General features: G+C 36.6%; 7 protein-coding genes and 1 long non-coding RNA gene across 13 annotated transcripts; 3 read left to right on the forward strand and 5 right to left on the reverse strand.

Annotated features, from left to right (window-relative positions):
* The first annotated feature begins 11,232 nt into the window (after positions 1 to 11,232).
* On the forward strand, positions 11,233 to 14,023 carry l(1)G0320 (signal sequence receptor subunit 1 l(1)G0320). Its single transcript, XM_089633650.1, has 3 exons — positions 11,233 to 11,431; positions 11,627 to 12,322; positions 13,703 to 14,023. The coding sequence occupies exons 1-3, from the start codon at positions 11,368 to 11,370 to the stop codon at positions 13,774 to 13,776; spliced, it is 834 nt and encodes a 277-aa protein (XP_089489776.1). The 5' UTR covers positions 11,233 to 11,367; the 3' UTR covers positions 13,777 to 14,023.
* A 3,957-nt stretch (positions 14,024 to 17,980) lies between these two features.
* LOC149422197 (mitochondrial cardiolipin hydrolase-like) lies at positions 17,981 to 19,270 on the reverse strand. The gene has a single exon (XM_089633651.1). The coding sequence runs from the start codon at positions 19,163 to 19,165 to the stop codon at positions 18,464 to 18,466; it is 702 nt and encodes a 233-aa protein (XP_089489777.1). The 5' UTR covers positions 19,166 to 19,270; the 3' UTR covers positions 17,981 to 18,463.
* Positions 19,271 to 20,999: 1,729 nt separating this feature from the next.
* On the forward strand, positions 21,000 to 31,223 carry l(3)72Dn (UTP4 small subunit processome component l(3)72Dn). The gene is made up of 12 exons (XM_089633652.1): positions 21,000 to 21,214; positions 21,998 to 22,377; positions 23,657 to 23,804; positions 24,003 to 24,239; positions 24,880 to 25,032; positions 26,654 to 27,002; positions 27,608 to 27,794; positions 28,218 to 28,450; positions 28,845 to 29,036; positions 30,206 to 30,301; positions 30,395 to 30,536; positions 30,646 to 31,223. Exons 1-11 carry the CDS (start codon positions 21,114 to 21,116, stop codon positions 30,512 to 30,514), a joined length of 2,196 nt encoding a protein of 731 aa, XP_089489778.1. The 5' UTR covers positions 21,000 to 21,113; the 3' UTR covers positions 30,515 to 30,536; positions 30,646 to 31,223.
* Positions 31,224 to 33,307: 2,084 nt separating this feature from the next.
* Positions 33,308 to 77,536, reverse strand: LOC149422200 (uncharacterized). The gene is made up of 2 exons (XR_016302392.1): positions 77,450 to 77,536; positions 33,308 to 36,364 (listed from the first exon to the last, which is right to left on the reverse strand). It is a non-coding gene; the product is annotated as an uncharacterized LOC149422200 (long non-coding RNA).
* On the reverse strand, positions 33,308 to 83,593 carry Tmep (Transmembrane endosomal protein). 4 transcript variants are annotated; one of them, XM_089633153.1, is made up of 8 exons: positions 83,361 to 83,593; positions 77,170 to 77,359; positions 48,948 to 49,113; positions 46,013 to 46,230; positions 45,628 to 45,829; positions 45,282 to 45,520; positions 44,998 to 45,082; positions 33,308 to 36,864 (listed from the first exon to the last, which is right to left on the reverse strand). In XM_089633153.1, exons 2-8 carry the CDS (start codon positions 77,356 to 77,358, stop codon positions 36,728 to 36,730), a joined length of 1,236 nt encoding a protein of 411 aa, XP_089489279.1. In that variant the 5' UTR covers position 77,359; positions 83,361 to 83,593; the 3' UTR covers positions 33,308 to 36,727. The 4 variants fall into 4 exon arrangements, with proteins under 4 accessions (XP_089489279.1, XP_089489278.1, XP_089489280.1 ...); XM_089633152.1 differs by having other exon boundaries at positions 77,170 to 77,362; XM_089633154.1 differs by lacking the exon at positions 83,361 to 83,593 and adding an exon at positions 83,214 to 83,238.
* A 950-nt stretch (positions 83,594 to 84,543) lies between these two features.
* Positions 84,544 to 90,229, forward strand: Cdc27 (cell division cycle protein 27). The gene is made up of 4 exons (XM_089633654.1): positions 84,544 to 84,707; positions 84,796 to 84,871; positions 84,990 to 85,137; positions 85,656 to 90,229. The coding sequence occupies exons 1-4, from the start codon at positions 84,684 to 84,686 to the stop codon at positions 87,511 to 87,513; spliced, it is 2,106 nt and encodes a 701-aa protein (XP_089489780.1). The 5' UTR covers positions 84,544 to 84,683; the 3' UTR covers positions 87,514 to 90,229.
* A 188-nt stretch (positions 90,230 to 90,417) lies between these two features.
* On the reverse strand, positions 90,418 to 115,385 carry LOC149422202 (chromosome transmission fidelity protein 8 homolog). The gene is made up of 2 exons (XM_089633659.1): positions 115,293 to 115,385; positions 90,418 to 92,143 (listed from the first exon to the last, which is right to left on the reverse strand). Exons 1-2 carry the CDS (start codon positions 115,310 to 115,312, stop codon positions 91,747 to 91,749), a joined length of 417 nt encoding a protein of 138 aa, XP_089489785.1. The 5' UTR covers positions 115,313 to 115,385; the 3' UTR covers positions 90,418 to 91,746.
* On the reverse strand, positions 92,851 to 115,386 carry hay (ATP-dependent DNA helicase hay). Of its 3 annotated transcripts, none has more exons than XM_089633657.1 (16): positions 115,293 to 115,386; positions 108,942 to 109,028; positions 108,696 to 108,849; positions 107,904 to 108,044; positions 106,568 to 106,762; positions 105,592 to 105,779; positions 104,816 to 105,048; positions 101,426 to 101,523; positions 99,728 to 99,898; positions 98,609 to 98,829; positions 98,181 to 98,433; positions 96,538 to 96,694; positions 95,549 to 95,809; positions 94,860 to 94,943; positions 93,362 to 93,571; positions 92,851 to 92,950 (listed from the first exon to the last, which is right to left on the reverse strand). In XM_089633657.1, exons 2-15 carry the CDS (start codon positions 109,009 to 109,011, stop codon positions 93,371 to 93,373), a joined length of 2,427 nt encoding a protein of 808 aa, XP_089489783.1. In that variant the 5' UTR covers positions 109,012 to 109,028; positions 115,293 to 115,386; the 3' UTR covers positions 92,851 to 92,950; positions 93,362 to 93,370. The 3 variants fall into 3 exon arrangements, with proteins under 3 accessions (XP_089489783.1, XP_089489782.1, XP_089489781.1); XM_089633656.1 differs by lacking the exon at positions 115,293 to 115,386 and adding an exon at positions 109,117 to 109,257 and having other exon boundaries at positions 93,353 to 93,571; XM_089633655.1 differs by lacking the exon at positions 115,293 to 115,386 and adding an exon at positions 109,117 to 109,256.
* Between the last annotated feature and the right edge of the window lie 1,728 nt (positions 115,387 to 117,114).

A 117,114-nucleotide genomic window follows, 5' to 3' on the forward strand; every position in this document is an offset into this window, starting at 1 on the left:
AAGTTATAGCTATTTTACATGAAACGGAATTTTGCGCGCGAACATGATAAAAATTGCCCGCTTTACGGCGTAGATTGATTAAAAAACCCCCCGCAAACATTGTGTTAACAAACTTTTCATATAGTAGAGTAAAAAATCTGCGATATTTCAAAATGATCAACGACCCCACTGGAATCAAACCAAACATGTCTAAGACGTTTCAAGCGATAAGGAGTGCTATGAAATGTGCCGCAAATGTACTAAGATAGGTACTAAGTACCTAAATTTTACTAAGAACATTACCTTCATGTGAGATGCCACATTAAAAAAATATGTCATCCGAGATGCGTGCACAGATTTCACATTTTCTCAAAAGTTCATGTTGAAAATCAATCTAGATTATTTATTTATTTATTTATTTATTTGTTAAGACATACACAGTACAATAAGATACAGTTAGATATTTTTAGTTATTACATAGTTGTAGTACCTATTACGTATGTCCATAAAATATCATTACGTAATTTCGCCTGAGATTGTTATAAAATGAAGGAAGTGTGTAGATAGATAATAATAAATGAATTGAAAAAAAGAATTATAATAAGCTCACGAATTGTAATTGACTATTAATACATAGGAGTTTTGAAAAATGATGTGAAAATATTTTTGAATTATGTCATGCTAAGAAATTTAATAAGTTAGTTAGATATTAAGTAGATATACATAAATAACACGGTTTTGCTAGGTTTTCAAGTGCAGTGTTATAATTATGTGCATTCTATGCCATCTGTGCCAGATTCACGATGCATTGCGGAATTCGGCCAGATGCATTCGCTGCACCTTTCGTTTCAAGGTAAAAGATTTCGTAAATGCATAATATGTATTAGGTACAAATGTCTAATGTTTACTTTGCGAAGTTTCACAATATTCCCTGGAATCTAGATACGTAGAAAGTTGCGAAATATTCCACTCGTTAGCAAGCATAATAAACGAATTATTATTATACTTGGGCTGCCAAGTGTCAACAGAAATATTGATGATTTGCAAAGATCACAAGAGTTTTGAAAATTTCTTACAAATGCCCGTGATAAGTATTTTATGTGTGTCAAGAACGGATCTGATTCAGTTGTAGTTAAACAATAAGTTGAATTTGAAGTACACACTCATACATTTTTTATTAATTTTTATTTTGTAACACTGGAAATTAAAATGTTTAGATGTTATACTTATGAATGTAGGTAATTTCTAGGATGATAAAAAACAACAGATTCTGAGGGATTACTGACTGTTAATATAATCTCGCCAATATATTAAACAATCCTATTCCAACAATACTACTATATTGTGAAATATTTATCAACTCTTATAGGTTATATTTACCTTATGTTAATGTCATCACTGTGTGAATCAGACTCTCCTCTTCTTTGGTGATTCTCAGGGGATATTTCCTCTTGTGCCACTGATGTGTTCATCACCTCTATCTCGTCACTACTCATTTTTAACACTGAAATTCTGTACCAAACCGTATGAACCACAATCAATTACGTATTTCACTCGTATTACACTCACGACGCAGTATACTAACCAAGCAGCTGATGCTTGGCGTGGCGCAGTTCGCTGGTGTCTGAGAGAGAGGAAAGAAGAGAAGAGAGAGAACGTTCGTGAGCGGCTCCCCCACCTCAACAAGCGCATATGGTGAGAGAGGGACAGTGAACGGTGAGCGGTGGTGGGGGTACCCGCATTTTCGTGTCGATCCTGACTCGGTTTTACTCCGTCCCCGAAAATACATTACGCGCCTAAAGAAGTTTCACTTCAAAAATTAAACATAAATTCTTTAAACTTTATATTTATCCTATTTATAAAGATACAAACAAACAATGGCGTAGAATTCTATTTGTAGATAATGATACTTCCAAAATTATAAATAAAAACATCCCCTTCACTATTCAACCGGCGTTTTATACGAATAACAAATTAAAAAAATATATTCTTAATAATAAAGATATTGATAGTCGAACTAAAAAATCAGGTGTTTATAAACTCAACTGTAATGATTGTAATTCCTTTTATATAGGAAAAACTAATAGAAACTTTGAGATCAGAATTAAAGAACATCTTAGGGCTTTAAAGGGAAACTGTGAATCAGAATTTGCGGATCATTTATTAAATAACGACCATACTTTCGATATTAATTCAGGTTTTAAAATACTACATTCTGGTTACAAGGTATCTCAAATCAATAATTTTGAAATCCTAGAAATAAGAAAACACGTGAATATGAAAGCAGATATTATTAATAAACAAAAAATTTTTATAAACCCCATTTTAAATATTTTCCCAATTACCCGGTCTTTCCCGTCTAATGACATTTTAATTCCTACTTTGAATAACCCTCCCCCACTCTTACCCCTCCCCGCTCCTTCTACCTCTTCTTTCTAGACCTAATTTTAATTATAACTTTAGTATACTTGTGCTCCTGATGAAGTGAACTTGGTTCATGAAACATGTTGAGATTTTGTATCGAAATAAAGTGATGTAAACAATGTTATTTGTGTTTTAATAAAAAATAAATAATGCCATCACAAAGTGAAAAGCAGTTAGAAGAAGTTTTCTTCGAAAAATTACTAAGCATATAATATGAACATGTCAGAAATGTTAAATATTTTTAAATAAGCTCCCCCATAAGCTCGTAGGAAATACTTATACTTCAATATTGTAGAATATTATTATAGTTCCTTTATGATGGACTCCTTTAAAATAAACTGGGGAATTATGGCATTCCCGAGTGGAGTATGTTGTAAGTTTGAAGGGAGGGAGGTTGGGAAATACCTGGCTATTCAGATGTGGTCACCGAACACGATTAAAGCCATTTCAATGCATTAAACAGAAAAATATTAGTGGAACCTAACTTTTTATTAGCCCAAACAATGCTGATTTTGTTTTTCATACATTTTTCAAAGCATTAAGGTCAAAATCGCATGGCAAATTATTCTAATAAGGATCATATTATTAGAAAGCTCGCATGTTCTCCAAAAACCCATCGGCGTTCCACTGGTTAAATGACATTTTCAAAATTTATTGAAACTGATGTCAGGAATTCACAAGTGACAAGTGATAAAGTACCTACCTTTAATATTTTTTTACCACAAAATTATTTCAATTCTATATTTGAAACTAGCTGTACCCCGCCAATGGTTAAGTCTGTCTGTGCAGAAAGACAAACAATAGCGCGCGTTGCTTTTACGTCCAACAGATGTTAAAAAAAACATCTTTATCCAACAAATTGTGCCGTTTTAAAAAAAAAGGTGACAGGTAAAAGCCTTTTTTAAACACATACATAAAGGTATATAAAAAAGCATGCTTATTTGAAAAATTTCAAAGCAATCTGTGAAGAACTTTTGGAGATTTAAGACTTTGAACAAACGAACATCAATATTTTTATTTATACTCTAGCGGACCCCGGAAAGCTTCGCCAATGTCTTTCTAGGGTGACTCCAACTTCTTCCACCATTTATACCACCTCTGTATACCACAATGTTACTGTTAAAAAATTACATTACATCAACAACACTCCAGGCATTAATAAGAAAAATCTTTGAAATTATCAGCGATATCTGTGAAGAACTTTCGGAGATTAAAGATTTTGAAGAAACGTATATTTACATTTTTATTTATATAGATGGATCCATATTTCTCCTGTTTAAATTTTTTAATGTTAATCTTCAAAATCAAAGTCTTATTCTGTGATTTTGTAAGGTTCTGCACTTTTTCATGGTCAAGAAAAGTTTTGTAATAAAATAATATCCTGTTGATTTCTCACACATCTGCATTAGTGTTTCAATATTTTATTAAATGTGAAGTAACGCAATTAAATTTATTTGCACAAGCCGGGATTTGAACCTGCGACCTCTGGATTAGTTGTCAATGATCTTAACCACTCTACCGCGGAGGTCAATTAATAATTGACAAGATTATTTTCCAGAAGCCCTTGTTAACTATCAATGTTGGAACCAGCTGGGTGATTTAATGACCAGCCCCATTTATATCGAAGCGAGAAGAGCATTCATGTATTTATATTATAGTAGGTAATAAAATGCAGGTTAAAGCAAATACAAAAATTATTTCAAAGTTAAATGTTTTAAATTAGTACAACGATGTTCAACAGCTGATCCGAAATCCGAATGTTCATATTTTTAATTTCATAAGCAGGCAGCCAGCCAGTCAGTCAGCACAGCGAACCATAAAAATTACAAGTTGCGCAAAATTAATTTGATAAACTTTTCATTATTTACGGTAATAACATAAAAAACAGCGTTCGGTTGGCAGTAGTTGTCTTTGAAATAGTCAGGGTGCCACGCCATGCTCTGATTTGTTGGCATAATAATAACATAGCATAATGTGTATTAATGTGCAAAGGAAAACCAACAAAAAACCCTCTGTTAATCAAGTTTCTCCTGATTTTTATTGCTGATGAGTCAATTATCTGTAAAAATTCTCTTTTCATTCATAATTTTAGCCACATAATTATCAAAAGTAACACTGTTTGTTATTTTTGTACACATACGTAAAGAAAGTTTGGGTTAGAAATGTTAGAATTTCCGATTATTTGACACTTTGCTTTTGACAGGTCTCCTGACACATTCTGACACTATTGCTGACGTCACGTACCATAGACATTTAAACAATGGTCCTCAAACGATGAGGTTTTTTAAGATATAATTTTCAATGCAAATACTGCACAAATGTCCCAACTGTTCGGAGCCAGTGCACTAAAATCCATCCCCGTTTTTTGTAAAGATGAATAAAGTGGGAAGGGAAGATAAATGTTGGGTTCTTCAGATGTGTGCACAAATAAATTTAACGCCATCACAAACGCGTTGGAACGTGCCCCATATTATATACAATGTACATAAAATATTATTTGCGCATGCTGGGCTTCAAACACGCGACTTCTGGATTCACAGAGAGGATTTTAACAACAGCTCGTCCACGGAATTTACTTGAAATTCTCAAAAATAATTGTAACTGTTAGGTTTTGAGATTTTCACGGTCACGGAATTATCTTGGTTTATTTTTGGGGTATTATGCCACGTTGCGCTGCATTATGATTTAGTCAACGTTTCGGACAGCATTATAGTGTATGTAATTGAATATTGTGGTGGGAAGTGTGTGCTTATCTTCTAAGGACTGGTATTTCAATATAATTAGTTAATTTGAAACAGTTTTTGGCGATCAGTTATGGTGTGGCCATCCAGTACCGAAAACCAAGAACTATTAATCATGAGTGGTTTATTTATGTATTAATCCATATGCTGCTCGAAGAACAACTTGATATGTCCCTAGGTATCTACGTGACTTGAATTCACAGAAAGACCAAAGTGAACACGTGCTCCAGCATTTGTCTCTGTGATTTTACACGCAGATGGAGGCGGCAGTTCTAATATTATTAGACCTTAATTATTCAGTGAATAGTTTCACCGGTCCCGCAAAAAAAAATTAGAAAGCCACCTTGGAAATACACCCATCAAGTCGTAATCCGAAATGGGTGTATTGTTAAACCAGCGACCCGGCAATAAAAACCTTCGCCCAAGGCTAGGCTATATTGTAATTGTTTGAAGGTCTTTTGTACAAATTTTAACATCTTTTAAAATAATAATAACTCTAGCGGTGAGAATGTCGATGCCAGCGCCACGGACTCAACCAACGTACCGAAGTGGTGTAAAGCGGAACCACGTTAGTTCCATCACCCCACGACAGGCACGCTACGGTCACTGGATTGCGCAGCTGAAGACAGATTCCGCAACCAGCGATGTGATGTCTAGGGGAATTTCCCTAGATCTAGGGGAGAAAAATATTCTTTAGGGAAAAGGGAAATCAGCACAAAATCTAGGGAAATTTAGAACTCGGGCAAATTTTTTTTTTTACATATGACAATACTACTGGTATTGCTAGTCGCAAATTTTTTTTTAAAGAAATTCCCATTCCATGAATCAATATTGTAGATTTACTTACAAGAAATGTTTTTAACACTGACAACTCAAAATGTATCTAAAAGGATGAATGGGGAATCCTTTAAAAAAAAAAAAATTGGTTTCAGGTTACGTTTTTATCCATGTTTATTTATTACAAGGAATTTTCTCGAAGTTTCTGTTGCTTTGAAAGGTGATTAGGTGATCGCGCTTGATTTTTATATTGAAAAGTGATTTTTATTCGGAATTTCATTTCTAATTCAGTGGTAAGTGACATACATACTTTGATATTATTATTTTACTAAGAAAAAAGTGTTTTATTTGGAAAAGTACAATATTATAAGCCTACATATTATTACTAAGTATCGATGTATATCTTTCCAATTAATAAACATATAACAGGATTAGTGTTACACAATCAGCAAACTACAGGATTAGTGTAATAGCATTAGGAATAAGTTATAAGTTCAATGTTCAGCTACCAAGTTCCTTAAGCTACTTACTGATGTATTCGGTGTTTAACACAACTTATACTATTATGTGTTTGGTAAAGTGCATCCTGAATATAATATAATATTTATTACAGGCCACGATGGATATTCCTTCAACGTCCGGCACGAGGAGGAACCTTTCGGATGCAGAAGAAGCTCCTTCAGCCAAGAAGCCTAAAAAAATATATGCCCAAAAATACCAAGAAAAATGGGAATGTGAGGAGAATTTCAAAGGCTGGCTGAAAAGAAGTAAGAAGGGGCCAACATTTTTTTTTTGCCATGCCTGTAGTAAAGATTTTGTATGTGGCAAATCTGAAATCCAAAAACATGCCCAGGGAACAAAACATATTACTAATATCAGAGCTGCCGCTTCCCAACACACGCTGTTATCAATGCCTAGGGTGCAACAACTGACGACAGAAGCCGCAAAAATAAAAGAAGCTGAGATAAGGTATGGTACATCTTTACACTACTGATTTTAAAATGTACTTATAATTTATTTTACAATATGATAAGGTTTAATCTATAGTATATTATTATGAAATAAATCTTCCCAATTCTTATTACATATTTCTAAATTTATTGTATCTACTATATTGTTAATTATTTATTTATAATTTCAGGTTGGCTGCCTTTGCTGTAGAACACAACATTCCATTTAAAGCCATGGACCATCTGAGCAAGTTAGGCCAAGCTCTCTATCCTGAAATTGCCAAAAAGGTGACTTGTGGCAGAAAGAAATGCACAGCAATCGTCAACAACGTCACGGGTAGTGTTGGGTTTGAAAATGTTTGTAAGTTGTTAAGGGACAATAAATTTTCATTAATTGTCGACGAGTCCACTGATATTAACAGCATTAAACATTTAGCCTTAATAAGTAGAGTTTTTGATAATAGTATAAACCAAATAGTAGATGTATTTTTGAACTTAGTTCCTGTGCCTTCTGCAACTGCTGATAGTATGTATAATGAAATTAAAGATTTTTTTTGTAAAAATAATATCCCATATGCTGCTAATATGGTGGGCTTTGCTGCAGATGGTGCCAATGTGATGATGGGTTCGAGGCATTCGCTTTCTGCTCTTTTAAAAAATGATATACCAGGTCTTTTTGTTATGAAATGTGTGTGTCACTCTTTTCACTTGTGTGCTAGCAATGCATGTGAAAAAATTCCATCAGGCGTGGAAGATTTAGCAAGGGACGTATATTCCTATTTAAAAAACAGTTATAAGCGACAGTCTGAGTTAGTCGAGTTTCAGGATTTTTTGTCGCTCAAACCACACAAACTTCTTCACCCATCTCAAACCAGGTGGTTATCCCTGATCGCAGTGGTGAAAAGGCTGCTAGAGCAATACGAAGCACTCGTTTTATACTTTACCCATGCTCATCTTCAGGAAAAAATTCCAGCAGCCGCTTCTATCTTAGACAAACTCAGAGATCCCATAGTCAAAATGTATTTGTATTTTTTAGAATTTGCATTACCTTTTTTTAATGATCTCAATTTAGAGATGCAGTCCGAAAAAATTAAAATCCATCTCCTATATAGCCGCGTAGAATCAACTCTAAAAACTCTTTTAGGTTGTTATATACAACCGAATTATTCAAACCGGACCCAGCTAGTAGATGTTGAACATAACAATCCGCGATATTTTCTTACATTAGAACATGTGTACTTGGGTGGTGTGCTAACTGGAAAAATAGCAAACGGGCTAATTGAAGTTGATTCTGAAAGTCTAGATAATTTAAGAAAGCGATGTTTAGAATTTTACATTGAAGGCGTTAGCCAAATTTTAAAAAGATTTAATTTTAAAGACAAAACAGTTCAAATCTTAAAACATTTAAAAGAAATAGATCCGGTTAATGTCAAGGCACAACATTGCAGGTCGATCGCTCCTATGGCAATGTTATTTCCAAATCTGGTAGGAGAGAGAGATTTAAATGACCTTGACAGAGAGTGGAGAGAGTTGCAATGTTTTGATTTTGACCCATCGCCTGACGATTCGATACTACAATTTTGGTTGAGAATTACTCAAACCAAATTGGGCGATGATACCCTCAAATTTCCTAGACTTTCAAAATTTATTTTAACAATCCTGTGTTTGCCGCACTCAAGTGCAACAGTAGAGAGATTATTTTCAATAATTAATCTAAATAAAACGAAAATCAGAAACCGTTTGTCAACCAAAACATTATCCGGAATATTGCATTCCAAAACATTAATTTCCTCAACAAATTCCTGCTTAGATTTCAAAATAGGGAAAACATTGGTTGACAAATTGGATAATAGTATTTATGATTAACTAAACTTCTGGGTTTTGTTCGGCATGTAACAGTACAGATTTTTGCCCGCTTTATGTTCTCGTCATTTCACTTCTGTATCATTCATTCCAAGTGCCAAACTTCAATCTGTACTAATAATTTAAAGCGCCCTTGAGGTTATATTTCACTGAAACGGCGCTATACAAATCATCCAAAAATTATTACTTTTAATAACACTGTCAATCCAAATCTTCTTGTTCCTTGCTAAAATCTAAATTAAAATCTTCGGCGGACAACCAGAAGCCATAATCACAGAAGCCAATTACAATGAATATAGCCTATCGATGCCTTAATCTGCAAAACAGACATACATTTGTAGATGGTATTTCAGAAAAACAGCGTTATACAAATTATATAACCATATGTTATATACATTACAATTATATACAAATTATGTAACCATATGCAAATAGGGTGGTGGATGCTTGGAACAAACTCCCACAATATGTCATCGATGCAACTAATACAAACCAATTCAAAGCTCTATTGGATTCACATTTGGAAAGAAGATAGGATTAACTTAGTGAAAAAATTAAAACTACTCATTTACTGTCAAACTATTGTGAAATTAGATATGAGCGCATTTTTTATTGGAATTGTAATCTTCTACTTCCCGGTAAAACGTATACAATTTCAGATGAAGGCATCGCTAGGTTATATATTGCTAGTATTTGACCTTAACAATTTACTATGTTTTTTCCAAATTATTGCCTATTCCGCCACGCTGGTATCGTTAACAAAAGCAGTATTTCGTTTCAATTTAAACTGTAATAAATAATAACTAAAGTAGGCAAGTAATGCATTTAAAATAATTAGCTATTTAGTGTGTCGGAATTGTAAATAATTACCTCTTCTTAGTATCGAATTGTAAATAATTATTTAATCTTATAACCTCTCCTCTATACCATGTACCTGTCTGACTGAAATGTATTTCCTGTAATCTTGTATGATTGAAATAATTTTAGCAACATCATAGATCTCATGACATATAGTGCCACATACCAAAATTGAAGAGAAATACTTCTTATTAATAAATAAATGTAATTATGCATACAATCATAAATTGGTTTGACACACGAGATCTGTCAGCTGTCAGATTGGTTAGCCGGTGTTGCCATTGAGAAACAACAATTAAAAATTGCCAACAGCAAAATAAAAAAATTCCATGTAAGATAACTAACGACTTAAATGTGATATTTGAAAATAAAAGAAGTACCATATTCAAAGACCTTTATTTCAATGACTACCCCCCCCCCCCCCGACGCGTGTGTTATATTATTATTTGCGGGCGTATTTCGCCAAGGTGGTACCCCCGGAATCTGGGGAATTCTAGGGAAATTTCACCTCTAATTCTGGGGAATTAATTTTTTTGGGCATCACATCCCTGTCCGCAACAGACAGTTGATTTTTTGGCACTGGAGAGTGATCATCTCGCCGCCCCGTGCGGCGGTCGCCGAGGCGCTTCCACCTAGGAAGCTGTCCTCTCGGCAGTTCTCATCTCGCCTCAACAGTTGATTTTTTGGCACCCAACAGTCATCATCTCGCCCCCCCTTGGGGCGGTCGCCGAGGCGCTTCCACCCAGGAAGCTGTCCTCTCGGCAGTCACGATCTCGCCTAGTTCTCGACAGTTCCCATTCCGCACTCGACAGTCATCATCATGGGAGTCATCATCCTGCTCTCGCCCTTGGAGTGGCGCCGAGGATCTTCCTACCAGGAAACTGCCCTAGCAGAAGTTACCGTCTCGCCTCCGCCGAGAAACTTCCTGCTCTCCCCCTTGGAGCGGCGCCGAGGCTCTCCCGACCAGGGAGCTGCCCTAGCAGGAGTTACCGTCTCGCCTCCGCCGAGAAACTTCCTGCTCTCCCCCTTGGAGCAGCGCCGAGGATCTTCCTACCAGGAAGCTGTCCTCTCAGGAGTCTCTGCCTGCCGACTCCGCCCTTCGGAGCCTTGGCCCAGGCTGAACTAATTCCGCCCTTCGGATCCAACCCAAGTTGCCGCTTGTGTGTTGTCGGTGATAAGTGCGAACGTGGAGATCCGCGGTTCCAAATAAGAAGTATAATTTAAGACTATTATTAAGCCTAGATTAAGACTAACCCTTCTTTATACATTTTATTAAATAAATTTTAAGAGTGTTTTGTAACTAAGTAACTTTTTTTTTTTACTCGTTCCTCCTTTTCTTTAACTTGAATAGTATTAATATTAAACTCCCCTTGAGTATAGTTATAACAAACTAGCGTACGCCAAGCTAATTCGATGTTTTTAACTTGTTAATTGAAAACATGTGTCAATTGGGATACATAACGTGAGTGTCATAATTTTTCTTTTTTTATTGAGTTTGTCTATTTGAATATAAGGTAAATTTAATCTATCCTCCTCGATCACAGCTTGAGATACCGTGAAGGTAGATTATTGTCGAGTAGGAACCCTGCAATAAGTTCCATAGACAATACAGACATAACGGTGTAGCGAGTGGTTTCTTCCACGTATTTCCAGTTGGAGAATTTATTTCGTGTCGTGTCCGGTGAGTGGCGGTGGTCTTCCAGTTTGTGCAATCCTTATGTCACTCGCGTACTGCTAGCGGTTGGGAATTATTGTGAATAAACTAAAAATCCAAAATGAAGGGTTTGTTTTTAGTGTGGCTTTTGGTGCTGCCGGCGATTATCCTCACATTTGAAAATGGTAAGACCCGTTTATTTTAACATGTCATTCAGAAAATAGGACAGTCGGTAACCAAAAATACGTGGCATCGATACAAAAGTCACCTCAAGTTGTGTTTTTTTCAATAAACACAGGACATGCAGAAGTGATTTGATGATATTAAATCGGCTTAATTTTGTCACATGAATATTACATGTTCGTGTTCTACTTTTACAGGTCCGTCACTGATGGCGCGCGCCGAGGAAGATGAGCTCGAAGACGAAGTGGTGGACGTGGAGGGAGAAGCAGAGGCTGAGGTTCCCGTAGTGACAGACAACGACCATGACCCGCGCGCTGATCTCGCTGTTCTCTTCACCAAGCCAGCCGTTGGTATTGAGCAACCCGAGCTGCCCGCTGGCCGCCCCGTGGAGATCCTAGTCGGCGTGAGCAACACTGGAAATGAAGATCTAGTCCTGGAATCCCTGGAAGCCTCCTTCCGCTACCCCATGGACTTCACCTTCCACATCCAGAACTTCAGCGCCATCTGGTACGGCCGCAGCATCGCCCCCGATCAGCAAGCCACTCTGGGCTACTCCTTCGTCCCTGCCGAACCCTTCGCCGGGCGTCCTTTCGGGCTCTGCGTCATGCTGCAGTACCGCGACACGGCCGGCCGCACTCACGCACGCGCAGTTTACAACCAGACCATCAGCGTGACGGAGGTGGGAGGTGGTCTCGATGGGGAGACCTTCTTCCTGTACGTGTTCCTGGGCGCCGTGCTGGTTCTGGCGCTGGTGGGAGGGCAGGCGGGGCTCGCGGGGCTCCAGAAGAAGCGCAGCGCCCACCTGGCGCGCTCACAGCGCCCCGAGACGGGCACAGCGAGACAAGACGTAGACTATGACTGGTTGCCCAAGGAGCTGCTCTCTCAGATCAACAGTGAGTGCCTGTTCTATAATAAGTAGTTTGTAAAACCAACCAACTGTTTCAGGGGATGACAGATAGAATGGATCCCCAAATAATTTTACACTGGCATCCTATTTACTACATCTAAACAACAACACCTTTGGGTGATTTGTCATCCAAATATTATTATTATCTTATCATGTGTACTAATAGAAATTAGTATACTATATTGTCCTCCTAAGACTCCTTCCATCGACTTGTCATATTTCTTCTCTTGGCACTGATTTATTTTTCTGGTAAAGTTGCTGAATTCTGCCTTATGCATGCAATTTTTTTTTAAATAACATTTGATTTCAACTTAATTGCTACTAGAAACAAATTTTTGAGTCGGGTGAGATGTAAAACATGCACAAAATAGGTTATTAGGTTTTTAGTTTGTTAAATAATAATTTAAATACGTATTTCCTAATCTTCAAACTTAACTTTGAGAAAATGCATCTTTTACCATATCCCCCAACGTAAATCGTTGTTTCTTGTAGTAATTGTTAAAACCAAGTGTTATTTAAAAATAAATTGTGTATTAAGTGTGAGTCGGAAACACTTTAACTTTTATCTTTTAAAATCTTTACATTTGTGATTTGGCCATGCACGTAATCTTTCTAAAATTGCAACTTATATCTAATGATCCGAAAGAAGTATGTTATTCACTTGATTGTGCAATTCCTTCCTGGGACGTCCCTGACTCCTTCTTTGTCAACCCCATGTATATCTTGTTATAACATCTGTAAATGGTGCTGGGGAACATTTCTCCCTCTTTCTGCGTCAACTGTCGGTATGATGAAATGAGGAGATAATCTTTTCTATCCGGTGCTGCTTGTTACTGAAGGGCCTTTATCCACCCGCTGTATTGTCTGAATTACATCTGCCGAGTGCTCGGCTGATGTTATCAGCACAGTCAGTACTCGGTCTAGTAGCGGGCGATTTATTCAAGGAAGCAAGGCCCAATGACTCGGTCCAGTAAGTACCCCCTCCATCTGCATACTCAACTCAGCGCTTCACTCGTTCTCCACCCGGTCAGTGCTATCAGCCGAGTCAGTCAGTGAAAGAAAACAAAAAAATTTTGTTCTACAACATCTAATTCTATTTTCCTCATAATTCATAACTTTGTAAATTGCACCGTCTTACCTGATAATGCGCTTATATATTTATGAAAGTATATAATCTACAATATGTAGTTTCTCCAGAAAAGCTAGTTATATTCTATTCAGAGAACATACAAGAGGTTAGTCCTTAAAGATACTCTGGCATACAAGAGGTTAACCCTAATCTCTTGTATTATTTTCTCCTTCTGGTGACTTGCCAATCTGCCGTTGTGGTGTGTATCTGGTATCTAATGATTGTGTGGTTCCACAGAGAAATCCCCGCAGGCGGCCAAGGTGTCCCCCAAGCAATCCCCGCGCCCCAAGAAGACAAAGAAGGTGGACTGAAGTGTTGCGATCAGCGCCGCGAGTACTGCGCTGGTTGCTTCCTCCTAAAGACATTACACAAATGTAAATTATTTATTTTATACACCGAGGATGTTCTTTTCTATGAAAGTAACTTTGCAGTAAGTGTGCGGTGCTCCGAACGTGAAGTGAAGTGTTTTCTACAATAATATAGTTTTAGGTCTCCGACACTCGTGTTCCATTCTCATTCATGCTCATGTACATTTACTGATTAAATACATTATTTCTATTCTCCTGTCTTACTTCTGCCGACCTAACCTCACTAACTGGTGATAATTGGGTAATAACTGGTAATCCTCGCTAAAAATGTTATACTGACGATACAAATGAAGTCGACAATAATACTGCGAGTTAGGTCACGTTAAGGGATGCATGCACAATGCAATTGATACAGCCATGTAAAAATTTGCAGTTTTCTTTTCAATTGTACTTTGTGCTGTCTAACAGTTGTGTGCCGATAATTGAGAATATCAACATTTAGAAATCGGTGCCTAACTTAAATTGGGTGAGAATTACAAAAGCTGCTAATCGATGATTTGTTTAGAAAGTTGTGTTTGACTTGCCAGATCATTTATGAAATCTTATTTTGTTTTGCATTTATTATTTTCCTGTACGAGAATACATTAATTTTGATTCAATTCAATATGACTGCTCGTTGGTCTTCGTCTTTACAATGAAATTATCTAGTTTTTAACAGATTAATTTAAGCTTTTTGGAAGATGATCGTAATGATTGTAATAATCCAATTGACTGTAAAACTTTATTTTAACAAGATTAAAAAAATTATAAATCTAAGACTTCATAGCTTTTTTACATACCTATTTTGCAGGGCCTTACAGTCCATAGAGGTTTTGAAGCTGTGCGTGACCCAAGAAAAAAAAAAAATTATCGAAAATTTTCTTTAAATAAAAACAATGTTAGTGTATGTTTTGGGCATGCACAGCTTTATGACTATCGACTACATTTTCTCGCTATTTGGATTTATGAACTGATTGATATATGGATGTGTCTCAATTGCAAACAAATTGAGTTTGTTGATACATATGTCCAAAAGTCGCATGATTAAATAATTAGATTATACCTCAACATTTAAAAAACTACTACCGTCATTATACAATTGAAATATTGCTTGTGACGGAGGACTAGTTAGAGGAGTTCTACCCACGACGACCGGGTGGGTTTGTCATGCATTTGTTCGCTACTAACTTGATTGTTACATCAATTTTGGAGCAACTACAAAAACAACTTTTGGGAATCTTTTTCAATTCAACCAAATGATATTATAACGCATCTTTATTTTATGTCTTGCACTTGGTATACAGGGTGTCCGAGGGGAAAGTGCGCTAACTTTGGGAGGTGACTCTACATGATGGTAGAAGTAAAAAAGAAAAATAACTTGTTTCGAAATTCCATAGATAAATATTTATTTTCCGATACAAACTATTCAACTTTTTAAACTAAAACTACCTTAAGACATTGGAATTTCGAAAAAAAGTTATGTAATTTTTTACTTCTAAAATCACGTAGAATCACCCCCGAAGTTAGCGCACTTTACCCCCAGACACCCTGCATAAAAGAAGAGCAATTTAGTGAATTATACACTAACTAATGGACGAACTTCTCAATAAAATCTTTTTATATTTTAGAAAATTAATGATTGTTAAAGGTATGTTATTTCATTAGGGCAATTTTGAGGTTAGTGTCAAAAATTAGTTGAGTGACTTTATAACCCAATAATATAATATATAAGATAATCTGCTTACATAATTATGTGTATGATACTATCATTGTTGATTATAATAATAGGTACCACAAAGCTAAAATTCTAGAAACTGTTATGTAATTAAAAAAAAAGTACAGTTGGCTCGCCAAAGTGGCCTTTAAGCCCCTTGTATACGTTGGCCTGATACGCGTCCCAGTCAACCCGATCATTGTCGGTTTTTGTGCAAACAAAGGATCTTGAGGCCAACCCGCTAAGAGCGTTCACAAATTGGCGCGATCCTCAGTTCGCAATACGCATTCAGCGGAGGCGGTCGTGTTATTGCGTGAAAGATTATTTACGTTTACGAATTAAGATGATTAATAATTTAACGTTCTATACAAATAAATTGCTACAGCTTGAATAATTTCCACATCCATCTAGATTTGACGGCCTTCGTGGTCGAGGGGTAAGGCTCTCGACTAGCAAACCGAAGATCGCGGGTTCAAATCCCGGCATTCGCAAATAAATTTTATTTGATTATTTAGTGTTATTTCACAATTCATTCTATTTAAAAATAATATATAGCAGATGTACTTGGGGTACGTTCCAGAATAGAAGATTCTTTCAGTATCGCCCTGGTGTAATACCATTGTTCTAACATTGAGAATTGCTTGAAACAGCTTTGGTCATTTTTGGTGACTAGATCTAGCCAGGCACTACCTCACCTTCCTATTCCCTCATTCTCTTCATCTCATTCCCCTCTCCACCTTCAGCCTCACAACATACCCCAATTGGGGATGCCATGTCTTACTGGCTCCAAACAGTTGAGATTCTTGTGCGGTATTCACATAAAAAGGTGGTCAAATTTCCAACGCAGAGTATGGTATTAGTATTTTTTTTTATTCCTGAAAAAGATTACGATAATGAAGGTATATTTAGTTTATTTTTATGTTGATGAATAAATTTTCCAAAACGATCTACATTGTGCCATTTCCGATTTGCCGCCTACATGACATGACCGTTTTTAACCGGTCAACATTGGCCCGAACATTGGCGACTGCGTTCACACGTTGGCGCTATCAGTGGCTGAGCTGGGCCCATTAAATACAATACAGGTTAAATATGTAGTAAACATTTGTTAGATCACCTAAATTTTACTATTATACATCAAAATGATCCCCGGACAAAATGTAGTTGACCTAAACTGATAAAGGAGCATTTTTGTTTTGTTTGATAGCTTTGCACCATTTTTTTGTAGTAATGCAGGTTTTGGAACACTGATTGTTTATCAGGTGCGGTCACAGATATATTTTTGCACTTTTGAACAATGCAATAACAGTAGAGACAAGACATTCTTCAATATTAAAAGCGAAAAGCAGTCAAACTTAAGAATAAAAAACGTCTTGACATACAGTGTCTGTACACAAAATACACTGTTTTTTAAAAAAAATGCTTGTTTATCCAACAGATTTAAAACAAAATGTTTTTACCTGTCACACGTGACATCTATATAATATAAGTATACAAAAACACACCCTTATTCAAATCCAACATTGTGTCAAAATTTCAAAGCAATCGGCGAAGAACTTTCGGAGACTTAAGATTTTGAACAAAATTGAATTGAATTGAATTAACGCTTTATAAATTTAACAATTTTTTAATAGTTTTTCATCACATGTAGTTGCATTCAATGGCTCCCTAGCACTATAAGCAGTTTATATGTCTCCATATTAAAATTCAAATATATTCCATATTAAATTGAAGCAGTCTACTCCAGGTGCTGGCATACCAAGGCGCTGATAACAACATAACACCAAATACAGCGCTCTTGAGTTACAATAGCCTGTGGGGTGTGGGATGGTGCCTGTCCTATGCAGGCGCAATTAAAGCAGTCCGTTCCGTACGCTGACATGCAAAGGCGCTGATAACAAGATAACGCCCTTGAGGTTTTTACTGGCGCCAGACGTCGTTTGGCTCATCCCAGCCCTGAGTAGGAGGGAGGGAAGGGGATGGATATAGTCTGTGTAGAGTAATATGTACTGTGTGAATGTTATTTATTGATTTCAGGTTTGAAGATGTGAGTTGCTGAGTTAAATAAGTCGAATTCACTGTGTGAAATGTTAAAAATACTTGAAGCGCGGTGAATGAATTAATTAAGGGATGTTTGATGAGAAGAAAAACTGTTTAAATACTCAGTAATCAGCGTACCTCAATTAATATCGAAAGTTACGTTCTGGACCAGCTTCCTCAAATATTTCCCGCGCATTCAAAATGCATGGTAAAATATCAGAGGCTCTAGGGGTTAAACATATATTTTTATTATTTCATAAAAAAAATATGCTGTCATATAATTATTATAAGTAAATAATAATATATTAATTAAAAAATAAATTGTTTATTATTTTATTAAAATATATCTTTCGCAATAAATCAAAACAAAACTAATTTCACACTTTTAAATTATATAAATAACTAAGCGTAACTTTGATATTACCAGCAAGAATAACATTTATGCATATTACAAAGTATTTTCACTTAGAAAGTAAAATTGAACAATCCGCGTGTTCATGAGTACATTAAATTGTTTAAAAAATAAATTGAACAAAATAATTTTTAAATTGTTTCAGTTTTGTTGTAGATTGAAAAATACCATTATTATTTCATTTCTTTACAGAGCACAAAGATTTTTTCATTCACAGTAAGATCGTACACACAAGAGATCAGAAATTAGTTTCTTCCTTATTCTATACATAACATAAATATAAAGATAATATTGTATTCATAACTAGGATTATTATCACACATCAGCAGGCAGTTCCTTCAAACAAAAGTCAATGAATACAAAAAACATTAGCTTCGGAAGATGACAAAGTCTTTAATATAATCCCTGCCAAGCTGCATGTAGATGGCATCAGATGCAAGCAGCGCAGGGCATCTATAAGATAAGTCCCCGTTGTACTCGGACATCTATGCCTCATCGCCACTTTCTTTGTCTACTTGAGGTATGCCGTCTATTTGATGCATTTTCGACTCCTGCAGGTTCAACGGTAAGAATAAGTCCCAAAGACGATCGAACGCTTCCCGAAAGGGCTCTGTGTAACTGGGTTTCAAGGACACAGTTAGAAATTCCCAATTGCCGAGGCGGGCCTGCAGTGTCCAGTTAAAGGAGCCAACCATCAACAGGCCTTTTCTGGTTGGCGGCAGACCCAGCTGTATCGCGCGACCGGGGTCGTCCACCAAACAGAACTTGTGGTGCATAATATTCACGGATTTCTTTAGGCGGATTGGAATGCCAGCCTTGTGGAACGCGGGAATGGCGGAAGCAGTAGCGAAGGCCATCTCCGAGTCAGTGATGAAGCGTATATTCACCCCGCGTTCGAGCGCGCGCTGGACGGCCGCGGTCATTAGGGGGCAAGTCACCAGGTATAAGCACACGTCCAGGCTGACGCGAGCTTTGTCTATTATCTCAACCACGTGATCTATTGGCCTCAGGCAGCAAGGTCGCTGGGGATACATCTTGCCTCTCTTCTTCTTGCAAACTGGGCAAGTGTCTTTCCAGTGCAAAACTACGGATGTATACTTCTTTTCTTTATATTTATCTATTAACCGGCACACTATTTTTGCGCCGAGGTATAAGCCAAAAACGAAGGCAGCGGGTCTATAAGACATTTTAAATATACTTTTACTTCGGGTGAGCTCTAATTTCCAACGAAGAAAAATTTCAAATTCACTGACGACGTGAGTGGTTCATTTATGCTGACGACTGCTGACGACTGACAGATGACAGACAGTTGCAGACAGTGATGCCAGTGATGGAACGCCGAAAAAATAATTCTTCCCAGCTTTTTCGACAAAACTCCCTAGATTAAAAAAATTCGGTATTCAACCTCGAAAAAAGAGACAAAATACGGGATTAAATAAAAGAAAAACAGGCGCAACAGCTATCGATGCGCCGGGGGAGATTTTTTTCTGTTGTAAATAATGTTTTACTTCCTAATATTTTGCAAAATAATACTATTTCATGACAGTTAATACTTCCTCCAGAATTTAATTTACGCCCGTCAAGTTGCTCTATAGTAAAAGCCGTGACAAGATACTGGTGATACAATTACTTAAAAAATCTGATCTACCGTTCCGTACCAGATTGCTACATTAGTTTATAAAAAACATTGAAAATCCCCTTACCAAGATGTAATATCTCATAAACACAAACCTAACCAGAAAAACTACATTAACAAATCGCTCACGAATGGCCACCGAACATAATGCACTTCTACACCAAATCTTCATCCTCAAAATCCAGATTTCTTACTTTTTCCAAAAAAACTCTTCTCCCTTTGAAATTCAAAATTCCCCAAATCTAGGGACTTCTCCCCAGACATACCATCACTGCTGTCAGATTTCAGATTGTCAAATGTAAATTATATATTTATTTCTATGGTTGTAGTTCTGACCTAGATTTTAGTTTTTCTGCCATGGCATCACTAGTCTTTTTACCAGGGTTGCCAGTTTATGAAGAATCCCTCAAACTGCGGGTATTTCTAAGAATATACACAGATTGGGTATTTTGTGTCTGGCTCATTCTACCTAAATATTGTCCGTACAACAACTAACAAGTATCCGTTCGTAACCTCAGTCAAAATGAACGTGCTCCCAAACAGACGTGTCATAAATATTACTCACAATTGTGTTTTCACTCCCTAACACATCAATAATTTAATGTATACTCCAGTACACCTAAATAGGATAGTGTAAGGCTTCTACAACATGAGGAGAACTGACATAACTAGTTCTGATTAAAAGAGCATTTCTTGTTTATCCACCCGAATCAAAAATAATATTAAAATTCCATGTGAGAACGCATAATAATTTCGTTTTCTTTCGTAGCGCAACTATAAATACAATTTTCAAAATAATTTTGTTTCCTTTCTGTGGTAGAATTATAAAAGATATTGAAAGAAGGGTAAATTCAAATAACTCCATTAATGGGGACTGAACACAGTTGGCGCTAGAAAAAATGTTCAAAGAAGTGAAGTTAGCCGTCCACAATGAATTTATGGAAGTGAAGTATGGAACTGCCAGAGAAAGGATGAAAGTAGACTGAATACTGTTGAAATGAGATCCCTGAGGCGTATGTGTGGTAAAACCATGTATAATCGTGTGAGAAATGTGGAGAACCGCAAAGAGTGTAAGGCTGATGTAGGAGTAATGATTAAGATTAAGAAAGGGACGCTTAGATGGTTTGGGCATGTAGAGGAGTAAAGGAGTTTAAGGAGAATATATGATGCGAATGGTAGCAGAAGTCGGGGACGCCGAAGATTTATCAGAATAAAGAGTATGTATGTGACGATGTATGAATGTGAATGAGGCAAGAACTGCGGAAACGGCGTGATGGTTAGTTAGTTAGTGGGGAATTGTTATTTTGTTCTCCCCAATTTCGCGATTTTGAACATGTGGGTATTTTAGAACGTATGCATAGGCAACTCTGCTTTTGACACATGTCGCGGAGCGCATGTTGCCTGTGTTTATTGTATTTGAATATAACCTGCAATAACTTATGTATTTCTTTATTTGTGGCGTGTTTATAAATGCTATTGAATTCTAAAAGTGTTTCAAAATGACGTGTAAATTGCATAATATAAGGTTCTTCAATTTTGAGCCTAAAGCCATACACTGTATGGTTTTAGATCGCAAAACTAATACACTTGCAGTTTCTAGGTAATTTTTTTCTAGATACCTTAAGACTCTACTCAATATTATGCTTTATATTCCGGGCTTTGAAGCATAGAATAGATTATTACCTCGAGAGGGTTTCCTCTTGGGGTAAGAATAACCTAGTTGAATTCAATGTTTCAAAGACCCAATCATGTCTGATTACGTTAAAAAGGGATTGAAATGATAAGTGACCAGCTCGGACACAGGGGCTCAAGTTAGCCTCTTAGAAGCTATGTACAGGGCCCGCAGATACTAATAGTACACAACTGATGACCCTGTACAAATCGCAAGGGCGCTCCACTGTTGAATTTGGCAGCTACCTCCGGTCTGGAGCCTCAAAATACCTGAAAAAAACCATTGACTGTAGATACGGCGGTCCTTTTGATATATTCTCATATCTTAGCAAACGGTTTGCAATCTGTAGAGTCAGCTGGTAATGCTGTCCTTATTGTACCGTTATTTCAATGGAAGATGCTCCGAGGAACTATCGCCATTGAACTCTCCGACACCGGTGCATAGTCGGGAAAAACGCCCCCAACATTTGTACAAGGTTGACAGCTTGACTGTGGAACGATTTGCTGGCCTCTGAGTTTCCTCCTTCGTGCAACATGTGTCTCTTCAAGACTTTTTTCCTTCCTCTCTCTCTCTCTCTCCTCAAAAAGACCCTCCTCACAGCATCCCCAAGGACGATATCCATGAATTCGCAATAAGATTAATTTGTGAATTTATCAACACTTTTATTTAGTAATACAAATATTTTCAATCGAGCTATGGCTTCTTTTACAGAAACGATGCATCGATAGAACTGTGGAACTTATGCGGCATCCCTTATATGACCCATGTTATTCCCGGTACTCCATCCGGATCAGTGGAAGCGATGTGTTGGGTAGACCAAAGACTTTTCTCGACTGGCCTCAGTGGGGCAGTTGTAGAATGGGATCTGCATACTTTAAACCCCAAGCAGTCTGTATTGGTGACGGGACAAGCGGCTTGGTGCATAGATGTTACCGGCACCTCCAACAAGATGGCAGTCGGCACAGAACAGGGATATTTGAATCTTTACTCCTTGGAGGGAGAGGTTATGAACTTTGAGAGGATATTTGATAAACAGGAGGGCAGAATATTGTGCTGCAAGTTTGATCCTAGTGGAGAAGTGTTAGTAACAGGTACAATACATTGTATATCAATAATTTAACACCCCTTTAGTTCTGAATTTATTTTTTTTATTAGGTACCTGCCCTCACATAAAATGGCAAAGCCACTTTCAAATAAAGAACGAAAGTGTAAAGATCTTTGGTAAACTTTTAGGACGGGTTGTTTTTACAACATTTGAAGAATCCATCAAATTTCAAAGTTAATATTCAAGTTCTGTGAAAATCCTATCCAAGTTGTTATTATCCAAGTGCCGTGAAACAATCGGCCCAACAGAACTTGATCAAATTATTTGAAACAACCCGTCCTTAGGAACGCTGGCAACGCTCAATAATCAAACAAACAAATGGTCAAATCGCTTGAAATTTTGAATCTTTGATCAAAAAATGGAACTTTAATTCAGTATTTCTCATTTCCCCAGATGTAAATGGTTGTATTTTAGTAATTAAGTTGAATGAAAGAGTTATTCGACAAAAAAAATTATATTAAGGGGGTATTTCACTATGTCGGGCTAAATATCTGACTAGCTATCCGTTGGCTGGCTTTAAAGATCAGAATAACTTCGTTATTCAACGGCGACCGTTTCACCATTGTTGCCGAGCTTCCGGATAGATAACACTCGAAATAGTCTGGCAACATCGCAAAATGTTTGCAGTTTCTCCATCTACTGCCACGGCTGTCATGCGTCACAGTCCGCACACCGCGAAGTGTGCATTTTTTTGGTTATGTTATGTTGATTATCAGGTCATTTTAGATAGATTCGTGTCGAATTAATACATTGTTTCTTATTTTGAACACAATCAAATAATTCAGGATGGATCATACAAGCATTCAAATTCATTCAACAAAATTCGACTCACTTCTCCGCTATCAAACTCGGAATGTTTTGACGCCATCTTTGATTCGAGGAATACCGCCTAACGTGAGGTTCGAGCACTGATTAGTCAAATCGAACTTTAACCCGAGCGTTAGCGTTATTCAGATATAGTGAAAACGAAAAAATGACTAATTCGCGGATTAGTGCTTAGTCAGAACATAATCAGAGATAGTGAAATACCCCCTTAGCGTGGCCAGTGATCCTAAAAGATTACCAGATTTTCATTAGTTTATTTTTGCGGATTTTTGGTAGTTAAAAAAGGTTTTTGGTATTTAAAATTTATTTGGTATTCAGCTGCCACTATTTAAATCAGCCTACATAATCTTGAGTGGATTATTTTTTACTGACTTTTTTTTGTAGACAACTTTTCAAAATTGAAGGGGAAAAAATACAAGAATTATTGTTTTTTTTTCCAGGTTCAATAGAGACGATTAGGATATGGAATGTGAGCAATGGCCAGGCCCTTCACCGAATGGGGACGGGTCGAGCAGAACGCAATAAGGAGACTATTGTCTGGTGTTTGGCTGTTACCTCCGATCTCACCATCATATCTGGAGACTCAAGGTATGGCAAATGTCTTCACAGTTGAATCATCCGTTGTTTTTATTTAATACACATGATTTACTCTGCCAATGACACTTTCAGTATGACAAAAATTGATGGCGGTGCGATCGTTTGAAAGGTTTTAAATGACAACACCAAGGTGGTTCCAGGAAAATTAATGCAAGTTTAAAAAAACACAATTATAAATTGTCATTCTAGAGGGCGCTTGACTTTCTGGGACGGCCGCATGGGCGAGCAGCTGGAATCAAGCGCGACCCACAAGTGCGACGTGCTGTCCATCTGTCTGTCAGAAGATGAGAAGTCTCTGTACTGCGCGGGGGTGGACCCCGTCATCGTGAGCTACGCCAAGGTGCGCATGAAACAGAAGGGAGACTCAGGCACCGTGGAGAAGTGGGTCAAAAGCATCCAGAGGAATATTCACACGCATGATGTCAGGTACTACCTATACAACTCACTCAACTAGCCGAAACAAACCCGGAAATTCTTTGAATAAGAAATGATTTATTTGTGTATGCTCAAATAGGCTTTTTATATTATTAGGATATGAGTGCAAGTCAAAAATTATCTACTCTTTCGCCATAACACACATACAAGGTTGTTATACTGTCTTCTGCGCATACATGCTTAGAGTTGGCACAATTGCAGTCACTTGTGCTAAATTTGATCCCAATCGCGTCATTTGCTTTCTGTACTATTACAGTGTAAATATGTCCGCTCCGCTAGCAGTTTGCACCAAGGAGGAATCGTTTACTCCTGTATTACAGCAATACAGCAGTATTAGGCAATTTTAAATCGATTTAAATTTAAATTAATACTCCTTGTATTACAACAATACAGGAATAAATGATTTGCTCAACAAACAGTAAAAACATGTAACAGTCTAGTAAATTTTTACATTAATATTTATTGTAGAGATATGATATTATAGCCATCTTGTATCTACATTCCGTGCAGTTAAAAATATCAACCACCTCCACGTGTACCTTTTGTTTTGATCCAGACCGAAACCTGTGCACCATTTCTAGAAGTTAGTGTTTGTTCGCCACTCGATGATAGTGTTTGTTTGTATGTTCAGGGCTCTCGTACTACAAGATAACAAGCTGTTCTCCGGAGGAGTGGACGGATACCTCGCCATGTCCAGCTTCCCGCCCAAACTGCTGGTCAAGTACCCCCCTCAGCCGCATCACGCCATCAGCTACAGCGAACAAGGCAGACTTCTGTGCTTAAGGTCAGTTGGTATTGCCAGTACTTTGGCTAATCTATAATACATAACACCTTTTGAATGCAGTTTATCTTTGCAAAAGAAAAAGATCGATGCCCAATGAATAATCGTTTTTACGCATTTGTCGTACATTTTATCCTGCCTAAATTAATTTCATACAAAACTCGCATTAATAGATTGCATCGTTCTTTCCTCTATGTATCGTTTTACCTCATTAATTGTTTAAAGCACGCAGTTTTTGTACTAAATATTTTGCTCCATCGATCGTGTTTCAAAATGTGAACATAAAAAACCATATTTCGTAGCTAAATGCTTGGTTTGAATTAACGGTACTCTTTAAAAACGATCGGAACATTAGAAATTTGTCATTATGTCATTGTAGTGTCAAACACGGCGGTGCAATCATTTTACTGTGTTGAAAATCTTCGAAAACTGCATGTTGACATTAAGGGAGAGTCCTGCAACGGTGGTAAAGGGTCAACATATTTTATAAATTTAGTTTATAATTAGTTCACGGTACATAATAAAAATTGTGACTATTTAAAAACAATATAATGGATAAATTACAGGACTGTAGGAGTCTGACTATATACAGGGTGTGGCAGAGAGGACGGACGGTTTTAAAAAAATCATAAAATAGTTATTTTTTACTCAAAAAGGAAATAGCATTTGAGACAGTCAAGTGTGGAAAATCACATCAGGCATGTGGTGGCCGAAATCGTTGATGCAGTGCTGGAGGCGTTCTTGGAAGTTCGCGTAGACTCTCTCCAACATCGCTCTCTCAACTTGGGCGACTTCCACGCGAATTGCGTCCTTCAATTCGTCCAGAGTTCGGGGCTTGTTCTCGTATACTCTAGCCCTCTTCCGGAGCTCCTCTTGGTCTTCTGTTGATCAGTTCACCACGCTTGCGGAAGTGATTCAACCCAACGAAGGATGGTGTTTCGATAGGGAACAGCTCTATTCCGATGAATGTTGAAGTGGCGACGAAACTCACGCAGTACGACGGTGACTGACTCATTATTTCGGACGAAACAATCATAGGCGAAAACGCGGTGCTCCACCGTCCACGGCTCCATGACGACAACTGGTAAAACAATGCTAGGAACTAACGAGTCAAGCGGCACCCCCCCCCACCTCTCTCGTAGACGGAGGGGGAGAGTACTACCCATCTCAAAAACGTCCGTCCTCTCTGCCGCACCCTGTATATATATGTAAGAATTACGCTGACTAGCCGGCTAACTACTGCGTCAGTCCTTCCGAGGCATAGAGAAATGACAACACCTCGATTATGTAGAGTGTATTTATTTGTCAACTGAATTAAAATACTAAATTTGATGATCAAAATTTACGCCTAATATATACAAAAAAATAACTTATCCCACTACTACTACCACTGACGAGTTTAGACCAAGTTGAACTAAAATAATTTTATCTTTTGTACTCGATGCACTGTCAGCAGTCTTGGGAATTATTAAATTTGATTTTAATTAAATTTAAAAAAAATAAATTAAATGGAGTTCTACGAATTAAACATAAAAACAATAAATAAAAAAATAAAAAAATTCTTTGACCTATTCAGAACACTTCAATTGAGTATATCTTATTGAGTTTCCATTTCTTCCTACAGATATTCACACAGCATCGAGATCTGGCGTCTGGGCTCCGCATTATCTAATAAGCAGGGCCACAACTCGGCCTACATGGCTGATGAAGATGCCATCGTGGAGAACGGAATCCACCCCATCATCGCCAACGGCCACGGCAATGGCGAGAAGGAGACCTACCTGGATGGGGGGGATCCCCGCACCAATGGCAAGGGGAGGCCCAAGAGACTGCGGCTGGCAGACGGCGCCCGGCTGTTGCTGAGACTCGCCACGCCCTCGTCCTCGCCGCTGGTCTGCTGCGCCCTTGCTCCCAACGCCCGGTGGATCGCGTACTCGACGAAGGCGCACTTTAGGATCTTCAAATTTACTTCGGTGAGTTTTTGTATGCTATTTTGCTTCTCATCTTCTGTACTTGGTACAGATTCATTTATTCTAATAATGTATAATGTAGGATGAACAAAAAGTTTAGGCTTAAAATGTGATTTTTTTTCATTGTGTTATTTGTTCATTTCTCTAGATTAGCAGGTCCCGAAATGGTAGTGGTTGGGTTAGGTTAGGTTAGGTTAGGTTAGGTTAGGTTAGGTTAGGTTAGGTTAGGTTAGGTTAGGTTAGGTTAGGTTAGGTTAGGTTAGGTTAGGTTAGGTTAGGTTAGGTTAGGTTAGGTTAGGTTAGGTTCTTCTGCTTAGGTGTCTTCTGAGAATCGAAAAATGTTGAATTGAAAGTGCAGAGTTTGGCGACGATTTTGACATTTCTGGCGTGGTGACAACATTGAGAATGTGTTGTGTTTTGATTATTTTTTTTTTTCGCCAAACGTATGGATGGTTTTATAGAGAAAGAAAAAAAATCTGAAGAATTTCGGAAATGCAAAAAACTTTGGCTAGATTTGGAGCTGCTTTCTTGGTGTTAAGATTTATTGTTCAAAGTGTTATTTCTTTTAAAAATAAGTATGTATTAATCATCATTCCTTATGGATTCAGGACGAGGAGAGTCCCACACTTAGCAAGGTGCTCCCACTGCCAACAGAGTGCGTCCCCTGCCATCGCATGGCCTTCAGCCCCGACTCCCGCTCACTCATCGTGTCCTCGGCCGACTGCAGCGTCAGGATACTCCACATACAGTCGGACGGGGCTGTCATCGTGGGGCATACCGTCGATAATGCTAAAGGTATTTTGTTTCATAATTTTCCTTTAATTTATTTCAAGAATGATCTACTTATGAGAGAAGGACAACTATTAATTGTGATGTTAACTAACTAACTGATGTTATCTGGTTTAAAATCGTATGGGGCTCTTTATACTTCAGATCGGGCCCATGTTCACAAAGCGAAATGCCTTACCTATTCATAGTTCATTTCATAACTAGAACTGGGTTGCTGTCGCATATGTAATACATCAGCGGTTATCCCCTTACTCAGATGTCACACATGTGATCCAAGAACTTTCACTAAAACATTATGTCAAAACGTACTGCACAGTGGGAAAGATTGTGTTTTTTAAATACTAAGAAAATGTAGTACATATTCATAACTTCGCATCAATGTAGCATATTGCGGTAACACTATTATTATAAACAAAATATTATTTCCAGTATTAAAAGACAGAAAGCTCCTTCACCTGTACACGTCGGAGGCACAGTCCAAGCATTACCACCTGGTGATGGCCGACGCGGCCAGCAACATCGGAGTGTGGAAGGTGAAACTCGGGGATGACTCTCCGCCGCCCGTCCTGGTGGCACGTCTGCCCCGGCTCACCTGTCCGCCCACCGCTCTGGCCCTGGACGCCAAGTCTAGCAACCTCGTTGTGGCTTATTCTGATCAAAGGGTAGGTCAATCAAATAAAATTGAACCCACAATACCTGGGTTGGAGCACAATGCAATTTACTTATCCATTCGGCCACTAACCGTTTGTATTGTTATTTTAGTGATTTATACGAAAATCAGATGAACTGACAATGCCAATATTACTGTTGCATTCTCTGTTAGAAGTGTAATGGATGTACAAGTCTTGTATGAGAGAGATAGCATGAGAGCGAGACAGCTAAAGGTATATGCATGGTTGTCCGGTCTCTTTTCATTATCACTTGTCATCCCAGATAATACATTGTTTTAATTAAAATCTATCGACTATTATTCCACCATCCTAATAAAATGGAGTTCACAATGAACTCAGTATTAATTGTCGCTTGATCCTAATCCTGAACCTCTTCTTCTTGCAGGTGGTAGAGTACAGCCTGAATGAGACCAGATTCACCGAGTTCAGTGCGCGTCTTCACAACGAGGAGTTGGGCCTGGGTCAGCGCTGGACCTCCCGTCTGTTTCCCGTTACCTCCATCCAGTTCCACCCTACCAAGCCCAACTTCATCCTTCTCAGCGACGACTGCGGCCTATACGTCATCAACAAAGATGCGGTAATTATTTCATTTATTAAATATCATATAAGAATATCATCATAAGTATTACCACCCTTTAAACTGCGCATCATTCAAATTCCGTGTTAGAAAAATGCACCCATCTGAAAAGATACTCGTATTGCCGAAGAGTGAGTCCAAAATGAATTCCAAATCCCATATGTGCATTATGAAAATCAGCACATGGGAACTTATAATATTTGTTAGGTGCATACAAAACGTACTAGTGGCGCTAGAGCAGTAGACCTTCAAACTGGTGTACTAGAGTGCTAATAATAAATAAAATTGTTTTATTGATGTTGTAGCCTGAAAGGTTATTTTAATTTTTTTTCGGAATTTCGATTTTTTGTATGAAGATTTTCAGGTAATTTCAGTTTGGCAGTGCACTGCACCAATTTCCTGAAAATCTTCGTACAAAAAATCGTTTTCCACAACAACAACATCAATAATGCCATTTTTTAATATTAGCACTTTATTACTCCCAAAAGTCACAAGCCGCCACTGGTAGTGACTATGAGATTTTTCAATACGTAATACCAAATTTGTGCAGAATAGTATTTTGCAAAAATCGACAGATTTTTTTTTTCTCTGATTATTGTGTTTAAGTTGTTATTAAAATAATAAATTAATTAATTACTGAAGATGTTACTTTTTTACATTTCGTAAATTGTGACTTTAAAATAATTTTTTGTAACCTGTGACATTATATTCTTTAGCATCCAGACATTTTAATGAATCGCACCGAAACGTATCTTGTTGCCAGGTGTCTTAATTCCTTTAGATTATATTATGTAAAAAACCAACATAGGATTTTTTCATATAGATAATAGGGTTTTTTTCCTCCCCTTTTAAATCTCCGATTGAACTCCCAATGAGGCTATGAGTCGCTACTTAGTATAATAATACTGCTATCTCCAATGAGACTCGCTAGGGAGATACTGTATTTTTACTTACCGCGGCAGAATACATAATATATAGTGAAAAACTCTCTTATAAGGTTTTCAAGGAACCGTAAAAAAAACTTTCCGTAAAGGAAAACCTCATATGTATAGTGAAACCCACTTATTCAGTTCCCACATAAGAAGTTTTCATGTTTGTTTGAAAGAAGTTTTGTTTTTTCGGTCCCTCAAAATGGCCCAAATATTTACACATACAATTTTTTTTTACAGGAAATAGAAGAGCGAGATGCTGTGGCAACTAAGAAGTCCCGGTTACAAAATTCCCCAAAGGAATCAAAACTAGTCCTCACATTAAAAAAACAGAAGGTATTATTTATAGTTATACTCTGCCAAAACAATTTTCTGTCTTCCAAATCTTGACGAGTGAACTAATGCAATATATATTTTTTAATTTTCTAGCATATGGTAGCTGCGAAATGGATAAGTGAAGATGAAGCAGCGTTAGTGATTGTGGAACCAGATTCCCTCATAGAGAAACTTCCCGCAGCATTTATCAAGAACCGATTTGGAGCCATGTGATTAATCTGTTTACTTTTGCAAGGCGAGTTTCAATTTTCATTTTTAAAAATGGATTATTTAACAAGTCACAACTTTTACTATTTCATCACCTAATTGCACCTGAGGAATTAACTTATGTTTGTTTTTTTCAGATGCTGTTGTAAATTATATAAGAAGACAAATGACACTTAAAAAATAAAATATTTTATTTTACAAAATGGAAGATTTTTAAAATTTTTAATTTTCTCCCCCATATATGTCTACTATAATAATTACACGAGGGGAATAATCAAGTCCTCAAGCTAATTTGTTCGGTTTTGTACCCGTAGAGTCAACACTCATGGTCTAATAGAAATCGTTGTCTCCCTTACCGCCATAGTTAGAAATATGAACTAAACGGTGTTCAAAATAAAATAAAACACCAAGCCTTTATATTCAAATATAGAAGTTAACCCCTCCGACTTTTCGCGAACTTGAAGCTAAAATGTCTTTATCGAAATGTCAATTTCACGAAAACGTTGTGTTATTACCGCCTCACAATCAAAGCTCTATAAATGAAACATTACTGAACGGAGCCGAATAGTAAAAACTGTTTTAGAAAGGTTACAAAATAGGCTTTCAAATTGTTGTATCATAAATAAATATTAACATTTGTAAATATTTAAATTTAGAATGGAAACATGAAAAAATTGTAAAAATGACTCACCTGTAATGTTTTATGTAAAAACGATACTAAAATCACGGATAATGTAAAAAAAAAACACTTATTTCATCGTACAAATGTACAATAAACAATTCTGTTACTTCACTTTTTGACCATTTCATACAAAATATATTTTTAAAAAAATAATTAAACTTGCGAGGCGGGTCGGCACGTCAAACGGCTTTCTTGGCGTCGTTTTACGATTTGGCGGGTAAAATTTGCTTCCACTGAGTAGGTCTTTTTACGGGTTTCTATGGATAACTTTGAATAGAGATGTGAAGCTTCATTCAATACGAATATTCTACTTTTTGTTTTAGGGATGTCACTAGAAGAATAACGGAGTTATGACGATTTTTGTGGAAACACACGCGTTGACGTGTAAACACGCTTATTGTACTTGACTGCTATCGTTATTTTATCGTGTATATCTGCTTACGTTGCTGACCGGTTAATAATTAAAATGTACACCCCTATCAAACCAAAGGGTCCGTCTGCAATTTTGAGTTCAGATTACGCGAGTTAAACAGTGGCTGATCGATATTTTTGTGTTTGCTGTGATTAATACTAATAACTATGTGTACAATCTTCTTCTTCTTCATGTGCCGTATCAGGTGCCCCCGACGTTGGCGATCACTCTAGAAAATGTCTCTTTGTCTTGCGCTGCCCGGAATAGCTCCTCCACACTTCTAATGCCGCTCCACTCTCGTATATTTCGCAGCCAAGACATTTGTCTCCTACCAGGCCCTCTGCGACCCTCTATCTTGCCTTTCAATATTAACTGTAGCAAGTGATACTTCTCCCCTCGAAGTACATGACCCAGATATGAAATTTTCCTGATTTTTATTAATCTAAGCAGTTCTGTCTCTGCTCTAGCCCGCCTGAGAATTTCTGTGTTGGTGATCATGTCGGTCCATGGGACTTTGAGTATTCTCCGGTGAAGCCACATTTCAAAAGCCTCTAACCTGTTCATGGTATTTACTTTCAAGGTCCATGTTTCACATCCATACAACAAGACATAACATTTTAGCATTCTCTGCCTTAGTTTTAAGCTGATATTATCATTGCAGAAGAGGGATTTCATTTTAATGAACGCAGTTCTTGCTGCTTCAATTCTGCACCTAACCTCTACATCTGGGTCAAGAGTCTCCGTGAGAATACTGCCGAGGTATCTAAATCTGTACAATATTGGAAATAAATCTTCGTTTCCAAAAATTTCCAAATTTGAATCCCGCTTAAGAAGTTTTTTGTCTGGTCTGGTCTCTTCTTAACACTTTTCTGGAGGGTATTTTTTGCGCTGGCGCTATGCTGTCTCCTGGCGAAAATAAAGATCCCGCGTGAATTTCTTTAATTTGTTTTAAATTGCCATATCTTCAAAAATAATTCAAATATTTTATTAAAATTTCTACCTAACTCAGCATACCCAAGCTATAAAATTACTAAACGAAAATCGAATATTATTTGAAATGCAACTCAATTAACTTTGTAATATGTTTATTACGGTCCGCCTAACCTTATTTGCCCATACCTGCTTTCTTTAAATACGCCCGACATCTCTCGCTCACTTGCACATAGGAGTTGAGTGGGGCGGAACAGAGATAGAGATTCAAATCGGATTTCACGGTCATAAAAACCCTCATTCCGGGAATTGAATTATTTCAATAACAAATAATATGCTATAATTTTGTTGAAATACCGATGCAAATGAAAGGCACGAAAATAAATATAAAAAGAAGACTTGCATTACGATTCCATAATTATGTATGTTTATATATAATTATGTACATATAGTTGGGACCTTTACAAATAGATTACTATATATATAATATTCATATAAAAATATTGAATAATTCCATCTTGTCTGCCAATGAAATGCGGCCAGCGCAAAAGGTAGAACTACCCTTCCCGCCATTAAGCATCAATCGACCGAACGGGTAGAACTACCTTTCCCGGCCGAAGTGTTTCACTGTAATTGAAAAACCTTTCCACTGGAGCCTTTTTCCTTATGTAAAATTATATTAAATTATAAATTAAATAATAATGTTATAAAATAAAATTAATTTAAAATCAAACTGACAAAAGACGCAGATGACTTTTAAATACGAAACAAGCAATCTGTTTTCATTTCTTTTATTAAAAAATTAGTAGCATAATACATTTCCAACTGATTTATTATCAATATTATGTTTATAATGATTAATTCATCAATAAATAAATAAAATGGTTTTTTGAATATATTTTCCCTTCACACATTTCAACTACGCAATAAAAAGAATCTCTACGTTAGACAAACACATTTCAAACAAAACACAAGTCAACCGAGTCGTAAACACAAAGTCAACCGAGTCGTAAATACAAGTCAACCGAGTCGTTAAAGTATTCTTTTCGCTAATTGAAAATTTATGTTTTTATTTCTAAACACGATTTAGATGAAATTGACAATATGCACATGGTGCAAAAACTGTATGAATGCCGCAATTCTCATCAAGGAAAGTGCCGATGTATGGATTAGTGCTTCAATCTTCATAATTATTAATTTAAGTTATTCTATCAAGCCAAATTATAATTCCCTTTTTAAACTAAGCATCAAAGATATTATTTTTATTCTCGTCTTAACACAAGTATATAACGATTGCACAAATCATTACTAAAATGAGATTTTGTTTTAACCATAAAACTCTGTTTTAGTAATATTTTCTACATTTTATGGAAGTTTAAACAGGGGATTATAAGCTATACATTTATTATAATATATTTACAAGAATTTTAGAAAATACATCAGGCAATATTGAAAGAAAATGGGGTTAAGAGTTTTATGATTAAAATAAATCTCATTGTCTTTGAATATGTTTTTCATCTCAACAACATGTCTGCAGTGTTTTTTTACACATTTCGGAGTGCAGTGACCCCCAAACGCGATGCATATATTCTTCTTTAGTGTTTCCTTTCAGAGATCAAAAAATTATAATATTGACATGCTTCATTAAAAGGTTAATATTTGAATAAGATTTCTTGTTTTTGCATGATGTTAGTTAAGCTCCAAACATCTTTTCAAATTTCATCCTCGTATCTGGACCTCGATGGTCGCTACAATTTACTAGTCGAATCATATTGTTTTACCGTCTCAGTCAGTTAAATTTACTTAATCCAGTAAATTCTTCACCCAGCTCCATTTTACATCCTTTTCCTATATATTATATATCTGAAGACTGTTATTGTAACATTACACTATCAGGAATGAACAATAATAATAATTAAATATTTATTAGGGATAATTTAACAGCTTTCAACTAAATCCAACTCAATATCCAACAAAACAAGCAAATTCGCCCAATTAGTCCCACTAGGCCTGAAATTATGGTTGCCTGGAATTAATCATTACATTATAATAATATTATTCAGTTGAAAGCTGTTAATGTTAAGTATTTCTATACATCGTCCTAGTTTAGTTTACAATAGATTACAATAAATAAGGAATAATAATATATACAAAAATATAACTTTTACAAACATATCAATATTATAGATAATTATTATTAAAGTTAATTGTTTGTACCCAACAAAATATACTTAAATAATTTAATCTGTATGTTGTTTAACTGACTAACATAAAATATTTATTTTATATATTCTCTTGATGTTTTGGGTGGATTTTGTAAATTTTCTATCTTTTTTTATACACAAAGGCAGAATTTTTAGATTATTGGTATGCTATTAAAATTATGTCTTTAATAAACATTTAATAAATTATTTATTTCTAACTAGTAACTATCAAAATATATAGTTGTACGCAACAAAAAGAAAATGGCATTGCACATTTTATTTTCATAGTATTTTGAAGTTAGTTAATAATAATTAGTTGGTATCCTACAGTACCTATTTTAAAAGCGCATATTGAATACATTTTGATTTTATTTGCTTTCCATATAGAAAGCGGAGCATTCTTTTAAACTAGGAATGATTGGTGCATGTTTAATTATGCAATGCCATTGGGTGTAGAAATGCACTATTTAGTTGTCTTGTAAACAATGTGGAAAAAGACAAAGGCTTGCAATAAATGGTTGTACACTCTCCACATTCAATATAACCAGTAATTCAATGCAAATCTCTTCTAAAATTGGCGAGATCAATTGAATAATTCATTGTTCCACAGAAAAAGGCGTTAAAAACATGTAAAAAAAAAGCACCTTTAAGTGTGATCTGAAAAATTTTAAACAAAACATAAACCTAAGTATAAATAATTATTTTTAACAGTAAATAACAAACAAAACATATTTCATGAAATTAAAACAACTTTCTCTTTTAACTAGCTACATAAAACATTGCACTTCTGATCGTATCATTCTCTCTATTCTCTTAAAAACTCAAACATAAATAATGTACATTTACCACACAAACGCCGAATATAATATGCCACGATTAACGGGAAAACCCAAGTTAATTTTTAACTAATCTTTTTGTTAGTTGAGAAATGTGCTTAGAAATTGTCTTCAAAAGTTTACAAAAACAGGCATTTTCCAAGTGACTGCACTATCAACTGAGTTATTACGACTAGTGACTTTCGAAAAACTTTAAGCATTAATTTCACAAGGTAGTTAAGTTTGTTTTTCCTTTTGAAAACTTCCCTTAATCGCGACACTTTTAAATTTAACAAATACCTATGTATGTTAAGTTCTTAGCTTAAGATTTTATATGTATACTTAAAAATAAATAGAATGCAACGAAAGCAATGTTTTCTTCAAGAGATATAAGCAAAATTTTGATTAAGTTTCATTTTTTAATACATTCAATAATCACTCATTTTCATGTTAAATCTGCCGAGTTTCATGAACCTCTCTTTAGCACTCCAAACATTAACATGTTAAGTATAGACATTAGATTTTCAGTCGTTGACAGAATATTACTTTAGTAATATGTAGTCTAATGGGAGTTTTTTTTTTCTTTTGATCACCAGAGCAATTCAGTTAGAAAGACAAGGGCAATGTTAGAAATTTGAATGTTAATTTGGACATTGTTTAGCGATGCCAGCGGGTGTAACAAATGTTTCACAGAAAACATTCTGTCTGCAAAACTTTGACATTTGAGCTATTGTAATCATAGAATAAAGAAGAAAACTAGAAGTGCCCTCTATACAAATTTGAATGGAAACAAATGTGCCACTGACTTAGTACCTTTCGGTTCTTGATCATTTAGCATGCGGTCTGTCTCTCTTGCACTAGCCCGAAATTGTATATCGCCATTCCATTTTTGAATTTCGTAATCATGGTGAAATACAGTTATGCATGGAAATATAGGCCCAAATTGAGACCACGAAACACACCCACAAGGCACATCTTGTGTTATTCTTTATTCTATGGTTGTAATCTATTTTTTACTGCTTTTTTCAGTGTTGCAATAAAAAAAAAATGGTGCGTCAACTATTGTACTTGACCATTTTTGCAGTACCTACTAAAATGGTATATTTAACATAGAAAACAATGTTTTGGCAGGATGTGTGAGGTTAAGAGTAAAGGAACCCAAGGTTGCATCGGTCTCTACTGGAACTCATCGTCAGAGCTGAGCAGCATGGTCTTTTCGTGGTAATTAGTCGAAATGGTCGCCACCCGTTGCTGGGTGGGCCGGGGGGCGTGGATGGATCCCTCCTCCCCCCCCTTGCCCTGCTTGCTGTTGCCTGTATTCAACAATAACATACATCCTATATTTAACTTGTTTAATTCATTCTGGTGTAGGGTAAGTTCTGCACTTTGTTTGACAAGACCAGTGGTTGATTATTTGCACAATTCTGGAATACGGGTGAAATTAAATACCACTCCTTTTTATGAGTCATGCAAAAATTTGCAATGATAAAGTTCATGCCACATTATTATCACAATACGAATGGTAAAATGAACATGCGCATGTTACTTACCCACTTAACATGAACGTAACATTAATTTGAGGTCGAAAAATCCGCAATATGCAGCCAGCTTTTATATTATGTATAATATGCATAAGCTATAATAATTAAAGCAAATAAAAACAAAAATTTAAGTTCAAAACATACATTTAATTTCCATCATTTATATATTAATTTATTTAACCTAACAGATACAACATTTCATTAAAATATTATCATTGACAAGTTGGAATTTGTCTTTTCAGAAATTGTTTACAGTGTCCAAAATCAAATTGAGTTCTAGATATTATGTTTTGGTTAATTTAACATGAAATAATAAAATCATAGCTAAAGAAAAAGAAAGTTTAAATTTAGTAATTGGCTACATTTACATGTCGACAATTTAAAAAAAACTGGGTAATTTTTTGCTGCCAGTCATTTAATTTTTCCATAGCTTTGTCTCTGGTTCATTCTTAAATATGAAAAAAATGTATGTTCGACAACCAATAAAAGGTCAGTAATTTTTTTCTTCACCTTTCGCATTTTTCTGTCTGTAAATAAGCTGTGTTTTTTTTCCAAGAATACTTACCACCTAATAATCTTAATGGAACGGATGCAAACAATCGTGCAATACTTGGAATAACGGAAGAAACAAATAATAATACTGAAAATAAAACACAAGCACTTAATGCAGGAATGAAAGCCATTAAGTACACAACCAAAATTAAGCACTTTTGAAGCAAGTCATAAATTTATTTTTATAATAATTTCCATGGTCTCTTAAGAGCACAGTTAGATGGGAATACTAAATTAATATTTCATCAAATGATTGCAGACAAATCCTAAATAAAGTCGAACAACTATAAATTTTGTGATTTTTAAACGAAAATCTGAAACAGAAAAATCAGAAAAGGAAACGGTCACATCTGGGACTCGAACCCAGGACCCTTGAAAAAAAAACTTGCGGGTCCTGGGTTCGAGTCCCAGATGTGACCGTTTCCTTTTCTGATTTTTCTGTTTCAGATTTTCGTTTAAAAATCACTAATATTGTCTTCAATATTTAAATATTACAATTTGAGGTTTTACTCAATAAAGTTATTCCGAAAAACTTAATATAAATTTTGTTTTTATTTGTATAGGATTGTAGTTGATCTGTTCTAATGTAAATAAAATAGGTGAAAAATAATCCTTTTCTTCTTCTTTTAGGATCTACTTGCCCCATCAAAAAGACAAAGAATTTATAATGATTTTATTTTCTTTCATGCAACTTTCTGCAATCATATAGCGATATTCGTTTTCAAAAATAATAATGAATGGTGTTATTTTTTTATGTACTAACCTAAATAGGAGTTTTGAGATTAAGTTATGCAAGACGTTACATGCTATAAAAATAAAACACATACAAACAAACATTTAAAGTATTTAAATAAACTGCATTTGGGATAAGAACCAAAGGAATTCAACTTATATGAAAATTGAAAAAAAAATAAAATTTTAGAACAAATAAAAGAGAATTAAATTATTTTGTAAGAGAAAGCCGGTCGTCCCACGGGTCGATATAAACCAAATGCTGTAAAAATTAGAATAATGCTTGTGCAGTAAAGTTCCACTATACTATAAGCAAACTTAATTTTCTGCGCGGGGGCTTGCAGCACACGGTTTGTGTCTATTGCTTACCGACCCGTGGGGCAACGGGTTAACAAACGAAATTACTGTGTGTATTGATAAACAAAATTATTTACCTATTATGAATTAATAATAATATTATTTACAATTAAAATTTATATTCTTCACATTTAAAAAATAAATTATTATAAGCTCAGCAAAATGGTTGTTTCAATTCACCGACTGATATACTTTTTACAATCCCTTGTGTGTTTGTATAGTAAGACTTATATCTAGTAATTTATTGAGGAATTAGATGGGCAACTAGTACTAACATAAACTATCACTAAAAATGCACATTTCACTTTTAAAATTGGATATGATTCTAAATTGGAATTCAACTTTATTTTGTACTAAAAATTAGCAGGAAAAGGTTTTTCAACCAATATTAAAGACAGATTGCAAATGAAATAATTTTATTTTTAAATACTTGAAGCCAAACGTTTTGAAGATGGAGTTGAACCTTGTTGACAGAGTGCGAGGCAAGAGTACATCTGTTCAATCAATAGCCCAATCATATATCCAAATGAAATATTGCACACCATGCTTGTAAATATTCTGCATTAGATGACAATAAACTCCATAAAGCTAAGAAAGATTTTTGTCATTCGCATTGATTAAGTCATTCCGATTAAAACTAACGTAAAAAAGCTATTTCTAGTGCAATCAAACACATTAAAGAAAATAAACTTAAGCAATTTTACTTTGATTTAGCCAAAAAATACAATTTTCATAGAGATTATTAAATAGAAAATATTTTTTTGGCAAATCAAAACAATTAAAGTACATATTATAAAGGTTTTAATTTTAGTCAACTTACCAAAGGAAAGTCACTTATTATTTGTTAACAAAGCTAGTATATAACATCATCAACTTAGGTGTAAAAATTAAATCTACTATGCCTAAACTAAATTATTAATCTTAAGCATTCCATCGATTCCTTAATATCTGTTACACAGTCAAACCTTAGGTTTTCATAGCTTCCGTTTTAATAATAGTATTAATTAGGGCATTTAAGAATAATTAAAGTAAAATAATTTGAAACAGAAGCCAACTGCATGTTATTATATTTCTTCAAAAGAAAATTATATCCAGATTAAGTAAAAGATTTGGTAAAATTTAAATTTTTAAATGTACAAAACACAGAGTGAAATAAAAATAATTTGAAACTTAAATTGAGGAGCTTGATTCACAACTTTAACATGCATAAGCTGTTCATGCTCCCATCGCCTTTTTGCTATTTCCAACCTCTTCTTTATCTGCTGTGTAAATATTACTTCTATAGGCTTTATATACATGGAGCTGAACAGTTTGAAAACTAGTTATTGCATCCAGCTCCTCAATTATAACAACTTTTAAGAGGAAATAAATAAGAAAAATCATATCACATTACACCTCGCTCGTTTCACAATGTTCAACCTCGAAGGCACTTGACAAATGCCACACTTGGCATTTTAAAGCCAAAAGTGTACTACAAACCTCTATGGCTTGAATCCATTCAAATAAAATGGCAGTACTCATGCTATAAACTCCACTACTAAATTATTAATATATTATAATGACAGAATACCACAATTAATAAAACTACATACATATTTACTATCCCAAAACTGCATTTATAAATGGAGAAATGTGAGGAGATTGTTTTAAAATCACAAGGCTATTTAAAATATGTAGATATTGCCAATAATAATAAGTTATTCGAATATGTATTGAGAAAGAACTCTCATGGGAGTTTTTCCTTGCAGCATGCGCCGCTTTAAAGCCTCTATAGCAGTGATGAGCAACCTTTTTAATCGCAGGGGGTAGGGTGCACACAGCTTGACATGGTTAACTTTGCAGTCAGTGGTGTCATAAACCTATTTATATTTTCTAAAACCTTCATTTTTTTATAAAATAATCATTGAATGCGCTGCACACGAATTTTTTTTATCACCTAGGTTAAAATTAACTCTATTGATTTTTATCATTCAGAAAGCAGAAAATTTATTTAACAAAACTTTTGAAATTTTATTAAAGGTCAATCTTTAAAATGCATTAAACGTAGATAGAACCAAACAAAAAGTAAGCTGCTGTGCTGCGAAGTTGAAAATTTTTCTACAATTAAAATGAATTATCCTGTCTTTTAAGAAAATGTAAAAAAAAACTTGAGCGGCGGATTCATAAATGAAAATGAAGGCTTTTACAAAACAGAACAGAATTTTTTGTTAAAACAGTGGGCCTCGCGAAAAGGCTCGCGGGCCGTAAGAAATGGGCTTGCGGGATGCGTATTGCTCATCACCGCTCTTATGGTATGCATGTCCCTGTAATAGTTTACTTTGTGTGCCAATGTATTACTTTATAAAAGCCAAATTTCTAAATATTTTAAATAAATTACAATATTTTTACAAATTGACAATAACTTATGATAAAAAAATAACCTCTCAGTTTCAATACACACATAAAATTGCGGAGAGAGGTTAGGCTTTTTAAGTAGGGTACATTAATTAATTAACCATTTAATTGTTTTGTAACAAGTACCTACTGTAAATGATTGTTTTATCCACTAGCCACATTATTCTCTGAATGTTAGCAACACCAAGCAGAACTGTTACTGGCCTCATGGCCGTCAGCCCAGCACTCTTCGCATTCCAACATTCTCCGATAATTTACGGCAGGTAATCGCTACAGTTTGTTAATGTAATTTGTATCTTGAATTGAAAAGTAATTAAAATTAAATCTTTTGACTTTAAATGAGATTTGACTGTTCACATTCTGAGTAGTTCATTCATAAAATAATGTCTACCAAAGATAAACATACAGTTTTCTTATTTTATAAACACAAGTCATGCAGAGATAAAGTTGTATGATTCAGAATTATTTATCTTCAGATAATGGACAATAATTATAATACTTTGGTATTCTGTCAACTACTGATATATCAACGGCGGCAATAGCGCAAGTAAAAAGCTCCCCCCAAAATTTAAATTGATTTCCACCATAGAATACAGAAGAATACTAGAAGTGAAACATTGCTTGAAATTCTTTAGTAGTGTTTGATGACCAGATATGAATGGCCAGGTACTTCCCAACCTTCCTCTTCCCCATCTCCTCCCCCCCCACTGCCTTCAGCCTCACATACCCCAATTGGGGATGCCATAGTCTCACTGGCTCCAGACGTTTGGAAGCTGTTGGGAATTTTACTGTGCGGTGTTCACATAAAAAAAATAAAAGATTTTGATGGAAACCAATGTTGCCACTCACTTAGTACATTTTGATTCTTAAGCAAAGAATCACGAAACATACCCAAATGGCATTTCTTGTGTTCTTCTGTATTCTATGATTTCAACAAAGTCAAGAGGCAATAATATAACACTATCATATTTTCTTAAAGCTACGAAATACATGCGGGACCTATTGAAATCATTCAAATGGCAGATGCGAGTTGGATAAGACACGGGTGGATCCATCCACCGTCAAGTAATGTATAATGATGATCAAATATGCTTGGTTTAGTGTCTAAAGGAATAATATGTTGGCTGGATGCTTAGTGAGTGGCAAGCGCCTCGCAATCTCTGATGTTTAAAGCTTTTCGTACGGCAGATTTGTGGTCACGTCTGTAAACAACAGGCAAAATAACAACACTCCACTAATTTACAGAACAACATCAATTCATCTTTAAATAAATATCCATCTAATAAAAGGCATATCATTATAGCATTTGATAGATTTCTCTATCGTAATACACGGATTGCAATCTTTATAGCATAGGCATACTGTCCTTGTTCTATTGGTATTTCAATGTAAGATGTTACGAGGAACTAGCGTCACTCAAACACAACAAACGCACACCCAACATTTGTTACACACAACTCGTTCTTGAGTTCGACTGTGGATCTTTTCAAGATCAATGTTCGCTCCTTCCTCTCATCAAAAAGACCCTCTACACAGCATACCCAAAGACGACATAGGCCCTGAAGGAAATTATGTTCCTCAGGGTCTCCCCGTGTGGAGTTAATGAAAAAAAAAAAAGAAGAAAAACACAGGACGCCCAAATGAAAATAATTTCCTTCAGGGCCTTTATTATAAAGTAAAGAATTAATCAAAAAGACCCTCCAGCATGCCTAAAGATGACAAGGCCTTGAGGGAAATTATTTTACTCTGAGGGTCTCCTGTGTGAAGTACAACTAAAATTGAACAAATGCAATAATTTTTAACATTATCTAGTAACAATATTTTAATATCTGCTACTACCATCATTGCAAGCGGAAATATTTCTTGTGCAATGACGTGCAAAATGTGTATCTAACAAAATGACGAGTAAAAGATGCCGTTTTTTTTTCGTAAAAATTGTGAAATTACTCATGATTGTAAATATTAAGTACGAGTATTTGGGTGTGCTCTGTGCCTGTGACAGTTGAATATATAGTGGTGTGTTTAATAATCTCACGTTGGTATTGATTTTGTGTTCCCTATCAAAGATAACAATGTGACTCTCATACAGTGCAAATATTATTCTAGTATATATATTATACTTATACGGACTTTGCACGTTATCTTCCAGCATTTTTTTTTTTACTATCAGTGCCGCTAGATGGATATTTATGTAAAAACAATAACAACAACATACAAAATAATAAACAAAAATAAAGGATGCTTTTTTTTTTTTTATGCGTAGAGTATTTATACATTACTAAAAAGCAAAATGAAAACTTGCAGATTGGCATGACAGGGTGTGAACATTCAACAGTAAAGTGACTACGGATATTTCTAGTTATACTAAATAAAATTTTTAAAAATATATATATCTAACATTCCAAGATTTAAATTTTTACCATAATTATGAATATTTAAAACATTAGGTACTATCTAAACTCTGGCGGCATCATGAAATTTTTTCTGTCTGGAATTTCTAGGTCAACATTATTTTGAGTTTGTATCATCATAAGCTACACAGTTATGAGTTGTGGATGCGTTTGGTATCGCCCTGGTGAAAGACCACAATTTAAAATTTAAATGTTGCTTGAAATGGCTTTATGTGATCAAATCTGAATAGCCAGCCACAGATCTCACAACCATAGAATAAAGAAGAAAAATAGAAGTGCCTTCCATATAAATTTGAATAGAAACAAATGTGCTACTGACTTAGTAACTTTTGGATCTAGACCATTTTGCATGCGGTCTTTCTTACACTTGCCCAAAATTGAATACCGCCATCCCATTTGAATTTCGTAATCATGGTGAAACATTTTAGTTGTACAGGCCCAAATTAGGCTAATATTTGGATCACGAAACACGCCCATAAAGCACTTCTTGTGTTATTCTTTATTCTATGCTCACATCATACCCCAATTGGGGATGCTATAGTTTCAGGAGCAGTTGGGACTCCTGTGTGGTACTCGTATAAACAAAAACAAAAATTACTGTCAAAACTAAAAAAAGATGCTAGATTTTTTTCTAAGTGTTGAAGTGTCTAAGGCTGATTAAAAGGGTAATAAAACATGTCAAACATTAGTTTTCAAGAAAATATGACTACACACGTATTAACGAGAATCTATTTCCTTATTATTTTATGTCTCATCAACCGTTAATTTTTTTTAATGATTTCTTTCTAGAATTTCGAGGTGATAACATTTTAAAATGTATTATTTTAAATTTACGACGTAGTCAAGTTAAAATAAATGCTTCGTAGCGTAAGATAATTTAAATACATTTCGAAATTTTAGATAATGTGTTTTAACATAGTGCAAAGCTATTATAATTGCCCTATTCTACGATACAATCACATGTCTATAGTTTACTGAGGGCTTGCTGTCGAAACGATCCTTCAAATATAAAAGTAAGCAACTGTAAGGTTATCGCACACATATTATGCTACGTATCCATTCGCCGAACTGAACCTCAACTTATGGGAAAGGAACGAAGCAAATGGCGCGAAACGCAGCTTACAGTTGCTTCGTTCCTTTCCCGTAATTCGTGGCTCTGTTCGCGTTTCGGTTTGCAAATGTATATGTTCCATTTTGATGGGCATCGGATCTGCACCGCCTCACCTAGCGACAAGCTAGTGAAATGAGGCGAACCATTACTCTGCTGATTAGTGTACATTGCTTAGGCAATGCTGATTTGGTGCCGGGGAGATACGTGTGCGATAACCTTTAATTTGCATTTGCAAGAGAGATGATTTTGATACCACATAGATGAATAAATGGAGGTTGGCGTGAAGCATGCACATCAAGACAATGAGCAGCTAGGAGGTAAACGAAAAGTACGGAGTGGAGGTCTTACCGGAGCTGTACTGAGTGTACTGCTGGTACTGCGGATGGAAGTTGTGGATAGCATCCGTCATGATATCCTTAGGGTTCATTGTCTCCTGGAATCACAGTGCAACAAATTATTGGTAAAAACATATGACACAGCGGGTAACAAAACAGAACATGACAAAAGAATAGGTTAGGTTTGTTTGTTTTCAGCTTTCTTCAATGTTATGTTATGTCACTGTTGTGTTTTGTTGTGGAAAAGTCTAAATTTTGAGGGTGATTTAACTGCCTGGATATTGATGGAGGACTAACCTTCAGACTGCTGGAGATGGACTGCATGGTGACGGAGCGGTGCGTGTCGGAGTGTAGGCCGCGCGCATACACCTGGTGCGGGAAGGCATAGCGCAGCGCGATGGCGGCCGCCAGCATTTCTATGCAGATGAGGAAATTCTGGTAGCCGGCCGATACGGTTCCCGCCGTGGTGGGCACGCCGTTCTCGTCAAACAGCGGCGAGATCACCTCTGCCTTCTCCAGCACGGCCAGGGCCACACCTGTATATTTAAATGTTTTTTTAAACATACTGTCCCTAATTAAAGGGCACAAATTGTAATTGTTATGTGGACTGTCTTTGCAAAGCTATTAGTGATTGGTTTCTTACCCTGCCAGAAGGAGAGAAAGATAACGCTCTTGACCGTGCAGAACTTAAGCACGGGGTCGAAGGGGGTTAACATTTCCCTTGTGGCGCCGAGGAACAGGAACAGCCCGTACAGGGCGAGGCTCACCGACACATTGTAGATAATGGTGATGTAGATATAGCCACCGTCAGGGCTCCAGTCACCGTCGTGGTAGTGCCCGGCAGCCTGCAATTACACAAAGTAAGGTTAGGTTCTAGAGTAGGTCTCCTAGTTTCTCATGCTTCTATTTACCTAACAGGTTGACTCTTTCCTCTTGGGGCTTTCGGGGAACACAAACAGATGGGGATTTCCGATATAGACCCTCACAAGACCTGAAAACAAACTCACAGGAACTACAGCTTCACATACCTGCAGGAAGATGATTATGAAGGCGCACACGGGCTTGACGAGGCAGAACTGCAGCGTGGCCTGCTTGCAGAAGCGCAGCACCCCGATGGTGTAGGTGGAGCCAGCCAGGCAGCGTCCTGCAGCCCCGCGCACCGGCCTCCCCCGCAGAGCCGACATTATGTTTCCCTCCCCGCCCAGGTACTCGTAGCACAGGGACAGGAAGTTATAGATCACAAACGCTGCAAAATAACAATATATAAATCACATGGTTGAAAAAGAAGGTTGCAGAAATTGCGGTCGGTAAAGGAGTGTAAGGAGAATAAGCGACGCAAATGCGAATTGAAATTAGAAGAGTATGAGACGAAGTATGAATGTGAATGAGGCAAAGAGTGTGTGCCACGACCGAGTTGTTTGGCAGTCCGTCCTCTCTGCCTACCCCTGCGAAAACGGCTTGATGGTCAGTTAATTATTTGCGATTGCATGACAACAGAACATTGACAAACGGGTGGCTGCTTCATAAAGTCAATGGGAAAATAATTCACATAAACATTCACCTTGGTGAACCATTAAAATAGGTACAAAAAAAAGTATACATGTTTGAATACCACATAATGCAAGTAGTTTATAACTGAAATTAAAAAGTTGTCTTAGAACTCACATATACTCATTTAGTAAATATATGATTATTTACTAATAAACAACCGTAAATAGTTTTATTTAAACAAATCATTTGCAGTCTATGTAACTGTGACTAATAAGCTCAATTCTAATCTAGTTTACATAAATTCTACAAAGACAAACTATGTATTGGTGGAGCAGGGAAAATTTATTCTGCAAGATAAGAATTACAAAACCGACACAAAACTGATTGTACTCTTTATTTACGCAAATTTATAACTTCAACTAACAACAAAAGATGAATAAATAAATGGTTCAATATTTTACGTGAATATCTCACAAGAGTCCTAACTATTCCCGTCTGTCCGGAGCCAGTGAGACTATGCCAACCCCCGTCTTGTGGGTATGTTGTGAGACTTCGGAAACTATCGGGAAGACGAAAGTTGGGAAGTACCTGGCTATTCAGACCAGGCCACTAAACACGGCTAAAACCATTTCAAACAATGTTTTGATTCTGAATGGTAGTATTTCACCCGAGTTACTTAGAGCATCTACCACCCTCAATGCGTGCGTCAATTTAACCGACCGCAATTTGAGAAAAATTAATTATATGAAAAGAAAAAATTGAGGCGAATATAAATATTTATGTCTAATGAAATGTGTCTTCTTTGTTTTCAGTAATTATAGTTCAGTGTTTAGACAAAAAACACTATATGAGCCAATTTTGAAAACTTTACGTTTGCATTTCAATTTTAATATTTAAAAAATTATATTATGTTCATCTTTATCATAAATAAAAATGTAAGGACGGGTTGTTTCGGAGAATTTGAACAATTCATCAAATTTAAACATTCATTTTCTGGTTCTGTCAAAGTCCTATTCAATTCTGTTATTATATCATTATAAGCTAGTTGCTTGACAGAACTGAAATAAAAACAGAACTTGGAAAAATCTTTCACAGAACTTGAAAATTATCTTTGAAATTTGAAGAATTGTTCAAATTCTCTGAAACTATCTGTCCTTAAGACTTTTAGTATTTTATATTTTAGGAGCGTTTTAGTATTTTTAAAAACTTTTTTGAAAAGCAGCGCCATCTGTTGGATGTAAAAGCAACACGCGCTATTGTTTTTCCATCTGCACAGAGAGACTGAGTACAGCTAGTTTCTAATAATAACATTTGAAAGCATTTTCATAACCTTATACTAAATAATATACTCCCGATCTTCTGACGGAATGCTCGAGAGCCTGAGAGGTTAAAAATAAAATAGATGAATTTCACAAAGTTCGATATCTTATAAAAAAATTGAAACGCTATAAAAAGAATAAGAGGAAAAATGTTATATTTTATTTTCATTCTAATATTGCGGACAGTTTGAATTTGCGTTCCTACCTTACCTAGTGGCCTCCAGTTGTCAAACTATCTTAAAATTAAGATGCGAGTCATCTGCCTTCATAGAACAGAGGCCATGATTGAAATGGAATGCGTAATACTAATCATTTCAACCATTGCTTTTTAATCACCGTGATAAAGGTCGTTGAGATGTTGTGAAATTCACTTGTATTGAGACACACAGGCTAAGAAGAAACCTCAATAAATTATTTATTTATTTTTAAAGAACTGATCTGATCATTTTACATAGAATGTTCTGTGCAGCAGTTGTGATTTTTAAGGATTATCTAGATTAAAAATGATCCAACGTTTTGAACAGCCTAGCTAATATGATGCCATATCTGACGAAAAGAGAGAAAAGAAGAGTCCAGTGTCCATAAACAGTTCAATCACCAGGCAAATAATCAATTAGAAAAGAGCCACCTCAGGAGACATATGTAGGGAAAGCATTTATTGTTGTAGGAAATAAGTCTTAGTTATAAGTCACTAACTACAAGTCTTAGATGTAAGTCACTAGTTATAAGTGATAGTCTTAGATGTAGTCATTAGTTAAGTCTCAGTAGTCTAGTTATTTAGCTTACTTGTAAGCCACTTATGTTAATTTTGTCTATTATTCTGAATTTGGGTTGGTGATATTGCCAACCTGGACTGTACGTTTAGCTTGGTTATCAACCTTGCGACCTGCATCGGGCTGACTTCAAGGTGAGCGGAGCGAAAAAGAAGCGAAAGAGCGAGAAAGCTCGGGTCTACTTTTACCGCTGTGGACCGACATGTCACCACCGCCATAGTAACTAGACATCGCCGAATACTCAATGACACACTGTTGAACTTTACTAAAGGGACAGAGCTACTACTGTCAAGGGAATATGGTAAAACATGGTGGCCTGAGTGCTTACAGGAGTAAGGTCGTCTTCTTTTCAAAATAACAATAACAAAAGATGTATTTACCTTCATAACAGTCTCTGACGGTGAAGAAGTAGATATAGTAGGAATCGCTGTTGAAGAAGAGCAGAGAGACCCAGGAGTAGCAGCCATAGATGGGCACAATGAACAAGATCCTGACTATCCAGCGCTGTTCGGCTGGGTTGCTGTACCACCTCAGGTGCTGGTAGATCTGCAACAGAACACAACTCTTACTTTAGAAAATCACCTAGAATATAATTAGTAGATAATTGAAACAAAAGGAGATATGTCATGGAAGCATGCCGACTGTCACCGAGCTACGACCAAACTGCATGGACTACCAAATTCAGAGCCAATGCGTTTGGTGGGTAGGTAGAAACCTTGGTGGGACACCACTGTGCGTACATGCGATTTGAAGTAGTATGTGTGAATGATATTGGCGATACTCTTTTACCTGGCCCACTAGCTTTACTAACATCGAGCCCCCGTAAGACCTGGAGTACATCCCGATGCCGGTTCCTCAGCTTTTTCATATAGAAACCACAGTGAGGAACCGATCATCGAGGGTCGACTTTTCCGCAAACATTTTACCTAATAAGTTGGCCTTTTCATTGGCGGTGTTTGCTTGTGAGCCGTCAGGTCTGGTAAGAGGTGGTAGAATGGATTTGTAGAAATTGCGACCAGAATGCACTGCTGCCATGCGGGCAAGCAGCCAGCTTTTTGCTGATCTGCAGGTTGTGCCTTAATTATGACCTATTTATGATCCTCTTGCTTTCCTTTGCCATTTTGTTATAAGCTGATCTGTTTTTCGACGTTCGAGATGTGTTGTACAAATGCACAAAATCCATGGCATACAAAAATGTTACAATTAAATACATAAATACATATGATTTTAAATGTTTAGAACATTTAAAAAAATGTTTTTTAACATTTAAAAAAGTGGCATTGGGATATGTTGTGAGGCTGTGGTAGTGTAATGTTATTTCCAGTATAATAAGTTTAGAATATGTGTATGTATGAGTCACAGGATGTGGTTTTGTGTGTAGATTTAGTATCTCCTATCTATTTACTTCAGATTCTAGAAGTGCTAATATCATTATGTCATTGTCAATATTATTTATTTTAATTTTGAATTTTTTACTAACTGAATTTATTTTATTTTTATGTATATTTTATTTAGTTATAAAATGTAACATTTTACATCTAGTGTACATCTATTCTAAAACTACTATAAAAATATTCTATTACCTATGCACTAGTATTTAGACTTCACAACATTGAGACATAACCCACGAAAAACTGCAAGACTTTTGGCTTCCTTAACATTTAATATTTTAATTCAATGTTGTGATTCAATGCAGTGATTATCTTAAAATATAACATTGTCTTACAGTAGTGATGCTAAGCATAATATTTTGTTGAGTAATGCACAGAGCATTAATCATATTTAATACATTATTCAGGCATCGACTTGACTGGAGAGAAAAGAAAAGATTTTCAGTCGAGGGCCAAATGAGAAATCTAGCTCGACAAATTTCATAAATAATAAGCTTACCTACCATACAGTAGCTGTACCTACTGTATGGTAGCTGTACCATACAGTAGCTGTAAAACACAGAAATAATTAAATGGTAACTATAGCTATTAGAGCGGTTCGAGTTGTAGATATTGCCACTATTTCACTGCAGTTGGAAGCATTATTAATATTATAGGGTATTTGGTATAGTGTTGTTAGGCAAAGTCCCATTTCAAAAGCATTTCGAATTTAGAACAAATAGATTTATATGATTTAAGATTTTCAGGGCCAAAAGTATTTTTGTTATTTGTTTTTGGGGTGTTATGCCGTGTTGCGCTAACTCCTTCTTTAGCCAACGTTACAGTGTCTATCATCAGGGCAGATGTGTAATTGATAGTGGTGAAATGTGTGATTAAGTAAGTACGTTTGTGCGATATAATAATAGCGGACTATTTCCAAATAAATTTCATAACACCTTCGAAACTAAACTCGGCCATCCTGACAAATCGGCAATCGCCGAGCATTTGATTGAAACCGGCCATTACTTTGGATATGTTCCTGAAGTCCTGGGAAGACCCAAAACTCACAGAGCTCGCCTAGTTACGAAAGCAATTGAAATTCACAAAAATCCCAATAATGTTAATAGAGACGACGGAGCTAAGCTCAATAGTTCTTGGTATCCGGTAATTGACGGCTACACCAAAGCTAAACGCAGAAAACCATTTTAAAATTTTACTGTAACAACCAGCTCGTAGAGTAGTGGAACTGGCAACACGGTATCGCACAGACGTACTTAAGTACACATTTCACCACTATCAATTACACATCTGCCCTGATGATGGACACTGTAACGTTGTCCGAAACGTTGGCTAAAGAAGGAGTTAGCGCAACACGGCATAACACCCCAAAAACTAATAACAAAAATAGATTTATCATTAAGAACTACAATTTAAAGGGGTATTTATCTAAATACCTTTTATAAATTAGGTAGGTACCTACCCTACTTGGATTTCAATAAATGCGCAAATAAAATATCAAACAATTTAAGCGTAGTTTGTTTTCCAAATTTTCAGATTGCATACAAATTAGCACTTGCTATACGAGATCTATAGATCGACATATTTAATAAGCAAACTTAAAATATAAATGAAAGTGAAGACAAATATAGTAGATTCACGTGTTTAGCACAGTGGTACTGAGTAAGACATGTCACTATTAACAAGTCAACAATCTATTTTGGTGTGTTTCCGTGATAGAAAGGTAGGTGTGACTTCAATTTTGGCGGCAAATATTGGATATGTATTATTTTACACCCGTTTGATTTTCTATGACTTACTAGCTGTCAAAATATTGACAATGGAAGGCGCAAGAGATGTTCCGTTGACAGAGACTGAAAAAATTAGATGATTTACGAAATATGTTACGAATAGGGAAAGGTTTTATGTTAGCATCAAATTAAATGTGATTTTATTAATTTATCATAAAGTATCTAGGAATTTCCCGCCTTAATGGAATACCTCAGAAGACAACCTTATTGAACACTACTAAAAGGACTGGGCTACTATATATCTAATTTTGTGAAAAGCTAAGTTATTTATACATCTTTTAGAGATGTTCTCACTTACGCGAGTTATAAAAACTCAGTTTTTATACAAATAGGTACATATAATTACTACAATATAATATGTTTATAAAATTATATAAAAACTCACTCAAATGACAAATATTAAAAGGAGAGGAAAGAAACACAAAGTAATACATAATTATAGATCTAGCTCTACAATCGCTTCATATTTATTAGCAATAGCGGGACATTTTTTCTGAAGCTTTATAAATTATTTTAAGTAATATTATTTTTAAATGTATTCGGGTGAAATATGCTATGGCGTCTTAAACAACAGGAATTGGGAACATTTATTTCAATATTGCTAAGACATATCAAAGGAACAAGGTGAAATATGGAAGAGAGCACAATGGGAAAATGGTCAGATTGCTAGACAAGAACTGTGTAGTATTTATATCAATATATAAGTAATAAAATAATAGTAACAATATAAGACACTAGCTATTAAACTTAGTTATAAGCCACAAGTAATCTCTAAATAGTATAAAATAGTCCGTTCGTTTGTGCGCTTAGTTCTTCTAAACTACACAACGGATTTTGATAGGGTTTTCACTATCTGTGGTGAACGTATGTCTGTCGGTATGAAAGAGACAGGCATATCTGAGTGAGACAGCATGACCGAGACGTATAAAAAGGCGTGTCTGTTGTAACTCGTCCTCTTTTCAATAACAAACTCTTATACTGTCCATTGTATCAATACGTATAACTACCTGAATAAAACCAAATAGTACGGAGTACCCGCATGCATTTTATTAATAAGTAATCTGGGTGATCGGCACGGAAGATCACTACACTATCATTTAGAGAATTTCTTCCGGAAGGTTTATATATATAATACACGTATATTACATTTATAGAAAGGAGAGAAAAGTCAATATTTTGAAAACAAGTTATAAAAAAAATTATTTTCCGGCGCTTACATTAACGCTGCCTAAACCTTATGAGATGCATCAAAATAATGTACTAAGGAATTATACATCTTAAAAAGGCCTACAGAAAAGTGTGCAATGGCATATGCACAGACATAGGAATTAATAGACGAGAAGATAATGGCGAGGGGTAAAATAAACTGTTGAAGAACGAAGGGAGTAAGGCTGACTGTGATTCGTCAATAAATCAATCTGACAGTAAATAGGCATCTCGCATTATAATATCACCATTTAGTTCTTAAAAGTAAAATCTGCTTTTGAATGAATAGACATTTCTACATGGGAGCGCAAATTACTCGCCACGTTATGAACTAATTTGCGAAGTCCAAATTCGGCAAAGTAAGGCAGCTTCTATTTTCAGAGTCGTAGTTAGTTTCAGAGTATTTAGTTAAGACACTTTTACAAATGTCTCATAATTTACTTACCCCAGTAAACAACGATGAGCACACTTGAGAATCGCTACATTGTGATGTGATAGTATATGTTTCTAAAACTGATCCATATAATACGGTGTGAATAAGCTTAAAATAAAGTAAAATAATGCTTACTTATGGAATGTAATACGACAATTGGGTTTATTCTCTTTTTCACATCTATTTTTACAAGTTTTCATATCACAAGTCAACATTTTGCCGTGTTATTTCGTAAAATGAACCGATGATGCCTCGACCATAGTTCGCACAAGAATGATGACGTCACGTTTTCAAATTTCACTTGAGGCCATACGCGAGCCCAGCCGGCTCCAATGGAACCGGTATGGGGAGTGGGGATAATACGCTTTTAATCACTTAGGGCAGGTCTACTAATATTCATATGTCTATGGGCATATGTCTATCTCCTAAGAATAATCCCCAGCAACGCTGGGTACACATCAGCTAGTAAATTATAAGTCTAACTGATAGGAATAGATTAAATGCATAAAATAAGTTGCTAACACGTTGAACACCATGTAGGTCACCGGTGACCTCATAACGAAAATCGTCATTTTTCTCCCACAGCGCCATAACGGTCACCGGTGACCGCAGTTAATTTTCTTGATTTTCATGGAAAATTTTGGTCAAAAAAAACAAAGGAATACGTTTTGATGGTCGCCGATGCCATCTGAGTATTTTTTTTTTCAAATTTAAAATGGTAATGTTTCTTCATTTCCACAATGGCGTTCAGCGTGTTAAGCATCCTTGAGGTGATTTTCTCACGAAAACGGCGCAATACAAAAAATCCAATCATTATTATTATTTAATATCAGGACTGAAGCATTTAGGTACTATTTGTGTCAATATATTATTCAATATTAGGACCGAAGCATTTAGGCACTCGTTTGCACTTGGATTTCATGCAGTCGGTAACACATACATACATACGCAGAGGTAGCTGATACCTTTAACTGCACGAAATATACATATTTTTTTATTTTTATTTATTCTTTTTTTTTTTAAAGAAAGACAAACATTTCCGGGTTACGAATAACCTGACAATATTTGAAAATCTCCTACTACCACCACAGTAAGCTGAAAATGTTGCTTGTGTTGTGATGGAGGACTTAGCCAGCCGAGGAATTGAACACACTACGCTTGAGTGGGACCCAAGCGCGATGTCAACTCGGCCACCGACCGGTCAAATATGTATATACCTCTTCAATAAATATGAAAATAAAAATTTAATATCTTGTTTACTGTTTCTTACTTTTGTTATGATCAAATCATTCACTCCTATGTATGTACATAAGGGGCCTTACTAATAAACGTGTTTTAAATTTTACACACGGTTATATTAGTAAGGGGAATATGTAAAAGTCCATTTAGGTAAATACAAACAAATAGATAAAATAATCTATAAATCTGAAGAAAAAAATTGTTTTCTCAAGAGTCGTTGTTATTTTCTCAAAAATAACTAAACTTCTTAATTGAACAGCACGAGCGTCTATTGATTTGACCTACAACAACACAGAGAGCATTCAAATAAGAACACAATCAATCTGTGTTCAGCCTGACAATCAATAATTGTTGTTTCAATAACGCACAACTCATTGCTGTTACCACTGAATACACACACTAAAAAATGCCTTCCATGGATATTTGAATGGAAACTAATGTTACCACTGACTTCTTGCCCATTGAGCACTCGCTCTATCTCTCTTCAACTTGCCCAACATACACATATACATCGCCATCCAACACAGTTTTTTATTTGAAATTTAAGGCCTGTTCGGCCAGAATTTTGGATCACGAAATACGCCCACATCACAGTTATTGTTTTCTTCTTTATTTTATGGCTGTAACATCGTAAACAAGTATTTTTTTGTGGGTCTAATATATCTTGGGCTGACGTTTTAGGACAGGTCATTTCAAAGAATCTTGAAGAAAGTAATGCAAAAAATGTATTCATATTAAAAAGTTATAACCTAGAACCGATTTAATACGATAGGAATGTCAAATGCTGTCAAGTGCCATGAATAATATTACAGTGAAACCCTCTTAAGAAGTTTTCCAAAGGACTGGAAAAAAAACTTCTCAAGCGGGAAAATCTTATGAGTGGGATAAATTTTTAAAATTCAGTCTTCAAGGGACTGAAAAAATCAAACTTCTTAAAGATGAAAACTCCTTAAGGAAGCTACAAGCCAAAAATGTGTATATTCTTGGTAAACCTTATATTTTAGGTAATAGGCATTAAAATCGCTTGACAAATGGAGTCTAGAAACGTTCGATTTCAAGCACAAAACTGGTTTTTATTTATTTTGTAAATAATTTTATAAGAAAGCAAAAAAGTTAATCAAGTGAAACTGTCACAGATAATCTTAACTATAATACTGTATTTTTTAAAAGTTGTTTCCTTTACGCGTTCATACATTTCTGTTAAAAAAATATATATATTTTTTATTGAGTAATTTATTAATTTATTTTATTTGGATTATATCCAAGCGAAACGATAGGAAAACCTTCAATTTATCTAAAGCATATTTTTTTGTATTCATAATGAAAACCAATTCGTTATAAAGATTAATCAAAATAGTGATTTAGCATTAAGCTTCACCTTAACCCCTTCAGTAATCATTTAAAAATTAAAAAAATGAAAAAAAAACACCTTTTTTTTATCAATGAATTTTATATACTCATATAAAAGCCATTAAAATGGGACTGAATATTGATGTTGTGGTGTATAGTGTGAAAAAATAATTAAAAATTTTCTTTAGTATGAATTCCGAATTCTGGCACATAATAGTCGCACGAGTATACTCGGGCGTGGTCCTTAAGAGGTTAAGTAGGAACTTAAGAGAGTTTCACTGTATATCTAAATTCCATTTTCTGAATGTTAGAACACTTGTCTCAATAGTTGTAATGGTGTGCATTTTTTGTATGGATTTTTCGAATTCTAATAAAAATGAGCTATTTGGGAAAAATGTTGGTATAATTTTTAAAATTTTATAGGGCTCAACGCATAAAGCCTGAATTGCACACGCTTGATAAATATTAATTGTAACAAAGGCACAAAAACTTAAGGTATGTATGTGAAGGTTATGAATTTGTTTGTTTAAAGAACTCTTGAAAAGTTATAAATATTTATACTATAACAGATAAATGCATGGGGTAACTCAATAACCCCGCATAATATTATTTGCTGTCTTGGCTTATCAAAGGTTAAATAGGATTATATGTTTTCAGGATATGTGTTTAAATTTTCCTGTTTGTGTTCTAGAGAAAAATATGTTATGAATTGTTTATGTCATAAAAACTTGATTTTCCAGTCGTAAGTGGAAACTTGCTAATAAATTATGCAATAAAACTGTAAATGCAATTTAGTTTCATTCAAATAATTATTTATTGAGTACTATGATAAATCTTAGACAATAACAAAAGTATGAATCAGAATATTTCAGTCCCAACTACCCGCAGTCGATGTTTAGTATAATTGTACTTAGTAGACATATAGCTAAAATTAGAGGTGCTACTGCGTACTAATATCTCATCCAAACCAGTTCCACTATTACAACGCGATAAGCGGTGCGAGTAGACCGGAATTTAACATAAGTTTTCTAGTGACTGCGCTTGCAGTCTGACGTACGGGAAAAAAAAGGAACTCCGAGGGATGGCGTTCGACGCGGAAACGTGAGATTCTTCCAACATGCATTCATTCCTTTAGATTTTATCTTTTATTTTAAATTGGTTTACTATAATTTTAATGATAAATTTCATTTCATCTTCATTATATGGAACTGGCACCCAAATGAATAATCTTGTAATGATGTGCAATTTTAGAATTCATTGTTTGACTAACTACAATTTTTAACTTTTCATCAAATCACCATGACAATTATTTTTAAATGTAAAAATAAAACCGACCCACTAATTCTTCATAGAGGATAGTCACACCCTGGGATTATTTCTATTTATTAATTTCTTTTGTCTAATGTACAATTATAATTGTACAATAAATTATACTCTTAATTGTTATGGATCTTTTTTTTAATATGCTTTTATTCTAAAATGTTACAAATTAAGTTATGTATATCATATTTGGAAAATATTTTTATATTTTGATTTGATTTCGCAATCTGAGTAAGGAGTGCGTATATTTAATTAAAGGGGAATATATATATATAAATATATTATATATAAATATATATATATATATAAATATATATATATATATCTTTTTCGCCTTCTGAGTAAGGATTGCTTGATTTTGACGATTCAGAATGTTAAATGCGGAGGTAGATCGCCTTAAGTTTATTGCGAAGATTATTCCGTTTTATGACTTCTTTTAAAACACATAAAAAGATGATATTAAAAAAAAATGGATCTTTAATTTAAGATTTACATTGGCCGGTAGTTTTAGTTAGAACGTTGGGAGAGTTGGAGGGTAAAAAGCGGGACCTATTTTTTCACTTCATGTCTCATCTAAATATAATACATCAATGTTAGTAGGTAAATACAATTTTGTGTAATTTTATTTTAAATCATGACCTTAAGACAAATTACTATTACCACTATAATTAGTTAACCTCTCAGGCCAATTTGTAACAACTTTATTAGACAAATGTAATAGTATAAAAATTATTATAACCTCACTTTTTTTTGTTTCATTTAAAAATCTATATAAATAAAAATGTTGATATTTGTTTGTTCAAAATCTTAAATCTCCGAAATTTCTTCACCGATTGCTTTGAAATTTTGACACAACTTTCCATTCGAATACGCGTCTGTTTTTATATGCCTATTTTATATGGATGTCACCTGTGATAGATAAAAACATGCTTTTCTGAAAAAAAAAACAGCGCCATCATACAATTTTATTTTTTTTAACAGTGCCATCTGTTGGACGTAAAAGCAACACGCGCTATTGTTTCTCTATCTGCACAGACAGACTGAGCCACAGCAACGCGTGGCGGGGGGTACAGTTCGTAATTAAATAATTACAATTTTTTCTCAAATTGCAGTCGGAACCTTTGGTTTCATGGAGGTAGGTGTACATTTTAATTATTTTGTGGTTACTTCTAGATTTGAATATAAAGCATGGCATTTTCTCTTTCTAACACGAAAACGACCAAAATGTCTACATAATTTGCCAAAAATAACAATACCCCTAAACGCGGATAATTTTAAATACCAACACACGAAACAAGTGCAGTGACATTTTTATAATCTGTCCATTAGCGGCTTTCAACACAAATGACATTTCAAGAACTTGGCAAACCTGTTTGGCCTTAATATGTTGTTTTACTGTTCAATTCAAGTGTCAAAGAAATACATTTTATGATGAAAGAGATAACATCAGTATATTTTCTATGGCAGCTCAAGTGAGTGAATTCCAATACTACTACAATTTGTTATATAAACTTTTGGAACTATTTCTAACGACAGGTGTTTCACAGAATTTAATCAATTCACCAAATTTCAAAGTTGAAATTCAAGTTCTGTGAAAGTTTTTTATTATTTCATCATGGGCCAATTGTTTCGGAGTACTTGGATAATAACAAAATATTGAATAGAACTCTCACAGAACTTGAATATTTTGTAAAACAACCCGTCCTAAGACAATATGTATATTTTCTGAATTATATAAGTTGTTAGTTAATTTCAAAGATTTCAAAATTCCTTGGGTCATTAGAGAAAATTTTAAGCGTTCTTGAGGTATTTTTTTTTTTTTAAACGGCGATACATCATTTTATTTAATTTATTATTACTTACTTTTTCTATTATTCACATTCACATTGTATATTCTCCATACAATCCTTTCTTCGTTTATCCATTCTACATGTCCATACTATCCAAGTGTCCCTTTTTTAACCTTATTCATTACATTTACGTAAGCCTTTACGCATTCTTTCTAGATTTCTACATTTATAACACGGTCCTAAATGGTTTTACCACATGTACGCCTCAAGGATCTCATTTCTACAGCATTCAGTTCATTTTAATAATAAGGGTGTTGTCAATCTGAGTGTGGTGATATAATTTTTATATTTGGTAAAAGGCCAGAACTTTTTGAAAACGGCGTGGTTATGAATTTAATACTTATTCATAAATAAATATACAAATAATAGTGTGAGTTGTTGATTTTTTTTCAACATTGAATATATTCCACAATAGATAGATGTAAGCCAAGTATTTTTGATATATGTATAGTTTACGCATCGTTATCAATTTGATAGCACCTGATAAAATAAATTCCTTTTGAACAATCAAAAGATAAGATTTTGTTTAATTTTTATGATTTAACAGTTTGAATCAAACGTCTGAAGAATAACGTACACCGAAAATTGATGTGCATCAAGCCTTCAATAAAACAACACAACTTTCTTTACCTCTGTCCTACGTTCCACCTTTGTGTGCAAATGATTGGTTCGTTTACGAAAATGGTTTCTTCTCAGTGAACAAGGTGAAAATTGAAACAATAACACTTAATAGAACTAAACAGCTTCACTCTCTGCCATGAAAAGGGACTAGAGTGGTAGTACTCTCAGTATTGTCGTGGTGAAATACCCTATTTTTATTTGTTTGAGGCGATGCACTACGTCGTGTAATATTTTAAATTGAGCCGCTATCAATAACAACCCTTAAGTAGATGGCGATAAAGTTTAAATTCCCGCTTAACACCATCCGCCTGTTTTGATTTATGCAAGAAAAAAACATGGCCAAAAAGTGCCTTTTATTTTATTTTGTGGATGTTCATGGATAAATATTTAATTTTTTTTCGATCATCTTATAAATAACTTAATTTGCCACATTATACAATAAAATCATAACCGAAAATGGGTTTGTATGTAGGAGATTTTGAACTTTAAAGCAGTTTTCATAGGCCTTATACATTATTTTTTTCTGGGCTTATAAAACGACTTATCTAAAAAATACTCGATTATTTCAAAAGCCAAGATGTATTCTACTCGCAGTATTTAATTAAAGCATCTGAAACATTTGTAGGCGACCAAATTTTCAAACCAAAAACACATGATTTTGCATTACTACGTATGGCATCGCCTTAACTTTATTAATTACATTATACTGTTGATGTACTGAGTTTGACTGGCTAGGAAAACAGGAGAGCAGGTGCAGTTCATAACATAATATTATTAACATAACATCAATGGCCCAGCGCACACATGTGTTAAGTGAGTTTTGCGTGAAAACAATCAAGTGTTTTGTAAAGCATTAATTTATCAAGATTAACTTGCAAATAGATGTTACGAGGAAAATTTACACTACAGATATTCAGATTCATTTTGTTGCTTTACATCAGAGGTTCCCAAACTTTTTTGCCCCGTAGACCACTTGCCAAATATTTTTTTTTCCGTAGACCCCCTGCCTGCCGAATATTGAATTTTCCTAGAACTATTAACGTCCCATGTGATAATCATTTATTTTTTTAGTAAATACATATATTCCATTCCCTTGCGTGCCCAACAACTGGGTGGCGGTATAGTTGCTCTGTCTTTACATTGTGCAGACAAGGGCACCCTTGTGAGGTATTACACCAAATGAAAATGAAGCAGGATAAGCATCGGGAATTTCTTTCTGTAGCTAGCCCTACAGAACTGCCCCTTAAGTTCTTTGTCAGTGCTTATTCCGGTCAGTTCTTCTTGTCACATGATATCCGATTCTTCAACGTTGCATTTCCACAGTCAAAATGTCCTCAAACTTAGTTTTGAAGTCTTTAAATGTTGAACGTCATTATTACCCTGGACGTTTTTCAAAAACAAGTTGGGGAACTAGGAAAATTCATGGCTTCCAATGTGCAATTTTTTGCTTGAATATATTAATTCTGACGAGAAAAGGAATGTAGACTCTATTTATATACCTCAATTAACAACTTTACGAAATATAAAAATACAAAAATCAAATAAGTAATTTATAAAAAATCATTATGTACTGCCGTTCCTCATCCAGAACATATATATTATGTGAGAGACGACATGTCGATTCTTGTCATAGTGGTCTGATCCTACTTCCTTTTTCCTGTTTTGGTAATCCTGGGCAGTGGCGGCTCGTGACTTTTGGGTGTACTAGAGTGCTAATATTTTAAAAAATGGCATTTCTGATGTTGTTATAGCTGAAAACGATTTTTAATTTTTTTTCGAAAATCGATTTTTTGTATGAAGATTTTCAGGAAATTTCAGTATAGCCGTGCGCCGCACGGAATTCCTGAAAATCTTCATACAAAAAATCAATTTTTCGAAAAAAAATAAAAAATCGTTTTCAGCTAAAACAACATCAATAATGCCATTTTTTGTAATATTAGCACTCTAGTAACCCAAAAGTCACGAGCCGCCACTGATCCTGGGATGACATCATCTACTCGCTCTGTGATTGGTTGTTTGTTTTGTCACCGGCAGTTGGCGTCTCGCGTCGTTTCATTTGTCAATTGACATCGAAATTCTTTCGAATGTGGTCGAATTATCTCGCGCTAAGTTTTTTCCAATACATAAGTGCTGAGATAACTCAAAAACGAGTGAAATAACTTCCTTGAGAGTGTTTCCTTTTCGTGAAAAGAAAAAATAGTGCTTTGTGTAGATTACGCGTTGTGCATTTGGCGGGAAGAACGCAGTATAACGGTCAGATTTGTTGCGTCATAATGTCTACCGTAGTTCCGACGAAATCTACGCACAAACGCCGTAGCGAGGATATCGATTCCTCCTCTACACACAGACGTCGCAGCGAGAATTCGGATTCGTCTTCGAGTTCGGGTTGTTCGCGGCCTAAAAACAAAAGGCGCAAAAAGAGATCGCAAAAGAAGATGCTCAAGAAATTGACGCGCCAGTTAAGCGATCTGCAGCGTTTCGTGTTCAGGCGAGATGCCGCGGCCGCCGGCAATTCTGACGTGAGTGAGTTTGAGGGTTCCGAAATTGACGGCGAGTCTTTGTCAACCCCTATAGACGCGCCAGGCACCAGTGCTTGTGGTACATCCGCTGCTCCGATTTTTCGTGTGCCGGATCCCACAGTTGCGTTAAAGGAACCGTTAATGGGAGCACCGACAGATGCTATGTTAAAGATGGTGGAGCGCCTGCAAAATTTTGATACTCCCGGTTGGTGTAACGTACGCTACGCAAAGGCATTAAAAGAATATGCAGCAGACCCGGGATTCAAAGAGTTGGAAGTAAATTGCGAGCTCAATTCCCTCACGCCGGCATGTGCTCAACTCACAGGAATGGAAAGGGCCTTTGCAGCAATCACTCACGTGGCGCTCCAACAAAGGCAGGTCATCCAGGACTCTATACAGAGCGTCCTAACCTGGAGCTGTCAGCCTGACACCGAACTTTCGCCGAAGACCCTAGCGGAGAAATTTCAGGATGTCCTTGGGGGAAGTATTGCAAAAAACGATGCAATCCTTCAGATAGCTTGTGGGAAGCGGGCGGAAATCGTTGAGCGGCGACGCCATCGTATCCTGGAGTTGTGCAAAACTCCATCGGAGAAATCAGCCCTGGATAAAATTCCTCCAACGGTATCGCACCTTTTTAATGAAGACAAGCTTGTCTCCCAGTTGCAGAGACTTGGTGGGGCAAGCAAAGTCTTCAGGGCTCAGATCTCGCAGACCCCAAGGGTTGCGAGGCAACCCTTGGGGTCTGCGAGATCTGACTTGGAATCTGTGTCAAGGCCAAATAACAGAACACAGACTCAATGTGCTTCTGCAGGAAATCTGGGTTTCACCCAATTTCCATATCAGTACCGGCGGGCAGACCCCGGTCACCACTCTGGCCCTTCCTCCTCTTCCAGCAGAGGACGGAAATTTCGGAGGCCGACGGGGCGTGGGCAGACCTCGCACCGTCGTCCCCGAAACAATTGACAATCAGCCCAGGCGATTTCAGGGAGGGCAATTGCGAAGTTCTTTAGAACAATGGCGTATCGCAAATGCCCCCGACTTCGCCCTAAAAATCCTCAATGGCTATCGGATCCCATTTTGGTTGAGACCTCCATTGTCCAGACCCACTCAGGTGAGGTTGCACAATTTCACCACAAGACAAACACCCGAAATGGACATACAAATAAAGGAGTTGCTGAAGATGGGAGTGCTGGAACCAGCACCCATGAATCGGGGTTTTCTCTCCCAGATGTTTCTGGTGCAGAAGAGCGACGGGACCAATCGTCCCATCATCAATCTGAAAGTGTTGAACGATTTTGTGCGAGGGAAAAAGTTTTCCCTGATCTCCCACTTCAAAGTACCCGACTTTTTGCAACCCGGAGACTATATGACAAAAGTAGATCTGGCGCATGCGTACTTTCATATACCAGTGGCAAAGACCCATCGACGTTTTCTGCGTGTCGTGTACAGAGGTCAATGTCTGCAGATGACATGTTTGCCCCAGGGCTTGAGCAGTTCCCCTCAAATTTTCGCAGCAATAACCAATTGGATCGCAGAGATCCTTCGAAAAAAGGGCATTCGAGTTATTGTGTACTTGGACGATTTTCTCCTGGCTCATCAGAGTCAAGAAACTCTCCGACTGCAGACACTAGTAGTGTTGGATTTCTTACAGTCGCTCGGCTGGACCATCAACATAAAGAAATGTGTTCACCTACCGACACAGGCGATAGAATATCTGGGAGTGTTATGGAACACTGGCCTCAATCAGAAGATGCTAACAAGGAACAAGTGCCGGGCAATATGGAAGTCGTTGCAAAAGGTTACGACAAGGAAGGAATGGTCCCTGAGGGAGGCGCAGAGCATCCTAGGACAACTGAACTTTGCAGCGTTTGTGGTTCCCAGGGGTCGCTTGCACTGCAGGCAGATGCAGCTCCAGTCACTTGCCATGACAAAGCTCCCACTCCGGAAGAAGGTACCTGTAAACCTTGCAGTACTGGAGGATCTAGATTGGTGGAGGCACAACGTGAGTACGCATTCCCTTATCCATTTCCCCAAAGCATGCCACTTCATTGCGACAGACGCAGCAGACAGCGGGTGGGGGGCGCAGGTAGACGACATCCCACTCTCAGGCTGTTGGACACAACAACAAACCAAATGGCACAGCAACCTAAAAGAAATGTTTGCTATTCTCCATGCATTGAAGTACCAGAGAGCCAGTTTGAGCAATTCTACTTGTCTCATTCAATCGGACAACAGAACGGTACTAGCATATCTACGCAACGAAGGAGGTACGAAATCAGTGAACCTCCTTCAGTTAACGTATCAGATTCTGGAAGTAGCGGACGCGCACAACATAAGGATGGAAGTGTATTACCTCCCTGGACGATACAATGGACTTGCCGATCATCTTTCCCGAGGGACCTTGTTACCAGAATGGCACCTTCTACCTACAGCGACCGACCAGATATTCTGCCTTTGGGGCAGACCCATGGTGGACCTATTTGCATCCAAGAGAGCTCATGTTGTAAAGAGTTATGTATGCATAGACCCCACCGACACAGCAGCCCTATATCACAATGCTTTCAGCAGGATTTGGTGCTTCCCACTGGCATGGGTATTTCCACCGCCTTGCTTGATACCGAGAGTCCTGGAACATCTAAACAAGTGTGTCGGTATTTACCTATTGGTAGTACCGAGGTGGCCCAAGGTGTTCTGGCTGCCAGATCTCCAGTCGAGAGCACTAGCTCCACCTTTACAAATAACCAACCTACTCGACAACCTGGTGGATATCTCGACAGGTCTTCATCCTCCTCAGATTCAAAAACTGGAGATGGAAGTATGGAAGATTGGGGCTGGAGAGCAGCGCTCAATGAATGGTCAGAACACGAGAGAGGCCTCCTCAATGCTGGATGGCGATCTTCAACGGTCACCGCATATAAATTAGCATGGAAGAGGTGGGGCCAATGGTGTGTCAAGAATAAGGTGGATATAGCTGATCCTTCAGGTTCCCAGTTGGCAAGATTTTTAGCCAATTTAAAACTTAAAGAAGGCTTGGCTCCTAGTACCATTGCTCTTCATAAGTCAGCCATTTCAACATTAACCAACCCAGAGTGTGAATCGCTAAGCAGCCATACCTTAGTTAAACAAGTGATGAAAGGTATAGTTAATACTTCTAGAAAGAAGAAAGCATTGCCTATCTGGGACCCTAGACAAGTTACTGTATGGTTGAAAGAAAACCTTACAGAAACAGTTACTCTGTTTGAGGCTTCTCGAAGATGCGCTGTCATTCTTTTACTCGCATCTGGACGAAGAGTGCACGATCTTACTCTGTTACGATACACACCAGACAGTTTCGTGGACAATGGGGACCATATTATACTTTGGCCAGCTTTTGGATCTAAAACTGATTCTACTACTCGTCAGCAGTCGGGATGGAAGCTTAAAGCTTCCTCAGACCGAGCTACAGATCCAGTATATTGGCTCCGTAAAGTATGCACCTTATCTAGAGTAAGAAGACAAGAATCAAATTCCATACCAAATTTATTTATTTCAACGACGGGCCCGCCAAAACCTGCCTCAAGAACAATAATTGGAGGATGGGTGAAAACAGTACTAAAAAGTGCTGGCATTGATAAATCAGCAGGGAGTACAAGGTCTGCTGTAGCATCACTGAGCTGGTTAGAAAATTGCCCCATTGAAAAGATCCTGGAAAGAGGAAATTGGAAGAGCGAGAACACTTTTGCAAAACATTACAGAAGGGAGGTAATGGAAGGAGGTAACTCTTTGACATTGCCATCTCTCACAAATCTGTTTGAACCTATAACCTCTCACAATTGACATCAGTTCTGTCACCAAGGCGATAACAAACACTTCTCACATAATATATATGTTCTGGATGAGGAACGGCAGTACATAATGATGGAGTTTTACCTACCATTAAAACTCTTATTATGTTGCCTTCCTCATCCAGAACATATATTTAATCACTGCTTGGTGAGATTATAATTGACAAATGAAACGACGCGAGACGCCAACTGCCGGTGACAAAACAAACAACCAATCACAGAGCGAGTAGATGATGTCATCCCAGGATTACCAAAACAGGAAAAAGGAAGTAGGATCAGACCACTATGACAAGAATCGACATGTCGTCTCTCACATAATATATATGTTCTGGATGAGGAAGGCAACATAATAAGAGTTTTAATGGTAGGTAAAACTCCATCATTAATCATCTCTCGATAGTGCAATCCATTCACCGTAACTGTTGCTCCAGCCTCATTTTCGAAAAAGTAAGGTCCAATGACTCCGCCGGACCATAAACCGCACCAAACAGTCACACGTTGAGGATAGAGAGGCTTTTCAACAATAACTCTTGGGTTTTCCGAGCCCCAGATGCGACAATTTTGCTTGTTGACGAAGCCACCGAGGTGGAAATGGGCCTCATCACTCAAGATGATTTGCATTTGATTCACTCAAGTGAATTTTAATAATTATCAATGCGATGTTGAAGGGTGTATCGTTCCATTTTTATTAATGGCGTAGTTTCTAGTTGTCAAATGTCAAAAAATGACAGCTTCAAAAGTAACATCTACCGAAAAAGCAGGCTATTCAAAATAACACCTCTTATTGGAAAACCCTGTACATAACTTAATTTGTAACATTTTAGAATAAAAGCATATTTGAAAAGGGGTTCGTAAGTAGAAGATTTTACACTTCAATGTATATTTTTATAGGCCTAATAACAATTTTTTTTCTAGGCTTATAAAAAGAAGCTTGATATCAAAACAATGCTTGATTAAAGCAAAGGCCAAGATGTGTTCTATTCGCAATATTTAATTAAAGCATCTACAATATTTTTGGGTGACCAAAAAGTAAAAAATATGTGATTTTGCATTGGTTTTTATATTAACTCTTCACATGTCATCTTTGGAGATGCTGTGTGGATAGTCTTTTTGGGGAGAGAAAGGAGTGAACATTGGTCTTGAAAAGACCCATATTGTAAGAGGTAGGAAACACAGAGATCTTCCATTGAAATAGGTCAGCATTCCCGCTAGACGCCTGTGCTCTAAAGATTGCAATCTATTAGTTAAGACAGGGGAATCTATAACGGACGCCCTGTTTCTGCACAGAGTCATCGGTTGTTTTCAAGTACCTTGGGGCTCCAGACCAGAGGTGGCTGCTAAATTCAACAGTGGGGCACAATTGCGATTTGTACAGGGTAGGCAGTTGTGTACTATTAAAGTATCTGCAGGCCCTGTACAGTACGCTCAACTTCTTAGAGGCTAACTTGATTGCATCATCACACAGCTTCAACTAATTCATTAAAAAAATCAGCTATGATAATATTATAAAGGTATATTTTTTCTGTTTTTTCTTATTATAAATAGTTTGTTAAAAAAGAAATCAGACAAATAATAAGAAAATAAATTTGACTAAATAACAATATATAGACAGATAGGCATTTAAAAAATATATATATTAAAGAGATTACATTTTGGCTTGTTACGATTAGCTTAAATCAGAGGTTCCCAAACTTTTTGCCCCGTAGACCACTTGCCAAATATATTTTTTTCCGTAGACCCCTGCCTGTCGAATGTTGAATTTTCCTAAAACTATTAAAGTCCCATGTGATAATCATTTCTCTTTTTCGTAAGAAGATTCCCTTACCTTGCCTGTCCAACAACCGGGTGGCGGTATAGTTCCTCTGTCTATTGTGCAGACAGGGGCGCCCTTGTGAGGTATTACACCAAATGAAAATGGAGCGGGATAAGCAATGGGAATTTCTTTCTGTAGCTGGCCCTACAGAACTTATTCCGGTCAGTTCTTCTTGTCATATGATATCCGATTCTTCAACATTCCACTTCCACAGTCAAAATGTCCTTAAATTTGGTTTTGAAGTCTGTGTGAAGTACATTTAAATTTTGAACGTCATTATTACCCTGGACGTTTTTCAAAAACAAGTTGGGAATCTAGGAAAATTTGCGATTTGCAATGTTTTGCTTGAATATATTAATACTGACAAGAAAAGGAACGTATAATTTTATTTATATACCTCAATAAACAACTTTACGAAATATAAAAATACAAATATCAAATAAGTAATTTCTCAGTCTATTATTAGTTTTACGCAAACTTTGTTATTTGTGTTAGGTGTATTGTATCATTTACGGAACTCCTAAATGTTGACTTGAGGTAAATGGGGGTCCGCTCGTATGTACCCCCATTTGAATCTCGTGGACCCCCAAATTTTTTTCTCGCTGACATAGACCCCCAGCAAGCCGATATCGACCCCTGGGGGTCTATATAGACCACTTTGGGAACCTCTGGCTTAAATGAAGTAAAAGTTCTCATTTAAGCACTAAATTTATTTAACATGCATCTTTTAAAAGTAACCATTGTCTAGGAGTCCCGACTGCTCTTGTCCGGAGCCAGTGGTACTATGGCATGCCCGGTAGGGCTATGTTGTGAGGCTGAAGGCAGTGGGCAAGGGAAGGAGTTGGCGAAAGGTTGAGAAGTACCTGGCTATCTGATCACCAAACATGGCTAAAAACATTTCTATTCTGAATAGTGGTCCTACACCAGGGCGATACTGAGAGTATCTGTCTGTTCTTACCAATCCCTTCTCCTTGGGTTAGTTTCCAGTCTAATACTCTATGATAACTTACAGATATTTAATCGTTTTTGTAGTTAGTTCAAATTTTATCCTGACGAAAGTTTCTCCCAAAATCAATCGACAGGTCAAATAAAATAGTTATATACGTAAAATTTCTAAAAATTAGTTTAAAAAATATTATTTATTCCGTTTGCCACAAATAAGAGAAATAAACTCCGCCATCTGATCCGCTTATCAGCCTTGACTTGTGGCTAATAACGCAACATTTACTGTTGCATGAAATTGGTGCTCGGTCACGCTCGATCGCAGATGACTAACTGGACCACTTCACCTCTTTGATGTAAGATCAATTATTTGTATAAATAAATAACACGTTTGGACATATTCCCTGTAATTTTGTGAAATTACTCACAAAAATAAATAAGTCATCAGTTGTAACAAATTCAATGAAATTTGGACGAAAAAAGGATATATTTATGTATTCTTTTTTTTACGTACAAAATACAATGTAATGTTGCTCAAAAGAAACCATTGTTATGCTCAATTGCTCAACATCAGTTTCATGTTCTTTGTTATATTTTTTGATTATTGGAAAATACTATTTCTTCTAATACTTTGAATAAATGTTCTATACTAGTCTTAGAGAGAGGTTGTAAGTGATGTCATTGTTCTAGTACATATCTTCTGTCCTTTTCATTTACGTGTAAGACCTGTGAGAAGGAAGAGGATGATCATCGACGACATGCGTAAAACCTCTCTCTGGGACTACTATATAAGATACCAAATGAAGGTAAAGAGACCTCTCTCTTACTAAAAACTAAACTACTCCTCGGTAGTTCAGGAGAGAATTTATAAACATTGAAATAGCACATACAACTAGGAAATGAAACTGTATTAGATAATGAGAAATATATTTTAATTTTATCAATTTGAATTTCACTTTTGTTTAAGGTAAGTGGAAATTAACTCATTTCCTGACATCAGATCGAGCTGAAACTCAACAGATAGACTCAATGTCGATGACAATGCATTCTATTAACTTTTGGTGGCAATCACGTAGACACATGCGGACATATATGCATTTCTCTGAAATCGGGTGACATTAGCAGTAAATACATCTATTTCTTAACCTTTCCCTTACTGTGCTAAAAAAATCCACGCGTTCCGGTGCTGTTTAGTCAATACACATCCTCTAAATAAGCGTTTCAATATCGGAAAAATATGAATATTCATAGCTAATCGCTTATGTTTATTATATTTTATATCAAAAGTGATAATAATTGTAATTTAATTGCTGAAAACATGAAAAAACCATCGACAAATGCTAAAAAAACGCGCGAGGGGTCCACTTCTAACGACGGTCCGCGACCAATTAATGGCCGGCTGGCACAACAGGCGCTGGACTGCACACAAAGCTATGTGGTCTAGGTATCAATGGTCTAAATCAAAATACAACTGCGGACGTGTGGATTTCTCATGTTCCCACATAGCGAACTAAAGCGGGACATCAATAGCGTGTCATTTCCTCGCACACTCTTCGCGTAGCAGTGTCTCACGGTTAATTGTATTGGTGTATTTGTTACCGATTTTTAACAAAAATCTATGATTTTTAATTAAATTTTAAAACTACGTAAAATATTATATTTTAATTCAGTGCACAAATGTATAATGGAGGAATACCTAAAATCTGAACCCAGAATTTATTATATTTATAGAGTTATTAAAGTTATTAGAAGCAATGTGTAGTAAATACACACCACAGATGAGGAAAGGTTAATATGCATGAAACTGTTAAAAACGACTGAAAGGTGTATAGCTCCTGTTTGAATGGAGAAAGTGAAACATCAAACCGGTTTAAATTAGTGGTGCAACAATAGGTATTCTGATGCATCGTAATCACAGGTTATAAAGAATCAATAAAGTTACCGTAATCGATTACCTCTACGATTATCTAATATTTCGTTTGAAGAAGTCAAAGTCTCTGATTTTAATTTCATCGTTTTTCAGCTTTTTTTAAATTTTTTTATAGTGAATACCTTACAAGAGTCCCAACTGCTCCCGTCTGGAGCCAGTGAGACTGAAGGCTGATGTTGTGAGGCTGAAGGTAAGTGGGGAAGGGAAAGAGGAAGGTGGGGAAGTACCTGGCTATTCAGATCTAGTCACTAAACACGGCTAAAGCCATTTGGAGCAACGTTTCAATTCTGAATGGTGGTCTTACACCAGGGCGATACTGGTAGTAGCTCACCAACATTTACACAACAAGCTGTGGAGTTTTAAAAATTAACAGTTCAACTATAAAAAAGCCCAGTCACAATAATATTGTTTGTCTATGTTTCTCAATAAAATTATCAAAAAAAAGCTGGATTCAAAACCATTCAAATTTAAAGTCAATAACAATAAAATAATAATAACAATTTTTTAATGAACTTCTGGTTTGATACAGCTTTTTATACAAAACTTAAATTATTATTTGAGGCCAAAATAAACCAAACTAAATAATATTTTTTTAAATTCAAAAGATATAGCAAAATCTGAGTTGAATTAGTTTTTAACAGTAGCATAGTGGTATACAGTAGTGAATGGTGGAAGAAGTTGGAGACGCCCGAGAAAGACATTAGCAACAGCGAAGCATTGCTGGGGTAAGTTTTGTACAAAAAAGGCAGCGTAGCCATTCCTCTTAAGCCTTCGCATACCCAATTTCTACAGATTTATAACAAGTTTCTCGTTACTCTTTAAGTTTTTAAGTTCAAAAAATTTTTATTTTATTTTTCAAGATGATATCTACACATTCGTTGTGCCGAAACGTTAATTATATGAAATTCCCTCGATAGAAAAAAATCGCAAAGTAGTTCTGTTATTTAATACATTATAGGTATGAAAAAATTCAGTGTATCTTTAAATGCAAATAAAGCATTTGTCGAGAGATTTTTGCTCTATTTCAAATGAGTGGTGTTTTATTAAATATTTTCACCATTTTTGCTTAATTATTATCATTTTGTAATATTAGCACGCTCCCTTTCAAACCATCTTTGAACGCCTACTACGGGGCCTTAAGGCGTTCTATCTTTTGCGCCTACGCCTACATTGCCAAGCCCCGATGATGAGTGTGAAGAATTTCACAAAGCCACAGTCTTATCAAGTCAATAATATTTAGCTTATGACTCAAACAAGCCTGTGTTTACTCTCAGATAACATTAGCGTAGCAATCACTTGATGTTGTTTAGATATTGAAGCCTTAGACACAGCACATAGAAAGAAAGCGATACGTAAGCTGAACACACAAGCTGGTTTATATTATATTGCAAACAATGTGGCATGTGCTTAATTGATTACCCGTAACGATAATGTTTTTCTGTTCATGCTTGTTAGTATAATGTTGCACTTTTCCTGTTATTGTAAAAAAAAAACTTGTTTATTACGACGAACCAGTAATGTAAGGTTCATTGAATTGACAGCAGACTTAACCCTTTCAGCCCCAGTGTTAATTCAAATTAACATGAACTTTGTGAATTTTTTTACCGTAACGGTAGCAATTTAGAAAAGCCATGTTTTTGTTTTCTTATAGCTTGTAGTCTTTTCTGTGGCGTCTATTTTTTCCGCTCGGTTGAAATCCTTATTCCCGCCACAACAACGATAAATATTTTGACATCTGCTGATTGTGAGTTTCATCGAATTTTTGCTGTCATTGATTACTTAATTTAAGGTGAGATATCAATATTTTCTACTTGAATTATAAATATTTTAACGCATTAAGATGTGTTCTATAATAACAACATCAGTTCAATTCACTGTTCAAAGTCATTTGCCAGAATATTGTAAATGAATTCCAATGTTCATTAAAATTAACACTGGTAGTGACCGAGATGTTTTCTACTAGTATGGCGAATTTTTAAAGATTTATTATCCTAGATTATTTCTTTATTTCTGAATGAATTTTAGTTAGTATGTTATTTGTTTGTACCTTAGAGATTATCACTACATTGTAAATGAGCATTTTTGACATGAAACAGTTATTTGTATTACTTTTGTGTTATGTTTATTTTAACTTACTATTTAAAAATACAGTCTGACATCCAATTTTAATCCAAATTAACATAGAATAATTTCTAAAAATAAAATAAAATTTAAATGTCAAAAATTTTCAAATAATTTTCTGATGTATTATCAAGCATTACATATTTTATATATGTGGAAACAATAATGCGGGTGTGAAAGGGTTAACCCTTAGAAGCCGGCTAAATGGCCGATTGGCCCACCGTGCGTCGGCTGACACTATTTTCATAATAATAATGTTTTTGTAAAATTCAGTTTTTGTAAACTACCAGATAATGTATTTAGCTCTAAATAGTATAAAATAGTGTGTCTCTTTGTGCGCTCAGTTCTTCTAAACTATCCAACAGATTTTGATAGGGTTTCACTATCATTTAGAAAATTTATTCTGGAAGGTTTATATATATATAATACATGCATATTATATTTATAGAAAGTAGAGAAAAGTCTACGAGCAATCCTGGGTACATGTCAGCTAGTAAATTTATAAAAATCGTATTTATCTATCCCATGTAGTTTAACGGGATAGCTACTTATATTCAGAGAAAAAAAAATCTCTCTAATGTCATAAAAAATTTAATTTAAGGCGATGCCATACGTAGTAATGCAAAATCATGTGTTTTTGGTTTGAAAATTTGGTCGCCTAGAAATGTTTCAGATGCTTTAATTAAATACTGCGAGTAGACTACATCTTGGCTTTTGAAATAATTGAGTATTTTTTAGATAAGTCTTTTTATAAGGGGTCGTTCAAGTATTACGTAAGCAGATTTATTACAATTATTTACCCCCTCTTCCCCCTTGTCGCCAAAAGTAAGCAAAGCTCTTACCCCCCCCCCTCCCATGCTTACGTAAAAATTGGTACCTATATGCATTTTTCTGTTAATGTATTCTGTTTTTTAAGCGAGTACCTAAACCTATTAATTATTTGTGGGAAACCCCGAATATGTATTCGGTTTTCAAACATAGACAATGTGTAAGTTGCCAATGTGTAAAAAAAAAATAACTACTGCTCAGCAGTGCTGACGTAACCACTATCTCGACCCCCCCACCCCCCCATGTCATCAAAAATAAGCAAAGCAAAGACCCCCCTGCCCCCCTATAGTGCTTACATAATACTTGAACGGCCCCTAAGCCCAGAAAAAAATAATGTAAAGGCCTATGAAAACTGCTTTAAAGTTCAGAATCTCCTACTTACGAACCCATTTTTGGTTATGTTTTTATTGTATAATGTGGCAAATTAAGTTATTTATATAATGATCGAAAAAAAATTAAATATTTATGCCTGGAAATCCACAAAATAAAATAAAAGGCACTTTTTGGCCATGTTTTTTTCTTGCATAAATCAAAACAGGCGGATGGTGTTAAGCGGGAATTTAAACCTTATCGCCATCTACGTAAGGGTTGTTATTGATAGCGGCTCAATTTAAAATATTACACGACGTAGTGCATCGCCTTAATAAAGGAATACAAAAATATTATTGAATTTTATTATATTTTCCAGCGAAATAAACGTTCTTCACAACACAAGAAGTCATATGAGCCTTTCCTTAATTAAATACAGTACTAGAAAAAGAAAAATTATGATTTTTCACAGACAAAATAATTATTTTTACAAGTGACGAAACAACAAGCTAAAATAATATTGAGATACATAATTTGCTTGCCAAGTGAATGAAATATATTTTAGTATACTAGGAGCATTTTTTTTAGGCCCAAAATTCCTAGTTCCTAGCAAATCCGCTACGTATTCGTTGGCATTCCAAGGGTTAAATAAAGGGCCACTGATATGGCGCCTTGAAAAATTAAAAACAAATAAAACAGAATTAGCAGGAGAATATTGATCCAAAAAAGAAAAAAATGTATACTACATAGTTAGTTAGTTAGAAGGTAAAATTAATGCTAATGGTGTATAGATCTACAGTGAAACCCTTCATGGTCAAAAAATGTTGTTACCTGATTTAAAAAAGTTAGAATTTTTTTTTGTTACTATTTAGTAGTTAATAATCCGCTTTGCCTGAGTTGAAATACAACATACTCTTTGAACAATTATTAAAAAGCGATAGAGAAAAAATAGAGTCTTTTCATATTTTATTTCAGAGCTCCATAGCTTACAATATAAATGATACTGAAAACTGAAAATAGTCACATTAAGAGACTAGTTATAGCACGCGCCTCCCCACGCGCGCTGTGTCTGGGCACCAGATGCACGTTTAACACTTTGATTATAAAATAATATGTTGACTATTACCGAAACACTGCTTATTTATTTTCTCTGTCTTAAACAATGACAATTGATGGTGACTCAAAAAAACCTGTCCGCTTCCTTTATCTTGTTATCAATGAGTAAAAACTTGGACTGGAGCGTCATGGGCGCACGGCAGGCGCGAAGGGAGCGCGCCGGACGAGCGTCGGCCGCCTTTCATAATTCGTTGCATTGAGCCCTGTACAATGAATTATATAATAAATTTATGGCCTGGGGCGCTTGCTATAACTAGTACCTAACCTAGAAAGTCTAGACAGAAAAAAGATATTCTAATTTCATTATGCCAGAGCTCACCGCTTGAGAGATTTTGCTGCTTCAAAACAAACAGATTTTCTGCTTTATAGTAAAGATGCATAGCTATTATGCACTTGATAAACAAAAGTAGTGTTAATGAATTTAAAAAAAAGCCTGTGATTTACTTTACAGTGAAATTAACTTATGTCAGATTGTCACTACATATATTATTATATACCCTTTTTTTAATCGACAGTTTGGGCATATAATATTATATGTAAAGCCATAATATCAATTTTAATTTAGTATATTGCATTTCAAATTTTCTTGCGAGGCGTCTTCAATTTTCTTCTAAACCATTCATTGTACACATTTTCCAAGAATTTCCACAGCTTTCCATTCCATTCCCATCTAGCTGATAAAAAAATGACTTGTCAGTTTTATCGACACATTCGCCAGAGATACCTAACGATATTCAATTTCCAGCTGTTTTGTTATCTCACCACTTAATAATATTGCCTCGCATATATCGGGCGAGCGGCGTTAATGTTCACTATAGTGTTTGGAAATACAGCCCATTTTACCATGAATTAATAATCAGATTGGTAATCTCCAAGCTTCGAATGTAGTACCTTTATCTTTACATGGAAAGGGATAAGGGAACGGTATCTATTGCTTCAAATTTAAATGGACTAAAAATATATGTATTGTGCGATATACATCCCAGTAAACACGACTAAAATCACTTCAAGCTGCATTTTGATTCTAATTTGAAACTACTATAAGCCAAAAACTTACTAAATTATTTATTTATTTATATTATACACCCATATGGGCTTATACAAACATGTGATATACTTAAAATTTAGTGGAACAGTAATCATGAAGTAAAATTTGTTATTAAAATTATATAGAACCCAAACAGAAGAATAGTATTATTTTTATAATTGAAACATGTTATTATAGCCTTCTTGTAACTATATTCCGTGCAGTTGAACTCATCTACTATTTATGCAAAAAGTGTTGCCAACTATATGCGAGTATCTAAATGACTCAGTCATATTGTGATATTGTAATAGCAATTAAAAAGAATTTTCTGTTAAACAGTTCTAATTGGTATGTTGGAAGAAGTCACCAAATTGCTTTAGTGATTCTTAGGTACAATTTGTAGGCGTATTTTATGTGCATTTCAAAAGTCATTAAAATATGGGAGGTGATAAGAAAAAATGATCTCTAGATAGAGAAAAAAATCTTAAATTATTGTATTTTCAAATATATACACGGTCCGAAAGGTTTAAGAGTTGGCGATGTGTAAATGTGGTGCGATGCAGATTAACAAACATGTTTTTTAAATTTATTTTTTACTTGACATCTTACAAGGGCGGCCCTGTCTGTACAGTGTAAAGACAGGGAACTTTACGCAACGCGGTTTGGCAACGTTGTGAGGCGGGTTATGCCAGTAACTCGTTGTTCGCTCCGTAATGTAATATACTATTCAATACTAATAGCGCGATTCCTTCGCACGTTGATGTCAAATCATCCTGGAATATAGGAGAGGGGCTCACTCTCACTCCAGAAGACAGGTGGAAATTTGAATGGCAATCTGCTGATGTGAGAAATGTCTTTCTCACTCCTGTCCCCACTGAAAGAGGGGTTCTCACTGCCTCGTAAACTCTGGTCCTCATCCAGCATCTAGATATTCCTCCATTGTACGAAAGAAGAATAATATTTAGTGTGTACAGACCTGCTGGCAAGTAATGAAGAGCGCGGTCCAGACGAAGATGCCGGCGATGCCCTGCGCGGCACGCGTCTGAAGGAACACTGGTTCCGTGATGGCGCGCGGCAGCAGGTGCGACGCGGCCGTGGTCACCGCTGCTGCCACGTGGGCCGCCGTGGCGTTGCCGCCTGACAGCACTGTCTCCGTCGTGCTCATCCTGCTGCACACAATAACACTACAAGTTATTATCACATATTATTGAAATCTCGCACTGAAACTATTTGAAACAAATCAAAACACTAAGGACGGGTTGTTTCGGAGAATCTGAACAATTCATCAAATTTCAACGTTCATTTTCAAGTTCTGTGAAAGACTTATTCAAGTTCTGTTTTTATATCATTGTAGGCTAGTTGCTTGACAAAACTGAAATAAAAACAGAACTTGAAAAAGTCTTTCACAGAACTTGAAAATGAACGTTGAAATTTGATGAATTGTTCAAATTCTCCGAAACAACCCGTCCTAACTAATCATCACATTATTCACATTCACACATCGTCTCACGCATACTCCTCTGTTATTCTGACTATTGATATGACCCGACATCTTTTGCCATTCACGTCATATATTCTCCTTACACTCCTTTCTCTTTCATCAGTATTTCAATCCTTTAGGGATGTGCAAAACATAATTTCTATAATTTTATAAAACTAGTATAGTATATTTATAGTATAATTTTATACACTTTACAACAATAAATTAATTTAACAGCCTTTCACAATAGTTACAAAATTCACATAAAAAAATGTTGCAAAATCTATGATTCAAATACATCACAACAAACTCAAAAACGCAGATGTAACAACATAAATGCATAGTTCTTTCGACCTCCATGTTAGAATTTCTAATGTATTCGCTAAACTTAGAAATTCAAATTCAAACATGGTAAATAAAAACGTACATATTTATGTTTGCGATTTATAACTTAAATCTTCAATTGAATCTTAGATTGCGCAACACTTTTACAAGAATTGATCACTAGTGTGAAGGGCAGTTAAAACAAACATTGTTTCCTTTCATTATAATGTCAAACCACAAATGTTTGCCCTCTTTGAAAAAAATACTATTATAGCATTCTCACTTCAAACAATAACAATAGAAAATTTCAAAATAGATAATATACAAAGTTGGTAAAATATGCAAATAGATGATAAAATTTACATTTTATAATACTAACATAAAATACATACAAATGAGAGGATGGTTTGTGCTGATTTAAAATCAATTTGGTGTCCAGCTAATAGTGTAATCATGGAAAGAGATCTTTTAGTAAATATAACTTTGTTTGTTTGTGGCATAATATTCTTTGTCCATTTTTATCCATGCCATGATTTATTAACAAACTTCTGGTGGGAAGGGTAGTTCTACCTTTTAAGCCGGTCCTACTTGAATGGTGGAAACGGCATTGCTATGCGATCATTTTATATAAATATGTTATATCAATATCTTTTTTAATGGTCTCAATTATATGTATATGTACTTCAAAATGTGAACCAACTTTTCCCCTTCTTCAAATTCTTGTTGTTTGTGTGGAAGAATATTTTATCACAAGGAAACTATATTTAAACCGTAGAACGGGTAATAAATACATTCTTACACTTACCGCTCTGAAGAAGAGGATTTTTTTTTGTAATTGTTAGTGCAAAAATTTAAAAAAAAAATTATGTAATAAAATACATACATTTTCCACAAATAAAACGTCACTAAATGGCTAAAAACTGACTAACTTTATGGAGTTGTATTACAAAAGCTGGCTTTAATTTCAGTCAATAATTTTATAGTTGGGGTGTGGTGAGTACTTTTTAAAAATATCATTAAAATATATGTATTATTTTCTCAAGTTCCCTTGTTTTCGCCCGCATGAAGTGTGTTAATATTTATATGTTATTTTTGTCTTTTATGTTATTTTTGTCTTATATGTTATTTTTGTCTTATATGTTATTTTTGTCTTATACGTTATTTTTGTCTTTATGACTACATTTTAGCAGCAGTCTTTGTACAGATAAAGAGGGTATATTATTAAATTTGTATTCAGAGCTCAACAGGCTCTATGCCATATTTTGGAATGCGGAAGCCCGAGGAGTGGTTAAACATACTCCCCCTTACTAATATATGTGTTTTAAATTTTAGACAACTGATAAACAACCTGATTTATATATATATAAATATGGTTGTTCATCAGTTGTCTAAAATTTAAATAATTTATATACCTATAATCCTACATTTGGTTGTTTATCAGTTGTGTAAAATTTACAACTCATTTATTAATAAGGCCTTTTATATTTAACTGCTTCTGTATTTAACGAATCTGCAAAAAAAAAACGATTCGTTTTTATGTAATTAATTTAAAACATCAACATCACAAAAATGTTTTAGTCAAATTTAGCCCTCGAAGGGCTGCATTTGTTATTACCTATTTATTTAATTCATTAATTTATTCAAATTAATATTAATTGTAATATCTATCAAAATCTGGAGCAAAATGGATTTCAAATTACAATATAAACAATCGCTGAGAGACTATTTCGGGTGCAGTTTAAAATGGCTATGTAATGTCACAGTTTCAACAATGGCATCACCATTGTAATAACTAATAACCAATCTCTGGTAGAGCCAAAAGAAATTAAACTATGATTCAATATGATGCGTCTTGAATTAAATACATACCTGTTATTAAAACCAGAGAAATATTTATAAATATATTCCAAGTAATTAACACTACTGCAGTCTAGGGGAAACTGAATTGCTCTAAAGTAGCCATGTTGGATTAGCAAGCAACAATTCTGCAATCATTAAAACGTGATTTTAATTTTTGCACTGGTCAGTAAATTTTTATTATCACAACTACATGTAAGAATGCATGTGAGTAATTAATTTTATTTTATAATTTCCTTATTTAGAATCACATAATTGTTATCCATTCCACTTAAATTTAAGTTTTAACTGGAGACTAATCATAATTAAAAATTGCTGAGTTATCCAAGGAATTCTTCGGACATATGGTATAAAAATATACTAGATCAGTGGTCAGTAGGGGCATAATAATAATAGGGTAGTCAAAAAATCATCAAGATTTTGTACTAATCGAATTTTATTAAATATATTTCACTTAACAAGTAATTAATTACAGGACGATTAGGAAACCGATGGACAGTCCATTCACTTGTGATCTCAACAGTGTAAAGTTAAATCACTGATAAAGTTACTATCATTTGCATCTACATGCCTGTGTGAGACGTTTTTCCGCATTGGTTGCCATTATATTTAAATATTGCTCTAGATCAGTATCTGCCAAACTGTGTACTGCGGGGCACACTAGTGAGCCGCAAGAAGTCTCAGGTGCCGGGAAGGAAGAAGCCTCAAAGCTGCTCATTTTAAATATTCCTATTTATTTAAAATTTCTTCAATTTTAAATAAATTCAACATCTAATTTGGGAGGGGGATTTGGGTACCGCCTCCCAACACCTCTGCCACAGGTCACTCCAACTGGTTCGTTATGTTTGGTGATTTAACAGGGGTGCCCGGGTACATCGGGCGAGGCGTTTAGAGGACGCGCCTGCCCATAGGCTGCGTGGCGTGCCGGATCGGGAGAGGCTGGTTTGGGCAGACCCTTAGACCTTTCCAACTGGTCTCTATTGAATAGATCAAAGAAACGACCCTGTGCATAAAGCCTCATTTTCTGAGTTATCAGCATTTTGGATATTGCTTTGGAGTCAATATCCTCGATTGTCCATAGAGGTGATTGATTGAGCGAGGGTCATGGGAAGAGTCTCCAGTTAATTAGTATTAATATCTACTATTACAATCCATGAGATTCAACATTTTTCTCTTCATATCTCTCCACACATTTTCTTCCTATTTAGTATTTTTTGTTATTATTACTTATATCAACATTGTGAGAAAGGATTAAGAACTATAACTTTCATTCGGCTAGCATTACACTTGTAAGTTTTTTCGTAAATTTACGACTTCTAGCCAATGGGCGCATTGGATTTTCAAAATGCAAGATGCCCATTGGCTAGAAGTCGTAAATTTACGAAAAAACTTACAAGTGTACTGCTAGCCTTCCAGACAAAATTACCAAGACATTTAAAGGTCATATGTAATAGGTACATAAACTATGTATAATATTTAATACTTAGAACCTTATATAAATATATTTTTCAACTTAATTACTACAAGAAACAATTATTTACGTTAGGGGAGATGGTAAAAGATGCATTAGTTTCATATTATTTTGACCAATATTAAAATTTTTACGTGTTTTGGACCAATGAAATTTGCTATGTTTGTTTTGTTAGTGTCATGTGACGTTTGCCGGAAGGTTACGCGGTAATTTAAATACGCACAAATGTTAAATTTAATATTAATACAAATATGTATTTTTATTATATATGTGAATTAATATTAAACTAATTTATACAAACCGAGAACCTCATAACCTATTTTATGCACGTTTTTCTATCTCCCCTGACGTAAATAGTATCGTGGGTAAACTTTCAGAATTGCTGGGCATGCTCAATATGAATTAGTAATAAAAGAAAAAACATGGCATCATCAACAAAAGACATGAAATTTTAAAACTTTGATGAACGAAAAATGGAATTTTACTTCAGTATTTTGCATCTCCCCAACGTAAATAATGGTATTTTATAGTAATTAAATGGAATGGAAGCATTATTAATAAAAATATATTAATATTAAACATGTCTAGCTGTCCTAAAATATTACTGTTTCTTGTACTAATTATCCCTTCAGGCTAATTTGTTAACTTTTGGGAACAAATCATGTGGTCTCACAAAATCCTTGTATCTCCCTTACTGTTGTGAGGAATATGACTTAAATGGTGTTAGAAAGAGAAAACACAACGCTTTATATTCAAATCTACCACCATTAACCACGGAAAAAATAAAATGTGCACCTTTATGAAACCAAATGTACTGACTGCAATTTGAAAAAAACTCTTTATTTTATTTTTCATGTTGTCATTCCAAATTTTAATATTAAAAAAACATATGTTTATTTCTAACAATAACATACGAGAGAGTATTTCATCACCTTTCGGAAACAGTTTTTAGTTTTCGGATAAGTTCAGAAATATTCCATTTATTTTGATTTTATTGCAAAGCGGAAATTTTCCGACCATCTGACAAAATACGGCTGTGGCCTGAAAAGTTAAGTTGAAACGTGTTAATCAAGTCATTTGGGTGTATTGAGAAGTAAGCGGGTAAGGAAATTTTTATCATATCTTATTTTGGTAAATATTTACCTACGACTACCGTTTTTACTACTACAAAAAATTGCCCCTTTAATAACGCCTGCTCGCGTCCCCTTTAGAGTTATATCCCAGTTTTCAAGTAGTTTGTGGGCTACGCTAGGTTTGTATAGACTGGTTTGTGATTTAATTCTACCTAATCCAACCTAACCTAACATGTACGGAATATTTTCTCAAACGGTAGTCGTAGGTAAATAATTACCCTTATTTTTACCTAACTGCAGTAAAAACCATTTGAAAATTAGTAAAATAAGCAATAAACACCAAGATTAATCTCATGCGAAGGCCATCAATGTGGCTTGTACTTATCATAATAATTATAAAGTTGACCACTAAATAAACCATTAAATTTATAAAGCCCAACTATGTAACTGTGTTAAATTTGAATTAATTACTTTGAAGATAAGTTTATCATAGTCGTGTGTGCAATTAGCAGTAATTGTATTTATCTTATCGCATATTTTCGGCGTATTTTGACATTAAGCTGGAAGTGATTGACATTTTGACAGCTGAAGAATTTATTTCACGTATATTATTTACGGCAAGAACCGAGAAAAACAAACATTCAGAAACCAACGAAAAATCAAATAATTATAATAAGACCTCGTTAAGGAAAATGTGTATATTTATATCACTATCGGATGACGAATTTGGATCACTTCTAAGCGGATATTGATACTATCGCTAGAATAAAATTTGCACAACATAATATACGTAATTTCAACCATGAAACTGCAACCTTATGGAGCGTGTCCTTGTTGGAAAAAACAGGATTGACCATCTAAACCAACAGTTGGAGCAGTTGCCCCATCCTTTCCCCTCATTTCAAGGCTGTTTTTGAGAAGTATGTAACCAAATTGATGATCTAAAGAACAACTGGGCCTACCTGTTTGTATTGACGACGTACAAGCGAAACTCGAGTCAGAAACAGATGTCATCAATAAAACGCACCTTTCACATTAGACACTTAACTGCAATGTAGTTTTAACAAACGTTAACAATTTTCACTGGACATACATGGAAAAGTCCGCATAACGCGATCACAACACAATTTATCTACAATACTTTGTTATTTCGCAAGGAATGTCAAAGACTACAACCACGAACAAAATTCGTCCATTAACTGTGTTGTCAGAAGAAAAAACTAATATTCCACATTTTTGTTTAATTTGCTGAATCGATGGGTTATCGTAAATCGGAAATGGTGTATAAGCTTATTTAGTTACGAAAAGTTTATTCTGGAGAGTAAAAAAGAATGTCACTTTCATTCTGGTCAGTTTGTCACAAATCCCATTGAGCATGATCATTTCACGGCACTCCAAAAAGCAATATTCTTATGTTCAGAATGAAGTGTTTATAAAAAAATCAATTGTAATACTGATGTTGGGGTCGTTGAGAAAGAAACCATTCCATATAAATTCAGAATGGAATGGTTGTCAGTACAATAACTTAGAATCACGTTCTTGCTAACTTTGGAAAAATAAGTTTTCTGGAAAGAAAAAATGAATCTAAAAAGATTTATTTTCGTCGGGAACTCTGGAAAGAAATATTGCCATGTTGTAAATGTAGTTTTAATATATCAAAATCCAAAATGAAAGCATACAATGTAAGTGGTTGGGAAATAAATCACTCTATATATTATGAAAAAAGCATTCTAATACATATGGTGTCATGGGGTACAAAATTTGAAGTTGAGTTTCGATAGATTTTCTATGGATATCAGTAGATTTAAACACGTCATTTATTTATTTATGGCCCGATGCCAGGTCGCAACCCGTGGTTTGGGTAACAATTATTTGTATTATTTGAGATCACAAATACGCAAGAAGTGTCTGGAACATGAAACTGCTCAATAATACTCAACTGCGGAGAAGTTTTATCAAAAAGAAGTTAAAAAACTTTAATAATTATTACCTACATGAATTTTAATTTTGCTACGGAAACAACACATTTTTCACGGTTAAACCCAGCTCGAATGACTTTCCTCAAAGAAAGTACTTAACATTTTTCTAACGATGTTTTCCCTGTTTATAATATTTTTGATTATAGCCATACTTTTTTTTATGGGGAGGAAATGTCTGCTGGAAGATTCGCTGTTCGTTAAATAAAATTTGTAAAATCAAACTGATAAGATGTTTTTCAAATACCAATATACGTCATAATTTATATTATCTGTGGTGCATTTATTGCACATACAATTTTTACGACGATGATCGTCCAAGAACCTGTTCAGGTAAATTCAAATATTATTTTCTGTCAAACGTCTTGACAATCATCCACTGAAGTAAAATTTGATTTTAATGTTGTTTTTGATTTTTCAGGCCGCAATATGGCACTGTCTCAATCATTACGCATATGGGGATGCAGTGTTTCTCGCTGAACGATTATACGCAGAATGTAAGGCTTTGTTATTTTTTTACCGATACATAGTATTTAACGCAAAATTGTTTAACTGTCTTGGAAATTACTGGTTGTGCGAAGAGGGAGCAATTAATTAATTTATTTTTATTTTTAGTGGAGTCCGAAGAAAGTGCGTTTCTGTTGGGAACATGTTATTACCGTGCTGGAAGGGTTAATGAGGCCTTTTGGCTTCTGAGCAATACATGTCCAACAACTTCCAATGCCAGATTCCTGCTTGCAAAGTGTGCCATTGACTTAGAGAAGTGAGTGATTGACTCTTCATGAACTTTCATTACCAATCTTTAATAAAAACTGCTTATTTATTTCATAAATATGTTAGAAAAATAATAATGTATGTATGATTTGTATGGTGCCGTTTTTGTAAAACATCACCTTAAGGGCTCTGTGATAATGCCATGGTCAAACTTCCCAGCTGTTTATGGATTTTTTTGTACAATTGGCATAGGTTAGGTCAGTTTTACAAAGGGTTAATGTACCTTATTTATTTTGGTTTTAGAATTACCTGCCTGCTTAGGTAATTTTTATAATTAAATGTTTACTTATAATGATAATGATGTTTTCGGGATGAAAGCATCAGTGGAAGACATGAATCTATGTGATTGTCAACCCTCAATTGGTTTTGTTATTTACTTTGGTAAATTATTCAGCTTTAGATATGCAATACTCTTTCACAGATTTATTTACTAAACGGCTCTATACATAAAATTGTCCAATATGATGCATAGGTAAAAAGTGAAAACTGGTGTGGTATTATTTTCAGATTGAGCGATGCGGAAGTTGCCCTTCATGCAGCAGAGGTTGAGCTTGGGGACTCTGCTCCTTTTGCGCTGCAGCTCCTTTCCCAACTCTACACCGCTACTGAGCGTCGCGGCAAGTCCAGCGAAGCCCTACGCCAAGCCCTCCGCCTTAATCCCTTCCTCTGGGATGCCTTTGCTCAACTGTGTCACGCTGGAGAGAAAGTGGACCCCTTTTCCATCTTCCAACTACATGGGGACTGCCCTCCGCCGGCCCCGCAAGAAGCTTCCACTCTCACCGTCATCAGCAACAGTGTGAAGGCCACTCCAGCCAACACGGCTACGGCGGCGGTGGTGGGAGGTGCCGGGGGCATCACGCCGGACAGCGTGGTGGGTGCACGCCGGCTGCGGAGTGTGTTCGGGGGCCCCGCCTCCTCCCCCTTCTCCCCTTCTTTCGGCATCCTGCCTCTGGAGGAGTCCCCCTTGGCCCTGTACACGCCCACCCTGACAGACGCCAATGAGCAGAAGGCGCTTCCCAAGCTCGTACACTCCCTGCGCGCACACGTGGGGCAGTTGAAGGAGGCCGTGTTCTCTCCGGTGCCACGACAGGCACACATTGGGCCTACACCGCATGTGCGGCGCTCCTCCCGCCTCTTCAGTAATAGCTACTCCGTCAAGGAAAATAACAAATCTCCCAATAGAAAATTTGCAGCCCCAAAAAGTCCCTCAAGAAAGTGCAAGCAGCGCATCGCCAAAGTCTTGACAAAAGCTAACATCGGAGATGTCATGGATTGTAATAATACTCGAGAAAACACCAACATGGATAGAATTCCCCCCAGCTTTTCCGCTGTTGCCCCCCAAATGGCCTCTCGCCATAGTTCCGAGGGCTTGATGGCCTTACTGCGCACCGTGGGCTACGCATATACCAAACTGGCCGGCTTGGAGTGTCGCAAGGCTCTCGAGTTGCTGGAAGAGCTACCTCCTCGGCAATACCGCTCCCCGTGGGTGCGAACATTGGTAGCTCTGGCGCATCATGAGCTGGGAGAGTATGAATCTGCGGCTCGGAACTTTGCGGAGGTGCGCGCCTCCCATCCCCTGCGCGTGGAGCACTTGGACACTTACAGTACCTGCTTGTGGCACTTACAGAGGGAAGTGGAGCTTTCAGCTCTGGCCAGAGAGCTGGTGGCGCGAGACCGTAAATGTTCTACGGCCTGGCTGGTGGCGGGAAACTGCTTCTCTCTACACAAAGAACACGACACGGCCGTGAGGTTCTTCAGAAGAGCCGTACAGCTACGACCGGACCGCCCCTACGCTCACACTCTTCTCGGTCACGAGTATGTGGCTACGGAAGAAACTGATAAGGCCATGGCCTGTTTCCGTAGCGCCGTCAGACTGGATCCCCGCCACTACAACGCCTGGTTTGGAATCGCCACAGTGTACTCCAAGCAGGAGAGATTTCGGCTGGCGGAAGTGCACTTTAGGCGAGCCCTGACTATCCACCCAGAGTCGGGAGTGCTGCGCTGCCACCTGGGGGTGGTGCAAGTGGCGCTGGGCAGAGCGGAGCGTGCGCTGGCTACGCTGGACCACGCCGTGCGAGTAGACCCTAAAAACCCACTGTGTCGCTTTCACCGAGCGTCAGTCCTATTCTCGGCTGGCCGTTTAAAAGAAGCCCTCGAGGAGTTGGAAGAGTTGAAGGATCTAGTGCCCAAGGAGTCTCTGGTCTACTATCTGCTGGGTAAAGTGCATAACAAGCTAGGCAATGCGCACCTGGCCCTCATGCACTTCAGTTGGGCCACGGACTTGGACCCCAAGGGCGCCAGTGGGCACATCAAGGAAGCCTTCGACCCCGCTCGAGCCGAGGATCCACCGGACCCGGCACTATAAAAAGCCAGAGCATCTAGATAGTCCATTATTAAATGAAGTGTAAACTGGTTCGGCCGGATTGTAAACGTTATTATATATGATTATAATTTTTGTGTACATATATATTATATTAGATGTGTTTTTTTACTTTTGTGAAAATAGCCGTACGAGTGCAGTACAAAATGGCATCGCTAGTGTTTGTTTGTGGAACCCGCATGCGACTTCTAATTAAGCCTCTGATATCCGCCATAGAAGAACATTACGCTTTGGATGTTACACTTTATATTGTCTTTGATAGTTTTACTATGTTACGAAACGGTAATTGAATATAATGTATTTGAACCTCGGTATACTAAATTATGACAGCATTCCTGGATCTCTAAAAATGTAAATATTTTCTTTAATATATTAATATCCTTTTGAATTACATAAATGCAAAATAGGTAAAATAACTACTTTATCCTTGGTAGATTTGCTCATATATTCATGTAGCATGTTCTTTATTTACCATTCATTAAAAATAGCCATCATTAACATGGAGATAGTACTTCTTCATATTCATGCTTTTGACTGGTACATATTTCTGCTAGCGCCATTTTCATCTGAATAAAGGTAACGTAACATTGTTAGAATAAAAATTAGTCAAATTAACATAACGGTAACCTTAGTAAATTATGTTCATCAATAGTGTTGTTAATTATTACACATTTTTGATTCTTTCCAAAGAAATAAAACATCATTTTATAAAATCTTTCGTATTTTATGGCTGTATGGAAATCAATATTATTTGTCAATAATGACATTGTTTGTTATCCACGCTAATTAGTCACCCTTCCTGAAAGAACACTTGGGACGGGTTGTTTCAGAAAATTTAAACAATTCTTCAAATTTCAACGTTAATTTCCGGGTTCTGTGAAAGTCCTATTGATGTTCTGTTATAATATCAACATGGGCCAGTTGCTTTACAGAACTGAATTAATAATAGAACATTCATAGTCTTTGAAAATATGATGAATTGTTCAAATTCTCTGAAACGACCCGTCCTTAGATTTTGGAGCATTATAGTATCCTACATCTGGGTTCATTTGACCACATAATATTTAGCGAGTTTTTGAAGTTGTTCTTTCTGAAACCGAACTATGAAATGAAATTACATTATTATTCTGTGCCTTTTGTTTGGAATTTAAAAAAAAATCAAATTTTATTTATTTCTGATCACCGAGTAAGTACATTTAGGTACTTTTTCTTTCTTAATAATTATTTCAGTTGCAAAACAAATTACCCTATTATTTAAATTATCTTATTCACAATAACCCTTGCAACCACAGACATCCGAATTGATAGACCAGCCCATCGGGAAACCAAGTGCGCGGAGCGGGGAGGTGATTTGTCACTGAATGAATCTGACAATATACAGGAAACTCACATTGTAATATTACTATTTAGTCCTCGAAAATAAAATCTGCTTACAAATTACTAGTCCTTTTTACAATTGCTGGTTCTGTTAAAATCCAAAATCCGGTAAACAAAAGTTCAGGTTTGTTTCCAAAATCGAATACACTTTTTAGTTGGACACTTTTACAAATCTTTGTATATAAAAATTCAGCCAGCGTAGTTTGTGTTCGCAAATCTCGAAAAGTGGTCGACTGGTATCGCTGAAAATTTCATAGTTTGTTCTTATTAGTGCCAGGAGTGTTTAGAGAGTGCTTTGAATGATGGAAGAAGTCGAGGAATACTATTCCTAGTTCCATAATGGACTGCGCTGCTTTAGCGAGTTTCTGTGCATGGTCTGGTTATTAAAATGTGCAGTCAACGTACAACTGATGTTGTAGTTTATTCAGAGCATTCTCCAACCCTCCTGGTGCCAAAAATATGGTCACATGGTTTGCCTCCAGCTCGTGGAAATGATACCCGAATTCATATTAGGGCAAGTCTATTAATTTGGATGTCTATGCTTGAAACTGAATCTCTTCAAGAACACTTTATATTATGTACTATTATTGACTGGTCAGTATTTAAACGACTCGCTGGTTAAATGATAGAGATTATATACTAAGGCAAGTATTTATTTATGTACATTAATTAATTGATGGAATTTGTGAAACATTCCTTAAGATGAAAATTTTTAGAAAACGTGTCGCTGAATCAAAGACAGAAGATGGTATTTATACAATTGACAAATCATGTATCTTTCAACCCTTAAAAACCTGGAAGTCAGTCTATTCTTTGCCTCGATCTGAAATCTAATGTCAGCCGACATGCAATATTGTTTTTATTTAAGTTTACACGGATATGTTTAGTTTCGAACTAGTCTTATATTATTTACAAATACTTTATTAAAGTGATTATATGAATGTATAGTTGTGTATAAACATGTGTGTTGACACTATGGCGACTTTAATAAATTATTATTGTATGATCTTTACATTATATCCCAGAATAAAGATTGAAGCCCTCTCAATGACTTGTCCTACCTATCCATGCAAATGAAAGTACTTTAGTTGTCATCCCGCAGGTTTACCAATCATTTGGTAACAAATCAATCAAAATTAATCTGTCTCACATTTGGAGACCTTTTATTAACTTTCCCGTAACTATTTTTCCCATGGCCCGGATATTTTCAATGGTAAATCCCGCGAAAAACTTTTCGCATGTTTCCACTATCGAATTTCTTTAGATACTTTTACAAATGAGTTATAATTTATTTACCGCAATAACAAACACGTGCTCGACGAGTAAACGCCCATCAAACGTGTATTAAGGTTTGTCACAAAATGTTCTATCATAAAAATAATACAATTATCTCATTTAATTTATGTGAATTATTTATTTAAGTACAATTAATACATAGAAGTTACATTATTAATTGCGCCAACGTGTATTTGATACCATCAGTATATCGCCCTGGTTGCTTGAAATGGTTTTAGTCGTGTTTAGTATCAAGATCTGCTTAGCCAGGTACTCGTCATCACTACCTCCCGTCACACAACATAGCTGGGAGTGGGAATACGACAGTACGCAACCTCTTAAATATAATTAATTTATGAGAATTAGCTCGCAAATAATTTAATTAAAATAATCTCTAAACACCTGAGAGCCTTAGCCATAATTTTATTCAAGAATAAATTGATATTTATTTTTGAATAGGCTTTTGAAAAAAGTTATATTTCTTTAAGAGTACAATAATTTTACCGTTAGTAAATAAATAAATATAGAAATAAATTAAGCAACATAAAATTTATAAAACCACGGAGGAATACATAACAATTACGAAAGCAAACGAAACCATTAGCTGAGCATTTGATAAAAGTTCACAAGGCTCACCTCTGAATCTCCAGTAATATGAATGTTATTTTATATCACAAACTGATGTGACAGTATTAGTCGGCTCTGTTACAAATGCAAAATCAGACCTTGCGCAGAAAAGTCCCACAACAGGTTGCGCTGCAAACTGTTACCTTACTTTAGTGAACTTTACTTTTCTGTGGAAGGTCTCGTTATTTTGATGTTCGCTCGCGTGTGGTCAATGCATAAATGACGTTGCCGTTTATTCAAGCAGATTGTCAAGTGGTTTGGTTTCTGGTTCGTTAGGTTCCATAGGTTAGGGCAGGTATATCTCTTTGACGTCAATGGCATAATCACATTTTGGTCATTAAAAACAATTGATCATTTCTAATTGTACCACTAAAGTGGTCTTATCGAAATTGCAATAAAAGAATATTGAATTATAGCTATAAATTATTCATTATTTATTTGAGACAGAAAAGACAAAACATAATTCATAGACAATCATACTATACATTCTGTTGAAAACAATACAAAATTTTACTAAAAGTATTTCTGAATAAATATTTAAATCACAGCTGTTCAAATCATGCTTCACTTGGCCTATTAACCGCTTCTGTGCCAAGAGCGAGTTAACTCGCATTCTTGGCCTGCTGTGCACAGCTACACTTCTACCTACTGGCATTTAAAAGGTTAAAAGCTGACACAATGATCCCGCCACTGAGAGCTCTAATATAATATAATCTATATATATAAACTGTTGATGGATCATTTAAAAGAAGAGGAGACGTAAAAATGGTGCTAACGGTAACCGGATAAAGCAGAACACGATAAAATAATAAGTTAGGTTAGTTTTTTATGCACTACTTATCTTCAGCGTTCAGTTTTGTCATAGAACCAGAGCTATAAGTGTTGTGTGTCTTTAGCAACGTTCATCACGAGAAGCAAAGAATCAAAACTTTCCTTATTTTAAATAGCGGATTGTGAAATAATAGGTTTTGGCCTGATTTTGAAGATGAGTTTTTTTTTCACAAATGCCTTAGCGACGTATTCTGTTCCGCAGACAGTTTTATGTTCCACTGCGAACGTAGAATCCAGTTCGCTGCTCTGAGTGGATTGGGTCTGACCGGAGAGCTTCTGGTCATCAGGTTTGTGAACCTTCTTCTCTAAGACGGCGAATGGCTTCTCCATGACCATCTCCTTGCCCTGGAGGATGTGGTGGCCGATGATCAGAACCGGCTGGCCCGTCGTGGTGAAGTGTAGATCCCCAACGAACTGGTTGTACAAAGACAGTTCTTCGCGGGATTCTAGATCACCCTGCAGCTCTATGATGGCCCATTCCGGAATGTCCTCTTTCGCGTTTTCTCTGAAAATTATTAAACAAGTTGTTAAGAATTGTTTGGGCTTGATGAAGTCTTCAATAACAGACGCATGGTTTTTTTGTTTTTACTGCACAAAACTGCATTTCACTTTATTTAATGTTACAAAGAGTTAAATTATTCACGACCCGGACAAAACACTTTTACTAATGGTCTGTCGACCATAATGACTGCTTGTTACTATTTTATAGGAGAGAAGAAGGAAGAATCCAGTCGGTGAGGTTTTTTATAATCTAACCAAGTAACACACATTGACAAGCTAATTGTAAACAAACCAAAGAAAGCCAATTGATAAGCACTGACATCTGTTTTATCTGTTAGCCCTAGTTTTACCTCTGACCGCTAGGTGCTAGTAACTGGTGGTGAACTTTGCTAATGGTTCGTACATTTTTAACACAAGTTAAAAAATATAAGATGATCCCTCATCTGCTCTAGAATTCTTCCACCTTAGTTATAAACACAGTGTAGAGACACAGGTCTAGGTATAAGTATGGTTAAACTTGGTTAAGGACGGCTTAACTATGCCGACGCTGAACCGGCGCTCAAGAATCTAATAAGGCGGATAATGGTTTATGTATTTGGAGATAAGTTAATAATTTATTTGTGAATTAAGTATTTTTGGTGAGTAGAGGAGACAGAAGGGACATGTTTGGAATAAAGGGATCAGAAAACAGTGGAAATAAAAATGCAATCATGACATGAAAATGAAAAATTTATTCAATGTAAAACTATTATAATATTAACATGATGAAATCAAGTTTCCAACATCCACTTTCCTTTGGTTGTGTAAATACCTGTAACAAAGAAAAAGGTTATGAATTAAAATTTTATTTTGAGAATTGCTCTGGTAGAAAATCACCATTCTGCAACAAAAAACATATCTCACATACACACTCAATGTAAAAAGTGAAAGACCGCCATTCTGAATAGAAATGTAGCTTAAAATGGATTTAGTCATGTTTGGTGACCATATCTTAATAGCCAAGTACTTCTAAACCTGCCTCCTCCTCCTCTTCGATCCCTTCAGCATCACAAAATACTACAGTAATTGGCAATATCATAGTCCCGCTGGTTTCGGAAAGTTGGGAATCTTGTGCGGTATTCACATAATAAAAAAACTGCTTCACCTTCGTGTAATTCAAAAACTAAACCTAAAAAGTACGTAGTCTTGTTTTTTCCAAGGGCACGATTTTTACCAGTCTCACCTCGATCAATCAGCATCTGAACTTCTTGAAGAGCGGATGCTTGCTGGCGGGGTTGGAGGAGCGACTCTTGAATTCGTAGTAGAAGGCGTTGTCGCCGCCAGAGTAGGCGGACATGTTGCCGGTGCGCCGCACGGCCCCGCTGCCCGAAGCGATGGCCAGGTCACCAGCGATTCGCTCATCCTCACAGTCCTGGTCTGATGCGGCCAGTACCTGATTAAATAACGTACAATATAACTGGAGGTAAAACGCAATAATGTTTACATCTTTTTAATCACTATTAGCTTTGTCTAGAATCTGAGAGGCGTGCGACTCGTGACCTAGACAAGGGCAAACAAACTATTAGCTTTGTCTAGACTCTGAGCGGCGTGCGACTCATAACCTAGACAAGGGCGAACAAACTATTAGCTTTGTCTACTGACAAGACTCTGAGAGGCGTGCGACTCGTGACCTAGACAAGGGCAAACAAACTATTAGCTTTGTCTATACTCTGGGAGGCGTACGACTCGTGACCTAGGCAAGGGTCAACAAGTACCAAGCAAAATATTCAAATACATTATACGGTTACGGTTAATTATTTACAGTACTCTTCGGAATACATCGCTTATTCAACTACTACTATAAGTAATATGCCATTTGTACTAGTTGACAGAACAAAATCAAGCTACATAATTTGCCAGTATTCGTATATCAAATTCAGTAGTTCGCGGCGTGCCTAGACTCAAGCACCAAAAAAAAAACACCGATGGGTTGGGTTATGTTACTCTTACACACTCGTTATTAAACCGCGCCATCTAGCAACCTCTCACTGAGCATTTTAACAGTCACCAGGGTTAATTATTGTTGTTGTGGGACATCTCGGTTAATCCTCTGTTTATTCTAGCCACTGTTGCGTGTGTTTTTGTTCGTTTCATTCGGCCACATTTTTTATTTGAATATGTCTTCTCACAAGCGTAAACATGACATGGTTTTTGATTCATCGATTGTTTTTACGAAATACCTGTTTTAATTTTTAGTGTATTTATTATAGTATGTATACACTATAATTCGCCGCGTTCACTAATTGGACAATTATCCGGTTTTTGGGGTGACGGATTAGTGAGAGACTACTGTTTGTTTGTTATTTGGGAATGTGTGTTGTGCTTTTTGTGGACTGTCTGTTCGAAGCTATCGGAGTAAGACAGATAAACATTATTTTTATTTTTAAACAAAGGCTAAATACTCCCAGGTTAGACAATATTTTAAAAACTCCTAGTTACATCATTAATTAACGACGAGAAATGTTGGACTCAGCGAGCCGAGGAATTGAACCCCGACGCATTTGTTCACTCAGTTACTAACCGGTCAAATACTGATTTAGCTCTTGTGATCACGATGGACAGAGATGTCGGGCTGTGAAAGAGAGACAGGGCATGAGCTTCTGAGAATTATCTGTTTAGTGAACAGACAAAAGTCGTGTTGATTCATCCTCTGCAAGTAAGAAAAGGGAATAAGTGGTTACCTGTTGTAGCAACTGTCCTTGTTCCTCCCTGGTTCCGTAGAAGAGATCCGACTCCTGGTCCATTCCTCTCAACTCCGTGATCACCTAAAAACAACACACTTCCGTTTATTATACAGGCTCAGATAATACACATACACACCTTTTACGATTTTAATAGAAACCACTGACATAATACCTTTCGACTATTAGGCCCTTCTCCCTCAGGGATACGCAAGTATTTGATACAGACGATTCAAGTGTCTGCGTGGAGTTTCGTGCGCAGGCACACGTTGCCGACATTCATCGGTGACACCAGTCTCTCGCGACCAGCCTGGCGAGGTTTTCACTACTCATGTCAGACATTTGTAACAATGTGTGTACTTTAGATCAGTCCTAGGATCAAAACGGCCAACAAAGAATGACAGCTACAATGGTTGGTGGCGACACAGGTCTCGTGATTTCTTATGGACTGTGCGAACAAGTGTTGTCAACAACATGAGTATCACTTGCGTACCGATGTGAAATAAGGGTCTTAATATTTACAATGCAACAGGGTGTTGAACTGCTGAAAGAAAAGGGACACCAGGTAGAGAGCAAGAGAGAGACACCACAGTAGAGGTGCAAAAATGGCAGGCAAAACCCCAAATACAAAATACTGAAAAGAGGAGAAGGATGTCTGCAACAAGCAATGGGTAGTTCAAATTGTTTACCTTGTAGCTGTAACCTTGATTGACTAAAAATCTCTGCCTCTTCCGGCTATAGGACATCTCCATGGTGTCCTGAGAGACCAAGGTGTAGAAGAAGGCGTTATACTCCTCGGCAATGGCTCCCTTCTTGGCCCTCAGGATGCGGCCCAGCCTCTGGGCTTCCTGGCGACGGGACCCGCCGTGAGACGATATCTGAATCAGAACGTTGGCTTCGGGCAAGTCGAAACTGGTATCGGCCACTTTACTGACAAATATTGTGTTCACCTAAAAGAAAAATAGAATAGTTACAAATGAAAATAATAAGATAAAAAATAAATTTAATTTGCTTCATGTATCGTTTATCTTCCTGCACGGACATTCAACATGCTACACTAGCGTTTCCTAGCGATGCGAGTTGTGCGCTTTGGTTTTCTTTCATGCATTTTAATGGATTTTATATGTATGTAATAAAATCTTTAGAAATATTAAAAAAAAATGTGCCAGAACCCAGTGAAAACAGGTCTCTTTAACTGTCTGTGCATTTTCTACAGCACAGCCTGTATTAAAAAAGTTGGCGGTGATTCGAGCTATCGTGGAAACAAGTCCTTTGTGTTGGCGGTATTTATAATAATAGATTTTAAAACTCATTAGTTTGTTCGGCAATAAACCTCGAGGCTCGAGGTATAGTGGTGAAACTAACTATGTATATTGTGTTGCGTGCTCTTTCGAAGAGACGTTACAGTGGTAGGTGATTAGTCATTCTTTTATCTTCGCTTCTATCCTACACATATTAATCAAACACCATTTAATTTAGATTAAAGTGTTTACAGCCCATTTTCAAGTTAATCTGAAGTTGTATTATTCACATGCAACATTGCTTATATACGCATAAACTTATACAAATAAATATACCACAGAAAAGCTTACGTCAACTTTGAGGGTTTTGCATTATTTTAAGAAGAGGAAGGAGTGAATTTGTGTCAGTTAATATTATTTCAGAAATGAATACTTACCTTTTGATTGAACTTGAAATTCTGTAAGATCTGTATCCTCTCTCCCTGAGATGTGGGTCCATAGATATAGGGCTTGTTCATCTTAACGGCGTAGTGCTTCAGAGCAAACACATTGTCTGAGAATACTATCGTCTTATCACCTCTGCGCTCGTGGTATCTATAACAATGCATTTAAAATTATTATTATGTTTAAAAGGAGCTAAAAGCGCCAAGATTTGTAGTACAGACATTTTTACAATAAGTATAATTTGTATCAAAGAGTCAGGTAATGACTGGTCTGCGGGTTAGTCCTTCTGGCTCCCAGCCAAGTGTCCTAATAACCAAGCTATCGACCATCTCGATTTTAAAACTGATATACAGTGCATACCGCACAAGTCTCAACTGCTTCCAACCGTCAGGAGCCAGTGAGACTAAGGCATTCCCAATTGGGGTACGTTGTGAGACTTAGGGGGTATTTCACTATCTCTGAATAACGCTAACGCTCGGGTTAAAGTTCGATTTGACTAATCAGTGCTCGAACCTCACGTTAGGCGCTATTCCTCGAATCAAAGATGGCGTCAAAACATTTCGAGTTTGACAGCGGAGAAGTGAGTCGAATTTTGTTGCGAATTATTATTGATACCGAGGTTTTTGATTTACAGAAGCAGGTGAAAGGGCAGCGATGCGAAGGCTGCGAGTTTTAAGAGCTCGAATGAATTTGAATGCTTGTATGATCCATCCTGAATTATTTGATTGTGTTCAAAATAAGAAACAATGTATTATAATTTGACACGAATCTATCTAAAATAACCTGATAATCAACATAACATAACCAAAAAAATGCACACTTTGCGGTGTGCAGACTGTGGCGGGAAACTGGATGACGGCGTTGACCACAGATCAATTGGTGTTGATGCTAGCATTCCATAGACATTGCGGCAAAACATGACAGGCGTGGCAGTAGATGGGGTAACTGCAAACATTTTGCGATGTTGCCAGACTATTTCGAGTGTTATCTATCCGGAAGCTCGGCAACAATGGTGAAACGGTCGCCGTTGAATAACGAAGTTATTCTGATCTTTAAAGCCAGCCAACGGCTAGCTAGTCAGATATTTAGCCCGACATAGTGAAATACCCCCTTAAGGTAGTAGGGAGGGGAGGGAATTAGGGAAGAGGAAAGTGGGGAAGTACCTGTCTATTCAGATCAAGCCACCAAATAGAGCCATTTCAAGCAATGTTTCAATGCTGAATGGTTGTCTTACACCGAGGCAATACTGAGAGTATCTTCCACTCTGGAACGTGCCACAAATGTACTTTATATTATTTTAAATTAATTATTTGTGAAATAACACAAATTAATCGAATAAAATTTACTTGCGCACGCAGGGATTTGAACCCGCGACCTTCAGATTGCTAGTAGAGAGCCCTCGACCATGGAAGCCGTCAATTACTACCATCATTATAAGCGGAAAATGTTGTGATGGAGGACTTCGCTAGCAGAGGATTGAACCGGAGACGCCTGGGCGGTAACCCAATACAATTATCCACATAGCTACAACTAAATAGTGTAGAAAATAATTAATTCATTCTATGCTAATATTCTATTCTCTCAAGTTCTGTTGGAGAGCTTTCATCAAAATATACCTTCATCAATGATAAATTACCTAATTAAAAACTGGCACGCCCTAAACTTGGAGGGGTTCATCACGTAGAGCAGGAGGCGCCTTGCCGTCCGGCAGGTTAGGTATTCCCGGTAGAACTCGGGGGCCATGGGGCACCACACCTCGGCGCACTGCACTCGCGCTATGAACCCCCGCCGCTGCAGCTCCAGCCAGTTGGCCTCGTACAGCTTGGGGCCAATCAGGAAGTTCAGATCGGCAATCTTGTCGTCTTCGCGAAGCAGGGTGGCGGTGAGGCCTGGTGAACAAATACATCATAGTGAGTATATATATTGTTTTAATATATTATATCTATGGTTAAACTGTAGCCTCCTCTCCTGCTTCTTCAGCCATAGTCTGCTCTGCATCGCAGCTGCAGCGCTGGGTGTGCATTATCACAGAGTACGTGATTAACAAGTAGTTATCTGTCTCACCGAGCTTGCAATGAGAGTGCACGATGGTCAGCACCCGTCGGAACATCTTGGCGGGGATAGTGTGCACCTCGTCCAGCAGCAGAAGGCCCCACTCCTGCCCCTTGAGCCATTTCATGGTCTGCTCCGCTTCCCAGCTACGGCGCTGCGTGTGCGTTATCATGGAGTATGTGGTCACAAGCACCCCGCAGCCGGCCGGCTTGTCTTTAGCTTCCGACGTGAACCTGGACGGGGAAATAATACAATATTACAATTCAAAGGCTATGTTTCAAAACAAACTTCTTGCTTCGTACACATTCATAAATTGTCTCATACATACTCTTCTGTTATTCTGGATATAGGTAATATGTTTAGTTTTTTTTAAAGAAAGATAAACATTCCCGGGTTACAAATAACCTAACAATATTAGAAAATCTCCTTTTATAATTACAGTAAGAAGAATATGTTGCTTGGAGGATTTAGTCAGCCGAGGAATTGAACATACGACGCCTGGGTGGGAATCAGACACGATGCCAACTCAGCCATTGACCAGTCATATAAAAGAAACGCAGGAGAGGCTTGAGCATGGTTTTTTACTTTAGTGAAAAACTCACTTAATTTAGAATAACTATTTAACCATTACGCCACTTCCTGAAGGGGCAGGCAGAGAGGATGGACATCCACACAACTCTATCTTGGCACACATTATTCTGACTCATGAGATGACTGACTGACTACCCAAATATTTGATTAAATTGGTTGTGCCACGTCTTCCTTGGGTTCACCAACTTCCTCTATCATTAACTTTCAAATATTCTCCTTTCTCCGTTCGTTACCAGAACAATGATGATGATCCAAAACTATATTTAATGATGAAAGGTTGAGAACCGATCTTTAAATATTAATCTATCACTAAAGGCCACTTTCGTCAAACAAATCGGAGCAAAACGCTACGTTAAGTCAAAATTAATCTTTACTGGAAGGCTTAACTAATAAGTTAAGAGTTACTCAAATCCATTTCACCAACTTTTTTAACCAAGCGTTTGCCATAAATAGTCAGAAAAATGTATTTAAATTAATTAACAAAGACTTATTATGAAGGCATGTTTAATTTTACATCTCGAAATGCAGCCAAAAGTTTACCTGCAAATCATGCTGTCATCGGCTGTGGACCACATCTTAAACTGTTGTTTCCACTGCTCCACGGAGACGCCGGAGTTGCAGAGCACCAGAGCTCGTTTGCGCACGGTACAACACGCAGTTACTCCCACCAGGGATTTACCAGCACCGCAAGGCAATACTATCACACCAGATCTGAAACAAACACACAAACAACACTTTTACTAGCGATCAATTAAATGTTAGTCGATGAAAACAAAAGAAAAATAAGAAAATTTAAAATAGAATAACCATTTTATATTTTAAAATCCATTGATGGTCTAACTCCTTAGGCTAACTTGTTTGGTTTTGGGAAGCTAACAGCTATTACTTGATTTGTTGTCGACTTGTTCGCTTTTCAGAAGAGCTCAGTCATACACATTTAAATATATGAAAACACCAAGCTTTATATTTGTTTGAGCTTGATGAAGTCTTCAATAACAAACGCATGGTTTTTTGTTTTTACTGCACAAAACTGCATTTCACTTTATTTAATGTTACAAGAGTTAAATTATTCCCGACCCGGACAAACCACTTTTACTAATGGTCTGTAGACCATAATGACTGCTTGTTACTATTTTATAGGAGAGAAGAAGAAGGAATCCAGTTGGCGAGGCTTTTTATAATCTAACCAAGTAAAACACATTGAAAAGCTAATTGTAAACAAACACTGTCAAAGAAAGCCACAATTGATAAGGCAAAACATCTGTTTTATCTGTTAGCCCTAGTTTTACCTACGACTCGCTCGATATAGCTCCTCCGCTACGGCCCCCCGATGTGGCTCCCAGCTCCCAGCGTATGAATTACACATAGAGAATACTGTGCTCCTTCGATAAAACTCGCTCGATACAGCTCCTCCGCTACGGCCCCCCCGATATGGATCCCAGCTCCCAGCGTATGAATTACACATAGAGAATACTGTACTCCCTCGATACAACTCGCTCGATACAACTAGCTCGATACAGCTCCTCCGTCGTGGCCAGCCCTTTAAATTCAGATATTTGGTGTAAATTCATAAAAATACAACATAATTCCGCGTAAAACCAATTTTTTCGGCCCTTCATACTCGGATGTTTGAAATAAATTCGAAAAATATGTCAGTGTAAATCGATTCAGATTTCCAAAATAATAATACTAATTAGGACGATGTACAATCATGTAAAAATACATTTCTCGATGTTTTACTGCCATGGCTGTCTTTGAGATTCAGATTTTTATGATTTATTTTCGCAAAAATCGAATTTTAGCAAATTACAGAAACAAATTTTCATGGGTGGACAAAAATAAATTTCTAATTACGGATTAACGAATTTCAAATTAAAAAACCATTTTATATAAAAAAATTTGTTCTGAGGATATTTTTGTGGCGCAAATTTCGAATTACGCATATTTTAGAATTATCGGGGTTCAAATTAACGGGGTTCTACTGTACTAATTTTATCTATGCATGAATGTGAATATTTGCGCACGGGCCTCTTTCTTCCTTTAATATCTTGCACATATAAGTTGATGGACCGCGCAGCCAATGAAAAAATTGGAGGGATGTTGCATATGACTTACTTTGCAGCCAATTTTAAAAGTGGAACTATGCGAGTCAAGTTAAATCCTGTGTTTTTTTCAAGGGGAAAAACTAATGAAGCAAATAATATTCTAGATGTGATGTAAAGGGAGTGCTTTTCTAACCTGGCTCTTCCATTTCCAAACATTTTCCTGAGGCTCTTTTCCTGGTAGGGACGCAACACAGCCATTGGTTTGAGATCAATGTTGATATCAGGATTTATCTGCAACGAAAATATTAAACAAACCATTAATGATCAAGAACTACCTAAATTATATAATAATAATTTAGTGCATATCACACAAAGGAAGGATGAATGTAGACTAAATGCTGCGGAAATGAGATCTCTGAGGTACATGTGCGGTAGAATTTTGTGTGGCTGTGTTAAAAATGTGGAGAAAGGAAATGTGGAGAATTGAGAAAGGGACGTTTAAATGGTCTGGGCATGTAGAGCGGATGAATAAAGAAAGGAGTGGGATATTTCATACCACAAAAAAATTAGTTTCGAGCGGTGCTGGAACACGCGTCAGAGCCAAAACTGCTATTTGGGTGCGTAGCGATGGGGCACATTTTTTTAATCTTCTTTCTGGATTTTTTTTGTTTCACTTTGTGAATGCTATTAATATTGTCCTAGTATTTAAAGTTTTTGTTATTTCTAATTTTGAAACAGTTTATACATTTTGGAATTTCATTTTACATATGACTTTTTTAGATTAACCTATTGAACAAAAGCGTATCTTTAAGGATACGTTTAAAAAATCATTTCTCTGAATACAACTAGCTACTCTGGGAAAACTGCATATTATGGCAGATTATATACTACTATTAGTATAAATATATGAACAGATTATCTGGTAAGACGATACAGTTTACAAAAACATCACTTTGAAAACGACAAGCAAGTTATGACAAAAATAGAATCAGATGGTGCATGGCGAAAATTGCTGAGAATTCACTTAATTCTTGAAACCTTTATATATTATGTTTTAAATGTGATCCCCTTTTCAAATACATCTACTGAATGAATGAATAAATAAATGAATGAATGAATGTTAACCTGATACAGGCTTAGTTCTATTGGGGTTGATTTTTATGAGAAAGAACATGATTTATTTATAGTGAGATGCAATAAATAAAAGAAATGGAATCTTAGAAGTGGAAATTAATCCACTTCTCTTATCGTGCTGAAATTCGGCAGATAGGCTTGTTGTCGATGACAATGCATTCTATAACTTTTGGTGGCATTCATGCACACACACGTATTTCTCTGAAATTGGATGACATTATAAAAATTTACAACATTTAGGGGGTATTTCACTATGTCGGGCTAAATATCTGACTAGCTATCCGTTGGCTGGCTTTAAAGATCAGAATAACTTCGCTATTCAACGGCGACCGTTTCACCATTGTTTCCGAGCTTCCGGATAGATAACACTTGAAATAGTCTGGCAACATCGCAAAATGTTTGCAGTTACTCCATCTACTGCCACGGCTGTCATGCGTCACAGTCCGCACACCGCAAAGTGTGCATTTGTTTGGTTATGTTATGTTGATTATCAGGTCATTTTAGATAGATTTGTGTCGAATTAATACATTGTTTCTTATTTTGAACACAATCAAATAATTCAGGATGGATCATACAAGCATTCAAATTCATTCAACAAAATTCGACTCACTTCTCCGCTGTCAAACTCGAAATGTTTTGACGCCATCTTTGATTCGAGGAATAGCGCCTAACGTGAGGTTCGAGCACTGATTAGTCAAATGGAACTTTAACCCGAGCGTTAGCGTTATTCAGATATAGTGAAAACGAAAAAATGACTAATCCGCAGATTAGTGCTAAGTCAGAACATAATCAGAGATAGTGAAATACCCCCTAAATATAAGGAATAAATCTCGTCACCATCCAATTAGGATTTGGCTTAAGTGATGGCGCGGTTCACTCATTTTAGTCAGTCCCTGGGTAGGAAGGTTCAATCCTCAGTCAAACTAAAAAAAAAATACAAATATATTTTTAAATACAAATAAATTAATAAAAAAGATGCATCAATAAAAAAAACTTTTTTCAGGTTGTTTTTTTATGGTATAATCTAACCACAAAAACTATTGAAATGACGTGACTCCGAAATGTATATTTGATGAAGAAGAATAAAAGCAGCTTGCAAAAAGCTGAAATTCTTTCCTTTCTGTAACGGACGTAGTTGACCACATTATTTAATTTCATAAAATCTGTTTTACATTTATAAAATATGCCTACCCCACGCCACTGGCAAAATCACCACTCCCCGCCACTGGTCATTTTGTTCCAATTTCGGCCCAGGCGGCCCGAAAACTTTGACCCCGAACGGCATGGATACCGCATCGCGCGTCTACCATTGCCGAGCGGATCGATGTTCCATTTTTTTTCTATGTAAAATTTACTAGGAAAAATCAATTTTTAAATGTTGCAAATGTATGTATTTTACTTGTTCATCCCCTCGGCGGTAGTCAAATAAACACTATTTTCTATATACTACCGCTGAGGAGATATTAAAAAAGCTGTTTTTCACATACATGTATACCCATTTTTTAACAAATTTTTTACCTTTTTTGCGTGTACAAAAATCCAGGAACCTCGTAGCATAGTGAATCTTATCTCTTTCTGAGCGCTATGTTACGGGGGACCTGGGAAAAATACTAACTTAACGATATTTTACAAATTTGATCGCTTTAAGATCATTTTTACACATTTATTTACAAACATTTCTTATTTTTTATCGTATCTTGACAAACAAAAAATCTAGTTGTCAAGATACACATTCTTATAACTACTATGCATTTAAACTAATAGTAATTGTTATTCATGTAAGCCCTCAAAATCTTTTCTAACTCGCAAATTCAAGCGACTACCTTCGACCATGCTGCCGGCAAAATGAATATGCGACATTTTGCCGGGGCATATAAACACCTCACTGGCGCGGATACAATCCCCCGCCACTTTTGGACTCAAAGCCCAATGTCGGGTGCGAGTCATGCTTATTGAATATAAGCAGCCACATAATTAAAATAAATCAGTTCATCTTTACCACCGAAACCAAGCGTTTTATTATCTACAAGTGACTCCTGCTCAACATCTGCCTCACCTCGCCAAGTCTTCTGCTCCAAAACCTTCTGGTGTTACCTCCTCAAGACAAGCCGGCCCTCTTCTGGAAAACCGCCAACGCCAGAAGCGAGCAGAGACGACAGCACACCCAGTGCCCAACATTCACCAAGCCTGGGTGCAGGAGGCAGATTTCATCAAATATTTCTACTATCATCATCATCATCGGCCGTAAAGAAGCATTCTCATCGGTTGAAGACACGGTTTGGACCCGGCGCCTAAATCTACAGTCTTGTGCGGACTCCCGTCCGGTACACTTTCTAAATCGCTATTTTAAACTCACAATGATTTAGACCACGAATCGCCACTGTATGAAATGTGGATGAAACAAGGAGACCGAGGTGTTATGGTAAGTTAGTGTTATATTGAAGCTCACCGTATCGTTTCTGAAGTCGTACTCGGCCAGCAGAGGGTGGTCCAGCTCGATACACCTCTTCTGTATGATTTCAATCTTCTCGGGGTCCACCTGGAAGGCCACGGTGCCGCTGCTGGCCCCTCCCTCTTCTTCCGCTTCCTCCTCCTCTTGGTCCAACTTCTCGTACAGGTTGGTGATGTCCTCGGGCACCGGCTCCAGTGGAGGGGGGACGTCAGGCTTGGCCTCGCCGTCCACTGGAACCAAAACATGTGGAATAGTGGTACATACAGGCTAAAATTACATTTTATATATCATACCTGCTTCTCAAAATTGTTATGAATTACCTGACGATAACGGCGGTCCGTCTGATTGACAATCTGTTGTTAGCAGACGGATTACTATCCCTAATATATAGATGCAATGTAGACATGCTGAGTTCTACAAGTATTTTAAATCAGCCTGCTCTGAGGAGCTAGCAGCATTGATCTCCTGTGCACTGGTGCACATACGTGAAACTCAACAGACACGTGCGAAACACCCATTTTTATGTAGGCTTCATGAGAACGGGTCATTTCTTTGACTCGTTTTTGTGTAACTCGGCTCGAAATGAGGAACGAGCTACCGGCATCTGCTTCCTACAGCCCCTACCTTAACCTGCCTCACAACACTGCCCAAATGGGTGGTGATATAGTCCCACAGTCTTAAAACTGTACAGATCGGGGTGCTCTTGTGAGTTATCACATCAAAATATTTTTTTAAAAATTAAAAATATAAGCTTCTGTTAGTTCAGTTAGTACCTGGTGGGGCCACAACAGCCGGCTGCGTCTTCCCGAGGAAGTTGGGGATCCCCTTTTTGTCCAGGGTGCCGCTGATGAGGCCCCCGTCGGCTTCTTCCTCTCCCACCCCGCGCAGCCGGCACTCCTGCACCACCGGGTCCTTCAGCAGTTTCTGCAACACTTCGGGGTGCATACTCTCCACGTAGTACCTGACAATCCAAGATATGGGCTTAAAAAATAATACATCTAATAGTAATTATTATTTTATTAACTTCCTTTTTTGTTACAAGTAGAGATAATGATATTATTCTTATACTATGGTACTAAATTCTAGAGCAAAATCCCACGCTCATTCAAAAATCACAACAACATTATAACATTTAAATCTCAACTAAAATTGGATACAAAACAAAAGGAGATCAGATATATGTAAATAATTTAACCTAACTGAACGCCTTGTCATTGATAGTTATTATAGTATGTATTGTACTCAAACTTACTGTATTTGTATTGTGTATATGCTAATAAAAATGTAACCTAAAATAATGTATTGCTATATAGGAACCTATATTAAACATTTGTAAGTAAACCATAGACAAAATGCGAGAAATAATTAACTAAAAAATATGCGAGGCAGGTTATGCACAACTTAAAATACAGTATATTATGCCATATCTTTATAACATTCATATATTATTGTAACATTAGTTTTTCAACAATGTCATTGTTACTATCTTACATATAGGTATTTTACTTACTAATGATATATTATATATTCAGTAATTTTTTTTGACGAAATAAATAAATTTAAATTTAAAATTTAAATATAACCGAAGTTCATCAACTGCAATGTCACCGAACATGGGGTTCACAGGGTGACTCCTGAGGCCCTGGACTAGCTCGCAGATCTAGATGTTCCCTTCTGATCCCTTCACTACACGAAGAAGAAGAAATCGTTTTAGTTTAACAAAATTAGCACCGGCAGATGATGACTCACCGATTATGCTTCAGTACCAGCTTGACCTTCCCGTAGGAGAGAGTGCAGAGCTTGATGAACTCCACGATGCCGTCGGGCACGCTGCACTTGCTGAGACGACGCAGGTACTCAATGATGTCGTGCGTCTGCAGCCCCACCGACACGGCCGCGTACAGACTGTACGCAGTCAGCTTGTACTCGTGGATGTGCTCCGGCCTGGGGAATAATATACACTAACCTTTACAATGCTTGAAATTTGACAACCTTCACGAGAATTTTTTTGTTTTTACACCTTGCTGGACTTCCTCTTTTAGCCAACTTCAAAAATATTTAGTTAACCACTGTACTTTTTTAGGAAATTACACTTCGTTTCAACTTAATTACTATGTATCTATTACTATGATTACTATGATACTAGATTAATTAATAGTACATCGAAGGCTCAAGAGCAGCGCGGATTACATCTTAAAAACGAAATTTAATGCATCTTTTACCATATCTCCCGATTAAAATGGATGTTTCTTGTAGTAATCAAGTTGTAACGAAGTGTAATTTTCATAATCTGTGTCGGACATACTGCTCTTGACTCTGCCACTGCCGTTTGGAGGTGGGTGAGTACCAAAGCGAAGCATGAGCCCAGGGCGTGGCCGTACGTGACCATGGCCATATGACTAAAGTTGCCTTGCTAGTCCCGCTCGGCCCATGTTCATTGCATCTTTGTCACTATTGTATCTATTTGTAACTTGTCTTAAAACTGTGAAACATAAAATGTCTAAGGTGTTCATTTAATTGTAAAGTGTAATAAATAAAACGTCGAACTGTGGCTGGAAGGAAAGTGACAGAGAGGTTGTAGAGAAAGGGCCGAACGCAGTCATCACGTGAGAGAACGAACGGCCGTGCGCCGTCATCGCGTGAAAGAACGAACGGCTGTACGCCGTCATCAAGTTCTGAGCATTCCTTCCCTACTCCATGGATCGGAACCTCTGGTACTTACAGTCTTGTGTATCTCAAAATGTCTGATACATAATCTGGGCAGTTAAGAAAATATACAATGTACCCATTGTCCATCATCATGGCTGATTTTACATTACAGTGTCGAAACAATGGCTAAAACAGGAGGAAGCGCAACAGAGATAATAACCCAAAAATTAATCACAATAAGAATAAGCGATCTCATACGGAAGGAGCATCTCAACAGAGTGATTGGAAAAAACTATGTGATTATCTCGCTTCACAAGTGGTGAAAGGAGCGACATCTTAATTCTCCATGGATTGAGACCTTGGTCTATCTACAGTACTTGTGTGTTACAGTGCTCGTCCGCCACAACTTCTATATAATACATTTATAAGAACCTACCGGCACACAGGTTCTGAGATGGCGATGAGGAAATCGTGGGCATGTTTGTAGACTGGCGAGAATGACTCGAGGAAGATGTGGCCATTGGGAGCTACCCACAGAGGGCGAGAGATATGATCCAACTTCAGCTCCATCTGGGTCCTGATTTAGAACAAGCAGACATTAACTATTAAAGAGTTATTTGTTGGTAAATATTAAAAAAAATTAGGGACATGCTTAATAGGCACATTTTATATTTAAAATACTTTGTAGTACTTAGATAATAATAAGAACTAAGTATTTCAGTTTCCGGAAATGGAAAATAATGTATTTTAATAATAATATTTGGATGATTTGTTTAGCGCCGTTTTTGTGCAAAATCACCTCAAGGGCGCTGTAATTTATTTCGTTAAAATTAAAACCAATTGTTACTTGGCGGCCAACGATGTTGATGTCAAAGGTTTAATATATTTTTTCTTCTCTTATTTAAACCAAAATATGAACCTATGACCCTAAAATAGGATCTTAGGTTGTCAAAACCAAATAAATAAATAAAATAGCTTAAAAAAAAACAATTTAAAATTATTATGTCAAAACATGGCTTGAAGAAAAGACGTCAAATTATGTTTGTTTTTTTAGGAAATAGCTACTAAATTGCATTATTTGCCATTTTCGGAAGCTGAAATACTTACTTCTCATTATAATTTAACTGATACAAAGTGGTTTTTCTACTAACTGTGTCCCTATTCTGTATATTTACCTATTTGTTATTATTAGGATAACGATGCTGGTATTATGTTAAATTTATTTTACCTGTAATCCTTCGCTCCAAATTCATCTTCCAGCGCTTGCTCCTCATTTTCAACATTTTTAGACGCAGCTCCTGGAATTCCGTCCGTTTCTCCAATCGGTTCATCTTCCACTACTGCCGCATGATAGGCTTCATCCTCTGCTCGACGTTTTTTACCTTTGAGCGAAAAGGAAACAGTTGATAAAGAAACCAATACTTAAAAGTATTGTGCAATATGTATAATATGAATCATAATTCTGTCAACTTACCAAACTTGTTATCACTAGATCCTTTCGATGAAGATCCTTCGGATTTTTTACTCCTTTTAGGAGGACCCATAATAACCTTTCAAGAATCTGAAAAACGAATAATAGTAAATTACAATAAAAATGAACGATAGCCAATACTAAAATTACTTTAGGCAATACTCAAAATGTAACTTACCGTAATCTCGTTGTATTAGACACGAAGTATTCCAAATAAACCAAATTTGTTTTACAGGAGATGAAGCACACGTCCAAACTCGAGATTTTATTTTGACGTTTCGGCTGCGATTTTTTTTTATTTTTGTTTATGGTAAGAATCGGTTAGTAAATAGAACTGTATGAAAAAAATATTGTGTTACTCCTCACATTTATGAGGTTCTTGATTGTAAATGGATGACGATTGAAGTACCTACTTGAGTGACAGCTAGGTCGGAGTGTCTCATCACCACATAAATCAAACCAAATCAAACATATTAGTTATTTTAACCCATTTAGTAATTTATTCTTTTGTAATTTAGTTTGTATAACTATATTTGTGTTAATTGTTAAATATTGTGTTGTTTTTATCTGTTTGTCGGTAAGTCTTGTTAAATACTTGATGTAGGTAGGTTAAAAATATTAGTATAGAGATGGAACGGGCTAAACCTCCTGATCCCCCGGACGAAATCAACGATGGCTCTTTTTCAGACTCCTCGGTGGGCTCAATGGAAACGGTCGCCACCGATATTCCAGAACCCTCAGACTTCATCACAGTAACGACTAAAAAAAGGAAAAATTTAAAGCTTGTGCGAAATTCCAGTACAGATTCCGAAAAAGTACCCCACAAAATTCCTACCCTTGATAAAAATAGAAGCTTTGTAGACAATGGTATTCTTCCGTCCAATCAGCAGACCCCATCTATCCAGCCACTCAACTCGTCGATCACAACGCCAATTGCTAGTCCAACTACTCCTGTCCCCATACCGACACCAGCCCCTACACCCTCACGAATTTACAACAATTTAGACAGGCCTCCATACATCACACATGTCACTAAAATTTCAAAGGAAGGAGGTCCAACAACATTGTATGACATTGACTTTGGTCACTTTCTCCACAAAAATAAAATCAGTCCTGTCTGGAATGGAGTTAAGTCGGTTGGTCGTAACCGTCTTTCCGTCGAGTTTAAGACAGCGGCTGAAGCCAATAATTTTGTTAAATCAGCGGTTGCCAAGGAAAACTCCTATAACGTATTCATTCCTTCTTACCAGGTTACTAAACTTGGAGTCACTAAGGGAATTCCTCCACACTGGACGACAGAGGACATCTTGGAGAACATTAAGGTTCCCCAGGGTTACGGAAAGGTCATTAAAGCTCGCAGACTAAATTATCGTTTTAACACTGGAAACGCCATAGAATGGAGACCCTCTCAGTCTGTTGTCCTCACATTCGACTCCAAAGATCTCCCTCAAAATGTCACCATGTTCCACGTATCCCTACCAGTGGATCTCTACGTGTTTCCAACTGTGCAGTGCTACAAGTGCTGTAGGTTTGGACACACGAAGTCCCTCTGCAGATCAGAACCTCGATGCTATAAGTGCACCTTGTCTCATAGTGGCGATAGCTGTAATTCAACGGAGGAAAATTATAAGTGCTTAAACTGCTCAGGAAACCACTTGTCGACCAGCAAAATTTGCCCTGAAATGTCAAGGCAACGCAACATCAAACATACAATGGTTGTTCAATAAGGCTGTCATTTCTTATGCTGAAACTGCATCCAAAAATATTTCCTCCCCTCATCAATCTTCTTCTTCATCAACGAAGAAAACAGTTTTAAAGTTCAGTAAACCCCGAGTTCTCCCAAAAAAGAATGCCACTAGTCACGAATCCTTGTTATGGTTCCCCAATGGACAACTCCCTCCCAACTCTGATAGAACAATACCCAAGTCACCTGTCAACGCAGACCCACATAACATTAACGATCTTAATTCTACACTTATCACGTCATTTTTACACATCCTTCAGACTTTAAATAAAAACAATATACAAATACCGTCCCACGTTGCCAAACAGATTGTACAGATTATAAATACCTCTAGAAATGGCCCCTCTGACGAGGATTCTTCAGTGGAATTGCCATAGTCTCCGAAACAAATCAGTAGACATCTTACACACATTAAACTCACTCTCCATTGCAGTAGCTGCCGTCTCTGAGACGTGGCTTGAACCGGACTCTCATTTCAGAGTTCGAGGATTCCACTGTCTTCGTGACGACCGCCAAGATGGGAAGGGTGGCTCCGCTCTTCTCATTAAAACATCCTTACCCTTTTCCCCAGTAGATGTTAAGCCAGCCGGTTGCCCTTTTCAGGTGACGGCCGCTAAGGTTTTTGGCACTACAATCCTTTCCCTGTATATATCCCCTTCTAATAAACCCTCTAAATCAATTCTTCAAGCAATGCTTTCTAAGATAGAACCACCTTTCCTTGTTCTGGGTGACTTTAATGCTCACCACGGATTATGGGGCTCTGTGTCTTGCGACAGATTGGGCAGAGACATTGTTGACCTTCTTGACGATCTTGATCTTTGCATTATGAATGACGGTTCCCCTACCCGTGTTCAGGTACCAGGTCAACGACCCAGCGTGGTCGACCTTACCATTTGCAACTCAAACATAGCCGGATCCTTGTTCTGGAAAGTTCTGGAGGACCCGCACGGGAGTGATCACTATCCAATCCTCATAGAATCCTCCAACATGCTCCATACCAACAAGGCTTTCACGTTTCGTAATCGTAAACCGAGATTTGTAACCTCGAAGGCCAACTGGACTGATTTTTCAAAGCTCATAAAGCTTTCCATGCTTAGTCTGCCCTCTCCGACTAAAGATAATGTCACGCAATGTTACGAGTTGCTGGTTTCATCAATCATCGCGGCTGCAGAGACATGCATTCCTATCAAATTACCTGGCAATAAAGGAAAACCTCCCCCAGCCCCGTGGTGGGATAATGAATGTGCAGACGCAATAGATTCCAGGAAGAGGTATGCTAAAATATATTCTTTGAACATGACCCTTGATAATTTCCTGAACTTCAAAAAGATTGAAGCTAAGACCAAGCGATTGCTCAAAAATAAAAAAAGGCAAGGATGGAAAAACTTTTGTTCTTCCTTATCTCCCGATACCCCACTCTCAGCTGTTTGGAATTCAATCCGCCGATTCAGAGGTTCTTACGTCCCACCCGTTCCTCATCCACTCTCTTCAGAATGGGTGAAGGAATTTGCCGATAAATTAGCTCCTCCCACTGCGAGTAACTGGAACGAAACGGAATTCACATACTCGTTTCGTACGCAAGGGTGGATAGACTCACACTTCAATATATTTGAACTAAGAGAGGTTTTAAACGACCTTAGAGACTCAGCTCCCGGCGAAGACGGTATTCCGTATAGCCTCATTAAAAACTGTGATGTTGCCATACATAATTATTTTCTTACACTTTTAAATTTGATGTTTGACACAGGTAAAATTCCAACCTCCTGGAAAACCCAATTAATTATCCCTATTCTGAAACCCCAAAAGGACCCCAGTTCTGGTCTTTCGTACAGACCCATTGCTCTTTCTTCTTCTTTAGTTAAAATTGCAGAACATTTGATAAAAAGACGACTAGACTGGTATGTTGAAAGTGAGAAAATTCTTCCCAGCTCACAGTTTGGATTTCGAAAATCAAAAAGTACAACTGAAAGCATTTCAATTCTCACTTCTGATATACAGATGGTCCTAGCTGAAAAAAATATTCTTGTCGGTGTCTGCGTAGATATTACCGGAGCTTTTGACAATGTTTTATTAAACGTTCTACAGAGAAAATTATTACAAATCGGCATCCCCCGTAAGCTTGCCAGTTTCATAATCAACCTTCTTCTTACCAGAAAAATTCAAATCCAGGTTCTGAACTCCCCTTCTCTGTTGAGAACGGTAAACAAGGGTTTGCCTCAGGGTTCCGTCCTTAGTCCTATCCTTTTTAATATTTACACCTCTGACCTGCATCAGAGTATACTCCCATCATGTAAAATTCTTCAGTATGCAGATGATTTTTTTATCTATATATCGGGACGAATTATTGCTTTTCTGGAGGAAATGATCAACCTTAGCATGAAAAATCTTTGCATTTTTCTAAGAAATCACGGCCTGGAAATTTCTCCAACCAAAAGCAATGTCATCGTTTTCTCTAGGAAACGTGTTGCCCCGTGCATTTCAATCCGAATCGATAACATAATCCTCCCCGTCCAGGTTCAGATAAAATTTCTGGGGGTCATACTAGACTCTAAGCTAACGTGGAACTCTTACGTAAATCTCATTATTAACAAAAGTCAAGCTGGCCTTAACGCCCTGCGCGCCGTGTCAAGGGTCTGGTGGGGAAGCCATCCATGCTCGCAAAAATTGTTTTATAATGCTTATGTTAGAAGCCATTTGGATTACGCGTCATTCCTTATTGAGCCCACTTCTAAAAAAAACCTTTCAAGGTTAGACCGTATCCAATCTCAAAGCCTAAGATTAATTATCGGAGCCATGCGATCTTCCCCAATTAACGCTTTGCAGGTGGAGGCTGTTGACCCTCCTCTCCATTTCAGAAGACAGTTCTTGGCAGACAAGTTCTTATTCAAATGTTTCAGACTGTCTAATCACCCACTGATGGACAAAATTGCTGCTCTCTCTGCTCAAGTTAGATCACTTTCATATTGGAGGAACAAAACAATCCCACTTCTCGTCAAAAGCCTCCATACTTACAATGCTTATAAACCTATTTTAAATCCCCATGACAGACTTCCATTATATTTAAATTCCTTTCAAATTCATTCGCGCAAACCTAATATTATTTTTTCACTTGGCTTTCCTGGCAACCACGAAGCCCCAAGTAAATTTATCCATATTTTAAACTCGAAATGGACCGGCTGGAAAACTATTTATACAGATGGTTCTAAATCTTCCTTATCTAACCATGTGGGAGCGGCGTTCCACTGCCCAAGAGACCAAATTAGTAAAAAAATAAAACTTCATAAAGAAGCCTCAATTTTCACAGCTGAATGCATAGCAATTTTAGAATCCTTAAAATACATTGAAAGTATTCAAATTGAAAATTTTTTAATTCTCTCCGATTCCCTGAGTGCTCTTCAAAAACTAAACTCCTCCCCTTTCCACTACCCGGAAGATGATTTGTGTATTGGAATCCGCTCCTTATTACATACGTTAGCTATCTCTGGCAGAGAGATCGCGTTGGCTTGGATTCCTAGCCACTGCGGTATCCCTGGTAATGAAAAGGCAGATTTATTGGCGAAAGATGCCATCGACACCGGAGAGTTTTTGTACAATTTCTTAAACCCCGACGACCTTCTAGTCAAACTGAAAGAAAACATGATCTCCACATGGCAGAATCATTGGAATGAGTCGAGTAAAACAAAGGGTAATCATTTTTACAAATTACAGCCTACGATTCCTTCAAAACCGTGGTTTTCTGGGCTCTCTTTGAACAAATTTTCAACTTCTTCCATTTGCCGTATGCGAATAGGACATTGCTGCCACAATGTTCACCTGACAAGAATTCAGGTTAAGAATTCTGCCATGTGTGAGTGTCGTCTTGAAGAGGAGGACCTCAACCATATTTTTTTCAGTTGCCCTTTAAATAATAATTATAAAAATTTCATACCTGATCTGATCAATACAGGTATATTGCCCCCCTACGACATTGCATTTTTGTTATCTTCCATTGACAAACGAGTATATAAAATCATTTCTTATTTTATTAAAGTTAATGGCATCAACTTGTAAATTTACTTACCGAATTATTCATACGTGTATATATATATGTATGTATGTGTGTATGTATGTGCGTATATTTGTATGAATATATGTGTGTATATATAATATGTATATATATATGTGAATATATGTGTATATATATATATATATATATCTTTTTATTATTATTATTTATTTATATTTAGTGTGTTTAGTGAACTGTATATTATATATTTATGTTGTGTATTTGTAATTCTTTGGTAAATAAATATTAACCTACACATACACAAATACAAATACTCCACACACTCTCTACTTGACACTGGCCAGAACACTCCACTGGGGTGAAAAGCCATTTAAAAAAAAGAAGAAGAAGAAGAAGATTGTAAATGATGATAGAAAGAGATAGAAATAGAATGAAACTTTAAAATCTTTCACCCAAACGCACGAAAATTATTAACGTTTTTCACGTTGTTCTACATGAGTTTTTCGCGGGAATTTATTAAGTCAATAACACAGAAAATACCGTCTAAATCGTAGATCACACAGACTTTAACAGAATAAGATAAGGGAAAACCAATTGTACTTACAATTTCACATAAATTGGCATTTTTAGAACTTTACCAACGAACAAAAACTTAGTTAAAGCATTGACAGATTGACGTCTATCACACCACAAATCGGAGGCGGCAACTTCACGTTATTTTTTGTTGCGTTCGTAGCGGCGTACCAACCCTACCGAGTGGGGCAGTGATTGGTTTATATATGGGGGCAGTTTTGAACAAAATGTTTTATACCGTCTGTCAAAAAATTAAAAAAAATTGAGGGTGCTGCGATCGATGGCAACAAAAAAAGAGTAAAATAATTGAACGGTGTTCAGAAATTAGTTGTGTTTTCCGAAGGAAGATGATTTCAAATAATAATCTAAAGCAGCGAATCCACGTTGGCCCAATCTGCTGGCCCAACATATATAGGATGACTTTGCTATTGCTGTATTGGCTGCCAACGTTGGCTGGTAAACGCGATTATTGACGGTTTTTGTGCACAGATCAAAGGATCTTGTGGCCAACCCGAAAAGAACTTTCATACGTTGGCCCAGCATTCAGCCTACAATACGCGTTCAGCGCAGACGTTAGTGTTGATTGTTGCGTGAATGATTACGTTTACGAATTACGATGATTAATAATTTGATGTAAAGTACTTGCGAATTGCCGCGGCTGTGATAATTTCCACATCCATCTATATTTGACGGCCACCGTGGTCTAGGTGTAAGGCTCTCGACTAGCAATCCGAAGATCGCGGGTTCAAATCCTGGGGTACGCAAGTAAATTTTATTTGATGAATTAGTGTTATTTCACAATTCAGTCATATAAACATAATACATAGTATAGGTACTTGAGGCACGTTCCAGAATGGAAGATAAGTATCGCCTTGGTGTAAGGTCACCATTCAGAATTTAAATGACTTTAGCCGTGTTTGGTGACTAGATATAGCCAGGTACTCCCCCAGCTTCCTCTCACCCATCTCATTCCCCTCTCCACTACTTACAACCTCACAACATATCCCAATTGGGGATGCCGTAGTCTCATTGGCTTCAGACGGTTGGGAGCAGTTGGGACTCTTGTGAGGAATTTACATTAAAAAAGAAGATCAAATGGCCAATGCGGAATAGGGTATTTTCATTGTTTTTTTTTTAAATGCCGAAAAAAGTGAGGAAAATATTACGATAATGAAGGTATAATTAGTTAATTTTTATGTTGACGAATAAATTTTGTAAAACGATTTATACTGTGCCATTTTCGATTTGCGGCCTAAAAGACATGACCGTTTTTAACCGGCGAAAGTTGGCCCTAATGTTGACGACGGGGCGTACATACATTGGCGAGTTAGCGCCAATGTGAACTGGGCCCTTAAGGAAAGCTTGCATAATTCCACTTCACGCTTCAATTTCAAATTTAAAAAAAAAAGTTAATATCAGAGATAGTTATTTATGGTAAAAGATGCATTAAAGCTCTTTTTTCTTCAAAGTGATAAATTTGACTAAGAAAGTTCGTGTCTGGGGTAGCGCCAACCTGGTCAGTTTCAACGTCTCAAAACCCGAGGGTGTCTGATTTCAACAAAGCGGGAGATCAGTGATGGTCTGGTGCAATTTGATAGGAACACCCTCCCCGATAAAGACTCAATTGAATTGCTTGAAGTAAGTATTTCAGACCGGATCAAGTATCGGGACCCCATAGAAGCCCGTTAGCCCGTACACGTTACTTTGAAAGAAGCTAATGGTAAAAAGATATGAAAAAAAAGCAGACCTACCAAGTTGTATTAGACGGCATAATCATGTTGTCTCTTTCATAAATTTCGACATACGTTTATGAAACTTGGATAGTAACAGAACTTGAATAGGAATTTCATGGA

This window comes from Hesperophylax consimilis, chromosome 7, assembly GCF_061612785.1.
Source record: "Hesperophylax consimilis isolate HC1 chromosome 7, BYU_Hcon_1.0, whole genome shotgun sequence".
NCBI lineage: Eukaryota > Metazoa > Arthropoda > Insecta > Trichoptera > Limnephilidae > Hesperophylax > Hesperophylax consimilis.

Excerpts from the sequence above, each read along its gene's own strand:
- LOC149422197 (XM_089633651.1), bottom strand. The coding sequence starts at position 19,165 with ATGTCTTATAGACCCGCTGCCTTCGTTTTTGGCTTATACCTCGGCGCA.
- Tmep (XM_089633153.1), bottom strand. The coding sequence starts at position 77,358 with ATGAGCACGACGGAGACAGTGCTGTCAGGCGGCAACGCCACGGCGGCC. Across the intron at positions 45,830-46,012 it reads TCATAATCATCTTCCTGCAG|GCTGCCGGGCACTACCACGA; the intron begins GTATGTGAAGCT and ends GTGTAATTGCAG. Across the intron at positions 36,865-44,997 it reads GTACACTCAGTACAGCTCCG|GCAACAGCAAGCAGGGCAAG; the intron begins GTAAGACCTCCA and ends TGTTGAATACAG.
- Cdc27 (XM_089633654.1), top strand. The coding sequence starts at position 84,684 with ATGATCGTCCAAGAACCTGTTCAG. Across the intron at positions 84,708-84,795 it reads TCGTCCAAGAACCTGTTCAG|GCCGCAATATGGCACTGTCT; the intron begins GTAAATTCAAAT and ends TTGATTTTTCAG. Across the intron at positions 85,138-85,655 it reads TGTGCCATTGACTTAGAGAA|ATTGAGCGATGCGGAAGTTG; the intron begins GTGAGTGATTGA and ends TATTATTTTCAG.
- hay (XM_089633657.1), bottom strand. The coding sequence starts at position 109,011 with ATGGGTCCTCCTAAAAGGAGTAAAAAATCCGAAGGATCTTCATCGAAA. Across the intron at positions 105,049-105,591 it reads GGCTGTTGTGGCCCCACCAG|TGGACGGCGAGGCCAAGCCT; the intron begins GTACTAACTGAA and ends TTTTGGTTCCAG. Across the intron at positions 99,899-101,425 it reads TTTGGAAATGGAAGAGCCAG|ATCTGGTGTGATAGTATTGC; the intron begins GTTAGAAAAGCA and ends TGTTTGTTTCAG.
- LOC149422202 (XM_089633659.1), bottom strand. The coding sequence starts at position 115,312 with ATGCCAATTTATGTGAAATT. Across the intron at positions 92,144-115,292 it reads ATGCCAATTTATGTGAAATT|AGAAAACGCGAAAGAGGACA; the intron begins GTAAGTACAATT and ends AATAATTTTCAG.